At 38.1% G+C, this 143,532-nt stretch overlaps 9 protein-coding genes and 2 non-coding genes across 16 annotated transcripts; 8 read left to right on the forward strand and 3 right to left on the reverse strand.

Moving 5' to 3' along the window:
• Positions 1–348: 348 nt before the first annotated feature.
• LOC108251893 (cytochrome P450 2C29-like) lies at positions 349–1,346 on the forward strand. Its single transcript, XM_017442396.1, has 3 exons — positions 349–406; positions 720–840; positions 1,246–1,346. Exons 1-3 carry the CDS (start codon positions 362–364, stop codon positions 1,344–1,346), a joined length of 267 nt encoding a protein of 88 aa, XP_017297885.1. The 5' UTR covers positions 349–361.
• A 1,670-nt stretch (positions 1,347–3,016) lies between these two features.
• Positions 3,017–7,123, forward strand: LOC108251894 (methyl farnesoate epoxidase-like). The gene is made up of 5 exons (XM_026820707.1): positions 3,017–3,202; positions 3,516–3,636; positions 4,042–4,185; positions 5,141–5,292; positions 7,049–7,123. The coding sequence occupies exons 1-5, from the start codon at positions 3,017–3,019 to the stop codon at positions 7,121–7,123; spliced, it is 678 nt and encodes a 225-aa protein (XP_026676508.1).
• Positions 7,124–7,142: 19 nt separating this feature from the next.
• Positions 7,143–21,165, forward strand: LOC103505369 (methyl farnesoate epoxidase-like). Its single transcript, XM_026820708.1, has 11 exons — positions 7,143–7,280; positions 13,724–13,834; positions 14,248–14,275; positions 14,663–14,808; positions 15,477–15,745; positions 16,676–16,911; positions 17,904–18,095; positions 19,145–19,288; positions 19,716–19,867; positions 20,357–20,501; positions 20,865–21,165. The coding sequence occupies exons 1-11, from the start codon at positions 7,221–7,223 to the stop codon at positions 21,044–21,046; spliced, it is 1,665 nt and encodes a 554-aa protein (XP_026676509.1). The 5' UTR covers positions 7,143–7,220; the 3' UTR covers positions 21,047–21,165.
• Positions 9,231–18,785, forward strand: LOC113465838 (cytochrome P450 2K6-like). Its single transcript, XM_026820714.1, has 4 exons — positions 9,231–9,347; positions 9,715–9,912; positions 10,994–11,188; positions 18,347–18,785. The coding sequence occupies exons 2-3, from the start codon at positions 9,753–9,755 to the stop codon at positions 11,173–11,175; spliced, it is 342 nt and encodes a 113-aa protein (XP_026676515.1). The 5' UTR covers positions 9,231–9,347; positions 9,715–9,752; the 3' UTR covers positions 11,176–11,188; positions 18,347–18,785.
• On the forward strand, positions 10,123–10,241 carry LOC113465841. Its single transcript, XR_003390427.1, has one exon. It is a non-coding gene; the product is annotated as a 5S ribosomal RNA (ribosomal RNA).
• LOC103505370 (farnesoate epoxidase-like) lies at positions 16,069–26,517 on the forward strand. The gene is made up of 6 exons (XM_026820709.1): positions 16,069–16,457; positions 22,511–22,600; positions 23,859–24,095; positions 24,370–24,515; positions 25,324–25,358; positions 26,490–26,517. Exons 2-6 carry the CDS (start codon positions 22,516–22,518, stop codon positions 26,515–26,517), a joined length of 531 nt encoding a protein of 176 aa, XP_026676510.1. The 5' UTR covers positions 16,069–16,457; positions 22,511–22,515.
• Positions 26,518–26,823: 306 nt separating this feature from the next.
• LOC113465836 (methyl farnesoate epoxidase-like) lies at positions 26,824–30,891 on the forward strand. Its single transcript, XM_026820710.1, has 3 exons — positions 26,824–27,006; positions 27,438–27,599; positions 30,710–30,891. Exons 1-3 carry the CDS (start codon positions 26,886–26,888, stop codon positions 30,889–30,891), a joined length of 465 nt encoding a protein of 154 aa, XP_026676511.1. The 5' UTR covers positions 26,824–26,885.
• Positions 30,892–31,336: 445 nt separating this feature from the next.
• On the reverse strand, positions 31,337–33,279 carry LOC113465837. The gene is made up of 5 exons (XM_026820711.1): positions 33,005–33,279; positions 32,568–32,793; positions 32,090–32,150; positions 31,713–31,890; positions 31,337–31,513 (listed from the first exon to the last, which is right to left on the reverse strand). The coding sequence occupies exons 1-5, from the start codon at positions 33,029–33,031 to the stop codon at positions 31,337–31,339; spliced, it is 669 nt and encodes a 222-aa protein (XP_026676512.1). The 5' UTR covers positions 33,032–33,279.
• A 3,325-nt stretch (positions 33,280–36,604) lies between these two features.
• Positions 36,605–94,910, reverse strand: LOC103505371. Of its 6 annotated transcripts, none has more exons than XM_026820719.1 (4): positions 94,803–94,878; positions 93,579–93,798; positions 62,052–62,221; positions 36,605–36,731 (listed from the first exon to the last, which is right to left on the reverse strand). In XM_026820719.1, exons 2-4 carry the CDS (start codon positions 93,759–93,761, stop codon positions 36,650–36,652), a joined length of 435 nt encoding a protein of 144 aa, XP_026676520.1. In that variant the 5' UTR covers positions 93,762–93,798; positions 94,803–94,878; the 3' UTR covers positions 36,605–36,649. The 6 variants fall into 6 exon arrangements, with proteins under 6 accessions (XP_026676520.1, XP_026676519.1, XP_026676517.1 ...); XM_026820718.1 differs by having other exon boundaries at positions 36,606–36,731; positions 93,579–93,819; positions 94,803–94,910; XM_026820716.1 differs by having other exon boundaries at positions 36,606–36,731; positions 93,579–93,861; positions 94,803–94,904.
• Trnai-aau lies at positions 61,546–61,619 on the forward strand. The gene has a single exon. It is a non-coding gene; the product is annotated as a tRNA-Ile (tRNA).
• A 1,497-nt stretch (positions 94,911–96,407) lies between the features above and the next one.
• LOC103505372 (homeobox protein cut) lies at positions 96,408–114,111 on the reverse strand. The gene is made up of 14 exons (XM_026820713.1): positions 114,083–114,111; positions 113,011–113,216; positions 112,527–112,777; positions 111,027–111,071; positions 108,137–108,291; positions 107,630–107,805; positions 107,136–107,183; positions 106,290–106,499; positions 105,628–105,896; positions 105,069–105,324; positions 104,408–104,865; positions 100,680–100,878; positions 99,395–100,059; positions 96,408–98,815 (listed from the first exon to the last, which is right to left on the reverse strand). Exons 1-14 carry the CDS (start codon positions 114,109–114,111, stop codon positions 98,543–98,545), a joined length of 3,240 nt encoding a protein of 1,079 aa, XP_026676514.1. The 3' UTR covers positions 96,408–98,542.
• Positions 114,112–143,532: the final 29,421 nt, after the last annotated feature.

Below are 143,532 nucleotides of genomic sequence, written 5' to 3' on the forward strand. Positions count from 1 at the left end.
ATCATGAACCACAACTGACTCAATTGAGTCACCACCAAGAAGATTGTGATTCTCTGAATGAAGGCTGACTTACACATATTGGTCAAAGATTTCAAAGCTCCAAAACTTTTCCAATGTGAAATCCATACTGTATACTTTATCATTGAATTCATTATGTAGGACTCTTAGTTTCCATCATGGTTTATTTTTTTATTTGATTATATTTTAATTGTTTATGTTGTTTTCAACTCATTTCAAGTTTCTAGATCGTACGACTCAAAGTTATGACGGTCAATAAGACAACAGTTTGCAATGCAAACGTTGCATGATGATTGATGACCTCACTTACTGGTAAATAACTAACTTCCTCGATGAGAATAGAATGCTGCAGAAAAAAGCGTTTGAAGCGTTGCAAAACTTTTTCAGGGTAAGTATTGGAAGGATCTAGAGTTGTAGGACCTTTTAAGGGTAAGTTTTGGAAGCAACTAGAGTTCCGGGACCTTTTTAGGGTAAGTTTTGGAAGGAATTAGAGATTCGGGACCTTTTCGGGGTAAGATTTAGTAGTTCCTTCTGCTATATACGTTCGGACCTTCCTATTTTCTCAGCTTCCTGAATGAAAATGAAAATACATAGAATGCTGCAGCGAATGTGCAACGGGCCCAACCTGCAATTCCTCTGAATCTTGTTTTGGGTGTCAAATTCAAGGCAAAAAATAATATTGGAATAAAAAATGTTTTCAGGAAAGTATTCACGAGCATCGGGCCACCCTAGATCCGGATCATCCCCGAGATCTCTATGATGCGTACCTCATTGAACAGAAGAATGCTCAAGAGACGGGCATTGATGTTGATCTATGGTCAGGTAAACACCACATGGATGTGATTCTCTCGATAGAGGGAACTGGGGAATCGAACCCACGGCCTAGCGCTTACAAGGCAACAAGGCGAGCTAACTAGGCTGGCTGATTCTCTGAATACATAGATTAAAGTAGGAATGTAGGAAGAGCACCTTTTGAATGGTAAAAGATTAGGGGGTACTGAGGTAGGAGTACTTTGGGAGCTTAAACGAAATCATAATTCTAGACACCAACCTCAGTGGTGTAGTGGTTCACGCGTTGGACTTTAGATCTGGAGGTTGGTGGTTTGAGTCTAAGTCATAAAATTTATCTAGGTGTTATAATTGGGGAACGAAATTTATGACGAGCATTGAAGTATGCTGAACACAATTAAAAATTCCTTTATTTTTTTATTTTTTTTGGCCTTACAGAAGAAAACCTCATCATTCTAAGCTCAGACATCTTCTCCGCTACTTGTAAAAGGACCAGACTGGACCGGACCAAAATGGTCGGGTCCACCATGGTCCGGTAATGATAAATGGGAGAAATGTGTAATTAATTACCTACTGATAGATCTCAAGGCTCCTTGAGTCAGAAAATACAAAGTCGCAATCGAAGTCAATCAAATTTGGGAAACACAATGAGAGAAAGGCAAGGAAAAAACGCATCAGTCCCTCTGCAGATATTGTTCCAGGGCATCCAATGGGGTAACGGCTTGAGAATCAAGAGTACTCTTTCTCGGTCATACACAAAAAGCCCCCTTTGAGGCTTAAGTGTAGAGGCAAACAGCCCTAACGATGGGTAGATATACTTACTTATCCGGTTATACCCATCCAACGGGGTAACGGCTTGAGAATCAAGAGTACTCTTCCTCCGTCATACACAAAAAGCCCCCTTTGAGGCTTAAGTGTAGAGGCAAACAGCCCTAACGATGGGTAGATATACTTACTTATCCGGTTATACAGGCCGTGAAGGTCCAAAACCTGCTCTGATGAGCCTTCTCCACCTCGGTCTATCTTGCGCTGTTTGTGTCCATTCTTCTCCTTCTTCTTGCTGGGACTATAGCTTATACATGATATAGCTTATACAAATCTACGAATCCTAGTTAGGTTGAAGGATAGGGTATTTGCCTTGCAAAGTACTAGGTAGCAAAGTACGATTCTCACCAGGAGCGAATCTACGCTCCCTCCGTCCCAATAATTTTATGTAATAAAAATGTTAACTAGGAAATGACGGTAGGTACCTCAATTGTCAACTGCGCTACTAGGTAGCAAAGTACGATTCTCACCAGGGGCGAATCTACGCTCCCTCCGTCCCAATAATTTTATGTAATAAAAATGTTAACTAGGAAATGACGGTAGGTACCTCAATTGTCAACTGCTTTCAGATGAATGACCTGTTCAAAGAATCCACCGTGAATTTCATCTGGACAATCCTGTCCGGAATGCGATGTACGGTTGCAGATCAGCGAATCAAAACCCTCCTGGACAACCTGTCCGAAGCTTTCCGGTCAGGTCGAATGGGTAGCCGTCTGGAGACCCTACTCAATGCAGTGCCTGTCCTGAGCTTCCTCGATGAGAATAGAATGCTGCAGAAAAAAGCGTTTGAAGCGTTGCAAAACTTTTTCAGGGTAAGTATTGGAAGGATCTAGAGTTGTAGGACCTTTTCAGGGTATAGAATAGAATAGAATAGAATATACCTTGTTTATCCTGCCCGAATAGGACTGAAAAGTCCCTTTACCCCAGCAGTCTAAACAAGGTCTCGTATATTTGATGGGTTATTAAAGAATAATACATACACTAACAATTCATTAAAAAGACCTTGCTTAACTAAGAAAAAAAAAGTTTAGAAAGGATTAGAAAAAAGTTTAGAAAAGATTAGAAAAAAAAGTATAAGTTTAGAAAGGAACGGGACCTTTTTAGGGTAAGTTTTGGAAGGAATTAGAGATTCGGGACCTTTTCGGGGTAAGATTTAGTAGTTCCTTCTGCTATATACGTTCGGACCTTCCTATTTTCTCAGCTTCCTGAATGAAAATACATAAAATGCTGCAGCGAATGTGCAACGGGCGCAACCTGCAATTCCTCTGAATCTTGTTTTGGGTGTCAAATTCAAGGCAAAAAATAATATTGGAATGAAAAATGTTTTCTGAATGACCTCTTCAAAGAATCCACCGTGAATTTCATCTGGACAATCCTGTCCGGAATGCGATGCACGGTTGCAGATCAGCGAATCAAAACCCTCCTGGACAACCTGACCGAAGCTTTCCGGTCAGGTCGAATGGGTAGCCGTCTGGAGACCCTACTCAATGCAGTGCCTGTCCTGAGCTTCCTCGATGAGAATAGAATGCTGCAGAAAAAAGCGTTTGAAGCGTTGCAAAACTTTTTCAGGGTAAGTATTGGAAGGATCTAGAGTTGTAGGACCTTTTAAGGGTAAGTTTTGGAAGCAACTAGAGTTCCGGGACCTTTTTAGGGTAAGTTTTGGAAGGAATTAGAGATTCGGGACCTTTTCGGGGTAAGATTTAGTAGTTCCTTCTGCTATATACGTTCGGACCTTCCTATTTTCTCAGCTTCCTGAATGAAAATGAAAATACATAGAATGCTGCAGCGAATGTGCAACGGGCCCAACCTGCAATTCCTCTGAATCTTGTTTTGGGTGTCAAATTCAAGGCAAAAAATAATATTGGAATAAAAAATGTTTTCAGGAAAGTATTCACGAGCATCGGGCCACCCTAGATCCGGATCATCCCCGAGATCTCTATGATGCGTACCTCATTGAACAGAAGAATGCTCAAGAGACGGGCATTGATGTTGATCTATGGTCAGGTAAACACCACATGGATGTGATTCTCTCGATAGAGGGAACTGGGGAATCGAACCCACGGCCTAGCGCTTACAAGGCAACAAGGCGAGCTAACTAGGCTGGCTGATTCTCTGAATACATAGATTAAAGTAGGAATGTAGGAAGAGCACCTTTTGAATGGTAAAAGATTAGGGGGTACTGAGGTAGGAGTACTTTGGGAGCTTAAACGAAATCATAATTCTAGACACCAACCTCAGTGGTGTAGTGGTTCACGCGTTGGACTTTAGATCTGGAGGTTGGTGGTTTGAGTCTAAGTCATAAAATTTATCTAGGTGTTATAATTGGGGAACGAAATTTATGACGAGCATTGAAGTATGCTGAACACAATTAAAAATTCCTTTATTTTTTTATTTTTTTTGGCCTTACAGAAGAAAACCTCATCATTCTAAGCTCAGACATCTTCTCCGCTAGCTATGAGACTCTCAATGCAAGCATGTCCTTCATGGTTCTCTATATGATTCTGTACCCGGACGTTCAAACCAAACTTCAACAGGAACTTGACAAACATTTGGGTGAGTGAGAACTTTCTAACATCAAACCTTAGGCCAGCCACCTACTATCACGTTAACCTGACAGGTACGCTTGATCAGGTCCGCATGTTAAGTCTACCTGATAGTGTGTGTGTGTGTGTGTGTGTGTGTGGTGTGTGTGTGTGTGGTGTGTGTGTGTGGTGTGTGGTGTGTGTGCGTGTGTGTGTTTGTGTGATCATCAGATAGACCTGACAGACGGACCTGTTCAGCCGTACCTGTCAGGTCTACCTGATAGTGTTTGTGATCATCAGGTAGACCTGACAGACGGACCTGTTCAGCCGTACCTGTCAGGTCTACCTCATAGTGTTTGTGATCATCAGATAGACCTGACAGACGGACCTGTTCAGCCGTACCTGTCAGGTCTACCTGATAGTGTTTGTGATCATCAGGTAGACCTGACAGACGGACCTGTTCAGCCGTACCTGTCAGGTCTACCTGATAGTGTTTGAGATCGGAAGAGCGTCGTGTAGGGCGGACCTGTTCAGCCGTACCTGTCAGGTCTACCTGATAGTGTTTGTGATCATCAGGTAGACCTGACAGACGGACCTGTTCAGCCGTACCTGTCAGGTCTACCTGTTAGTGTTTGTGATCATCAGTTAGACCTGACAGACGGACCTGTTCAGCCGTACCTGTCAGGTCAACCTGATAGTGAGTGGCTGGCCTTAGATGTTATGCACTTATGCAGACTTCTCACATTAGGGTCGCATGATTAGGCCGCTTGTATCATAGGTTTGGATTTTCAATTGGCTCGTCGCGAAAATTTACGCTCTACCACAAGTCGCGCTGCTACGCTTCTAATGTGCGACGGAACACGTTGAAGTTGTGGCCACAACCACACATAGTCGACAACGTCGATGGTTTCAGTCGACGTCGATTGACTGTGTGGAGTTGGGGTCACAGCTTTTAGAGCCAAAGTCACTTGTTTGATTGTTCTCAGGTACCCGACGTCCCACACTTGAAGATAGACATCATCTGCATTACGTTCAAGCAGTCATCAGCGAAGTGTTCCGCATTAATGCTGTCGCTCCCATCACCATCCCGCACTGCGCTCTGGAAAACACCACCTTCCATAACTATTTTATACCGAAGGTAACGGATGGATCTTTTTTGCCCACCTCTGATGTGGCTGAGTGGTCAAGAGCACTGACTCTCAACCTGGAGGTGCTGGGTTTGAATCCCGACCAGGGCTTATTTTTGACTTGATTTTTTGATTTTACTTTCATGTAATGATTTCAAATCAAGACTAGAGCCCGTTCTCCCTTTACTCCCAATATAATGTTTAAGTCACCCATCCATTTATTGGCTTTTCTCGGCGTAGCTTAACACAGGTGACACTAAAACCGATCTTAAATTATCGACTGAAGTGTTATCTAAAACTTTCTCGCTTTGAGTTTAAACTAGGCTGGCTAATTCTCTGAATACATAGATTAAAGTAGGAATGTAGGAAGAGCACCTTTTGAATGGTAAAAGATTAGGGGGTACTGAGGTAGGAGTACTTTGGGAGCTTAAACGAAATCATAATTCTAGACACCAACCTCAGTGGTGTAGTGGTTCACGCGTTGGACTTTAGATCTGGAGGTTGGTGGTTTGAGTCTAAGTCATAAAATTTATCTAGGTGTTATAATTGGGGAACGAAATTTATGACGAGCATTGAAGTATGCTGAACACAATTAAAAATTCCTTTATTTTTTTATTTTTTTTGGCCTTACAGAAGAAAACCTCATCATTCTAAGCTCAGACATCTTCTCCGCTAGCTATGAGACTCTCAATGCAAGCATGTCCTTCATGGTTCTCTATATGATTCTGTACCCGGACGTTCAAACCAAACTTCAACAGGAACTTGACAAACATTTGGGTGATCGTCCACTATACCTTTTTTATTACTATCGTAATAATAAAGGAAGTATGGACTAAAAAGTCAAGTCCACACTTATGAAAGTCAGTCATGATGTCATATTATGTATGTAGAGTAGGTGTCGCCAACCTTTTATCGGTCACGAGCAACTCCGAAAAATAGGAGACCCTTGGCAAACTACATTTTAGTCTGGGAACCAAAATTTTACGACGCGACGTAACGACGTAAATTTTTGGTTCCCATTAAGAGTTACCGGCTTTATGATTTCTGGACAAAATTTGTACCACCACTTTCGTGTTCCTGGTAAAAAGACCTTTAATTTGATATATAGGTCGACCAGGTTTGGATAAGTCCTTCTAGGGTTGCCAACTTTTTTTTCGGCATATACGGTACAAACTAGCAAAATGGTGAAAAAATACGGATTTCCCGATTTTTACCCGAAACAAAGGTATGCATAGGCCTAGAGATCCAGATTTATGAATCATGCTGCATGCACCTGTACGCTGTACGTTATACATTCGTACTAGTACGTTACTACTTACACTACACTACCTACTTGACTCGCGGGTTTTTGTGTTTTTCGTACGTACCAACCTATCTTTTCAAGCTTTTTTTTTGTATTTTTTTCTGTTTATTAGTCAGTTCCCGTATTTTCCATAGATTTGAAAAAAAAACGGAACAAAGGCGTGTTCCGGCGGAACATTTGATTTTTGACAAAAATACGGATTGTTCCGGGAAATAACGTACGGTTGGCAACCCTATTTGTGTGAGAAAGTGTGAAAAAAATCCCCCCAAAACCAGTTTTTTTGGTTTTTCGGTTTTATGGTTTCTGGACAAAATTTGTACCACCACTTTCGTGTTCCTGGTAAACCCTTGGCAAACTACATTTTAGTCTGGGAACCAAAATTTTACGACGCGACGTAACGACGTAAATTTTTGGTTCCCATTAAGAGTTACTCTCAACTTGTGCAACTGTTTGTGAGCTTCCAGCTACCAGAAAATCTCTCGAGAGCTATCTCAGCTATCAGTAGCTCGCGATCGACGGGTTGGCGATCCCTGATATAGAGTATCGAAACATTCGAAACCCATAATTTTCCCATATTCAACTTCGTTTCGACTTTCAGGGCCACCCAACTACCCCCTCGTCGGGGGCCTTCTCTCTATGCCATCCATCGACCTTCATTTCACCCAGCAGGAATGGTTGACCAAATATGGGGGTGTGGTTCTAACTAGGCTGGCTGATTCTCTGAATACATAGATTAAAGTAGGAATGTAGGAAGAGCACCTTTTGAATGGTAAAAGAGTAGAAGGTACTGAGTTAGGAGTACTTTGGGAGCTTAAACGAAATCATAATTCTAGACACCAACCTCAGTGGTGTAGTGGTTAACGCGTTGGACTTTAGATCTGGAGGTTGGTGGTTTGAGTCGAACCCACGGCCTAGCGCTTACAAGGCAACAAGGCGAGCTAACTAGGCTGGCTAATTCTCTGAATACATGGATTAAAGTAGGAATGTAGGAAGAGCACCTTTTGAATGGTAAAAGAGTAGGAGGTACTGAGGTAGGAGTACTTTGGGAACTTAAACGAAATCATAATTCTAGACACCAACCTCAGTGGTGTAGTGGTTAACGCGTTGGACTTTAGATCTGGAGGTTGGTGGTTTGAGTCTAAGTCATAAAATTTATCTAGGTGTAATAATTGGGGAACGAAATTTATGACAAGCATTGAAGTATTCTGAACACAATAAAAAATTCCTTTATTGTTTTTTTGGCGTTACAGAAGAAAATCTCATCATTCTAAGCTCAGACATCTTCTCCGCTAGCTATGAGACTCTCAATTCAAGCGTGGGGAACGAAATTTATGACAAGCATTGAAGTATGCTGAACACAATTAAAAATTCCTTTATTATTGTTTTTTTGGCGTTACAGAAGAAAATCTCATCATTCTAAGCTCAGACATCTTCTCCGCTAGCTATGAGACTCTCAATTCAAGCATGTCCTTCATGGTTCTCTATATGATTCTGTACCCGGACGTTCAAACCAAACTTCAACAGGAACTTGACAAACATTTGGGTGAGTGAGAACTTTCTAACATCAAACCTTAGGCCAGCCACCTACTATCACGTTAACCTGACAGGTACGCTTGATCAGGTCCGCATGTTAAGTCTACCTGATAGTGTGTGTGTGTGTGTGTGTGTGTGTGGTGTGTGTGTGTGTGTGTGTGTTGTGTGGTGTATGTTTGTTATCATCAGGTAGACCTGACAGACGGACCTGTTCAACCGTACCTGTCAGGTCTACCTGATAGTGTTTGTGATCATCAGGTAGACCTGACAGACGGACCTGTTCAACCGTACCTGTCAGGTCAACCTGATAGTGAGTGGCTTCTCACATTAGGGTCGCAGGATTAGGCCGCTTGTATCATAGGTTTGGATTTTCAATTGGCTCGTCGCGAGAATTTACGCTCTACCACAAGTCGCGCTGCTACGCTTCTAATGTGCGACGGAACACGTTGAAGTTGTGGCCACAACCACACAAAGTCGACAACGTCGATGGTTTCAGTCGACGTCGATTGACGAGATGAAGAGGTTAAACTATGTTGTCAAGGCAGTGTGCGGTTTCAGTCGACGCCGATCGACTGTGAGGAGTTGGGGTCACAGCTTTTAGAGCCAAAGTCACTTGTTTGATTGTTCTCAGGTACCCGACGTCCCACACTTGAAGATAGACATCATCTGCATTACGTTCAAGCAGTCATCAGTGAAGTGTTCCGCATTAATGCTGTCGCTCCCATTACCATCCCGCACTGCGCTCTGGAAAACACCACCTTCCATGACTATTTTATACCGAAGGTAACGGATGGATCTTTTTTGCCCAGCTCTGTGGCTGAGTGGTCAAGAGCACTGACTCTCAACCTGGAGGTGCTGGGTTCGAATCCCGACCAGGGCGGAAATTTTCTGACCGAACTTTTCCGTTCCTGGATAGGCATGGATGTAAAAGAATGTGCCTTGAAGTAATGCGAAAGCGGTTCCAAGGTACATTTTTTTTTTTTTTTTTTTTGTTAAATCCCTTGGTTGCCCCTGACAATAGGAGCGTATATTCTTCGAAAATCTGATCCCCGAAATCGTAGGTCATCGCTTACTCTCACTCAATAAGTCCATAGTAGGTAGATACTCAAATAGTCAATCAATTGCGCCTTGGCGAATAGCTGAATGAACAAGTTCTAGATCTAAGACGTCATCACTTGATCAGTAAATGGCTAAATTGTTTCTCCAAATTGAATTGATCCCAAGGCCAAGGTAACAAATGGAAATGGAGTGTGCCTGAAGGCAGCATGTGTTCTAAAATTCCAATACACTTGCCTTCTAGTAATTAACTCGATGCGTCTGCTTTTTAAGCGTTAAGGCGCGAGTTCGATTCCCGCCCGGGGCGAATTTTATCCTAAACAGATAAGGATCATTGTCGGAACGGCTGGCTTTATCTTTTTTTCTCTTCGATTTCGGGACGATAAGACCTTAGCAGTTACAGTTCCCTCTATCAAACCTTTTCTATATAAAAAAAGGCATTTTCTAGAAGTTTTCGCTCATGTCTTTGAGAAACTCTTATATACAGAGCTAAACGTCACATGACAGCGGAACCCCAAACTCCCCTCTTCCAATCTTTCAGGGCCTCCTCATTACCCCCTCATCGGAGGCGCCCTTTCGATGCCATCCGGCGACATTCATTTGACCCAGCAGGAATGGTTGGCCAAATACGGAGGTGTGGTTGGCATTATGATGGGCCCTAGGCCGGGCCTGTTTATACAGGGTGCGCCGTACGTTCAAGACGCACTCAAAAAGCTCAACTTCATCAATTTTGGAGCAGGTGAGTCCATGATTAAATTTTCAAAGGCCTATCTCAGCGAGATCTATTTTACCTCTCATCAATGAATCGTGCACAAAAAGGCCACTTTGAGGCCAGGTGTAGCAGAAAACAGCCCTAAAGGATGGGTTGAGCTTATAGGAAATCTCTACCTCTCATCAGATGGGTGAGAAGAGACCCAATACTTCCCAACTTGCCAACTTCCAATTTAGGTGCTACGTTCATACCACGTTGAATACACCAGTTCTCGTCCGATCACTGAAGTTAAGCAACGTCGAGCGTGGATAGTACTTGGATGGGTGACCGCTTGGGAACACCACGTAACGTTGGCGTCTAAAATCGCCAACGTTCATATCACGTTGAATACACCAGTTCTCGTCCGATCACTGAAGTTAAGGTCAACACGCGACCATCAGAAAGCAGGCCGTAGATTCGGGGATAGCTTAACACACCTTTGGGACCGTTGCGTTGGTTGGTCTTTAGCCAAAATTACTTGGCCCCTCTCGCAGTCAACCATCATGAGGACCTGTGCTTTTCCTTTGAAGCATATTAAACCCTTTTTAACCTCCAGCCAGCCAGGCTCATAAGGGTTTGGCTGCTCTGATCCCTCTTTATAGTTCCACAGCAAGACACTGGACTGCTCCCTGTTTAAGGTCCCCCAGCCAGACCGTTCCCTCATCAGATGGGTGAGAAGAGACCCAATACTTCCCAACTTCCAATTTGGGTGCTAGGTCAACACGCGACCATCAGAAAGCAGGCCGTAGATTCGGGGATAGCTCAACACACCTTTGGGACCGTTGCGTTGGTTGGTCTTTAGCCAATATTACTTGGCCCGTCTCGCAGTCAACCATCATGAGGACCTGTGCTTTTCCTTTGAAGCATATTAAACCCTTTTTAACCTCCAGCTAGCCAAGCTCATTAGGGTTTGGCTGCTCTGATCCCTCTTTATAGTTCCACAGCAAGACACTGGACTGCTCCCTGTTTAAGGTCCCCCAGCCAGACCGTTCCTTTTATTTGGAAATTTTGACCTAATTTATACCCGAATTTGAGCTATCACTAGATTAACCGAGGTAATCTATTTCAGGGCGTCGAACTTGTGCCGGTGATTTCATCGCTGTCAACGTCATGTTCCTCTACGTGTCGACCCTCTTCCAGAAATATTCCGTCCATCGTGATCCAAACAATCCGGACCTCCAAACCAAAGCCATGGCTGGGTTCACAACCTCACCACAACCGTACACAGCCATCATCCGGGAACGATACTAGGAATGCCATACTTATACTTCAATCGAGTCTGAAACTCTGCAGCACAATGTACGCACAATGAGCAATTGAGCACCCAATACTTTTTGAAGATTTGAACTTTGAACAAAAGATCTAGAGAATTTCAAGAACCATGAACCACAACTGACTCAATTGAGTCACCACCAAGAAGATTGTGATTCTCTGAATGAAGGCTGACTTACACATATTGGTCAAAGATTTCAAAGCTCCAAAACTTTTCTAATGTGAAATCCATACTGTATACTTTATCTAGTAGCGCGGTCAAACTTTCTTGACTTGGCGGGGCGGAGCGCTACCGCGCTCCTTAATCATTGAATTCATTATGTAGGAATTCTCTAAGTTTCCATCATGGTTTATTATTTTATTTGATTACATTTTAATTGTTTATGTATTTCAACTCATTTCAAGTTTCTAGATCGTACGACTCAAAGTTATGACGGATGACGGTCAATAAGACAACAGTTTGCAATGCAAACGTTGCATGATGATTGATGACCTCACTTACTGGTAAATAACTAACCAGTACACATGTACCTGCTCTTTGGTACCATGTAACACGCATTTTACAAAGTACGAGTACAAACGTATAAAGTGCCTCTTAGCTGATTGCTAGTCCACTTTGTATGGACCCGAGTTGAATCGATCCGCGATACAGTACCAGAACTCAGTTTCTAGCAAGACCACAAACTTGGTCTCCGAAGTTATTGGCGATTTTTCGAACGGTTTTGTTTTTGGGAGAACTTTTGCCAGATAAATTTATATTTTTTCAACTTTTAAATTTCAAGTATTTTAAGTAAATAAATTAAATTTCCATTAAATAAATTGCCAAAAATAATCTATTCGAATAAATATTTTTTCCTTGATTGTTATTTAAATTCCAGTCATGTTTTTTCTGCTAATCCTGGTTGTAATTCTAGTTTTCCTGTTGTGCAAATTTTTGACTCAGCCACCGAGGAAATTCCCGCCAGGTAAGACATTTGCGAATCTTGGGCTGAAGTTTGACCTGTCGCTTTTTAGTCCGTCCTTCCTTTATTATTACAATAGTAATAACAAGCAGGGTCCGTCCCTCCGGGAATTTTTTAGCCCGTAGTGATTAGAGAAAATCAGTACCTATGTACCTACCTAATTTGTTTAATATTCAGTTTATTATTATTCTTGATTTGATTTTTTGATTTTACTTTCATGTAATGATTTAAAATCAAGACTAGAGCCCGTTCTCCCTTTATTCCCAATATAAGCTGATTTTACTCTCATGTAATGATTTAAAATCAAGACTAGAGCCAGTTCTCCCTTTACTCCCAATATAATGTTTAAGTCACCCATCCATTTATTGGCTTTTCTCGGCGTAGCTTAACACAGGTAACGCTAAAAACAACCGTTCAAGGCGATTATCCGAGAACGATACTAAGAATGGCATCCCATAATGGAGTCTCTCCCAAAGCACAATTGGGGTCATATTTATGACCAAAATACTGGCTCTCAAGCTGCACTGGAGTGTCAATTCCAAGGCGGTCTCTTCTTGATCCCTTGTGTACCGCGTCCATTTTTGTTTAGGAGCATTGCACTGAATATCAATGCCAAACATCGGGTTCACCAAAATTTGTTTCACAATGGACAGACTTCGGGAGTAAGAAATAAGAAAAACATCTTCAATGGAGTTTCTCTGAAGCACAATTTCCGCACTGTTTGCACCCAAAAGAACTTCGGTTTTGCACTTGACTTGCACAACATCTTTTAGAAAGATTTCGGTGTATATCCTCGATTACCATAAGGAAAACCATCTAGTACGTATATAGATAAAACCGTCAGTGAACTTCTTCAAAATCAACAATAAATGCCTGGACAATTATAAGGGTTTCAACTTACTAAGTTGAAACCCTTATAATTACTAAGTTGAAACCCTTATAATTGTCTGCTTTTCCTTAAACTTCTATTAGTCCAAATGATAAGGAACCTATTTCTGAAATAAATATGTTGTTTTCAAATGCTCGGAGTTGACGATTAGGTCATTTCCCCCTGATATAAATATAACAATAATCAGAAATGATTATGTGTTTCTATTTTCATATGAATTGTTGTTGTTGTTTACCTGGGCTTATCACAGATTGATAAGGATTGCCTCGCAACGACCTGATTTAATAAATATAACGATAATCAGAAATGATGTGTTTCTATTTTCATATGAATTGTTGTTGTTGTTTACCTGGGCTTATCACAGATTGATAAGGATTGCCTCGCAACGACCTGATTTGGGGGCTGTCCAAATTTCGACCACGGATGCATGCTGCTTCTAGACGCACCGACACATTTTTTGCTTTTCTTTTATGGCATGAAAATATGTTAAGCTTTCGTCTTCGGCACAGAACTTTTTCTATGGACAGTCTCAACACATTGAGAAAAATAGTAAGGAAGAATCTTGCTTTCGTACATAGAATTTGATGGGTATACCTAAAAAACTGATTACACAAAATTCAACTGATTGGCCATAAGGAGTGCGAAAATTAGCTGACTGATCATAAGGCAGGGTGTGGTTGGCATTATGATGGGCCCTAGGCCGGGCCTGTTTATACAGGGTGCGCCGTACGTACAAGACGCACTCAAGAAGCCCGAGTTTCAGGGACGCCCAGAGACGCACGATTTCGAGGAGCGATCGCATAGAAAAAACATGGGTGTGTTCAATTTTCATATGCATTTAGGTTTATTTAGGTCAACGGCGCGAACGACATTTACTATAGTCAATCCAGATGGATATGAGAGCAATGAGTCATCAAAAAAGTAGGCTACGTTGCCAAACATATCAAAGGTGCAACGGTTGATCCAACCTCTTGAAACTTTGTGTCGCAGAATTCCAGATTTGTAACTTTTCTGTTCCGAGAACGAACATTGTCTGTTTAGGATAAAATCCGCCTTGTCGGTAATCGAACCCACGGCCTAGCGTTTAAAAGGCAGACGCGCTGCCAAATAGAAATCATAAACATAAAGTTCTCACAAGAAAACTCCTTTGTCAAACCGAGGAGCCACCAAATTGAGGACCAGGTTTTCAAATTTTCAGGGAAGGAGCGATCGTATGGAAAAATCATGGGTGTGTTCAATTTTCATATGCATTCAGGTTTATTTAGGTCAACGGCGCGAACGACATTTACTATAGTCAATCCAGATGGATATAAGAGCAATGAGTCATCAAAAAAAGTAGGCAACGTTGCCAAACATATCAAAGGTGCAACGGTTGATCCAACCTCTTGAAACTTTGTGTCGCAGAATTCCAGATTTGTAACTTTTCTGTTCCGAGAACGAACATTGTCTGTTTAGGATAAAATCCGCCTTGGTCGGGAATCGAACCCACGGCCTAGCGTTTAAAAGGCAGACGCGCTGCCAAATAGGAATCATAAACATAAAGTTCTCACAAAAAAAAAATCCTTTGTCAAACCGAGGAGCCACCAAATTGAGGACCAGGTTTTCAAATTTTCAGGGATTTTCACCGGCAATGGCGCCCAATGGCAAGTGTCCCGGAAGTTCACTGTCCGGTTTATCAAGGGCGTGAAGAACTTTGAGGACATTCTGCAACTTGAGATGGATGAGCTCACCAGCAGAATCAAGAGCGGGCAATCTTACCAGGTGAGTTTACGAAATGAGTTCTCAAGTGAGGCAAGGCACATACTACCATACTTCAAGTTAGGGATGATAGGTGAGTGACGGTACTAGGAATGGCATCCCACAATGGAGTCTCTCCGAAGCACTATTCAAGCACAATCAGGGCCATATGAATAAAATACTGGCTCTCAAGCTGCACTGAAGCACTAATTCCAAACATCTAATTCTGAGCGAGAATTTTTTCATTCTTAAAATGGGGTGTGTACTATGTGTTACAAAACAATACTCCAGCTCCCTGATATGAAAAGCTTTTACAGCTTTTGTAGTGATTAGTGATACATCATCAATCAAGGTAGAAATTCATCAACTAGCAATTAGTGATACACGCAAGAACTCTCAAGCTGCACTGAAGCACTAATTCCAAACACCTAATTCTGAGCGAGAATTTTTTTCATTCTTAAAATTGGGTGTGTACATATATGTATTACAAAACAATACTTCAGCTCCCTGATATGCAAAGCTTTTACAGCTTTTGTAGTGATTAGTGATACATCATCAATCAAGGTAGAAATTCATCAACTAGCAATTAGTGATACACGCAAGACAAGGCGAAATAGAGCCTGTCTCGTCAACTTATCAAATCTGTGAGTTTGTACAGAAAATGAAATTAATTTATATTAAAATCTTTACAGATAGATGATCTCTTCAAAGAATCCACCGTGAACATCATCTGGACAATCCTGTCCGGGATGCGATGCACGGTTGCAGATCAGCGAATCAAAAGCCTCCTGGACAACCTGACCAACTCTTTCCGATCTGGTCGACCTGGTAGTCCTTTGTCGTCTATCTTCAACATTATTCCTCCGCTCAGCAGATTTGATGAGGGCAAACGAATACAGCGAAAAGCGACACACATGCTGAGGGGTTTCTTCAAGGTGAGTTTTAATTCATTCCTTCATAGGTGATAAAAGTGGGATTCCAGCAAAAGACCTTCAAAACGGACAAAACAAACTCCTACAAAAGTACAAAAGTTCACACTACATCAGTGGTTCTCAAACTTTTTTTTGCATGGCGCCCCCTTTGGGCATATTCTCATTTTTTCACTAACCAACCTCAGTGGCTCAAGCAGTTAGAGCGGGAGGAATTTCAGAACTGGAGGTTTATGGTTCGAATCCCTCATAAGGTGAAACAGCAGTGATAATAAGCAGGGTAGACTAATAAGCAGGGCAGGGACGTATCTCAAGATACTAGAGTAGGAGACCAAGTACCTGGTAGGTAATTTTGGTATAAATTTGATTTTTTTATAGGAAAAGCTCGCGCCCCCCCTGATTTGGTCTGCACGCCCCCCAGTTTGAGAACCTCTGCACTACATGCATCCGAACTGTTTTTGGCTCATGTTAGAAACCACTATCACATCTATCACTAAGAACACGCAATATACCCAAATGTATCAGTAAATACGAATAGTTCAACATTATGACCTCACTTATCATAAACGGTCTTACATAACCATATCTCTATGAATAAAAGAGATCGGAGAGATCCCCACTATATCAGTTTTTAGGAAGCAAGTTACTTGTTAATACGTACTACTACGACTAGAATTTAGTTGAGAGCCATCAGAGCTATCAATCAATCATCTATTGATATTGAAGCTGAATTTCTATCAGTAGGTAACAAAGTTGCAAGTGAACCGGTTGGGAATAGTTTACTGAAGTTTTTAAAAAAAAATCGTAAGTAAAATACTAGGGATAATAAATAAAATTATTAGTTTAAGAAAATGGCCTAATAGCTAATTCCTTTTTATTTGTAAATAACAAACAAAATATAAATAAAATAAAAAGCACTTTCTTAAAGAAATTTAGCTGAATAATTAGTGAAAACTTCATAGGTTGCGTCTTCTATGGGAGAAGGTAGCTCTATTTTTCTTCAATGATTTCTCTCCACTTTGCTTTTGTCTTGTACTAGCCTCTTGGTTGCCCCTGACAATAGGAGCGTATATTCTTCGAAAATCTGATCCCCGAAATCGTAAGGGCCATCGCTGCTTTGCCGGGCCTATCCTGTATCTTGGACAGGCCTGCCAGCTATGGGTCCCAGCTTCATGGCTCAATTTAGGAAAAAAGTTGTGAAAGTTTTTAGAAGGCCTCGGTTCGAGTCCGACCCATATCGACATACTAGGGTTAATGCTTTCTTTGCTTATGTACCAGGTACCTTTAACTCATATATTCCCAGACTAAAAGATAGTTCGCCAAGGGTCTCCTGGTCATCTGAATAGATCGCGAATTAGCGACGCATAAAAGGTTGGCGACCCCTCCTGGCCCAGATAGTCACCAGTGGTTTTTGTCCTTAGGTACCAGACGTCCTTCACTGGAAGATCGGCAGTATCTGGATTACGCCCAAGCTGTCATTTCAATTTAGAAAAAAAGTTATGAAAGTTTTTAGAAGGCCTCGGTTCGAGTCCGACCCATATCGACATACTAGGGTTAATGCTTTCTTTGCTTATGTACCTTCTGGGAACTTCTTATCTTAAGCTGAGCGTATAATAAATAACATACTTTACACTTAGACAATATGTGCTCACAAAGATCAGCTCTAAAGTTGTGTCCACACATATGTCGACGGTAAACCGTACACTGCCCTAACCGTACATTGAGTCGATTACTTGGCCCGTCTCGAACCGCAGTCAACCATCCTGAGGACCTGTGCTTTTCCTTTGAAGCATAATAAACCCTTTTTAACCTCCAGCCAGCCAGAGCCAGGCTCATTAGGGTTTGGCTGTTCTGATCCCTCTTTATAGTTCCACAGCAAGACACTGGACTGCTCCCTGTTTAAGGTCCCCCAGCCAGACCGTTCCTTTTATTTGGAAATTTTGACCTAATTTATACCCGAATTTGAGCTATCACTAGATTAACCGAGGTACATTGAGTCACTTCGTCGATCGACGGCCGTCGACTTTGTTTGGACAGAGCTTAAGGCGCACTTAGATGACAGACTAAGCTCACTGGAATTAATTCTTTCCGTATAAAAACGATTCAAACCGTACAATCTTTTCAGGAAAACATCCAAGAACACCTGGCTACACTTGATCCCAAAAATCCAACCGAGTTAACCTATTTCAGGGCGTCGAACTTGTGCCGGTGATTTCATCGCTGTCAACGTCATGTTCCTCTACGTGTCAACCCTCTTCCAGAAATATTCCGTCCATCGTGATCCAAACAATCCGGACCTCCAAACCAAAGCCATGGCTGGGTTCACAACCTCACCACCGTTTATGATTGAACTTATAATTTTCCAGGTTCACGGCGTCCAACGCTGGATGACAAACATCATCTACATTACGTTCAAGCCATCATACTTCAATCGAGTCTGAAACTCTGCAGCACAATGTACGCACAATGAGCAATTGAGCACCCAATACTTTGTGAAGATTTAAACTTTGAACAAAAGATGTAGAGAATTTCAAGAATCATGATTATCATGAACCACAACTGACTCAATTGAGTCACCACCAAGAAGATTGTGATTCTCTGAATGAAGGCTGACTTACACATATTGGTCAAAGCAGTGCCATACTTTTGTCCCAAGTGTTAGAATTTAGACCACGCTACGCCACTACATACTTCAATCGAGTCTGAAAGTTCTGCAACTCTGCAGTACAATGTACGCACAATGAGCAATTGAGCACCCAATACTTTTTGAAGATTTGAACTTTGAACAAAAGATGTAGAGAATTTCAAGAATCATGAACCACAACTGACTCAATTGAGTCACCACCAAGAAGATTGTGATTCTCTGAATGAAGGCTGACTTACACATATTGGTCAAAGATTTCAAAGCTCTAAAACTTTTCTAATGTGAAATCCATACTGTATACATTGAATTCATTATGTAGGAATTCTCTAAGTTTCCATGGTTTATTATTTTATTTGATTATATTTTAATTGTTTATGTATTTCAACTCATTTCAAGTTTCTAGATCGTACGACTCAAAGTTATGACGGATGACGGTCAATAAGACAACATGTTGGTGTTATCGTCGTCGTTGTTGTCGTCGTCGTCGTCGTCGTCGTTGTTGTTGTTGTTGTTGTTGTTGTTGTTGTTGTTGTTGTTTTAACGGCTTAGCTGAAGCCGGAGATCTGATAGTCAAGCCGGTTCAACATACGTATGTCCTTAGATTAACTTCGTACACTAAAAGCCCACTCCGAGGCTTAGATGTTAGGGGCAAACAGCCCTAAAAGTTGGGTTAATAAGAATCTAGATGTACAATCAACGATCTTGAGGACTTGGGCTTATTCTTTTTATGTCATTTAACCCTTTGTTTAGCTAGCTCATAGCATATTCCATTGTTGTCACATTACAGAGGAAAATCTCATCATTGTAAGCATGGACATTTTCTCCGCGGGTTACGAAACTTTGAGTTCCAGCATGGCTTTCGCCGTTCTGTACATGATCCTCTATCCGGCTATTCAAACTAAACTTCACCAGGAGCTTGACGAACATTTGGGTGAGTGAGGATTCAATCTTTGTTGAAGAGGTTTGATAGAGGGAACTGTAAGAACGAAGGTCTTATCGTCCCAAAATTGAAAAGAGGACAGGATAGGAGAAAGCCAGCCAAGAACGAACCTCATCTTTTGAGGACAGTGTTCACCCCAGGAGGAAATTGAACTTACAAAGGCACTTACAAGGCAGGCGCGCTTCCCTCTTAGCAAACTAGGCTGGAGGTTTGGTTGAGGGAACTGTAACAACGAAGATTTTTTCGTCCCAAAACTGAACAGAGAAGCAGAACAGGATAGCAGATATTCGAAATACTGCCGTCGACAAATATCACCGCTACCAGTAGAAAGTTCACCTTCAAGATATCAGAATTTTGAAGCTTTTCTTGTATGAATGAATATCTTTGGGCGTTTATGATTGAACTTATAATTTTCCAGGTTCACGGCGTCCAACGCTGGATGACAAACATCATCTACATTACGTTCAAGCCATCATTCATGAAGTCTTCCGCATTAACACTATCGCTCCCATTACGGTCCCTCACTGCTGTATGGAAAACACCACCTTCTACGACTATTTCATCCCGAAGGTAAAGATAGAACTTGTACAGCATGGCTGCATGGCAAATAGGGGTTCTCATTTGAAATTCGCGAGAAATGATCACTTTTATACAAAAAGTGCCACTTCCGGGGCTCGAACCGGGATTTTGATATCACTATTCGATTGGCCATGGGCTCTTTCCTATCTTTAGAACAAAACAGAACTTCAATATTCTAAGCCGTTCAAAAGTTACAAGGGGTCTGACTAGGACTTCTGAGCCATGCTGTATAAGAAACTTTGTTTCACAACGAATTTGTAGCGAATTAAGCGTGGCGGGGGCTTGAAACCAGTACTGAGTAAATATGTAGATAATAGTAGGAATTTTTGTTTTCTAACTAATAGACAAATCCCCGATGCACTCTGACGTTGAGTGACTGAGATGTTAGCGTAAAAGAGAGAAGGGTTCGGTTAAGTTTGGCGTGACTTTCATGTAGGCCTCGGCTTTGATGCGTTAACCAATTCCTTTCCATCAACACAGGACACAATGATTTTCATATCACTCTGGTCGCTATTCCACGATGAAAAGAACTTCGAAGAGCCCAGCAAGTTCAAACCGGAGAGATTTCTGAGTCCGGAAGGAAAATTCGACAAAAGCAACCCCAATGCCATCAACTTTGGAATTGGTAAGTTTTGTGATCGATTTAACCTCCACGAATCAAGAAATTAGCATTGCCACCAGTGATCTAGTCCTTTGGCTTCTTAATTCGTCTCCATTAGTAACTTTTTAAGGTGTGTCCACACATAGTCGACCGGCCATCGATCGATGTCGACTGAACCGTCCACTATGTTTCATCTCAATCAAGAGTTCATAAATTCCAGCATAAGTCTAAAGACGAGGACGGCGAATTTCTGAAAGGGAGTCTCGGACACGTCCACTATGTCTTGACAACATAGATTTATCTCGTCGTTCGACGGCCAGTCGACTGTTTGGGCACCTATACAAGTTAAGCTGATCGCACATTCGAACCTTATTCCTCTCATTTCAGGTCGCCGTTCCTGTGCCGGTGATTTCGTTGCTCAGAACGTCATGTTCCTTTACGTGACGACCTTCTTCCAGAAATATTCCGTCCATCGTGATCCGAACAATCCGGACCTTTCCACCAAAGCCATGTCCGGATTCACCACCGCTCCGCAACCGTTCAAGGCGATTATCCGAGAACGATACTAAGAATGGCATCCCATAATGGAGTCTCTCCAAAGCACAATTGGGGTCATATTTATGACCAAAATACTGGCTCTCAAGCTGCACTGGATTGAATGCCTGGACAATTATAAATGCCTGGACAGTTATAAGGGTTTCAACTTACTAAGTTGAAACCCTTATAATTGTCTGCTTTTCCTTAAACTTCTATTAGTCCAAATGATAAGGAACCTATTTCTGAAATAAATATCAACTCATATATTCCCAGACTAAAAGATAGTTCGCCAAGGGTTTCCTGGTCATCTGAATAGATCGCGAATTAGCGACGCATAAAAGGTTGGCAACCCCTCCTGGCTCAGATAGTCACCAGTGGTTTTTGTCCTTAGGTACCAGACGTCCTTCACTGGAAGATCGGCAGTATCTGGATTACGCCCAAGCTGTCATTTCCGAGGTTTTTAGGATTAACACGATAGCTCCCGTTGCCGCTCCCCACCGTTGTACAGAGGATACCACCTTTTACAACTATTTCATACCGAAGGTAACTCAAATTGATCAATCTCAAATCCCTAATTAGTCTAATTACCATTTAGAAGGTGCCCCTACCAAGTCGACCGACATCGCATGGATGCTGCTCCAAAAGTAAAAAAAAAAAAACTTTTTATGCCGAAATGCTGAACAGATGAGAGATCTGAAGCATCCTGAATACATTTCATAAGTCACGTTCTTCGCTTCTTAGTGAAAATAAATGTTTGATTTTCCACTTTCCTTATCCTATAGAAAGGAAAGTAATGTAATCGGGTCAAATTTTCGACAGTCAGTTTTTAGTCTCAAAACACGTTTTGAGGTCCCTAGAGCCTAAATCCAAAGTTTCAGCCATTGGTCCCTGTGTGTGTTTGTCTGTAAACAAAATATCTCGAGAACGGTAAGAGCTAGAGACTTGAAATTTGGTATGTAGATTGTAGATATCAAATGTGACAAGGATGCGACACGAAACTTTTGGTTAAGATCGGTGCAACGGTTGGCGGCATTTTACAGCTTTTTGGGTGACAAGAGTGAGACACGAAACTTTTGGTTAAGATCGGTGCAACGGTTGGCGGCATTTTACCGCTTTTTGGCGGTTTTCGGTGTAATTTGACAATATCTCGGGAACGATACAAGCTAAAGACTTGAAATTTGGTATGTAGTTCACAAAAAATGTGACAAGGATGCAACACAAAACGTTTGGTTAAAATAGGTGCTGCGGTTGGCGGTATTTTGACCGCTTTTTGGCGATTTTCAGCTATACCGACCAAACGGTTAGAGATATTGTAAATGTTACAACAGAACACCCAAATTAAGCACCATTCAATAGGATAAGGAAAGTGTCGTGTGATGTTCACACCAGATTTGTGTGGATATACTCAAGACTTAATTTTTTACTATTTTTTCCATTTTTTCACGCAATGATTTAGACAATTTACATAATTTCAGACAGTTAATTATTTTCCACAGCCACGATGTTTTTCCTAATTATCGGTATTGCGGTTCTCGTTTTCCTGTTCTGCAAATATTTCTCTCAGCGACCTGGAAATTTCCCTCCAGGTAAGCAAATTGTCGGACTTCGGACCCATTCAGCGACCTCAAAATTTTCCGCCAGGTAAGAGATTGACCCATTGTTTGCTGATCGCTTTGCAACCGTGGGATCCACCGTTTAGCGAAAATCACTGTCCCGCAATGGTTCTATTGTTCACGGATTCATGGGTCCCTTAATGGTTCTATTTATATTGTTTGCGGATTCATTTCGGAAAACTTATAGGTTATTCCACAACTTGTATTTTCAGCACATTGCATGATTTATTTTATTTTATTTTTACACAATTTAGCTACATAGTCTTAATGGTTCTATTTATATTGTTTGCGGATTCATTTAGGAAAACTTATAGGTTATTCCACAACTTGTATTTTCAGCACATTGCATGATTTATTTTATTTTATTTTTACACAATTTAGCTACATAGGCCATTTGCGGCAAATAAATAAGGTGACCTAGAACTTTGCATGATTTGAAAAATTATGAAAAATTATAACTCTACAACTTGTATTTTCAGCAAATTGTATGATTTGCAGGCATTACGGTGTCTTGAGTCTTGGATTCCACAGACACGCGTAGCCATTTGTACGAGTATAATCCATTGGAAAATATAATTTGTTTTACCAACCCATGTTCTTCCTGGTACATGGAAAAATGTTTACAAAATTGCTAGTTTCCAATCAGGTATTCTTAGGTGAAGCTGTAAAGGTATAATCAAACATACACGTCGATTAATAAAATTACTGTGCTTACATGCGATAGACTTTCAATGTGATTTCTCAATATTTAGCCTTAAGATACCAAGATACATGGTATATCTTAAGGCTAAATATTGAGAAATCACATTGATTGATCTCAGGTACCATAAGCTTCGTACAAAACAATACAGCGATAGACTTTGCTTACATGCAGGTAAAACAAATTATAGTTCGCATAATTAGCTGAAATTCTACTGAATATATAGATAAGTAATAAGGAGTTCACCTTGAACAATTTCGAGTTTAGATATTGGACGAATATTTCAAGACCATGTACATTCATGGAAAAAAAACTAATTAGGCCAGACACTCACTATCAGGTAGACCTGAATGGAACATCTGATCAGGTCCGCCTGTCAGGTCTACCTGATAGTGAGTGTGCTCGTCAGGATTAGGTAGATCTGACAGGCGGACCTTTTCAGCCGTACCTGATAGTGTGTGTGCTCATCAGGGATCAGGAGACCTGACAGGTGGACTTGATTAGGTGCATTGGGAAATTTCTCCGTTTCAGGTCCACCCAACCACCCCCTCATCGGAGGCCTTCTCTCTATGCCCTCGGGCGAAACGCATTTCACCCAGCAGGAATGGTTGACCAAATACGGAGGTGTGGTTGGCATTATGATGGGCCCTAGGCCGGGCCTGTTTATACAGGGTGCGCCGTACGTACAAGACGCACTCAAAAAGCCCGAATTTCAAGGACGACCACATACGGCCGATTTTAAGGAACGCTCCTTTGGGAAATTCTTGGGTGAGATTATTTTTCACAAAATTTCAGGACACAAAAATCGTACTTTCCTTTCCGAAATTGGGACGATTTCCTCACTTCTGAACCTTATTTCCCCTCTTTTAAAGGAAAAGACCGGAATTAGTTCAAACCTTCAAACACTAGGTGGCGCGGTCTATACTAAACCATTGGAAAATGGCGCATTGTCAACCATCGAAGATTTAGCTTTTGGAAACTGAGCACAAGAAACCAGCATTGATTTTCAGCTATACATATCCGAATATCTTCCTTTTTGCAGGAATTTTCTTCTGCGATGGTCCACAATGGCAAAATTCCAGGAAGTTCACGGTTAAGTTTACCAAAGGCGTTAAGGACACGGAAGGTATCATGCAACTCGAAATGGACGAGTTGTTTAGGCGAATCACGAACGGGCAAGTTTACGAGGTGAGCTCTTTGTGCTGGAGGTCAGGTCACAAATTTTGGGTACTATAGCACTTACGAAAAGAAGGTCTCCTATACTGGTCATGAAGGTCAGGCCACAATTTTGTTGAGTATCACCCATTTATGAAAAACAGGCTTTCTTCCAGGTCATTTTTTTCCACAAACGAAAATTTCTGGAGGCTTACTAAGGTCGATTTTTACCACCGTGGATTGTCTCAGGATTGAGTTCAATCCGAGGTTGACCTGGGATTGAGTATAGAGAAATCCTCCTCGTTTCATCTCAATCAAGAGTTCATAAATTCCAGCATAAGTCTAAAGACGAGGACGGCGAATTTCTGAAAGGGAGTCTCGGACAATTTTTTGACCGTGCGCTTGTTAGGTCAATAGAAGAACTCTCTTGTGGGTGTCGAGGGGCCGCTTAAAAAGAACAAAATTTAAGAAAATGGAATTGACTGGATTGAAACACATCACATGTCAAACACACTTTATTTGTCAAGAGTATACCAGTTTACCTTGCCCTTGGGGTCAATTACCTCGTAAGAGTCGTAAGTTTAACTTGTCCTTGGGATCCATTACCTCGTAAGTTTAACTTGTCCTTGGGATCAATTGCCTCGTAAGTTTGCCTTGTCCTTGGGATCAATTTATTTTGTATCGTTGTTTACAGATGAACCAAGTCTTCAGAGAATCCACAGTGAACTTTAACTTGTCCTTGGGATCCATTACCTCGTAAGTTAAATTTGTCCTTGGGATCAATTACCTCGTAAGTTTGCCTTGTCCTTGGGATCAATTTATTTTGTATCGTTGTTTACAGATGAACCAAGTCTTCAGAGAATCCACAGTGAACATGCCTTTTCCACAAGTTTGGCCATGCCTCGGGGTGAACTAGCGGGATTCCGGAGCGAAGCGACGGAATTCAGCTAGTCTTATATTTGGCAAAAACCATTCCACTTAAATAAGAGCTATTACCTATTTGAAAATTTGGACGGTAAATCCGAACCTTTGATACTCTTCCATATGATGTGACGTGTGTGATGCAAGAACAGAAATCAGTCATGAGATGCAGCGTTGAGATGTACCTGAAAAACTTGAACATAAATTTGCAAAAACCATTCCACTTAAATTAGAGCTATTACCTACTTGAAAATTTGGACGGTAAATCCGAACCTTTGATACTCTTCCATATGATGTGGCGTGTGTGATGCAAGAACAGAATGTCCGAAGGTCTCAAAGTGCTCTTAAAACCACCAAGAGGAAATTTGGAAGATCCCTCTCAACGTGAAATTTTGCTAAAATTGACAGTTTTAATAGCGATTTCCACCCTTTCTGTAATCCTGTATAATATACAGATATTATCTAGGTATCTTCATACAATCCTAATTTTGAAGAACATATAAACTTCATTAGCCCACCCCACCCTCCTATCACACTCTAACACATTTCTATTTTAATAAGTAAAAATGCTTTTTTGGAGAGATATTTTCTACCAAGCCGAATTAAAAGTTCAAGAAAGAAAGGGTGAAACCTCACATCAAAATGGAATATTTACAAAGTTTTCGAAAGTGTCAACTGAATTGTTAGGTAATTGATAAAGAGTATTATTTTCAGAATCCATGTTAATTTTTGATAAATCCAAATATTCTTCTCTATTCTTGAGATCATTTAGTTAAGCCTGTTTGTTTACATGGTTTTTTCTTATCACAAATTCACAAGGAGGAATTTTCAATTGTGTTAAGCATACGTAAATGCTAGTCACAACTATCGTTCCCCAATTGTTACACCTAGATAAATTTCATGACTTGACCTGGACTCGAATCACCAAAATGTGGGATTATCACAAATTCATTAGAAGGAATCTTCAATTGTGTTATCCATACTTGAATGCTAGTCACAAAAAAATTTACATTACAAATTTACATGAATGTAAATTTACCCCGATTTACCCATGAATGTAAATCGTTCCCCAATTGTTACACCTAGATTGACCAACAGTCCTGTCGCTTTTTAGTCCGTCCTTCCTTTATTATTACAATAGTAATAACAAGCAGGGTCCGTCCCTCCGGGAATTTTTGTGCTGTTATCGTCGTCGTTGTCGTTGTTGTTGTTTTAACGGCTTAGCTGAAGCCGGAGTTCTGATAGTCAAACCGGTTCAACATACGTATGTCCTTAGATTAACTTCGTACACTAAAAGCCCACTCTAAGGCTTAGATGTTAGGGGCAAACAGCCCTAAAAGTCGGGTTAATAAGAATCTAGATGTACAATCAACGATCTTGAGGACTTGGGCTTATTCTTATGTCATTTAACCCTTTCTTTAGCTAGCTCATAGCATATTCCATTGTTGTCACATTACAGAGGAAAATCTCATCATTGTAAGCATGGACATTTTCTCGGCGGGTTACGAAACTTTGAGTTCCAGCATGGCTTTCACCGTTCTGTACATGATCCTCTATCCGGCTATTCAAACTAAACTTCACCAGGAGCTTGACGAACATTTGGGTGAGTGAGGATTCAATCTTTGTTGAAGAGGTTTGATAGAGGGAACTGTAAGAACGAAGGTCTTATCGTCCCAAAATTGAAAAGAGGAGGACAGGATAGGAGAAAGCCAGTCAAGAACGAACCTCATCTTTTGAGGATAATGTTCACCCCAGGAGGAAATTGAACTTGCAAAAGCACTTACAACGCAGGTGCGCTTCTCTCTTAGCAAACTAGGCTGGAGGTTTGGTTGAGGGAACTGTAACAACGAAGATTTTATCGTCCCAAAACTGAACAGAGAAGCAGAACAGGATAGCAGATATTTGAAATACTGCCGTCGACAAATATCACCGCTACCAGTAGAAAGTTCACCTTCAAGATATCAGAATTTTGAAGCTTTTCTTGTATGAATGAATATCTTTGGGGCGTTTATGATTGAACTTATAATTTTCCAGGTTCACGGCGTCCAACGCTGGATGACAAACATCATCTACATTACGTTCAAGCCATCATTCATGAAGTCTTCCGCATTAACACTATCGCTCCCATTACGGTCCCTCACTGCTGTATGGAAAACACCACCTTCTACGACTATTTCATCCCGAAGTTCAATCTTTGTTGAAGAGGTTTGATAGAGGGAACTGTAAGAACGAAGGTCTTATCGTCCCAAAATTGAAAAGAGGACAGGATAGGAGAAAGCCAGCCAAGAACGAACCTCATCTTTTGAGGACAGTGTTCACCCCAGGAGGAAATTGAACTTACAAAGGCACTTACAAGGCAGGCGCGCTTCCCTCTTAGCAAACTAGGCTGGAGGTTTGGTTGAGGGAACTGTAACAACGAAGATTTTTTCGTCCCAAAACTGAACAGAGAAGCAGAACAGGATAGCAGATATTCGAAATACTGCCGTCGACAAATATCACCGCTACCAGTAGAAAGTTCACCTTCAAGATATCAGAATTTTGAAGCTTTTCTTGTATGAATGATTGGAGTGGAGACCCTGGTAGGTAACAAAGTTGCAAGTGAACCGGTTGGGAATAGGGTAAGTGTACCATTTATTCGCCCACCTAAAAAACGTACCATTTATTGGCCCACCTGTGGGTCTACGCTACCGAATGGGACTCGGGCTTTCATTCTGCTCCTTTACTGAGGGGCCGGACACCGAAAATTTGGAGCTTGCACACCCCCCGGTACATTAATGTTTGAAATCTTTGGTTCCCCTCCCTCAATAAAAAAACTTGGATACGGGCCTGTCATTGAGTATATTGCCTTTCTAAGATATTTCCTTTGCCAATAATTAACGGGAAAAGAAAGGATTCCAAGATTGAGATTTAGAAAACTTTAGAAGATATCACTTGTCCTATAAAGGAGGACGACAAATCCTCTGAAAGCGAAGGACAAGCAGAGCAGAATAATACTAAACATGTTTACACAAAATAAAAAGTTCAAAAATATAAACCAAGGGCGAAAGAAATACAAGAGAAACAACAGATAACTTCTGTGAGAAACTCATAATATTTAAGATGAAAAAACAGTGAAGAAAAAAGTGAAGAAAAGAAGAAACGAGTTCAAAAAATATAAAACATCGTCGCGTGATGACAATTATAATTATCCTGCGGGATTTGTACCCAAAATTTCGTTGTTTTTTTCATCTTTCAAGGGGAAAAACAAGGGAAAGTTTTCAGAGGGGATGTGGGTGTTTTATGTGCCGTTATTAACGTGATAAAACAGCAAAGAAAAAAGTGAAGAAAAGAAGAAACAAGTTCAAAAAATATAAAACATCGTCGCGTGATGACAATTATAATTATCCTGCGGGATTTGTACCCGAAATTTCGTTGTTTTTTTCATCTTTCAAGGGGAAAAACAAGGGAAAGTTTTCAGAGGGGATGTGGGTGTTTTATGTGCCGTTATTAACACTACCACAAAAGGGATTCGTTTAATTATTATGAACATAATTACTTTGTGGAATAACACATTTCCAAATGATTTCTGTTTGAAGAAGTTCGACACACTATCCATTGAAAATTCCCTCTCTCAAAGAATGAGCCTCAAATACGTAGTTGAAATCTTGGAGTTGGTAATTCAATGGATAGAGCACTGGAGTTTCGTTACAAATATGTACCTACGAATCACAACAAAAACAAAATAAACACATAACCGAATATCTTCCTTTTTGCAGGAATTTTCTTCTGCGATGGCCCACAATGGCAACATTCCAGAAAGTTCACGGTTAAGTTTACCAAAGGCGTTAAGGACACGGAAGGTATCATGCAACTCGAAATGGACGAGTTGTTTAGGCGAATCACGAACAAAATAAATCATTACCTACAATGTACAAAACCCGTCATTCACATAACAGCTTAGTTAGCTTTTGGAGGATAGCACGTCTGCCTTGTAAGCGCTAAGTCGCGGGTTCCTTCTCGGGACGGCTGGCTTTCTCCTATCCTGTCTACTTTCTCTTTTAGTTTTCGGCACGACAAGACCTTGGCAGATACAGTTCCCTCAAACCACGGGTCACAAAACGCAATCTTCATTACATATTGACCTCGGAGCAATATTAAGCAATAAAGCTTGTCATAACAGTTTACCAACTGATGTTGTCACCCATAACACTTCTCTAGCTACTGCTCAGCAAAAACTATGCTGTATGCCAGGGATTCCCAAACGTTTGAGTACTGCGTACCATCAGTGCCCTAAATCACCAAAGTATGGAAAAGTATCTTACAAGTGTAACAGCCAATGGAAAAGCAGAATTTTGAATTTGGACGAATCATATTGAAATATGGAATTGTAAATACCATTCCATACTTTGGTGATTTAGGGCACTGACATCTCAAGGTTCTTTTGGCGTACCACCAAACATCAATTTTGTGTGGTTTGGGGTTTAAATAAAGATATTATAGCGTCGGAGGCGAAATTTTTGTGGGAATTGTAGTACGATGTCACAATTTTTGCTGCACTGATTGTATATTTCCTTTCTCCAAACTAGGGTTGCCAGACTTGTTTTTCGTGTTGAAAGAATCCAATCTAAAGATTGTATTTAATTCCCAGACGCAAGAGCAAGACTGCAAGCGTTCCGCGGCAGTAGGACGCCATACTTTCAGAGATTTTTGTGGAGTTTTCCGATTCTTTTGTCTGTAATACTGTTGACCGATTGCAATTCGGTTAAAGATTGTATTTAATTCCCAGACGCAAGAGCAAGACTGCCTGACTGCAAGCGTTCGGCGGCAGTAGGACGCCATACTTTCAGAGATTTTTGTGGAGTTTTCCGATTCTTTTGTCTGTAATACTGTTGACCGATTGCAATTCGGTCTTGGGCTAAGAACAGATTGGAGCGGAGAGCATACAGCACAGAGCTTTATGCTGTCAGGTCTACACGATTTGAATTCGTCGCTTTGCGTCGCTTGCCTCTACATCTCTACAAGATCGATGCTCTATGCCTATGCTCTTCGCTCCACTGTGTTTTTTTAGCCTTAAAAAGCGAAACTTCTTTTATTGCACCTTTTCGCTTTGCGTCGCTTGCCTCTACAAGATCGATGCTCTATGCCTATGCTCTTCGCTCCACTGTGTTTTTTTAGCCTTAAAAAGCGAAACTTCTTTTATTGCACCTTTTACCAACTTTATTTGAGGTCAGCGGGCGTTACCCTTCTCTATCCTTAATAAGGAAACTCTTCTCCCTGAATTCGGCCACTCCTTGCTCTGAGCGTCCCGACCGTCCTTCTCATTTCAGGTCGTCGTTCCTGTACCGGGGATTTCGTAGCTCAGAACGTCATGTTCCTCTACGTGACGACCTTCTTCCAGAAATATTCCGTCCATCGTGATCCAAACAATCCGGACCTGTCCACCAAAGCCATGGCTGGGTTCACAACCTCGCCACAACCGTTCAAGGCCATCATCCGGGAAAGATATTGAAGAGGTCACAGCTCGAATGGGACCCGGGCTTTCATTCTGCTCCTTTACTGAGGGGCCGGACACCGAAAATTTGGAGCATGCACACCCCCCGGTACATTAATGTTTGGAATCTCTGGTTCCCCTCCCTCAATAAAATCTTGGATACGGGCCTGTCATTGAGTATATTGTCTTTTTAAGATATTCCCTTTGCCAATAATTAACGGGAAAAGAAAGGATTCCAAGATTGAGATTTAGAAAACTTTAGAAGATATCACTTGTCCTATAAAGGAGGCTCAACTTACTTTCTATTACATCTTGGTATGAGATTATAGTAGAATTATTTTTTACTGGATCAGCACCTTTACTTGTTGGCTTTGTAAATAATTTCTTACCAGTGGGATGCTTCGTTCTATTGTGATTTTGTGAATCCTCATTAGTTTCGTTTTTTACTTTGCTGAAGTCAATTTCATTCGTATTTCACTGGATCAGCACCTTTACTAGTTGGCTTTGTAAATAATTTCTCACCAGTGGGATGCTTCGTTATATTGTGATTTTGTGAATCCTCATTAGTTTTGTTTTTTACTTTGCTGAAGTCAATTTCATTCGTATTTTCTTCCGTCAAATGTGAAAAGGATGTTTGTACCTTTTTTGAGGGTAAGGTTGAGCTTTTCTCAGGTTGTCTTCTCCTTTTGGAACTGGGAACAAACTCTGTTTTGGTTTCGTCCATAGAAGTATTTTTCAAGTGGTCATCTATGTTTTCTGATCTGTCTCGTGTTGAGGTAAAAGCTTTGGTAAATCCCCGACCTCGTAAATATTTGGATTTGGTAATATACGTTTTGTACCTTTTTTGAGGGTAAGGTTGAGCTTTTCTCAGGTTGTCTTCTCCTTTTGGAACTGGGAACAAACTCTGTATTGGTTTCGTCCATGGAAGTATTTTTCAAGTGTTCATCTATGTTTTCTGATCTGTCTCGTGTTGAGGTAAAAGCTTTGGTAAATCCCCGACCTCGTAAATATTTGGATTTGGTAATATACGGTTTGCACCTTTTTTGAGGGTAAGGTTGAGCTTTTCTCAGGTTGCCTTCTCCTTTTGGAACTGGGAACAAACTCTGTTTTGGTTTCGTTCATAGAAGTATTTTTCAAGTGGTCATCTATGTTTTCTGATCTGTCTCGTGTTGAGGTAAAAGATTTGGTAAATCCCCGACCTCGTAAATATTTGGATTTGGTAATATACGTCGTATTTATGGTTGGACTAGGGGTTGTTGTGGTTCTTGTTGTACTTGGTGGTGTTAGCACTTTAGATATTGTTGTTGTAATGGTACTTAGAGTTGGTACTATTGAATTTCCATAGTCCGGGATATGAAGCCCGAAAAATAGGGTTTGATGGACATGGACTACGATCTTCTTTTGCCTCTGAATCTACTTGTATCCTGATTTGGTAGTGTAAGGGCTGAATTTAGAAGAAAATAATACATACTGACATACATGATATTAATTCATATATTCAAAGATTGAAGGGATTGTGGGTACCTACATACTTATTCATGTAGGAAAATGCTGTTTAAGAACATCAAAGTAGTTCAAAGTAAAAGGATCGTATAGGAGCTTACATTTCCAAGTTCCACACCTTACAAGTATCAGAGATATGTTTTTCCACGTAGCTTTGTTATCACGTCTATTTTTTGCCTTAGTTGTACTTGGTGGTGTTAGCACTTTAGATATTGTTGTTGTAATGGTACTTAGAGTTGGTACTATTGATGTAGTTGCGATACTTTTTGCTGGTAAAATTGTTGTTTTTACAGAGTTCTCATGGGGTGTTTTTTGAAACTCTTCGCTAGAAATATTTTCTTCGAATTCAGTAAAATCCAGTTGTTTTATATGATTGTTCGGCATTAGATCATTTTTGTTGTACATTAAGTCGAAAATGCTAGTTTGGTTTTGGTGTGTTTCCATGTTTTGGTGAGAATCGTGTCTTGTTTCAGTTTGTGGAGAATCTCTAGAGGTTTGACGTTTAATTGTAACTAATTTACCATCAGGTTTTTCGGTTGTAAATTTTTCGTTGTTAAATGAGGCTTCATTTTCAGTTGAAAACTTACCTTCACCCTTTTCCTGAACTGTGTTATTGTCTACACTTAAAACTAGTTTGGTTTTGGTGTGTTCCCATGTCTTGGTGAGAATCGTGTCTTGTTTCAGTTTGTGGAGAATATCTAGAGGTACTTGCATTTTGATGTTTAATTGTAACTAATTTACCATCAGGTTTTTCGGTTGAGAATTTTTCGTTGTTAAATGAGGCTTCATTTTCAGTTGAAAACTTACCTTCACCCTTTTCCTGAACTGTGTTATTGTCTATACTTAAAATGTTTTTAGAAAAGCCGTTACTTGAGTCAGTTGTACCTTCTATGTCTGAGTTTTCGAAAGAATAATATTTTCCCCAAGTTTTTAAGTAGATATTTAAAAAGGAAAAACCAAAGTAATCTTAATGAAAATATGTAGCAATGTGTTATGCGAGAATATGGCGAGGAAATTATTCCGAAATGTAGAGGGGGAGGCTCGGGAAACACTAGAAGGGAAATCACCAATATGTGTATTCCTTTCGCGTTGCATAACTAGTGCGTAAGTAGGCGTACACAACGGAGAACCGACCACCGACCCTCGCCTAGTACCGACCCAAAAGAAAATAAACAAACCATGCTAATGAATAGAAGCGTCCTCAAAGGAGCCTTTACAATAGTACCTACCCTCGTAGAAAATCAAGTAAATCGGCAACTAGAAGGGAAATCACCAATATGTATTCGTTTCGCGTCGCATAACTAGTGCGTAAGTAGGCGTACACAACGGAGAACCGACCACCGACCCTCGCCTAGTACCGACCCAAAAGACAATAAACAAACCATGCTAATGAATAGAAGCGTCCTCAAAGGAGCCTTTACAATAGTACCTACCCTCGTAGAAAATCAAGTAAATCGGCCCAGTAGGAGTGACTTAAAAGTCATTTGAACCATACATACAGTCATACGGAGATATCAAAACATTCCAAATAACAAAAGCGTGTAAAAATAGCAACCATATTCCATATTCCACACACATACACAAGAGCCGCGAAGGAAACCATTAAAATAAAAGTAAATATAAACACACAAGAAGCAACAAAGTTCAAGAGAAAATATTAATTACAAGAACAAGATCACTCAGATCTTTTTCGGGGAAGAAACAAAAGAAAAAACATATTACTCCTAAAAGAACAACATACATAGGATTTTAACATTTCGAGAAAAGGAGGAATAATATTTCACTTCGCAGAGAGGCGCACATGAAACCTAAAGATTTCACACGAAATATATACAAGATGGTCTCAAAAACTAAAGTTTCTACGATGTTGAAAATGGTTTGAATACGGTTGGTTGTTTCCCATTTCCTAACAGAAGAGGACATTGAGATAGTTGGCTTCATACTGTTGTACGTAAACATCATGGAATGTCTGAATTTTCACATGGTTTTCCTCAAATTGTTTTCCTTGCTTTCTATTTAACTAGAGATCCCTTTGTTTGTTTGTATCCAGTCTTTTAACTTGTAAATAACTTTTCAAAATTTGGTACACTTACACCCTAAAAGAACAACATACATAGGATTTTAACATTTCGAGAAAAAGAGGAATAATATTTCACTTCGCAGAGAGGCGCACATGAAACCTAAAGATTTCACACGAAATATACAAGATGGTCTCAAAAACTAAAGTTTCTACGATGTCGAAAATGGTTTGAATACGGTTGGTTGTCTCCCATTTCCTAACAGAAGAGGACATTGAGATAGTTGGCTTCATGCTGTTGTAAACATCATGGAATGTCTGAACTTTCACATGGTTTTCCTCAAATTGTTTTCCATGCTTTCTATTTAACTAGAGATCCCTTTGTTTGTTTGTATCCAGTCTTTTAACTTGTAAATAACTTTTCAAAATTTGGTACACTTACATAATTGGATGAAAATACGATACTTTTTGTGATAATTCACATGAGCAATCCGTGAAAAAATTCCGTCAATCACTCACCACTCACTGTATACTAAAACTTTGTCGAAAGATGTTTGTTGCGGGGAAAAAATACGTGCGTTTTTGACTTCGCACAAAATGTGCCCAATTCATTTTAATACAGAAAAGTTTGTTCCTGTCTACAGGGGAAAACTTTGTCGAAAGATGTTTGGTGCGGGGAAAAAATACGTGCGTTTTTGACTTCGCACAAAATGTGCCCAATTCATTTTAATACAGAAAAGTTTGTTCCTGTCTACAGGGTGAGACAATTGTGCATCCTTTTACCCTGAACATCGAAATACATATACATAAATATTGAAGTCCGCCACCCCCCTGAGTCCAGTGTGGTTTTCTGGTGTCCGAAAGAAACCAGTCATGAGATGCATTATTGACTTTTCCCAATTCTTTTGAGTGAGGTTTAACATTTTCTTCATGGAATGGTTCTCTAGTAAATAAGCTTTCATCGGGAGAAAATTTGTTCACCGGTATCGTATTGAAGTTGGGATTTTTTACGAACTTCTCATCATGATCAGGTGCAGTTTGATCACTTTTAACTTTTTTTTCCTCGATATTTTTCATCAGATTTTCCAGGATGCGATACTCTAATTGTAACCGGTACAGTTCACTATCTTGATTACTTGGATTAGAACTAGGAGTAAAGACTTCATGACTTTGGGAAAATCCAACATCTGAATCTCTGAGATGGCTGAATGAAGACCAAGGGTTTAGGTGTTGAGAGCTTGAATCAGATTGGTTTTGAACGTAATAAAAGGACAGTGGTGTACTACTCTCAGGAACCTGGTATGGGATTCGTTTAATTATTATGAACATAATTACTTTGTGGAATAACACATTTCCAAATGGGTTCTGTTTGAAGAAGTTCGACACACTATCCATTGAAAATTCCCTCTCTCAAAGAATGAGCCTCAAAGACGTAGTTGAAATCTTGGAGTTGGTAATTCAATGGATAGAGCACTGGAGTTTCGTTACAAATACCTACGAATCACAACAAAATAAATCATTACCTACAATGTACAAAACCCGACATTCACATACCAGCTTAGTTAGCTTTTGGAGGATAGCACGTCTGCCTTGTAAGCGCTAAGTCCTTCTCGGGACGGCTGGCTTTCTCCTATCCTGTCTTCTTTCTCTTTTAGTTTTCGGCACGACAAGACCTTGGCAGATACAGTTCCCTCAAACCACGGTAAATCATTACCTACAATGTACAAAGCCCGACATTCACATACCAGCTTTGTTAGCTTTTGGAGGATAGCACGTCCGCCTTGTAAGCGCAAAGTCGCGGGTTCCTTCTCGGAACGGCTGGCTTTCTCCTATCCTGTCTTCTTTCTCTTTTAGTTTTCGGCACGACAAGACCTTGGCAGATACAGTTCCCTCAAACCACGGAAATAAAACGACCGACAAATAAATCAACTAAGTACCGACAAAATTGCTACAATGTTGAACTTGCTAAATTAAACAGTTGATCATAATTTCATCATGTCCGTTGAAAATCCAAAAGGAAATTCTGTTTACTTTGTATCATTTTGACAACACACAACACCCTTCCAAGCTTTTCCAAACGGTGCTTCCAAAAACACCAAAGCAACGCTTCCAAGATTTGGGAATACTTTGAACTGAGTTGTGATTTATTGACATCCAGGAATTTTCGTTGGAGGAAATTCTGTTTACTTTGGATCATTTTGACAACACCAAAGCAACGCTTCCAAGATTTGGGAATACTTTGAACTGAGTTGTGATTTATTGACATCCAGGAATTTTCGTTGCCATAGATGGCTTCCAGAAGTCCATTGATTTGAAACAATCACACATGAGGTTCCATCTGAAAAAGACAAAAATATTTAAGTGATTAATAAATTTGATACTTCCTTAATTCATAAAGAAACAGGAGTTTTAAAAGTAGGCCAATAAAATGTCACAGTAAATATAAAGCTGTGTCCACACATAGTCGAAACCGTACACTGCCTCGACAACATAGATTCAACTCGTCAATCGACGCCGTAGACTATGTGTGGACAAAGCTTAAGGGAGAGGACCCATTATTAATAACAAATCTATTTCATTCTAGCTTAGAAATGCATAAAAGAGCATACGTGAAAGTCAAGTATGTATCCTCAAATACCTTCAAAGTTTCGTTTTCAATAAAAAGGGAAGAACCCATTTAGAATGTATCTTTCTAATCTAACATAATAATAACGAATCTATTTCATTCTAGCTTAGAAATGCATAAAAGAGCATACGTGAAAGTCAAGTATGTATCCTCAAATACCTTCAGAGTTTCGTTTTCAATAAAAAGGGAAGAACCCATTTAGAATGTATCTTTCTAATCTAACACAGAAATTTTTACTTTCGTGCTAATTGCCAAGAAAAAAGTAAAAGTTGTTAAGTGTAATAAAACTAGACTTGGATAGTTATAAATAAAATATATTAATAAATTAAAGGTGAAGAAGGTGTATCAAATCAAAATCTTCTTTCGCAACACCGTACGGTTAGATAAACGAGTAGAAACCATTTTCATTGGTTAAATACTCCGCTAATTGCTCAGTATACAAGGTGGGCTAAGACCAACGTGCCTAGAATTCAATCAACAGTAGGAAACGGTCGTCGATCGATGTCGACTGAACCGTCCACAACATAAATTCACCTCGTCGACTGACGGCCGGTCGACTATGTTTGGATTTGGACACACATTTATGTCAAGAATCTTCCGATCTTAAAATCTCTTCCATTTTTGGACACCTCACCTCATAGATGTTAGAAAGCTATCTGCTTTTAATATTTAATTCTAAAAGAAAGAGAATAAGAACACCACGAGATTTTCCATTTCAAAAGTTTCACCAGTGTTGCCAGATTTATTTATTTATATTTATTTTCAGTGTTGCCAGATTTATCTTTTAATCACATGACCATGACAATAGACACAGAGATTCATGGAAAATTAAATTACAAGTACCCAAATTTCCAACAGATTCAAAGGCGAGTTAATTAATTTGAGGTAGACGTTTTAACTGTGTAAGCTCGTCACTGTCACAAACGTTATTTCCTGATTACTTTTCCGTCTTGACTAGGACTAGAACCATGAACCTCTAGATCAGTCAATCCCACTAACTACACCACTAGTGCAATTGGTAGTCAATTCAAGGTAGAACAATTTCGATTTTCTAGACTAATAATCTAGACCAGGGGTTCTTAACCTTTTAGAATTGGCGGACCACTATTGATAAACCAAAAATCTCGCGGACCACTTGAGATTATGTATGTTCGGACTTGACTATTTCTACGGCATTATGCGTGTTCTTACTGTACAATTGTCTGAGATGTTCGTCAATAATTTCGCTCTGAGTTTTAGGTTTCTGAGCGACATTTTGATAGACAACATCAGTATAACTCGGTGGAGTCCCTTGGTTTACATTTTGGTAATTTACGCTTTGTAGTGGAGTTCCCAGAGTTGAGTACTGTGAATCCATTTGGTCGTTATTGTGGTTCATGTTATACTTATCTTTTTGAAGAACAGGAAGGTTCAGACTAGTATCTATAGGTTTAAATTCAGGATACTCTTTAGTGTGATGATGCGGTCGTTTCATTTTCTCTTGAGCTAATCTCAATTTTGCTTTCAATATTTGGTTCTGCTTGAGCAAAGTTCGCATATGTTCCTCGTGCAATTGGTTATGTTTAAATGCTTCGTTTAAAAGTTGATTTTGTTTCATGGCATCTCGCGTTTGACCTTGCTTCATTAAATCAAGAAATTGAACCTCAGTTAACCCTCGATTTCTTTTCTTTTTGTGACTGCTTTCTTTGTCACAAGCAGTTTATTGACAAAGGAAAAAAATAAATATTTTCAAAACTATTAGCTTAATTGAAATACAAATTACATGATCAAATAATATGAGTTTTTTCCTTATCCTTTAGTTACATGAAATTATATTTTACTTGAAAAATAAACATAAAATGAATTAATTTCATTTGAACAATTTATGAAAATTTACTCTTTGTAATTAACCTCTTTTCTCTCTCTTAGGTCCCAATTTTTCTCAAAAACAAGTTGTCTACCTCTATAGGTTGGTTTTATGATAGGCCTAGCAGTTTGAGAACAAGTAGGTTCTGTCTGAGATACAAAAGCTGGACTTTCAGGAGAGCTATGGCTTGGACTAATGTCAGACTTTGTTGTTTCAACTGAACTTGGAGAGTTATGAGCAGAATGAAATTCTGGGGATGTACAATTTTTCCTTAAATACACTCTATTTCTGACATAAGTCTGTCCATCTGGGGTTTTAATTTCATATGACCGTGGTGTACCAGTCTCAGTCGGTGTCTTTTGAACTACTGCGGGTAACCACACTGAACCTGGCTGTTTCTGATACACAACATGATCATTTAATTTCATAGGTGACAAAGATCTAGCACCCTTATTATAATGTTTTTTCATATTGGAAACCCTTTTATTATAGGACTTCCTTACATTCTTAAAACTAACAGGTTTACTTTTCAAAACAATATCCTTGGTAGGAAAATTACATCTTAAGTTTCTAGAATTTAATAATACAGAAGGGCTATTTTCTCCTTCCTTAAAAGTATTTCTCAGATGCAACATAGCCATGTAAGGATCCTGATTAGTTTCAAGACATTTCTGTAAAGTTTTCTTTACAGTACCAATGGTTCTTTCCACAAGTCCATTAGACTTGGGATAATAAGGTGAACTTTGAACATGTGTAATGTTCCACTCACTGTAAAATTTTCTAAGTTCAACTGAATCAAAAGGAGGACCTCTGTCACTCATGAGAGTGACAGGCACACCCTGTCTACTAAATATACTTTTAAACTGAGTAATAATACTTTTACTTTGACTGGAATTCAGTACACATACTTCAAAAAACTTTGAATAGTAATCAACAACCAACAAGTATTTTTTATTATTAAAATGAAACAAATCCACTCCCACTTTTTCCCATGGGTGAGACGGTAAATTATGTGGAATTAAAGGTTCCTTTTGGTTATTTTTACTATATTTTAGACATGTACTACAATTTTGGCAAGTCATTTTAATATCATCCCATAATTTAGGCCAAAAAAGAATACCTTTTACTAAATTCTTTGATCTGAGAACACCCATATGACTTGAATGTATTTTATTCAACATTTCTTGTTGCAAAGACTTGGGAATTACAATGCTAGTACCCTTAAATATAACATCATTTACAACATGAACATCATTTCTATGTGGATAAAAATCCTGAACAAGTTTATGAACATTATTCTTATGTAGAGGCCAGCCTTCCTTATAATATTTTAATAATAAATTTAAACACTCATCTTTTTGAGTCTCTACTTTAATAATTTCAAATTTTTCTTCACTTACGTTAAGGCTGTTTACAAAAAAAAATTACGTTAAGGCTGTTTACAAAAAAAAAAAAAAAAAAATTCAATTACGTTAAGCACAAATGCACGTTGTATGAAAAGAGGAAAGATTTTTTTTTCTTTCTTAGGGGTATGTTATATAAAATAGAGACACATGACTTTTTCCTTACTCACCTCTCGCGGACCACCTGAAACCTTCTCGCGGACCACTAGTGGTCCACGGACTATAGGTTAAGAATGCCTGATCTAGACCAAATATTTCAGTTTTGAAAATGAATATTTAAAATTCGATGTAGGTACTAGTTCTAGTTTAATGAACCTGAGTCATTTTTAGAACACACGTAAAAAAAAAAGTTTTTGTTTCCAACCAATGAACATCGATTTCAATGGAATGAATGGACTTTTATGAAGTATGTTTCAGTGCAGCCTGGTGCATGTTGCCGATTTTGCCTCATGTTGACCGTCGATTGAGATGGGTTTAAGTGTTTAAACCAGGGTTGTCCAACCTTTGCGCACCCGAGGGCCACAAGAGACCAAGGTAGAGAGTTGGCGGGCCGCAAAGTTAAAAATTCAACTCACAGGTGGGGCCTTCTACACGGGCCTTTGCGGTCTTTCGGGGGGCGCAGAAATGAACTCGCGGGCCGCGGGTTGGACAACCCTGGTTTAAACTGTTTAAAGCATGCTGCATGTTGCTTCAGTGTAATCAAACCTTAAGGAATCGATTACTATTACCCGTGTGCGAACAGCTCAAGTCATAATACTTTGAATATCTACTCCTTGTTCTAACATTATTCCCGTGTTTGAGAGCCATTGAAAATCTCAAGTCTTCTCCTTGCAACTTCACAAGGTTTATTGTAACTTAATAATACTTGGTAATATTATACCATTATAATTTTGTACGCCAATTACATTGCAATTTTCTCGCACTTGATTTCATTGTTTCAAACGTTCACTTTTTGTACAATATTGTGACAATTAATTCCAACATTTTCACAAAAGAAATTTCCAAACTGAAGAACATCTCGAGAGTTTTAAACGCTGGGGTGTTCATGATAATAATTAATTATTAAAGTAATAATAAATACTTATCATGTACCTATGTGTATAATTTTTCGTTTTCATACTTTAATACATAACTCTCAAAGGAAATCAGGTCATTAGAATAGAATAGAATATACCCTGCTTATACTGCCAGAATGAGACTGAAAAGTCCCTTTACTCCCGCAGTCTAAGCAAGGTCTCATTGTCCATAGACATATTGGGAAAATTTCTCACAACCTACCCAGATACTGAACAACTCTTTCTCTATTTGAGCCCAATTTTTCTGAGATTCTGTCAATGTCTTTGAAGCATAAGCAATAACTCTACCATTTTGTAGTATTGCAGCTCCCACAGCATCTTTTGAACTGTCTGTTGTAAGAACAATTGGCACATTGACATCATAAAATGATAGTACTGGGGCAGTAGTCAGAGCATTTTTTAACTCATTGAACTCATCCTCATGACCTTTTTCCCATGACCACAAGTTATCCTTTTTTAATAACTGTCTTAAATTTTGAATTTTACTTGATAAATTTGGTATGTAAGAACCTAAATAATTCACCATGCCTAGAAAACGTTGCAATTCTAGCACAGACTTTGGCCTTGGCATCTCTCGGATAGCCTCAACTTTACTATTGTCAGGAGACATACTTGACTTCTGAAAACAATGGCCTAAAAATACTACTTTATCCAATCCAAATTTACATTTTTCTTTGTTTAGTTTGAGATTTATTTCTCTTACCTTATCAAACACAAGTTTGAGTCTTAGATCATGTTCAGCCTATCCGAAGGAGGTGTAACAAAGATGGGACTTTCTGAGGTTTCATTGCAGGATTTGCAGGAGTTTTCTTCAAAATCAAATACATTCGAGTCTTGTCTTCTATTGTCATCTGTTACCAACGTTTTATGTCTCACTGTACAGTTTCTGCCGAAATCTTTAATTTTAGTATCATTATTTTTGTCAATTGACTCTTTGGTCTAAAAGGGTTGGGCATGGTCCAGTATTAGTGTCGGGAAAATCAAAAACTGCACTTCAAATGACTCTTTGGTCACTTCAGGACTTTGGGAGTTTACGGATACATTTTCTGAATACCTGGGATTCCATTCGTTAATGATTTTATATTTCATCAAAGGGATTAAACTGGATTGCGATTTGTACGGTGAGCTACTAACATTTAAATTATCAATGATATCGAATCTCATCTTATCCACCCCTCCCTTATACAAACTTCTCTGTTCACTATGCATACGACGGAGATTTCTCCTCAGATTGTTAGCATTGTTGAGTAACGAATCTTCTCTTATCCACCCCTCCCTTATACAAACTTCTCTGTTCACTATGCATACGACGGAGATTTCTCCTCAGATTGTTAGCATTGTTGAGTAATCCCATTTTACGCTTCACTAAGTTCTTTCGTTTGCTATTGATTAGCCGATTAACATCCAAGTCGAACTTGATTTTTCTAGTGTCACGTGTGCTGTTTGCTTTCCCCAAATTCAGCTCAGTAGTCATCTGTGTAGCTGTTTCATTAGATGTATCATCATTATATTCAAACGCATCCACAGTCTCATCAGTCACTGGGACTGAATTCATGTACACAATACCTGTAGCCGAAACATTGCTTTCGACGGCAGAATACGTTGTCAGATTTTCCACCGTTCCTGTTTCCTCTTCTGTGCCATTCTTATATTCCGTCAGAGCATTGATACTCTCATACAGATTACCTGATACGGTGAGTACACAAAACTTAATTAGTGAAACTAAAAACAAGGACCTGAACAGATTCATCATGGATCAACGAAAGTTATGCAATATACTCCAAAAATATTTTTTTTCTCGAGAGTAATTCTATTATTAAATCAAAATCTGTTATATTATTCACCTAGGTTTCAATTCAAATAGCATTTTGTTATAACGTTAATTTCCGGATGAATTTTCTGTTACAAATTCAAACTGCCTTAATCGAAAGATACAAGTTCAACAATCTAAAAATAACAAAGTACCCTAGATACTTACTAATAAAACGACCGACAAATAAATCAACTAAGTACCGACAAAATTGCTACAATGTTGAACTTGCTAAATTAAACAGTTGATCATAATTTTAATAAAACGACCGAAAAATAAATCAACTAAGTACCGACAAAATTGCTACAATGTAGAACTTGCTAAATTAAACAGTTGATCATAATTTAATCATGTCCGTTGAAAATCCAAAAGGAAATTCTGTTTACTTTGGATCATTTTGACAACACCAAAGCTTCCAAAAACACCAAAGCAACGCTTCCAAGATTTGGGAATACTTTGAACTGAGTTGTGATTTATTGACATCCAGGAATTTTCGTTGTAACCAAAGTTATGCAATACACTCCAAAAATAATTTTTCTCTCGAGAGTAATTCTATTATTAAATCAAAATCTGTTATATTATTCACCTAGGTTTCAATTCAAATAGCATTTTGTTATAACGTTAATAGATGATTTTCTACGTTTTCTACATTTTTTAGAAAAATGTCCTACATGACCACAAATATGGCATCTTGCCCCAAAAGCTGGACATTGCCTAGGTCCATGCACTTTGCCACATCTGTTGCAATTGAATTCATAAGATTTCTTGAAACTTTGCCTATTTGACACATTTTTGTGCTTTACAGCACAAGCTTCAAGTTTCATGTCTTCTGTTTGATCCGTGATCACAGGGTCCATGCACTTTACCACATCTGTTGCAATTGAATTCATAAGGTTTCTTGAAACTTTGCCTATTTGACACATTTTTGTGCTTTACAGCACAAGCTTCAAGTTTCATGTCTTCTGTTTGATCCGTGATCACATCCACCTGCTTCTGTGTAACTTCTTGAATACGTAACATCTCTACGGTCTTCTCTAGTGACAAGTCTTTCTCCTGTAGAAGCCTTTGCTTCATCTTGGTGTTTTTGATTCCACAAATAATCCTGTCTCTAATGAGACCATCTTCCAAAGATCCAAATTCACATGTTTTGGCTTTCAATTTCAATGAGGTTACATATTCATCAATGGTAAGTTCATTTTGGCAGCAAGTGAAAAATATGTGCCTTTCATAGGTTACATTCAACTTTGGCTTGAAATAGCCCTCAAGACTGCTTACCACTTCATCATACGTAGCATCTTGTGCCACCTTTAGTGAATTGAATATCTCTACACCTCTAGTACCAATTGAGTGCAGCAAAATTGCTCTTCTCCTTTCATCTGGAAAGTTAATCATACCACCAGCCATTTCATATATCTTGAATCTTTGAATCCACTTGGTCCACTCTTCTGCAGACTCTTCATTCATTGGAGGCATTGCTCCTAACATCAGGCCTTGGTGCCCTTGACCTTGATCCTCTTTCTTGACATCTTTTGGCATTTTCGCTCAAACTTTTCTCACTGTAAAAACAGCTACTCTGCTGGAACACAGCTTTCTTATTTCTTATTCATTACTACCTGACACCATGTTAGAAAGCTATCTGCTTTTAATATTTAATTCTAAAAGAAAGAGAATAAGAACACCACGAGATTTTCCATTTCAAAAGTTTCACCAGTGTTGCCAGATTTATTTATTTATATTTATTTTCAGTGTTGCCAGATTTATCTTTTAATCACATGACCATGACAATAGACACAGAGATTCATGGAAAATTAAATTACAAGTACCCAAATTTCCAACAGATTCAAAGGCGAGTTAATTAATTTGAGGTAGACGTTTTAACTGTGTAAGCTCGTCACTGTCACAAACGTTATTTCCTGATTACTTTTCCGTCTTGACTAGGACTAGAACCATGAACCTCTAGATCAGTCAATCCCACTAACTACACCACTAGTGCAATTGGTAGTCAATTCAAGGTAGAACAATTTCGATTTTCTAGACTAATAATCTAGACCAGGGGTTCTTAACCTTTTAGAATTGGCGGACCACTATTGATAAACCAAAAATCTCGCGGACCACTTGAGATTATGTATGTATATGCAATCAATTGTACATTGCTTCAATTTCAAGGTCACAAATGCACGTTGTATGAAAAGAGGAAAGATTTTTTTTTCTTTCTTAGGGGTATGTTATATAAAATAGAGACACATGACTTTTTCCTTACTCACCTCTCGCGGACCACCTGAAACCTTCTCGCGGACCACTAGTGGTCCACGGACTATAGGTTAAGAATGCCTGATCTAGACCAAATATTTCAGTTTTGAAAATGAATATTTAAAATTCGATGTAGGTACTAGTTCTAGTTTAATGAACCTGAGTCATTTTTAGAACACACGTAAAAAAAAAAGTTTTTGTTTCCAACCAATGAACATCGATTTCAATGGAATGAATGGACTTTTATGAAGTATGTTTCAGTGCAGCCTGGTGCATGTTGCCGATTTTGCCTCATGTTGACCGTCGATTGAGATGGGTTTAAGTGTTTAAACCAGGGTTGTCCAACCTTTGCGCACCCGAGGGCCACAAGAGACCAAGGTAGAGAGTTGGCGGGCCGCAAAGTTAAAAATTCAACTCACAGGTGGGGCCTTCTACACGGGCCTTTGCGGTCTTTCGGGGGGCGCAGAAATGAACTCGCGGGCCGCGGGTTGGACAACCCTGGTTTAAACTGTTTAAAGCATGCTGCATGTTGCTTCAGTGTAATCAAACCTTAAGGAATCGATTACTATTACCCGTGTGCGAACAGCTCAAGTCATAATACTTTGAATATCTACTCCTTGTTCTAACATTATTCCCGTGTTTGAGAGCCATTGAAAATCTCAAGTCTTCTCCTTGCAACTTCACAAGGTTTATTGTAACTTAATAATACTTGGTAATATTATACCATTATAATTTTGTACGCCAATTACATTGCAATTTTCTCGCACTTGATTTCATTGTTTCAAACGTTCACTTTTTGTACAATATTGTGACAATTAATTCCAACATTTTCACAAAAGAAATTTCCAAACTGAAGAACATCTCGAGAGTTTTGGTCACAGAGGTGAGCTTACCTGAATATATTTGAAGTGAACCTCCTGGTCTTGGCTGTAATTGACAATAGAACCGAGGAAGTAAAACAGACCTTCGTAACTCTTGAATGATTCGAACAGATCAATCAACGCCTTCGTGGTCAACTGCTCGTGATACTTGGTGGCAATCTAGAGAGAGAAAAACCGGAAAATTAGTAGTGGAGGAGAAAAGTATGTAATAGAGAGAGAGATTTGGTGTATTGGTGTTGTGTGTCTTTATATTGGTGAGTGTTTTGTGGTGAATAGTGGAGAATAGAGGAGAGGAGAGAATAGAGAAAAGAGAGAGAGAAAAAGAAAGAAGAGGTGAATAGAGAGAAAAATGTATTGATGACATTTTGAAAAAACCTCTTCCATGCGCCTCGGTTTTGGACCTGGCTGACTTCCAACTTCTTCTCTTTCAAATCCTGTGGAAACACTGTGTGCATATATCTCGTTTTCGGTCTTCCCCTGTCTCTCTTACCTCCAACTTCCATATCTCTCAGCCTCTTTCCAACATATTCTTGATCTCTTCTTTCTACTTGTCCAAACTATTGAAGCTTTTTTCCTGAATTTTCCTTGAGATCTCTTTCACCGTTCTGGACTGGCAAAATAATAATAATAGTGCTTATTTATACTGCTCGCATAGGACTGAAAAGTCCCTTTACTCCAGCAGTAGGCTACTACTATTATTGTGGTCAAATTCTCAAATTATATTGAGGATAATATTCCATACCTCGGCTGGGATTGAACCCACGCTCTCCTGTTTACCAGACGAGCGCCTTGACCACTACACCACCGAGACAGGTCTACGTACGTATTACTAAACCATCAAATATACAAGACCTTGTATAGACTCCTGGGGTAAGGGGACTTTTTAGTCCTATGCGGGCAGGGTAAACAAATTTTATTATAATTAGGCAGCCCATAAACAGTCCTGACGTTTTATGTCCATGTATATTAAAAAAAAATTGGCGGATATTTTGACATTGGGCCTAAAAGTCTACAAAACTTCAAAAGTCCTTAATCCTTCAGAGACTAATATCAACCAAGCGGGACAGTCAAGAGCGAGTAATGTGAAGTTCTTCAAAATATCCCCAAGAGGACTCTATTGTTCTGCGAAACTATAACTGCTATAGCGCTATAAGCATAAGCTATTCAATCTCAAATTTCCCGTCTCTGGAAGTCGAGATCCCTGTCAATCGAGGAAACACACCATTTCAATGGGGGAAGACAATTAAAGAAAATTATTACCGCTTTTCTTTCTAATATTTTTTTTTCTTGCAATTTTTCACTTGAGCTTGTGCACGGCAATTACTGCACATATGGGGGAAAAGTATTAGAAATTTCACATCTTGGATGTTAAGAGACTTCAAGAGAGCAATTAATACGGGGTAGGGCCGGGCCACAGAGAGGTTCATTCGGTCCCACTGTGTTGGGGCTCGTCAAAAAGGCTCAAAATTAGTTTTTTTTTTTTTTTAGGGAATAAAATAAGAGTACCTGTAACCTGGTTAGAATTCCACTTTGGTGCAATAGTCCTACATACTGCTGGACCACACACAGGGATTTCTCAGGAAAGAGTCCCCATTTCAATGTAATGTAATGTACCTAGAATTTCTGTTTCTTTAATATTTTTGCGACGAGGGCCCCATTGTTAGGGGCCCTGGGACCCTGTTGGGCTCCGGCCCTGAATACAGGTGAGGGTTATTCACGAGATGAAATAATTATAATAATCGTGTCGTTTGTCGTTTCTTTCTGAAGTATGGTTTCGTTATTTACTGAAGTATCGTTACTTATTTGCTCAAGTATCGTTTATTCGTTTCGTTTGAGATGCAAGATTGCTGTTCCTATCAAGAATCCCACGCGGAAGAAAAACCTCTTTTGCAGATCTTGCTATTGTACGCAGTTCACGGCGCTCTTGAGGTTGTAATTGGGGGGGGGGGGGGGGGACCACTTTCCTCAGAAAACATTGTAGCACCATTAAGTTTTGACCTAATATCAGAAATAGTAGGCAACACAAACCTGGATCTTACAATCTCCCTATTTAATGGTCTTGGATCTAAACAAAGGCGAAGACCTCCTGAGGGCTTCTCTACAATAACAACAGAGTTAACCCACTCTGTAGGTTCCAAAACTTTTTCTATAACTTTCAATTTTACCATTTTGTCTAATTCTTGTTTATATTTATCTAACAATTTGAAAGGTACCCTCCTTGGGGGGTCTACATTAGGTACAGCACCCTCTCTTAATACTATTTTACAATAACCAGGCAAATTGCCCAACCCTTCAAAAATATCCTGATATGAATTCAACAAATTTGAGTACTCATCATTTTTACTATTTTCTTGACCTTTGTTGACATTCACATCTAATTTATTAACTCTTTTAACCAAATTCAGGTCTTCACAAGATTTTAGACCTAAAATACATTTTTGAGTTTTTGAATTTTCTATGATAAAAAATCTTAAATGGTAACTTACATTGTTTACATTACAATTCAGAACACATTGACCTACAACATCAATATTACTTCCACAATAGGAGGTCAATTACCTATACTCGACTTCAAAAGCGATGCTACACCGAACTTATTGATAGGGTCTTTTGATATGATTTTGATGAAATTTGATACACATCTTCTACTCGTACTCGTATACCTGTTTCAAGGTGTTTCCACACATAGTCGACGACCGTCGATCGATGTGGATGGATGGTCATCAACTATGTCTGGACACACCTGTAGAATTTTTCCCTATATTTCAAGAGCGCTGACGCTGACACTCCGGACGTATGCGTTGATAAGAAGGTCGTTTTTGATAAGATTTTGATGAAATTTAATACACATCTTCAGCACCATAAAAGGAAATTTATTTAAAAGAAATAATGATAATAAAAAATGTAGAAAGTGGAAAGTAATAAAAGTAAAATCTCAATACTTACGTTAAACCGATCGATTCCTTCGTTCCACTTGTTCAAACTGAGATTTCCAAAAAGGGCGACACTCCTCAATTGTATTTCTTTCAAATCCACAAATAACAGGATCTCCAGGAAAAAAACTGATTATCCTGCGCTGGTCAAACTATATCTTTCTTTCTGGTGTATGATATACAGGGTAGGTTATCAACAATCACAAAGTCACATAAAATCACAATTTTCGTTGAAAAACTAAAAAGGGGACCAAAAACAATTTCAGTTATGTATGTCTCAAAAATCACCGTTTGTTACTTTACCCATACTTCTACATTAGAAAACAAAATATAACAAAAAAAGTGTCAAAAAGTCCAACAAAAAGTGAGTTCCAACAAAGTCTAACGTTTTAATGGATTCACAAAATTCAGTCTTCACTAATCACAGCCTATTTTCATTAGAATTTCAAAACGTAAAATTTACAAGGTTGAATTTTCATTAGAATTTCAATATGTAAGATTTATAGAGTCTGATTATCCTGCGCTGGTCAAACTATATCTTTCTTTCTGGTGTATGATATACAGGGTAGGTAAGTTATCACAAAGTCACACAAAATCACAATTTTCGTTGGAAAAACTAAAAAGGGGACCAAAAACAGTTTCAGTTATGTATGTCTCAAAAATCACCGTTTGTTACTTTACCGATACTTCTACATTAGAAAACAAAATGTAACAAAAAAGTGTCAAAAAGTCTAACAAAAAGTGAGTTCCAACAAAGTCTAACTTTTTAATGGATTCACAAAATTCAGTCTTCACTATTCACAGCCTATTTTCATTAGAATTTCAAAACGTAAAATTTACAAGGTTGAATTTTCATTAGAATTTCAATATGTAAGATTTATAGAGTTCAAGTTACTGTTGAAGAGTATCAAGTTACCTACTGGTGTTCTTCTTTCACAAAGTCACGTCAGAATCTATCAGTATAAGATTTATAAGTTCAAAAAGTAAAAAACACTCAGGAGGAAAAATCAGACTGAAATGTGAACCGCCATCAATCGAACTGAGTACTGGAGTGCTTCTGAAAACTTTGGTACTGAAATCTTCAGATCCCCAGAACCAGTTGGAAGTCATGGTAGGGTGGAGTTTTCTGGTGAATGACTCTCATTGAGGAACTAAACCAGCCTGATTTGCATACCCATTATGTAGTGTTTAGGGTTCTGTGCTAGGATGATAACTAGGTACCTATATGAGGAACAACCTAATATGGAAAAAATCCGCCTTAAACGTACTCCAAGGAGCGCTAATTGGGTATAAAGTTCTTCGAAGTTCTCAGCATTAAAGGAGTGTGCTTTAAACTTTGCATACCCATTATGTAGTGTTTAGGGTTCTGTGCTAGGATGATAACTAGGTACCTTATGAGGAACAACCTAATATGGAAAAAAATCCGCCTTAAACGTACTCCAAGGAGCGCTAATTGGGTATAAAGTTCTTCGAAGTTCTCAGCATTAAAGGAGTGTGCTTTAAAAAGAAATACATTATACCTTAGTAAGGAATGGAATTAAAACTGTAACATAAATACTTGTCACAAATGTCGTGCCTAGCAGCCTAACTCGTACACTACGCTAAATTGTATGACTTGACTTGGACTCGAACCACCAATTTCCAGAGTTTGAGTCCACACAAACTCTTTTAGAGTAGGTACATATTTCTAACTATAGGATCATGTTTACCATTAACACCTAAAAGACAATTTGCTAATAAAATCGCCTAGATCTGGCGCTTTTTCTCAGTTCACTGAATCACTGGTTTCCTTCGAAAACTCGTTTATAAAGTAGGAATATCCGTCGGGGTAAACGGACTTTTTCATCTCATCCGGGTACATGAAATACATTATACCTTAAATCATTACATATAGCTAGATAACTAGATATACGAGTATTACTAAATTATAGCTAGATATTATTATCTTTGGATTAGCATTCTAGACACACTCAAGTCTGATAACTTTCCCTCTATCTTCCTGATTCATCTTCACACTCCGGCTGACTTCTAAATTAACTGATTATGCTGCCGTATATGCTTACCTGTGGCCATATATTTAATGTTGAATATGGATCACTTGAATATGGCAGGGTAGGGTTTATGGAATAAACAGATTGTTATGCTTACCTGTGGCCATATATTTAATGTTGAATATGGATCACTTGAATATGGCAGGGTAGGGTTTACGGAATAAACAGATTGTTATGGAATATCCTATATGACTGTCCATCTTTGTCATTTAAGAGAAATATTGAGGATATCAAAACACTGTTGCCTGGCTACAGAGTTTACCTCTATAAGTAGATAGAAGTGTTATTATTTCTTTTGTTTTTGTTAAATGTTCCTTTGTTCTGTATAGTCCAGAAGCTGTTGCCTGGCTACAGAGTTTACCTCTATAAGTAGATAGAAGTGTTATTATTTCTTTTGTTTTTGTTAAATGTTCCTTTGTTCTGTATTCTATGTATATCCTTTGAAAAAATAAAACGTCCATACGATAAATAATAAAATATGGAATAAAAAAAGTGAGGTTTAATTGAACGTGTTGAACGAAGTGAAAAAGAGTTTTTTTTTCGAGAGAGATTTGATAGAGGCAACTGTACTTGCATTAGCTATGGTCTCATCATCCCGACAGCGAAGAGAGAAGAAATTTTTCCTTTTAGTTTGTCTTTTGTTGCACCAAATTCTCAAACGGTTTGGTCGGTTTTTATTGTTCAAAAATTGTTTTTTCACTATCATTTTTTTTAGAGAGGTTTGATAGAGGGAACTGTAATTGATGCTATGGTCTCATCATCCCGACAGCGAGGAGAGAAGAATTTTTTCCTTTTAGTTTGTCTTTTGTTGCACCAAATTCTCAAACGGTTTGGTCGGTTTTTATTGTTCAAAAATTGTTTTTCACTATCACCATAACTACTGAAGATTTTGTCCGATTTTGCTGCAATCTGAAGGCCCGAGGCGTTGGATGTATAATTGAGGGGACTACCTACCTACATAGTTCCCCACTGAAAACGATCCTGATGGTTTTCATTGAAATTCCAAGTGAAAAATAAATATCGAAAGTTACTCTTATTTCACTATCACCATAACTACTGAAGATTTTGTCCGATTTTGCTGAAATCTGAAGGCCCGGGGCGTTGGATGCATAATTGAGGGGACTACCTACATAGTTCCCCACTGAAAACGATCCTGATGGTTTTCATTGAAATTCCAAGTGAAAAATAAATATCGAAAGTTAATCTTATTTAAACCCTGTTTGCTTTAAACATTATTTTTTTTTTATTTTTATTTTTTTTTTTTATCAATATACATGCATAACTACAGAGATGCACAATTAAACGAATTAAATAGTAAAATATCTAGGTATACTATTACCAACCAATGATTACGCTTTTTATGAAAATGCACTGTTTTCGTTCAACCGATGTTGAAGGAAAACAGATTCGGTCTTAATGCACCGGGAGGCCATTTGGCTCTAAGATCTTGGACAACGACACAATAGTGCTAAATTGCTTAATAGGAAGGAAAAGTCGGAATTTTCGATCTGTGTGCCATCTCTAGTCCGAAAGAGTATACCTCAACAAATTTATTTTGCAAACAAGTCTGCGATTTTTTTTTTAGCAAAACCTAAAAGTGGTCGAAAATGCGGATTCCAATAAAATAGGACGACCCACTTTCCGAACTAGTTTTTAATCGAATTTAGGACATCGGCATCGATTGAATTAGGAACGAGAAATTCGAGATTCTTTCCTGGTAAGTAGACCTCGAAATATGATGGAAACTTGGAAAGTGCCAAAAATAACCAATCTGAATTTGAATATGTGTGCAAAATTAGTGACTAGAGGAGGAAAATGTAGCTGGACTTCGGATCTGGAGGTTGATGGTTCCAGTCCAAGTCATGTCACAAATTCTATCACGAGGTGTGTATTTAAGTGGGGAACGACATTTGTGACGAGCTTTTAAGTATGCTCAACACAACCAAAATACCAAAATGATCTTTTCTTTTACTAAAAAAATTCCTCGTCTTTCATTTGGATCGAATCCTTCCAAAGACAACAATACTTTACCCTCTGATAAAAAAAAGTAAAAAAATCTACTCCTTCTGATTTTTTCTTTTCTTCCCATTAGGCATCTGCTGATTTCATCCAAACGCAACGCGGGTTCACCAAAGGGAGGTTTTTCCAAGAGGCATAAATTAGGAAGTGAGGAAATTAAATGAAAGGGGTATCTCCCACGCTGCCTAGCCACATAAATAAGTAACACAGGGAGAAGGAATGGAGGGAGGGGGAGAAAAGGGAAAAAATTCGGGTTAAAAAGTTGGGAGGCAAAAAAAAATCCCAAACGCAATTAATTTGTAAGTCCCTCAAGTTAATAAATTTCTACAAAGGCCTGTGAGGATGGATAACTTTCACACATTCGGGTTAAAAAGTTGGGAGGAAAAAAAAAAATCCCAAACGCAATTAATTTGTAAGTCCCTCAAGTTAATAAATTTCTACAAAGGCCTGTGAGGATGGATAACTTTCACACTGTTGGAAAGTTGCCTTTCATTTTCTACAGGATGAAGTAGAGAAGTCTTTTTTCCACCATCAAAATGTGAAATCCTCGAATTCAGCTTTTTTTTTAAAGAGGTTTGATAGAAGGAGCTGTAACTGCTAAGGTCTTATCGTGCTGAAAGCGAAAAGACAGGATAGGAGAAAGCCAGCCGTTCAACCCCACCCAGCATGAGTGGGGCGGAGAAAAGCCAGCCGTTCAACCCCACCCAGCATGAGTGGGCGGGGAAAAGCCAGCCGTTCAACCCCACCCAGCGTGAGTGGGGGGGGGAAAAGCCAGTCAAGGAGCGCTAATTGGGTATAAAGTTCTTCGAAGTTCTCAGAATTAAAGGAGTGTGCTTTAAAAAGAAATACATTATACCTTAGTAAGGAATGGAATTAAAACTGTAACATAAATACTTGTCACAAATGTCGTGCCTAGCAGCCTAACTCGTACACTACGCTAAATTGTATGACTTGACTTGGACTCGAACCACCAATTTCCAGAGTTTGAGTCCACACAAACTCTTTTAGAGTAGGTACATATTTCTAACTATAGGATCATGTTTACCATTAACACCTAAAAGACAATTTGCTAATAAAATCGCCTAGATCTGGCGCTTTTTCTCAGTTCACTGAATCACTGGTTTCCTTCGAAAACTCGTTTATAAAGTAGGAATATCCGTCGGGGTAAACGGACTTTTTCATCTCATCCGGGTACATGAAATACATTATACCTTAAATCATTACATATAGCTAGATAACTAGATATATTACTAAATTATAGCTAGATATTACTACGGACTTTTTCATCTCATCCGGGTACATGAAATACATTATACCTTAAATCATTACATATAACTAGATATATTACTAAATTATAGCTAGATATTTCTATCTTTGGATTAGCATTCTAGACACACTCAAGTCTGATAACTTTCCCTCTATCTTCCTGAAAAATTTACGAGCGGATGTCCATCGCACTCGACCTTTGCTATTTCTTTAGCAAGGGAAATTCAGGCTGGTACATTCCCTGTTTAAAGTCCCCCAGCCAGACTTTGCTTCTTTCTTCTGTAAAACCATGTTTTATCCCTCTCCTAAAAAGCAACAATAATGATAATGAAATATATTTTTATACTTTTTTCTTTTTTTCGCTTTTGCAAAGTATTTTATCTCACACCAAGGGGTTCAATGGAGCTGGGTGGGATAAAATATATATCTTAATTATTATTTACTGTCCGGGACCTTCTAGAGTTTCCCTGAAGATACTTCTATGTATGTGTGAGTGTGCCATGCTTTTTTCCCTGAAAGTCAACTTTTGAAACGCTACTGGCCCATCCTTGGAGTTGAGATTTCGCGAAATTTGGGGGTTGGTGGGCCCATCGAAGGCTCGCCTTTTTCCTAGCTTCACAAAATGGTTCTGTAGCTTCACAAAATGGTCTCATATCACTGAGGAGGTCCAAAAAAATCATCCTGTTTCCTGAAATGTATGGGTGTTGGAGCTACAAATAAATCAAAATATTTTGTTAAAATTATACACTTTTAGCCTGGCTGAGGGACTTTAAACGGAGTAGACCAGGTTAGTTTGACTGAGGGACTTTAAACAGGGAGGGTACCAGCCTGAAATTTCCCTTGCTATGCTAAAGAAATAGCAATAATGGTTGCCCAAAACCATATGTCAGCCCAAAGCAATCACCCTATGTAGGACTGATTGATAGGCTAACGAAAAACGCCGACTCCGCCTGAACACGGAAAAAGTGGAGAAAAAAAAAAGAAGAAAACTAATTACCAGATTACCACATACTCTTTCACTATTCAGGAATTAGCCCTTGAATCGCATTAATACATATGAGTAGCAATTGTTTATTTTTCTGCCAGAAGGAATTTCAAGTTGTAATAATTCAAGTCTTCTGCACTTTGAAAGCTCACAAGTGTTTCGGTTGTCTTTTCCCACCTTTTTTATATAATTTAAAGTCTTAATGTTTGTTTTTTGTTAATTTTTTAATTTATATATTATTATGAATAATAATTATATTTTTTCCCTTAACATAAATAATTGAAATTTATGATTTTAAATTAATCTCTAAAAGTTCTTTAGAAAAAAAAAGAACACAAATTATTATTACTTAAAAAAATGAAAATAATATTTGTATTTCCAAAGATGTGCACAAGAACTTGCTCATCTTTCTTTTTTTTTCTAAGAAGCATTTTTTTTTTTTTCATGAGGGGCAACTCTCTTAAAATCTAAGGGCAACCCTTTCAAAAGCTAAGGAGCAACCTTTAGACAAGCTAAGGGGCACCCCTTACACAAGCTAAAGGGCAACCCTTACAAAAGCCAAGGGACTCACGAGGTCAAAAGATGTCAAAGTAAAATGAAATCTCGACAAAAAATAATAATAATAATAATAAAGATCGGAAGAGCGGTTCAGCAGGAATCCCGAGACCTACACGACGCTCTTCCGATCTCGAGGTCAAAAGATGTCAAAGTAAAATGAAATCTCGACAAAAAATAATAATAATAATAATAAATAAAAAAAAATAATAATAATAATAATAATAAAATCTGTGAAAAATAAGGGGCAAGTTCATAACCACCTTAGAAGAAGAAAAAAAAGAAAAAAATCCTCAAAGGAATGTAAGTAGCAGTCAAGTCCTCAGGTCTAGTCTAATGATCTAATCTTTCTTCTTTCCTCAGCGGCTCAGCCTCAGTCCCAAACTCGCAAAATTATGGGTCCTAAATTCCTAATAAGTTCATAAACTACAAAGCTTCCTTCACGATTAGAGGAACGGGGAAGCAATGAAAGTATCTCAGGGTACTTCCAACACCCAAAACGGAGAAAAAAAAAAGTTAGATAGATATATTTCCACAAAGGCTAAGGTAAATTTATTGTCATGCAGATAGGGAGGACTTGATAATTTTGATTAATGTCCTTCTAAAAAAAAAGCTCATCAAGACCAGAAGAGGGGAGGGGGGATTTAATTAAGAAATTTCAGTGAAATTAGAGCGAGGGGTGAAAGTGTGTGGGTGGGGTAAATTTTGGACTTTGGACTGAGTTAGACTAGGGCAGGGTGGGGTAAGACTGGACGCCTGAGTATGCTCCTTTGGCTTCAAATCTGTGGGTGTGTCTTGATTCTCTTGATTGACAAAGTGTGCACGAGCCTTTAGCTTAGAGATAGCTCTTATTGGTTGACTAATCATGGACTAAAATTGTCATACAGACATACTTACCTACATACAAACAGACCTACAGACAATGTACTGAAAATCACTTTTTCGCACAGAGGGAACCCTAAAACAAATATTCCACTGATTTTCCGATTTTGAAAATTCGGATTCGAACCAATTCCAATATTTTCTTATTACTCTCTCCTCTTTTGACCATAATATGGACATGAAGATGTAGGAGTATTGTCTCCCTTCATAAAAGCAGAAAGGAATAAAACAGGAATAAAGGATAAAAGAATCAGACTATCAGACATTATCAAGGAAGTTCAAATGCCATATTGCCATGGCGCCATACTATTTTGCAATATTTTAGCGAAATTTGGAAAAATGCCATAAAAAGCCTTATTTTGCCATATTTTAAGCATTTTTAGGTCATTTTGCCATACATTATTTTCAAAGGTTGAAAGTTCAATTTTTATTTGACGTTCCAAGGAAAAATGTAAAACAGTTGCCTCTGATTCTTTAAAAAAATTGCTTATTTTGCCATGTTTTGAAAAAATAAATGTCATATTTTCCCAAAATGAGTGCAATATTGCCATGTTCTTTAGTGCCATATTTTGTAATAATAAGTGCCATATTCTGAACTTCTCTGGACATTATACATTAATATGGAGGAAAAAAATGTTAAAAAATTAAAATTAGAAACTTACAGAATTAAAAGTAAAAAAAAAAAAAAGAGATGAAGGAAATAAATTAGGGATTAGGAGGGGAGAATTAGAGGGGGAGGAGGAGGAAGAGAAAGTATTGTCTTGTAGGATCAGTAGGAAGGGCCGGAAGAGAAAAGGACGAGTGGAGGTGGAGGAGAAAAAAAAGAGAGAGAGAGGAAGGGAGAAAAGAGGTCAAACTAATACTGTTCATGTGGTTTGGAACAAATAATCTTTCTCCCATCTTTGGGCGTAAGCTATTCTGAGCCAGGAGAAAAAAATAATAGAAAGTTAAAAAAAAAGAGGAGGAGAAGGAGAAAAAAAATCCGGAGGGGGAGGGGGAAGAGAAGGTGGAGGAGAAGGAAGGAGGAGGAGACGGGAAAAAGCAATGTATAAATTGTTCAATGTGTTTCTTTTTTTTTTGCCTAGACTGGGGTTAAACCCACGTTCTCCGGATTACCAGTCTCTTAAGATTAGGTGTTTCTTAGGACCTTGAGAGAGGAAAATAATTGAAAAAGCGAAAGTTATCCAACTAGAAAGGTATCCTACAATTCTCATCCCATGACAAATATAATATGTAAACATCATTCCAACAATATCGAACGACATTTGATCCCACACCCCAAACCCTCCTTCTCCCTTTAATATTCTACTTGATCCCCACCCCAATCTTCCCCTCCCTTTAATATTCTACAAAGCTTCCACATACCTTTCCCCCTCCCCTACATTCCATTATCCCCACAATAACATACGATACGGACCCCCACCCATAATTCACCCTCCCCTCCCCCCTATATAAATACCTCCCACCCCACACACACAATAAATACATAAGTTGACATATTTGTGACAGATAATATGTTATGTCGATGTTTTGTTGTTTATTTTTCTCGTCGCTATTCAGGGCCAAAGCGAAAAAAAGCTCGAAAAGAGTTCGCGTTTCTCAGGACTTTTGCTTTCGGACCAGCTTGCTCAAACTTTACAGAGAGGTTGTGGATCGAAAGTGCCCCTAGGCTGAAGCTCGAGAAATGTATGTTTCTCCCGCTTTTCAGGGCCAAAGTTCCACTATTCAGGGCTAAATTAGGAAAAAGCTCGAAGAGATTTCGCGTTTTTCAGGACATTGGCTTTCGGACTTTGAAAAGAAAGTACCTATAAATTCGATTCGATTATACATACTGCAATTCGATGACGAATATTGAAACAGGCAAGGCGGAAGGCGGTAGTTACGTTTCTCAGTATAACAAAGGAAGTGTCCTTGAAGTAAAAAAGTTGGGGAGGGAAAGAGAGAGCTTGGTCCAACAATCAAATAAAATTGATGATTATCTAAAGACTCAAAAGTCGAAAGTGATATGTTTTCATCTTGAGGGCAGATTTATCTTCTTCTTACTTCAACATTGAAAACACACAATATCCGCTATAAAAATATTTCAATCATCTGAGGGATGAGATTATAGAATTTTACTTATGTTATGAAGCAATAAGCATTACGTATGTATCATATCTCATATAGGAAATACCTCAGTTATGTACTTGTAAATGTCACCATGACAATACAAATATAAAACTCTGTGCATATGTTCAACATATTGGATTGGAATTTGAAAGAGGTAGTAAAGAAGCTTTTTTTTTTTTTTTTTTTTTTTTTTTACTAAAATTGTCATACAGACATACTTACCTACATACAAACAGACCTACAGACAATGTACTGAAAATCACTTTTTCGCACAGAGGGAACCCTAAAACAAATATTCCACTGATTTTCCGATTTTGAAAATTCGGATTCGAACCAATTCCAATATTTTCTTATTACTCTCTCCTCTTTTGACCATAATATGGACATGAAGATGTAGGAGTATTGTCTCCCTTCATAAAAGCAGAAAGGAATAAAACAGGAATAAAGGATAAAAGAATCAGACTATCAGACATTATCAAGGAAGTTCAAATGCCATATTGCCATGGCGCCATACTATTTTGCAATATTTTAGCGAAATTTGGAAAAATGCCATAAAAAGCCTTATTTTGCCATATTTTAAGCATTTTTAGGTCATTTTGCCATACATTATTTTCAAAGGTTGAAAGTTCAATTTTTATTTGACGTTCCAAGGAAAAATGTAAAACAGTTGCCTCTGATTCTTTAAAAAAATTGCTTATTTTGCCATGTTTTGAAAAAATAAATGTCATATTTTCCCAAAATGAGTGCAATATTGCCATGTTCTTTAGTGCCATATTTTGTAATAATAAGTGCCATATTCTGAACTTCTCTGGACATTATACATTAATATGGAGGAAAAAAATGTTAAAAAATTAAAATTAGAAACTTACAGAATTAAAAGTAAAAAAAAAAAAAAAAAAAATCAACTGATAAAAAAATAATTTATATGCACTTTTTTTCCTCTAAAAATAAGGGCATAAAAATCCTCCTTAGGGGGAGATGAAGGAAATAAATTAGGGATGAGGAGGGGAGAATTGGAGGGGGAGGAGGAGGAAGAGAAAGTATTGTCTTGTAGGAACAGTAGGAAGGGCCGGAAGAGAAAAGGACGAGTGGAGGTGGAAGAGAAAAAAAAGAGGAGGAGGAGGAGAAAAGAGGTCAAACTAATACTGTTCATGTGGTTTGGAACAAATAATCTTTCTCCCATTCCTTGTCCTTGGGCGTAAGCCATTCTGAGCCAGGAGAAAAAATAATAGAAAGTTAAAAAAAAGAGGAAGAGAAGGAGAAAAAAAAGATCCGGAGGGGGAGGGGGAAGAGAAGGTGGAGGAGAAGGAAGGAGGAGGAGACGGGAAAAAGCAATGTATAAATTGTTCAATGTGTTTTAAGCAGTGTCCGAGCACTTTCAAAGGTCTCAATCTTATGTAATCTTAAAGTTATAACTTTTCTATTTTGGCTTAACCAGTGTTCTCCTGAAATAGCTCTGCCACCCAACCACTGATTTTCCTTTCCCTGTGAGCCTTTTAGATATTTCACCAGGGAGGTTCTGTTTTAAATGGTATTAGCTTTGTGAGTCCCTCAAGTTTACCTTTGGCTACAAATATGACAATATCATCATTATTATCATCTTTGAGAAGGGACAGTAATAAAAATGAGAGAAATAAAGATTAAAAAAATGTAAAAAAAGAAACAATAAATTATATATTATATTTTTTCCCTCGAATGATAATTTTAACGACTCTAACCAAAAAAGGGTTAGAAAAAGAATAAAGGGGCAAAATAAATGAAAAAAAGCAAAAGAAAAGGGAAAAAGCAAAGATAAAAAAGGAAAACCACAAATTATTAATGTGTCTGATAGAACAGGGTGCACGAGCTATAAGGTCACTAATGTTAAGCAACTTCACACATGGTTGCCATATGGATGGGTGACTAAATCCCGATCGTGGACAGCACTTCTTAAACCCAACAGTTCCATCACTAAGAAAACTACACATAACTGGTTAAGGGACTCACAAAGTCTAAGAGCATTCAAGACCTCCTTGGGGAAATATCGTGCTCACAGTGAAAGAAAAATTAGTGGTTGGGTGGAAGAGCTCCTCCTGAAGAACCCTGTCACTTAAATAAAAAATACATTACATACTTTCCTTACTATAGGATAAGGAAAGTAAAAAAATCAGTCATAGAGTCGAATGCTTTTTTCAAGTCCAGATATGACACTAGAATTTGGACCCAATCGGGCCATTAAGTGGGCCCTTTTCAGGGCGAGTTCCACAGTTTTCTCCAGCAGTAGTTTAATAGTGCAGGGTCATATTATAAAGTTATAATCAATGTCAATGTTATCAGTTTTAATGAAATTAATCACTCATCAAGTCATCACATATCACATGTCGCCTTGACCTACCCAAACAACGACCTTCATTCACTCCATTCATTCTCTGCTTCTCGTTTCACTTTAAATAATGTTTTCTCTGCCTCTCCAAAGCAAGCGGCCCATTAGCTCAGTTGGTTAGAGCGTCGTGCTAATAACGCGAAGGTCGTGAGTTCGATCCTCCCATGGGCCAGAACTTTTTGCGTGGTTTCATCATTAATTTCTTTCTTAAGATTTTTTCTCCTTTTTTATAGTAAAGTAGAGGAAGGAAGGAGTCTTTTCCTTTCACCAATGATTTAATAAGAGAGCTTTCACTAATCAGGAAAAAATTTCGACCCCAAAAAAAGAATTGATACCTAATAGATGAAATTCTAATTTTTTTGAAAGAATTAATGTGTTATTCAATCATTTACAAAACGTTTGACTCGTTAAGAGCTAGAATTTCATTTATTCACAAATTGTCTTCTGGATCAAATTTAGTGGTATATCCGGTGAGCCCGATCGGGTGGAGCCATAGGATTTTTTAATATCCTATACCTACACACTTAAAGGGACAGAAATACCTACTTTAGTAATAATCTAATAACAGAAAGTAAAGAGAGGCAAAACCAAAAAACCTTCTTACTTGCAAATGATCTTCTCCTTCCCAAAGGCAAATCCTCCGCCGATCCCCTGTGTGTTGGGCAGTTCCATAAGGGCCAGCCCCGAGGCCCCCACATAGGCGCAATAGGTGAGGGTAGAATTCACACGGAATGACGTCACCTGGAAGGGAGGGGCGGGGGAGGGCACCAACGTCTGAGGAGGAGAAAAAAAGAGGGAATTTTTTAGAATCCGACAGTAAAATCACTTACGAGTACAGGAACAAAAACAGTAAAACCCAGAGCAAAGATCAGGTATTTTACCAAAATAAAAACCCAAATTAATCGGTGAAATTGGGATAATTGCACATACCTATGTACAAAATGTACACTGTACAACACATACCTGTAACATAATCTGTAGATTGACCATTTTTCGTACCAATTACCTAGATGTGTTTTCAATTAAATGAACGAGTATGTATTTTATTTTTTGTCATAAAAAATACATAAAACTTCCCAGCTTTGACTTCTAATTTGTATTTGTTTGATAGTTTGATCACTTTTCACAAGAGGGGCATAAGAACAAAAGAATCAAAGGGGAAAAAAAAAGAATAAGGGAGGGGGAGAAAAAAAACACACTTTTGGACAAATTTTATAAGGAAGGAAGTAAGTCGAAAATCAGGAGTGCATACATTTGCAGTCGAAAATCAGGAGTGCATACATTTGCATAAAAAGGGCGATACCGTTACCTATATCCAAGGGTGGAAAACGGACAAAGTGTCCGTGGGTCAAACATGGAGAGAGAAACAACAACAGCGGAATTGGAGAAATAGGGATTAGAGGGGGAAAAAAGAGGAATCAAGAGGGAAAAATGAGCTTCAGAAGAGGGAAAATCGGGTCAGAGTCCAAAAGAAAAACCCATGTTATCCGTGGGTCAAAGATAGAGAGGAACAACCACAGCGGAATTAGAGAGTGGGAAAAAGAAGGGAAAGAGGGATTAAAAGGGGAGGGGAAGAGGGAGGAAAAAGGGGGAAAAAGAAAAACGAATAAGAGGTAAGCACGTATTATTTTTGTGTCATTTTTTCTCTCTCCATACTTCTCTCGTCGGATGAATACAAAAGAATTACAAAACAAGGATAATACATGACTTCATATGTGTGTTTGTGTATTACATACGTATATCGCTATATCCCTAACATGTTTTCCATTTTTTACAAATAAATTACATTATTCTAATTCTTATTTGTCCAGCGAAAAATGTAAAATAATTTATTTAAAAGAGAAAAATTCATATTATTTATGAAATTTTATGATAATTTTGTCCATCCCTGCTTAATTACCTTGGAAGGAAAAACCTGTACGGTTAGAGCTAGCATTATTCAGTAGTCACGTTTTCAAAAATTAGGTTTTGTAATTTTGTATGTGAACAAATCTCCCTATCTTTCCATTTTTTTTTTTTTTTTTTTTTTTTAATTGATAAACAAAGAAAAACAATATTGAAAAGCATTTGAATTTGTTAGGTTTTTGCATTGAAAACATAAAATATGTAGTATTTGAAGAAGGGCATTTGAAAGATTATTCTCGCCAAGGGAGCTTGGTATCACCAAAATCCAAAAGCGAAGAGAGAAGAAAGAAAAGACAAAATCGTTCCGAGACGAACCTTATATGTTTAGGATAAAATCCGCCTCCGAGTGAGAATCGAACCCTCTCTAGTCCGCTATACCAATACCATTCTTATTTGCTTGGATGTATTCCAGTTGGTCCCTAAATGTGCACAAATACTTGGATGTTAAAGAATTTGTTAGTTAAAAAAATTAAGACAATAGGTAAATGATTTTTCAGGTTTTTTGGACATAAATGTTATTAAGTAATGAAGACAATTTATTACTATTCAGTTATTCTGACGTCAGACCAATATAAATAAAAATGGGAGGTATTGGGAATGTCAAGTGGGAGGGATTAATCATAGGGAAGTACCTCCCGCGTTTTCCCCTCAAACCTCCCAAAATCCCCCTCGAAATGGAAAGGGGGTTTCCAATAACCAATCAGAAAGCAAAATTTTGTCGCAACAGAGCTTTCTTTTTCATTGATACTTCATTGGAAATTTTATTTTTATGAAAAAGAAAGAAAAAAAAATCCCGAAACTTTTTATTCGTTGCTATTTGCTGAGAAGTTTTTTTCTTTACCCCTTAATTGATATTCTTCCATTGGGAATTTTCGGTGAATACTAAGAACCTGAGTAGAGAATTTTTTATGCAATCGTGATTACGACACTACACCACCAACCTCGGTGGTGTAGTGGTCAAGGCGCTCGCCTGGAAAACAGGAGGGCGTGGGTTCAATCCCAGCCGAGGTATGGAATTCTATCAGGAATGCAATATTAGAAAGTCGTGTGATGTTCTGAATAGATTTTTTTCTTTACTTACCATGTAAGGTGGTAATCTCACTAGAGATAAGACCAATTGGTTAGTCAACTAGACAAGTAAGATTAACCTATCTACATATTCAATTTCCGTGACGTAAACTACATAATTAGAGTACACTTCTCCAAGAGTAGGTATCTTGTGAAAAGATAATAAACAGCAATTGAGGAGCTGGGTGCAAAAAGGGAAATACACATGGATTTTTTGCCCTTTTTGCGTAAAACGATTTTTTGAATAGAACGTGGTGCGCTCTATCTTCCAGCGTTTGAACTGCAGTGATAACTTTTTTTTTTTTTAAGAGGTTTGACAGAGGGAACTGTAACTGCTATGGTCTTATCGTCCCGAAATCGAAGAGAGAAGGAAGACAGACGACACCGAAGCGAATACAACAGTCCGTCCCTTATACCTTTTTTTATTACTATTGTAATAATAAAGGAAGGACGGACTAAAAAGGGGGAAAAAGAAAAATGAATAAGAGGTAAGCACGTATTATTTTTGTGTCATTTTTTCTCCCTCCATACTTCTCTCGTCGGATGAATACAAAAGAATTACAAAACAAGGATAATACATGACTTCATATGTGTGTTTGTGTATTACATACGCCCAAAAAGGGCAAAATACTTAGAGGGATGTTAAAAAATTTGTTAGTTTTTTGAAGAATGAGGAAATTAATGAGGACAATAAACTTATTACTATTCAGTTTCTGACGTCAGAAAGTCAGACCAATATAAATAAAAATGTCAACCGAGTATTTCAATTTTCAAATTGAAAATGGGAGGTATTGGGAACGTCAAGTGGGAGGGATTAATCATGGGGAAGTACCTCCCGCGTTTTCCCCTCAACCCTCCTAAAATCCCCCTCGAAATAGAAAGGGGGTTCCCAATAACCAATCAGAGAGCAAAATTTTGTCGCAACAGAGCTTTCTTTTTCATTGATACTTCATTGGAAATTATATTTTTATGAAAAAGAAAAAGACTTTTCGATCTTCAGAGGGAACTGTAACAACGGACGGTCTCATCGTTCCAAAATCGAAGAGAGGAGGACAGGATAGGAGAAAGCCAGCCGTTCCGAGAACGAATCTTATATCTGCACAGGATAAAGTCCGCCCCGGGCGAAAATCGAATCCGCGTCCTAGCGCTTAGCGCAGGATAAAGATCGCCCCGAGTGAGAATCGAACCCGCGACCTATCGCTTAAAATATACAAGCACCACCCACCAAGCTAACTATGCTGGTAGTTCCAGGTTTCAACTCGATGATTTTGTAATTGGTTTGTCTGTGCAAGTAGGAAATGCACCTTCCAATCTGATCTGAGATACTCAGCTTGCATCCAACGCACCTTGATGGAGAGCTACAATAAAATTAAATTATTACAATTATCAACTATCGGTATCATCATTACAATTATCAGAGAAGAATTAATTTTTAAGAGCTTCGGGAACTGAATTCTAACAAGGGTAACTACTTACCTATGTACTTAGGTAACCGGATAAGATTCCGCCTATAACGTGTGAGACATCACAGATAAGTCGACATCACTTACCTGCCTACAATTAGGTGATCATTACTTTCTATTACATTGTGTATGGGGAACCTATAAGATGGTACATACCTAATTAAGTTTGGGAGTTTTGGGACACATCACCGCACTATAACGATGCTGGGGCGATGCCGTTATGTGTGTCTCGACTATTGTACTGCTCGAAAAGGACTAAATAGTCCCCTTACCCCAGTAGTATATGCGACTACTTTGTGGTCAGATTCTCAAACAACGTTGAGGATTCCATACCTCGGCTGGGATTGAACCCACATCCTGATTACCTTTGGAGCTCCCATGGGCTCCTTTTCTGCGTGATTCACAAAAACACCAAGTAGGGTAAGTGTAACATTTATTCGCCCACCTAAAAAATTTACCATTTATTGGCCCACCTGCCCACATTTATTTTTCTAATTTTTGTTTTTATGACTACAATTTTTGAATAGCACTGGTTCGATAGCATCTTTAAGCCCTTTCTTTTGTTGAAATTGGATCTTGAAAAAGTTCGTCCAGTTCAGACTTATGTGGCGTATGGTACAGGTGGGCCAATAAATGGTACGTTTTTTAGGTGGGCGAATAAATGGTACACTTACCCTATTTGTTTCAGGAATGCAATATTAGAAAGTCGTGTGATGTTCTGAATAGATTTTTTTCTTTACTTACCATGTAAGGTGGTAATCTCACTAGAGATAAGACCAATTGGTTAGTCAACTAGACAAGTAAGATTAACCTATCTACATATTCAATTTCCGTGACGTAAACTACATAATTAGAGTACACTTCTCCAAGAGTAGGTATCTTGTGAAAAGATAATAAACAGCAATTGAGGAGCTGGGTGCAAAAAGGGAAATACACATGGATTTTTTGCCCTTTTTGCGTAAAACGATTTTTTGAATAGAACGTGGTGCGCTCTATCTTCCAGCGTTTGAACTGCAGTGATAACTTTTTTTTTTTTTAAGAGGTTTGACAGAGGGAACTGTAACTGCTATGGTCTTACCCTCCCGAAATCGAAGAGAGAAGGAACACAGGATAGAAGAAACCCAGCCGTTCCGAGAACGAACATTATCCCATCAGCTTAGTTGGTAGGATAAAATCCGCCCGGGCGGATTTTATCCTACCAACTAAGCTAACTAGGCTGGCAAAAAAATCGAATGAAACTCACGACAAGTGAGAAAGGGACTTTACATATACAACAACTTTACCAACACCGGTAGCCACCTACCTGTACACTCCCGAGTTAGCCGTTTCTTAACATTGATACACAAGAGGACTGTTTTGTCCCAGGGTACAGAAGTTTCGAACGAGTCTCCAATGAAGTAATAGTCACACGCAAAATCCTGAAATATCAATTGAAATTAACAACAGCCTAGAGTCAATGCCCTTGCTAATAGCAAAGGTTGAGTGCAAAGGGCATCCACTGGTAAAATTTGTAACCGAAACCAAATGTCAGCCTAAAATCTCATAGACTTTTTATTATGTGGAAACACTTACCCGAATATAGGCAATAATATATGTCAACATATAACCGCGACGTCCATTAGATTCCCCAGCAGGAATACCACCATATCTCTTCGCAATGGAGTAGATCTTGTCCTCATTATTCTTCACATCCTCAGGATCACCTAAAACAAGAAGAGCCATGTTGTCATGCAGAAGGTTCCGGGTTCGAGTCCGACCATTGACAAAAATTTGTACTCGTTTTTCGATTGCAAATATTTCTACGGGTTACTTTCTGGTGTTCTTGTGTTGAGCCAGCACCTAAATGGGAAGTATCGTGTCTCTTATCGACTATATGTGGACAGAACTACAAGGCAGGCCACCCCCTAAGCTAACAAGATTGGCATAGAGGTACTTTTTTAGATTGGGTTGGGTAGGTACTTGACAGACTTTCCGCTCGTCTAAGTAGGTGTGTCCACAACGGAGAACCAACCACCAATCCGAGATGGGGGAGAAGAAGGAGGCGATAGAAATGGAGGTGAAATGATCTTAAAAGAGGAGAAGGAGGAAGAGAAAGTGGAGGAGGTGAAATGATCTTACAGAAGGAGGAGGAGGAGAAGGTGGAGGTTTCCAGCGAGAATGTTCCAAGAGTTCAAAAAGTTGCACGATGCTGAAGGATTTATGAGTTCAATGTGTTATTTAAATCTCCCCTCCTCCCCTCGCTGTTTCTTTCAACCCTTTTTATTTGGAGGGGGAGGAGGGGAGGGGGAGGGCGAAACAACAGAACAATACAACACATAGCTTCCACATTAGAAATTTATACTGGGTGTTTTAAAAGATAAAAAAAAAGAGTTTGCGAAAAATGAATAACTCATGCTTACAGGGAATTCAGTTAAAAATCACTCAAACACGATTCTAGTAAAGTCGTTCGTTTTGTAGACAGGAATATTGTCCTCGCTAAAGGCAAAAACCAATTAGCCAGCCTAGTTAGCTTGGGAGGTAGCTCGTCTGCCTTGTGGAGCGCTAGGTCGCAGGCTCCTTTTTTTTAGGATTTATGGCAGGATTCTCACACTGTGAGCTCTTCCAGTAAACCAAAAATTTTCTCCGGAGCGGAGGGAGCTTTAGCAAAAAAAGGTTCGTTCTCGAAATGGCTGGCTGGCTCCCATCCTGTCTTCCTTCTCTCTTCGGTTTCGGGAAGATATTACCTGCATTGTTACAGTTCCGTTGCGTATTCAAGCCTGCTGTCTTCCTACTCAAAGGGAAAAACAAAAGCCAATATTGTCAAAGTTGTAAAACATTTTCTGGACACCCTGTACATTTTTATATCCCATAGATACTTTTCGAGTTCCAGAAAGGGTGGGAGAGAGAAAATTCCTAAAACTATATTAAACACACATAAATTATTCTCTCTCTATTCTACACATAATAGACTCTGCCTCCCTCTCTCTCACACACATTATTATTTAACAAAAAGAAAATAATTATTTTCGAATTTTCTTTCCCCACCTCCTTCTCCTCCTTCTTCCTCTTCCCATTATTCTTCTTCTTCTTGTTCCTCTTCCTTTCCTCTCTTCTACTTTTCTTCCTATTCTTCTTCCTTCTTCTTCATCTTCCTTTCCTCTCTTCTACTTCTTCCTCCCATTCTTCTTCTTCTTCTCTGCCTCCTCCTTTATCGAGTTTCTCCTCTTACTTTAATCTCCTTCCTCTTAATTTCCCTCTTCTCCATTTCCTTCCTTTCCCATACCTTTTCTTCTTCATCATCCTTCTCCTCCTCCTTTTTCCACTTTCTCCTCACCCTTCCTCTTCTCTTCTCTCCTCTACTGCTCTTCCTTCTCCTCTTTTCTCCTCCTCCTCTTCTTTCTTCTCCTTTCTACACTTTCTTCCTTAACCTCTTCTACTTCATTCTCCTCTATCTTCTTTCCCCTTCATGCTCCTCCTTCCTCTTCTTTTCTCTCCTCTTCTGCTCTCCCTTCTCTTCTTCTTCTCCTCCTTCCTTTTCTCTTCTTCTTCTTCTCTTCCTCCTTCTTTATCCCCTTTCTCTTCTCCCTTCCTCTCCCCGGTTCCTTCTGCTTCTGCTTCTTCTTCTTCTTCTTCTTCTTCTTCTTCTTCTTCTTCTTCTTCTTCTTCTTCTTCTCCTTCTCCTTGTCCTCCTCCTCCCCCTCCTATCTTCATCGGTTGAATCCTTGAATCCATATATTATTTTAAACGTATTTTATCCGTATGGAAAATACCTAAAGTTAACATTAGACCTGCATGTTGTATAATAATTTATACCCGATGTGTGTATTCGAAGAATTTGCTGTTTATTAAACATTTTTAGCATTTTATGGTGTTAAGAACGGCAAGGGGTTTCGAAAGGTAGAAGATACTTCAATGGGGTTCTTAAAACGTTTCTTGATGTTCATTATTATTGTTGTTTTTTGTTGTTTTTTCCGAGTGTCTTATCACCTAAATTTTATAACTGACCAAACGATTATTTTTTTCAAGAGGTTTGATAGAGGGGACTGTGTGGTGTAGTGGTAAAGACACTCGCGTGGCAAATCCCAGCCGATGGATGAAAATTAATGTTTGTGTATACAGGGTGCCCAAACTATCGGTAGCATAGGAAATTATCTCCGAAAGAAGGGACCTGTCTCAGTGGTGTAGTGGTCAAGACGCGTCGTAAACAGGAGGACGTGGGTTCAATTAAAGCCGAATTATCGAATTTCATCATCATTGCTTGAAATTTTGATTTTAAAGAAAAAAAAAATCAGGATTATGCACAAACACCCTGTATAATTTCACATGTGATTGATTGAAAGAAGCAAGAATGCAAGATTACGAAGAAGAAAAATAAGAAGAAGGAGGGGGAGAAGGAAAAAAGAATAAAAAGAAGAGAGAGAGAGAGAGAGAGAGAGAGAGAGAGAGAGAGAAGAGGACGGAAAACAAAGTTATCAAAATAACAGACATAATTTTCTGACAAATTACATTCAAAGTGGGTTTCATTATGTTTATTCCTTTTTCTTCTTCTTCTTCTTTCTTTTTCAATTTCCGCGTGACTTTCCGCGGAAAAAAAGAAGAAAAACACGATTTTTATTTATTTATCATCATTTTTCATGCTATCCAAACAGGTTATATTGTTTGTTTTTTTTTTCTATATTATTTAAGTTGGTTGTCAATATTTTTCTTTCCTCCTCCTTATGTCAAGCAATCTCTTTTCTATTTTCGTTACTGTCTTCTTGTTCCCCTTTTTCTTCTTCTCCTCTCCCTCCTCCTTCTCCCAAGGTATTTTTTATAGATTGCTACAGAAGGCACAATCATATGCCCCACACTAATCAAATAATGGCCCATCCCAATCATTACCTGTTCAATGTGCCATTATTATTTAACAAAAAGAAAATAATTATTTTCGAATTTTCTTTCCCCACCTCCTTCTCCTTCTTCCTCTTCCCATTCTTCTTCTTCCTCTCTTCTACTTCTTCTTCCCATTCTTCTTCTTCTTCTTCTTCTTCTTCTTCTTCTTCTTCTTCTTCTTCTTTTTCTTCTTCTTCTCTTCCTCCTCCTTTATCGAGTTTCTCCTCTTACTTTAATCTCTTCCTCTTGATTTCCCTCTTCTCCATTTCCTTCCTTTCCCATTCCTCCTCCTCTTCTGCTCTTCCTTCAGCTCTTTCTTCTTCTTCTTCTCCTCCTCCTCCTCCTCCTTCTTCTTCTCCTTTCTCCTTCCTCATCCTCCTGATGTCTCTCCTCTTCCTTTCCCTTTCATCCTCCTCCTTCTTCTCCTCCATCCTTCCCTCCTCCTTTCTACACTTTCTTCCTTAACCTCTTCTACTTCTCCATCCTCCTCTTTATCTTCTTTCCCCTTTCATCCTCCTCCTCTTCTTTTTCTTCCTTTTCTCCTCTCACTTCTCCTCTCTCTTCCTCCTCCTTCTTCTCCTTCCTCCTCCTCCTTCTTCTATCTCCATCGGTTAAATCCATATATTATTTCAAACTTATTTTATCCGTATGGAAAATACCTAAAGTTAACATTAGACCTGCATGTTGTATAATAATTTATACCCGATGTGTGTATTCGAAGAATATGCTAATCTGTGAAAATCTGCAGCGTACAGCAGAATTTTCACTTTCCTTAACCTATATCCCATAGGAAGGAAAGGAATGTAATGCTAATCTGTGAAAATCTGCAGCGTACAGCAGAATTTTCACTTTCCTTAACCTATATCCCATAGGAAGGAAAGGAATGTAATCGATTGAATGACATTTTCGATGGACAGTTTTTAGTGCCAAAACATGTTTTGAGGTCCTTAGGTCGGCCATTCACTGACAGGTATACGCTTGAACAGGGGCGCCTGTCAGGTCTACCTGATAGTGAATGGCCGGCCTTGAAGCCTAAATCAAAGTTTCAGCCACTGGTCCGTGTGTCTGTAAACAAAATATCTCGAGAACGGTAAGAGCTAGATCCTTGAAATTTGGCATGAAACTCTCAAAAATGACAGGGATGCAACACGAAACTTTTCGATCGCTTTTTACGACTTGACAGTTTGAGATATAGTAAAAAAATATATATGTATATAGTTAAGGAAAGTCGTGTGATGTTCACACCAGATTTATTTATTTTTTTTCTCTCTCCATAATGAAAGATGTGGATATTGTGTTAGCTCAAATATTAATTAGTCTTGTCGTATTGTAGTCGCCGAATAATAAGGTGGGCGAAAAAAAAGCAGAGGATCTCTCAGTTCTTTCCTCATGTTGGTAAAATGGGTATTCACTTATTCAGTAGTCTTTAGTTACACACCAGGATTTCGATGGCTTTTCTGTGTCCTACTGAGCCTAATGGTGGGTCCAGACTTGTGCAATGCAACGTGCAATGCAAAGAAATGCTTTGCACGTTGCTTTGCACGTTGCATTGCACAAGTCTGTTGTTTTTTCCGAGTGTCTTATCACCTAAATTTTATAACTGACCAAACGATTATTTTTTTCAAGAGGTTTGATAGAGGGGACTGTAACTGCTCAGGTCTTATATCGTCCCGAAATCGAAGAGAGAAGGACGTCGGGATATGAGAAAGCCAGCCGTTCCGAGAGCGAGCGTTATCCCTTCGGCACAAAATCCTCCCCCCACGGGAATCGAACCCGCGGCCTAGCGCTTACAAGGCAGATGCTCTACCCACCGAACTAACTAGGCTGGCTACTGACCAAACGAAGTGAGGTCTGAAGGATAAGTATTATAAGTTTAGTATAAGTAATGCTTTATTTAAACTGTCAGCTTAGAACAAGTTGTTCCATTATATTAACAGTTTAATAGAGCACCTCCTTATTGATATAATTTTGTTTATTATAATTTAGATATGAAAATAGGAAGGACGAGGAAGAGATTAGAGGAGAGGGGAGAGGAAAAGAGGGTCGAAAAAGAAGAGAGGAGAGATGGAGGGAGAAGAAGAAGGAGGGGTTAAAACGGTATGAGAAAGAGAATTGATAGAAGGATGGAGAAGGAGAAAAAGAGAGTAGGAGCAGAAGAGAGGAGAGAGGGAAAAGGAGGGTGAGAGGAGAAAGAGAAGAAGTGGAAAAGAGGAAAGAAAAAATGAGAGGGGAAGGAGAGGATGAGAGAGAGGGGAGGGGATATATGGAAGTGCCACGCCCTTAGATATTAATTATTAGATTATTACTAATATTTTTTTTTTTTTTTTTTTACACATACAGTGGAACCTCGATTATTTCAACTTCAATTATTTCAACTCTCTATTATTTCACCTCCAAAATCCATTGTTTTTTTTCTATCTTTCAAAGGATATCCTATCTTATCAGAGGAAAAGATCATACTAGAAGAAAAGATTTTTGTTATAAAGAAAGTAATCAATGCAAAGTATGGGATGGGCAATATTTGGCAACATACTTCACATATGTATTGTATAGGTACTTCATTCTTCCTCTGCAAGCACTCTTATAATTCCAGTTGTTGAGATGATGACTGATTTTTGGCATTTCTTTACAACATTTCTGGCGTTCTTTATCTTGAGTTTTTCCAGATTACTGAGCGTGTATTTTATTAATATTATTACTACCCCCAGTCCCAATTAGTTGAAATAATCGAGGTTTTACTGTACAATGCTTCACTATCACTAAATTACTGATATATTAGTACCTGCATCACCTCGCCTCTATCCAGGTTTCTAATCAACATAATGCTTACATCATTAATATGATATATCTAATAACTCGTAGGTAACCTTTTACTAACTGTAGCGTATACGCGCCTGATTTGAACACATTACTAACAAGTAAGAAAACTATCCCTACGCGTTGCCTATCTATGCCTACCTAAATATTTTTTGATAGGCCTCTCTCCTCTTAGTAATAGTTAGTTGTCACAAAAGTTCGTTCCAATCAATACACTTGAAGTACCTAATTTTTCTTACGTTTATAAACCTATCTTTTCATAAAATTAATTGATTTAAATAACCCCTTTTTTTAATCAATCTAACCCCTACAATCACCTATCTTAAGATGTAAAATAAGTGCCAGTGCAGGATTAATCTTCTACTTCCTCATCATACAGTCCACAACTTCTTCAAGGGCCGGCCCAGGATTCCCAAGGACTTTCATCACGGTAAGCTCTTCAGGAAAATCTGTGTTCGGAAAATCTGTCTTTGTCATTGATTAACCCGCTGCCCTGAGTCAGCCCCACCACTAACTTTTCAACATGAGAGGGAAGCCGGCCTAGTTAGATTGAATAAGGGTAGCATCAAAAATTGAAAGTCTCTTCCCGGTTTTCCGGTCATTTTTAAAAAAATTCCAGTCCACTTTTTAGTCCGTCCTTCCTTTATTATTCAAGATGCCCGAAGGTACGGTTCGGCCGTTATTCCGGACCAAAGTTTTACCATTTATAAATATACAGGAAAAAAAGCTCAAAAGGGACTAGCGCTTCTCACATTTTTTTTTTTTTTTTGTATTTTGGGCAAAAAACCGTTACTTTCGAACCCTGCTTTGGGCTATTGGGTGTGAAAGGGACGGGATATTTACATTTTAATAACGTCCACACATCAGGTCACAGGGTTATATCAGATAAGGTGTCAAAATCTGAGGGGAGGGTGGTTGGGGGGGATGTCATAGTTTTGGGAGGGGGAAAAAGGGTGGTGTGAAAACATAGCCTGAAGAACTGACATGGTATTTAAATTAGATCACCACGTGTTAAGCAACCTCAATTAGCACAGTGGTCTTTTTTTAAAGTTTGACAGAGGGAACTGTAACAGCTAAGGTCTTATCGTCCCGAAAGTGAAGAGACAAGAAAAAAAGATAGGAGAAAGCCAGTCGTTCGGAGAACGAATCTGATCTGTTTAAAAGATAAAATCCGCCCGGGCGGGAATCGTACCCGCGACTTGGCGCTTACAAGGCAGACGCGCTACCCTCCAAACCAATTGAAGGGTTAGGGATAGGGATCCCCATAAATTGCAGATTGAAGAAACAAAAAAACGGGGGAAATTACAGGAACGAAAAACTGGGAAAAATCCCTTGAATAATGTAAGTAAATACTCCCTCTTCAGGGGGGGGGGGGAATGTTCAACTAGATTTTTTTTTTAATTTTAATAATAATTTTTAAAAAAGCACCCATTTTCCCATATAATGAAATACATGCGAGCAAGAAGTATTAAAAAGCAAAATTGAAATCAGCACATCCTTCCTGGCGAAACACAGTTATGCCAAGAAAAAAAAATTACAATCCGATTTTTATAAAATTTGGCAAAAATGTTCAACACATAAAGGAAAGTCGCTCATTAGAATAAGGGCCCGACTGGAACCCCCTAAGGGCCCTTGCAGTCCCTTAAAGGTCCCTTTCAATAAAATTCCTTGTTCCACAATAACTTCAAAAGGCTGTTCCGATGTTGATCGAAATTTGACAAACATTTCAAAAATCTAAAGGACATTTTTTTCAAAAACTTGTAAAGATCAATCCGGCCTATCGAGATTCGAGACCCCGAAATGAAGGGTGAGTTACAGTTACATATTGTACGATCTGACTGAGTAGTCCAGTGAAAAGAGTAGTTTCTTATGAGCTCATTCACTCTTTACAGACTCGCAAACAGAATGCATCTGAATCAGTCTAAGACTCAGCATATTGTGATTAGCCTGAGCACAGCCAACACTTTTGAGAATCCTGACTCTGTAGATCTTCTTGGCTTTCGCATAGATCCACAGCTTAAGTGGCATGCTCATATTGACAAAGTAGCCAAGAAGGTCAGCAGTCGTATCTTCCTCTTGCGCAGACTCCAGAGTCAGGTTTCTCGAGAAGCTCTAAAAAATGCCTATTATGGCCTTGTGCATTCAATCCTAACGTACGGCATTCTATTGTGGGGGCATTCTACCAGCGTCCCTCAACTTTTCATTCTCCAAAAGAAGGCCGTACGGATTGTGAGTGGAGCACAATATCTAGAACACGCCAAGCCACTTTTTATCCAGCTTGGTATCCTTACGCTTCCCTCCCTCTTTATCCTGCAATGTCTTCTGCACACCAAGAAGAACATTGCAGAGTTCCCTAACTTCGAAGCCGCGCATTCTTATGACACGAGGAACAAAAACAATCTGGTTCCATTCCATCATCGTGTATACGCGGCTAGGAACGGTACTAATTACCACGGGATATCATTTTACAATAAACTTCCTCTGTCGATTAGGGACTTACCATTGCCCTCATTCAAAAGATTCATTGAAAATTACTTAAAATCAAAGGCTTTCTACTCGACAGAGGAGTTTCTGCTGACTGATTCGGATTCAATCTGTTTGCCTACAGATATCTGAGTATAGGTATCGATGTGTAGGTAGGTACATAATTATTACATTAGTTTTTGTTTTCTTTTTTACTTCTTTTGCTCTAGATTATATTCACATTTTGTCTCATTCTTTGCTTTTTTTTCTACTGTATATACCTATTGATGTATGTTAACAACCCAATGTGTTGAAACATGAAATAAAACTTTGAATCTTGAATCTTTACACATTCCTACTCCGAAATTCCTCCACGTTTCTTCAACATTTTTGGCGTTTCGGAGCACTACCCCGCCGGATTTCCACATATGAATGTGGTACGCCCGTTCTCCTAATTTATTCAACAGAAATACACACACATAATGTAGATTCTTTTTTCCTGAAAAGATTTGTGTACAGTCAGCGTGTACTACATAAAACGAACTTTTTTTTTATCCCACACAAAATGAGAAAGAAAAGGGTAGAAAAAAATGCTAATCTGTGAAAATCTGCAGCGTACAGCAGAATTTTCACTTTCCTTAACCTATATCCCATAGGAAGGAAAGGAATGTAATCGATTGAATGACATTTTCGATGGACAGTTTTTAGTGCCAAAACATGTTTTGAGGTCCTTAGGTCGGCCATTCACTGACAGGTACGCTTGAACAGGGGCGCCTGTCAGGTCTACCTGATAGTGAATGGCCGGCCTTGAAGCCTAAATCAAAGTTTCAGCCACTGGTCCGTGTGTCTGTAAACAAAATATCTCGAGAACGGTAAGAGCTAGATCCTTGAAATTTGGCATGAAACTCTCAAAAATGACAGGGATGCAACACGAAACTTTTCGATCGCTTTTTACGACTTGACAGTTTGAGAATAGTAAAAATAAATATATATATTTACATTGAAAATTGACGGAGTTATGATAGGGGACGTGGTTGGTATCCATAGTTAAGGAAAGTCGTGTGAAATTTAATAGAAAGATGTGGATATTGTGTGTTAGCTCAAATATTAATTTATCAGTTTCTTATGCTGGGTCCAGACTTGTGCAATGCAACGTGCAAAGCATTTGCATTGCACGTGCGAACGTTTTTCATGTATCCGAGAATAGTAACTCAACTAGTAATGGCCTATAGTAGGTACATCATTTGCATTGCATTGCACGATGCTTTGCAAACACCAAACTAGTGCAACGCACATCAAAGGCATTCGCCAGAAAACCGCCACCTCTCGGATACCCACAAACGTTTGCTGCAATGTTCAAAAACTTTGCTGCAACTTTCTCAAACACGTCCAAACTAACGAATTTCATTGCATTGCATGTTGCATTGCACAAGTCTGGACCCACCATTGCACGTAAAATCAAATCTGACGAATGCGAACGTTTTTCATGTATCCGAGAATTTTTGTACCGATACTCAACTAGTAATGGCCTATAGTAGGTACATCATTTGCATTGCATTGCACGATGCTTTGCAAACACCAAACTAGTGCAACGCACATCAAAGGCATTCGCCAGAAAACCGCCACCTCTCGGATACCCACAAACACGTCCAAACTAACGAATTTCATATCATTGCATTGCACAAGTCTGGACCCACCATTAAAAGGTCGATAAGACATGAAAAAAAAAACCTCCAATATGTCACTAATTACTTGCCTCGGTGGTGAAAATGCTATCCTTCTAGGGCCGGCTAATATTTACTATGAGGTAGACCTGACAGGCACACCTGATCAGGCGTACCTGTCAGGTCTACCTGATAGTGATTGGCCGAGTGGCCGGCCTTGCAGTCATTTATGTCAATAGAATTAAAATTCCTTCCTCCATATGCATTAAATGTTGTATTGGAATCAATCATTGTTGAAATCTTAAAAATGTCATCTTTGTATTGTTCTAATGTAGAAAATGGTATATTTATTAAATTACATAATGGGCTAGCGGGGTTAAAGGCTCTTTTTAGTCCTACGCTGACAATATAAATAAACAAGGTGTATTCTTTTCTATGCTACAAAACAAGAGAAGACAAGCGAGCAATTACGATTATTAAACGTCGCTACCTCCAACGACATTGTAAGGAAAAGCTGTTGTCGTTTTAATTCCTCCCTATAAATCATACGAGGTACAAACATTATGAGAGGTACAAACATTATGACTCCGTTTTGGGCCAAAAAGTTTGCTCCTCAAGTTGTTGCCTTTTGTTTTTCGTTCGAAGCGGTGGCGGATGTCGACACAAAATGGAGAAATAATGAAAACCAGAGGCGTAGCGTGCGCGTAATACTTATAATGCGGTATTAACTACATCAATATTTCACGCCCATTTACGACTAATGAAACCTTTTGGTTCATAAAATTTCTCTAGCCATGTCACCCTCTGGAAAAATTATAGAAGCAGTACTAGATGATGGACATAGTATCCCGTTTAGAAAACGTTGATAGAAGAAGTGGATGAACAAATATCCAATTGGGACTTTAATAACTGTATAAGTTCACCTCAAAGTGTGTCGTGTATAAATTACCTATAGCAAAATATACAGCTAAAAGGGACTTTTCACCCTTATCTCAGCAAGATAAACAAGCGAATAGTCAGCCTAGTTGGGTAGCGAGTCTGCCGTCCTAAGCCGCGGGTTCGATTTTCGCCCAGGGCATATTTTATCCGGAATGGATGTTTGCTCTTGGAACAGCTGGCTTTCTCCTATCCTCTCTTTCTTCTCTCTTCAATTTCGGGACGATAAGACCTTAGCAGTTACAGTTCCCTCTATCAAACCTCTTAAAAAAATAATAATAATTTTATTCTGTTCTACCCCGAATTTTAATCACTCTCCGCCACTGCCAACAAAACGATATTAATAATAACATTAATTATATCTTTTTATTATTCTTGTTCGTCTTCTTTTTCCTCTGTTTTGTCTTCCTATTTTATCACTCTCCTTTTGTCTGTCTTGGTTTTTGTTATCACAAATTGTTCCCTGTGTTATTGTTTCGCTTTTATTTCGGTTATTTATTATTGTAATTATATGTTTTTTTGTGTTTCAACAAATATTCTTCCGAAAAAAAGGAGAAAGTGTTTATCAGGACCGAGAAAATTGAGAACCATCTTGGCAAATCTTTTGAGCTGGGGGAAATTATCCTTTTTTAAAATATGAAAAAATAAAGAAAAATTAATCTTAAATATTGTCTCTTTTTCTGCAGTATAAAGAGTTGTCACAAAAGTTCGTTCCAATCAATACACTTGAAGTACCTAATTTTTCTTACGTTTATAAACCTATCTTTTCATAAAATTAATTGATTTAAATAACCCCTTTTTTTAATCAATCTAACCCCTACAATCACCTATCTTAAGATGTAAAATAAGTGCCAGTGCAGGATTAATCTTCTACTTCCTCATCATACAGTCCACAACTTCTTCAAGGGCCGGCCCAGGATTCCCAAGGACTTTCATCACGGTAAGCTCTTCAGGACTTTTTTTTCGATGAGTTACAGCGTTTTTTGTAGACATACTTTTCAAGGATTTACATGAAAAATTGAAAACTTTAAAGTTAAATATCTCAGTTTGATGATTTTCATTTATTGCCCTTTTTGCACCCAGCTCCTCAATTATAAGAGTACCTATCTCTATCTATCTTGATTGAATTGGCGTGGCGTCAGCAGGAGTGTCAGGACTTCCGTATATCCAATCTCTGCTTCCGGAGAGGACAAGAATTAATCGAGCCAAGCGAGTTCCAAGATTTGACTTGAAGAAATAGAGACTTTACAAAAGGAGTAAAGGAAAAGAGGAGGGGGACGAGGAAGAAGCGTAGGTAAAGAAGAAGGAAGAGGGCAGGGAAGAGAGTAGGTATTTTAGGAGGTGAAATAATCTTGAGAGGAGGAGGAGAACAAGAACGAGTAAGAGAAAGAGGAGGTGAAATGATCTTAAAAGAAGAGGAGGAGGATGAAAAGAAATTGGAGGTGAAATGATATTATACATAGAAGAAAAAGAAGGAGAATGAGGAGGTGAAATGATCTTAAACGAGATGGGGGAGAAGAAGGAGGCGATAGAAATGGAGGTGAAATGATCTTAAAAGAGGAGAAGGAGGAAGAGAAAGTGGAGGAGGTGAAATGATCTTACAGAAGGAGGAGGAGGAGAAGGTGGAGGTTTCCAGCGAGAATGTTCCAAGAGTTCAAAAAGTTGCACGATGCTGAAGGATTTATGAGTTCAATGTGTTATTTAAATCTCCCCTCCTCCCCTCGCTGTTTCTTTCAACCCTTTTTATTTGGAGGGGGAGGAGGGGAGGGGGAGGGCGAAACAACAGAACAATACAACACATAGCTTCCACATTAGAAATTTATACTGGGTGTTTTAAAAGATAAAAAAAAAGAGTTTGCGAAAAATGAATAACTCATGCTTACAGGGAATTCAGTTAAAAATCACTCAAACACGATTCTAGTAAAGTCGTTCGTTTTGTAGACAGGAATATTGTCCTCGCTAAAGGCAAAAACCAATTAGCCAGCCTAGTTAGCTTGGGAGGTAGCTCGTCTGCCTTGTGGAGCGCTAGGTCGCAGGCTCCTTTTTTTTAGGATTTATGGCAGGATTCTCACACTGTGAGCTCTTCCAGTAAACCAAAAATTTTCTCCGGAGCGGAGGGAGCTTTAGCAAAAAAAGGTTCGTTCTCGAAATGGCTGGCTGGCTCCCATCCTGAAGAGAGAGAGGGAGAGGGAGGGAGATTGATTGATTTGGGTACTTTATTTTACATAGCAATTAATACAATAAAACACCTCCTAAGCTACTTCTAACTTGTTTTAGAGGAGAGCTCCTTTCAAAAATTACATCATAATTTTACTTACATTTTTCTCAATTTCCCTATTTATAACCCAACTACACAAAACCAAGTCTCCTTCAAAGAAAAAGGAGGGGAGAGGGAGAGGGAGAGAGGGGGAGGGAGAGAGAGAGAGGGAGGGAGAGAGAGAACATGAAGTTGCAAGTAGGGGGGAAAAATATATCAAATAATTTTCAAGTTTGGTTAGGTAAATCGGTAAACCTTCAGTTACCTAGAAGAAAAATGACCCTTTTGTACCTACCTGTATTTTCCATTCCATTTTTCATGGAGAACACTTTAAGTTACAAATAAGAGAACAAAAGACATGTCTCCTTCGAACAAAAGACCAAAGACCGAATTAAAGGAGCTTTTTTTTCTACTGTATATACCTACTGATGTCTGATGTATGTTAACAACCCAATGTGTTGAAACATGAAATAAAACTTTGAATCTTGAATCTTTACACATTCCTACTCCGAAATTCCTCCACGTTTCTTCAACATTTTTGGCGTTTCGGAGCACTACCCCGCCGGATTTCCACATATGAATGTGGTACGCCCGTTCTCCTAATTTATTCAACAGAAATACACACACATAATGTAGATTCTTTTTTCCTGAAAAGATTTGTGTACAGTCAGCGTGTACTACATAAAACGAACTTTTTTTTTAATCCCACACAAAATGAGAAAGAAAAGGGTAGAAAAAATGCTAATCTGCCTGGAAGAAAAATGACCCATTGTACTCACATTTTAACTTCAATTTTTCATGGAGAACACTTTAAGTTACAAAAGAGAACAAAAGAAAGGTCTCCTTCGAACAAAAGACCAAAGACCGAATTAAAGGAAGAAAGAAAAGACAGAATCAAATTAAGAAAACCATAAATCAGAACAAAAAATAAATAACAGGCCCACCTTTTAGCCCCCAAAAATTAACGTCAAACTAAAAATAAGATAATAAAAGAAACAAGAAAAGAAAAAGAGGAGAAGGGATAGGAAATCAGAAGGAGTAGGAGAAAAGGAGAAAGAGTAGGAGGAGGGGAAGGATAAGGAGGAAGAGGAAAAAAAGAATAAGAATGAGAAAGAGGAGAAGGAGAATGAAGGAAGAGGAGGAGAAAAGAAACAGGAGTGGGGGGAGGAAAAAAAGGAGAAGGTTATTTAAAAGAAAACGGAGGAGATAGCGGAGGGGGAAGATGAAAAAGAGAAGGGGAAGGAGAATAAGTTAAAGATCACCGAAAAGACAATCAAATGAAGAACAACAAAAACTTAACATACCTATGGACCTACAGATATACCTAAGTACGAAATTTTTCAAAAGACAAGAAACAAGAAACAGAGGATTTCATCAAGAAGACAAACCTAAAACTATAAATATGTACTCATAGGTACCCAAACCCCACTAGTGTATATAACATTCTAATTCAATGTTAGAACACTTTAATAAATACAAAAAAAAAAAAAAAGAAAGATATCCAGAAGATAAGGGGACCACTGGCACAGATAAACGCAAAGGCTCCTCTCATTAGCAAATTAGACAATCATGAAGAAGCTCCCTCCATTGAAAATAAAGCTGCTCGATGAAAACGAAAGGGTCTCCTTCACAAGGATGAAGGGGCCCCGATATAATGATATAACAGAAAACAAAAATATTACACAATTCCACACAATTTAAACAAATTACAATACCTACTTATTGTAATAGAAAGTTAAAAAAAATATACACCCCCTCCTCAAAACGTCAGAAGCACTCCCAAATTGGTTGGGTTTGGATTTTTCTTGTGAAAATTTTCCATTTTATAATTTTCCACTAATGTTTTCTGGATAAATCAGAAATAAATATATTTCCCGCAAAAAATACACTCGAGTGCAAAAAATCCGGAACATTTCCCATTCCTTCAGTCTTGATCAGTGTTCCCACCAAGGTAGGAAAAAAAACTAAATGGGGATAAAATACCCTAGGTCAGGGTTGTCCAACCTTAGGGCACCCGAGGGCCGCAAGAGACCAAGGTAGAGAGTTGGCGGGCCGCAAAAACCGCTAAGAAAAACAAACCCATATTTTCCTAATGTCTTAATTGAATAACGATTACATTTAATATTTTCGAGAAAAAAATAAATGTATCCCAACCCAACCCAACCCAACATTTTTTTTTTTATTTCTAATAACCAGAACCCCCATTCTTTCCCTTTTCCCGTAGTAACTCAGAACATTGAATTCTGGGGGTGTTTTAATTTCTCCTTACTTTGTTTATGGATGTCTTGAATTTCTTCTTACGAGGGGCGAAAAGTAAAAACAGTCTGAAATGCTACACATTATTCTGATTTCAATGATGTTAAAAATAATAATATTACAAATTTAAGAAAGATAGATGGATAAAATAATGTACTTATAGGTTTCCAGCCTAGTTAGCTTGGAGGGTACAGTGACAGCCTTGTAAGCGCTAGGTCGCTGATTTGATTCCCACCGGAGCGACCTTTATCCCAAACATATAAGGATCGTTCTCGGAACGGCTGGCTTTCTATCCTGTCCTCCTTCTTTCTTCGGTTTTGGCATGATAAGACCTATGTCGTTACAGTTTTCTCTGTCAAACCTCTTTAAAAAATTTCCCTGTATCTTTCTATACTAACCTCCTCTGTTGTTACAGCTACTTACCTAGGTATGAGAATTAGTAAAGGTAATAATATGTATGATGTATGACATAAATACATAATATAGATATGTAGCTAACAAATACATAATCATGACATATTGTGAGGAACACATTCAAAAGGAATTAGGAAAAGGGAAAGAAGAGCAGGCAAACATATTTGTGTCTATATTATAGACTGACATGATACAGATATTAGGAAGGTAAAGACGGAAGGAGGGAGGGAAAGAGGGAAACCGATATCAAAAAACAATAACAACATTTTTAGCATAAGTGAAAAAAAAAAAACTGGAAAATTCTTGGCGGCTCAAACTAACTAGACTGGCTTCTTCTTCCTCATCTTTTCCCATATACAGACGGGGTCGGCGTTTTTCGTCAGCCTCTCAATCAGCTTTGAGGTGATATTTGGGTTTTGGCTAGGTACAAAATTTTACGAGTGGATGCCCTCTTCACTCAACTTTTGCTATTTTCAGCAAGGGGAATTCAGGCTGATCTACTCCCTGTTTAACGTCCCGTCCCGCAGCCAGAAAAAGCTTCTTCGTTGCTTGAGTCCTCAGGGTGTCTACCAAATTGGAAAAATAAAATTCCCTGACTTTTCTCGGTTTTCCAGTCCATTTTTTCCAAATTTCCAGTCTACTTTTTCAAGATTTTCCACCCTATTCCCACTGCGTCACAACAGGTTTTTTTTTTTTTTTTTTTTGTAATTTTCGAGTACTACGATTCACATCATCCTGGGGGTGATGAGGGTGTTAACACTTGAAGAAAGTAAATGGGATCAGCGCGCCGCAGAGTAAGAAATTGTTGAAGCATATACAATCGAACTATAGAAAACTAAAAAAATTTTAGGACCGGCCCCCAGGCGAAAATTTGGTTTATCACTCAATTTAATTTGCGGTGTTAAAAAAAAATTGAAGCTAACGATAAATCTATTGCGTTTTCACATGAGATCGAACCCATAACTGCGAATATGTCGCAACAAAACCGGGGATACTGGCGCGCAAAACTGGAAATACCGCGAACAAAACGCGGCGATACCGCGAAAAAAACGCGAAATACAGCGAACAAAACGCGAATACCGCGAAAAAAACCGCGTCCTAACGAATAATCCAGAATTAGATATCCATTAACGATCAAATGATTCTAGAGTAAACAAGGATTATGACCTAAATTGTTAAGTGTGCGAATACGTAAAGCAGGAACCAGTTAGTTCTTTAAATTTCCGACGAATTTTTCACTGGTAAATTTGGATTAGTGATCATAAAGTTAACCGCGACAACCGGCATGAATACCCGCGTGACGCAATCCGCGAATACCACAGCAAACCGATACTCGCCGATAAATCGCGGATACCGCGAACAAATCTGCGGATCCGCGTTAACAAAACGCTAATACCGCGAACAAAAACGCGAATATCCCGCGAAAACAACCCGCGGATACCGAGGAACAAAACAGCCGGATACCGCGAACGAACCGCGGATACCGAGAACAAACCGCGAATACCGCGAACAATCCGCGAATACTCGAACAACCGCAGATTTTTTTTTTTTTTTTCAATAAATCATTTTTTATTTATTTTTAAACATATAAATCATTTCTTCTATTACCCCGATTTTACTGCCTTGTCCTAAACTGGAGATAGAAACTTGCTCGCGAATACCGGTTGGCAAGCGTATTCTGCGACTTAAGATTACGCCGCGAAACAACACCGACCGGGATACCGAGAACAATCCGCCGAATTACCGCGAACAATCCGCGAATATTACCGCGGATACACGCCGGATCCGCGCGGCGACTACACCCGAGCATACCGCGCCGAGAACCGCGAGAACAATCCGCGGATACCGCGAACAATCCGCGAATACCGCGAACAACCGCAGATACCGCGAGCCAACCGCGAATACCACGAGCAAACCGCGAATAGGTGACTTATCACAGAAGAATCGATGAGGACCTTCTACTTATGAAAATGAAGGGGAAATGAGTAAATTAATTCCAAACTTCAAACCTATGGTCAAAATGTAGGAGAATCCTCCCCTTAACCCCCTACATTTCCCCTGACCCCCTACATGGTTTTTGGTAGTAGGGGGTCAAGGGGAGGTTTCTTCAGACCTAGATTTTTGTCAGAGCTCATTCTCTTTTCTGCTTTCAGACTGGAAGGTTCTCTCTGCTCTCTCTCTCCTCTCTGTGATCTCTCCAAATATTTCAACATGATTTTTTTTTTTTTTAACAAGAGTTTTCATTAGAGTATTTAAGATGACCAAGGAGTCTTTCCTATGTAACTTTTCACGAGAAATCAATCGGTGTACATGTAAGGGTTCTAGGAATGATGGTTCACGAAATATGCGCTTGTAACAAGCCAATATCAAAAAATTTCGAAAGTTATATCCACTTTTTTTACACCAATAATTTACGACATACAGCCTGATTTCCTCGAATTTGCCATCAAAAATTTTGTCAAAAGAGAACGAATGTGCCATCAAATTCATTCCTCGATTTCCATGAAATAAAAATTCCATAGAGTTAACCGGGATCAATGGTGGTATCATTTTCAAGAAGAGGGAGCCCAGTTAGAATTTTGATTGGTGTGCCCTGTCCATTGTTCCGGGTTCGGTCCAATTTCGGGACACCAAAACACAAGCCTCCCACCTCAACCCAGGGAAAAATACCTCCGTGTTCTGTGACAGGAATCACATATGATATTTTGTTTCCTAATGTATAACAAATCACATAATATGATATGATGTTATACATAATATGTTTTGGAGTAATCATATGTGGTATGATGTATGTATAAGAAATCAAATTTAACTTACAGCTTGACATGTGAGATTACCTTAGGAGAGGGAGGGAGGGAGAGGGAGAGAGAAAAAGAAAGATGCAGAGAGATTTTTTTAAAGGTTTGAAAAACAGAAGGACAGGGTAGGAGAAAGCCAGGTGTTCCGAGAACGAACCTTATCACCTTATCTGTATAGAAGAAAGTCCGCCCCATGCGGGAATCGAACCCGCGACCTAGCGTTCACACTAACGTGAGTACACTGAGAAAAAAAATGGTGACAGGGTGCTACAAGTTTAGGGTGGAAGAACTCTATTATTGGGTTACTTCCCCTGATTTAGCCTGTTGGAATGCTATATTATAGTGTCGAGCTTCCCGATATAGAGTTCAATATTAGAGTGCCGGAACCGGAACCCACCCAGTCACGCGATTGGCCTGCCGGCACCCTAGTTTTTTTCTCAGTGTAACGTGCTACCTTAGGCTTGCTGACAGAATTCTTTACTTCCTCCGCAAAAGATTTGAATATCCAGTTCAGAGTATTTATGAGAGAAAGCAAAACGCTATCTTCCTGTTCACAATAGAGCGAAAAAATCTCACTAATGTTCTCAATTATTCCAAACACGAACTCAAAAACACACAAAACTTGTAATGTTATTGCTTTTTATTTTTTATAATTCTCTATTTTTACTTTTCTTTTAATATCATCATCAAATCAGCTTTTAATAGTCTGCGTAAAGCGTTTAGGATTACCATCAGGAAGTTATTTAGAAGTTGCGATGAGATCTTGATCTTAAAACTTGCCAAACATGTTCAAAATAACTGTAAAAGGTCGAAAATTCAATTTTTATTTTCCGTTCTAATGAAAGAGTTCAAATATGTGTGACGTCAGATAACTGTAAAAAGTCGAAAATTCAATTTTTATTTTCCGTTCTAATGAAAGAGTTCAAATATGTGTGACGTCAGACTTTACGCAGTTGTTTTTTTCCGTCCGTTAGGTAGCGCCACTATGCAAGGGCGCTAGCGGAGGAGCAGAAAGAACTGCGCAGAAACGTATGCGCACAAACACATTATTGCGTTGCCTGCGAGGGAGCTTTGCTCGGGACATTTGATGTAACGTCATCACCTACGGGAGCGTATGTCGTACGTCAAAGTTCACGATTTTACCGGCATTTTTTAATCGATTTATCTCGGTATCTAGAAGTCGCAGGTAGAAGAAAAAGAAAAATTCCGTTGGTCCTCATTTTTCCTGCTCTATGACTTTGAAACATCACCCAAGTAAGCGCAATGATATTGCATATTGTTAATTTCTTATGGCCACAAGGGGAGTTTAAACTGTGATTGTGGGCCCGGCTATTAATTAACCGTTTGTTTGATAGAAGTTTAAGTATATGTTTAACGTAACTTGTAGGAACGTATACAACCCCTCCCCCTTTTCCCGTACAAAGGACGTTAAAATAATAAAATAAAATAAAAATCCGACAAGTCGGAACGGGCTCTAACCCGCTCGTAATAAAAGACTTACACCCAAATTTATGAACAAAATGCTGGCTCTTAAGTTCGTGCTAAGCATAGTCTCAAGGCATTTGATTGGTCAATTTTGACTTGAGACTGATCTAAGAACGATCATTCTTGTTCATAAATACGATTGTTAGAAGACCCTTCGACGCAACCGACCTACCGTCCTTAATGTTAAAGCGCCTAAAAGGAGACAAAAAGGGCTCTTACTTTGCTTATGCCTAGGGTACCTATGCTATTCTACAGAAGCTATTCCATAACAAAAGCTCCTTTCCTTACAATATCTAGGCCATTGTATGGCTATTTCATATCCAGGTTTCCAGGCAAGTTACCTGTATTATTAATGGTACCAATCTTACAATAAGGAGGCCCCGTGATGAAATATTAAAACACCATTCAAATGGGGAATATCTGAGGAGATTTTCTTCACAGAGAGGAGGGGAAGGTAAAATCATATTATAGCATGAAAACTTCATGAGTGCAACTTCGCGCTATTGGAAAAGCCTTCGAAGTACTATCTTTACTTATTACTAGAGTTATTTACTTATTTTCAGTAGGTAACAGTGCCAAAAAACTAGGGTGCCCGAAGCTTAATCGAGGGTTCCGAAACTCTATATCGGGAAGCTCGACACTATTAGCATTCCAACAACTTAAATCTACATCTATGCCCAGGAGAAATAACCCAATAGAGTTCTTCCAGCCTAACAAATGGCACCCTATCACTATTTTTTCTCTCAGTGTAACTTTGATGTTCAATTTATTTGATAAATAAAAACTGTACAAAGGAACCAAGCTGCGATAGCACCACCTACCTCTGTGGCGTAGTGGTCAAGACGCTCGCCTGGTAACTGGGGGGGGCTTGGGTTCAATCCCAGTCGAAGTATGGAATGTAGTCCCCAATATCATCTGATTATTTGGCCAATAGTGCCCACTTCAAAAGGACGCTTTTTTTATTACTGAAATTCACACAGGTTTCAGCCGTATCACGAGGGTAAAACGTACAGGGGCTCCTTCTTGCATTACTAGAGTTATTTACTTATTTTCAGTAGGTAACATTGCCAAAAAACTAGGGTGCCCGAAGATTAATCGAGGGTTCCGAAACTCTATATCGGGAAGCTCGACACTATTAGCATTCCAACAATCTAAATCTACATCTATGCCTAGCAGAAATAACCCAATAGAGTTCTTCCAGCCTAACAAATGGCACCCTATCACTATTTTTTCTCTCAGTGTAACTTTTTTTTAAGAGGTTTGACAGAGGGAACTGTAACTGCTATGGTCTTATCGTCCCGAAAATCGAAGAGAGAAGGAAGACAGGATAGCAGAAAGCCAGCCGTTCCGAGAACGAACATTATCCCATCAGGATAAAATCCGCCCCGGGCGGGAATCGAACCCATCACGGCCTAGCGCTTACAAGGCAGACGCACTACCAACTAAGCTAACTAGGCTGTTAATTGATAAATAAAAACTGTACAAAGGAACCAAGCTGCGATAGCACCACCTGCCTCTGTGGCGTAGTGGTCAAGACGCTCGCCTGGTAACAGGGGGGGCTTGGGTTCAATCCCAGTCGGAGTATGGAATGTAGTCCCCAATATCATCTGATTATTTGGCCACAACACTGACTACTCCTACTGCTGAAGTAAGTGAAGGGAGCCAGCCTAGTTAGCTTAGTTGGTAGTGCGTCTGCCTTGTAAGCGCTAGGCCGCGGGTTCGACTCCCGCCCGGGGCGGATTTTATCCTGCTGGGATAATGTTCGTTCTCGGAACGGCTGGCTTTTTCCTATCCTGTCTTCCTTCTCTCTTCGATTTCGGGACGATAAGACCATAGCAGTTACAGTTCCCTCTGTCAAACCTCTTGAAAAAAAAAAAACCTGTGTAATGTTGTACGTGGTCTGATGAGGAACATACTACAGGGATTTTTCAGTCATATGTATGTATATTCGAGCAGTAGGTACTAAGCAATAGGTACATATTACTTTTACAAATAGTGCCCAACTTTTACAAAAGACGCTTTTTTTATTACTGAAATTCAAACAGGTTTCAGCCGTATCACGAGGGTAAAACGTACAGGGGCTCCTTCTTGTTTATTTGTTCAATAAAGCATGTGAAAAAAAGGGCTAGCAGTGTGAGATCGTACTACGAGAGAGAAGATATAAAATTAATGTGTCCAATGGGATACTAAAATATGAGTAACCATTATATCTTGTACGAACATCATTATATGCCTTCGCTATACTAGCAGTGTGAGATCGTACTACGAGAGAGAGATATAAAATTAATGTGTCCAATGGGATACTAAAATATGAGTAACCATTATATCTTGTACGAACATCATTATATGCCTTCGCTATACACGGCTTTTCTTCCTATATTCCTATAATATACAGGGTGTTCCCAAAGTCATAGACTGTATCATTTTAGGCCTCTTTTAGTGTAGGGAGGAGGAGAGAGAAAAAATAAATGATAGAGATAGAGGAGTTGGAGGAGGAGGAGGAGGAGGAGGAAAGACAGGAAGGGTTAGAGAAAGGGAGATTTTTTTTATTTCATTTTTTAGTTCGGTAGAGGGAAAAAGCAAAGGAGGTCAGAGGAGGTCTAACCGAAATCGAGAAGAGAACAGGATAGGACAGAGCCAGCCGCTCCGAGAACGAACCCCATCGGTTTATGATAAAGGTCTCCTTGGGCGGGAATCGAATCCGGGACATAGCGTGAGGTACGGTGGCCCCCAGACTTTCTCTCAATCCTGTATGTACAGGTTTACAATGAAGACTTTCGACTTCTTACACGATAATGTGTCCTTGGGGAGGTGCACATTTATCATACGGGTAGCTCAGTATAGAGTCTACCTTGTATGCTTGATAGAGAGGTGTAGGCCTGTAGGAGTTTTTGCTCTAACAAAGCTCACACTGAAAAATAGAGCCTACTTTGTAACCTTAGTAGGCTTGATAGAGACGTGTAGGTCTGTAGGAGTTTTCGCTCTAACAAAGCTCACACTGAAAAATAGAGCCTACCTTGTAACCTTAGTAGGCTTGATAGAGACGTGTAAGTAGGTCTGTAGGAGTTTTCGCTCTAACAAAGCTTGGACGAAAAGAGGAGAATTCTTTGCTCGAATAAAAGTCGCGCTGTTCGCAGTTACGGATACACTTCAGTCTGTCAGTCTCTCCAGTTAAATTCCCTCAGAATAGCTGAAAAAGTGGGTGATGGAAAGTACAGAAGGGGGACAGGCAAAAAAGATACCCCATAAAACAGACACAGTGTAGGAAAAAGGACATTATAGTAGGCTTGATAGAGACGTGGAGTTTTCGCTCTAACAAAGCTTGCACGAAAAGAGGAGAATTCTTTGCTCGAACAAAAGTCGCGCTGTTCGCAGTTACGGGTACACTTCAGCCTGTCAGTCTCTCCAGTTAATTTCCCTCAGAATACCTGAAAAAGTGGGTGATGGAAAGTACAGAAGGGGGACAGGCAAAAAAGATACCCCATAAAACAGACACAGTGTAGGAAAAAGGACATTACTTAGACGGAGGGAGTTTTTAGTACCTATCAGTGAACTCTAATGGTAGAGTTCACTGGTACCTATAACCTAACATTTTTGTTGTTGTTGTTGTTGTTGTAGCAGTGACAGCAGATCAGTCAACATCTCCAACAGGTTCCAGGGTTGGAATGAGATCAAGAAAGGTGGCAACTTGCATTGGGTTCTCCCAGAGGTCTATCGGGGTAAGGGTGGTTGGTTCAGCCGGGCAGTTGAGGTGCGCCGGAACACCACATGACACAAACCTAACGTTTCAGCATTTTTTGCTTAAAAACATTGGCTTAAATTGAGGTTTAGCATTATGAAAGCCTTTAATGAAGTTTTACATCACTACTTAGCCAATCCACCCAATAGCCCCAATACTCCTTGTTCAATTTCATGTCACTCATTACTTTAAAGTTCATACCTAGTAAAATAATCTTGCTATCAGTTTAACTCTATGTAGTTAATCCTATGTTAAATTCCCAGTAAGTAAATATGGAAGGGGGGGAGGAGAAACTCTTGGAGAAAAACACAAAAACTCAAAACAATGGGGAAAGCTGATGAAGAGAGAGATGCAGTTGAAAACTAGCAAGTGTAGGAGTGAGAAGTCAAAAGCTCAGAGCATCTGTGGGCTCCAAGAAAAATTCTGCTTCGAAAATGAGTAAGTAAGAATTTTTTGAAAAACTTACAGGTAGGTAAGTATTTAACTAGTTCTCGTTTTTTTTTTTTTTTTTTTTTTTTTTTTTTTTGTAGGTACCTTTTTCTTTCAAGGGAATGGTAATTATTATTAATTACCCGTTATTTAATTATCATTTTTAGTCCGTCCTTCCTTTATTATTACTAATAATAAAAGGTAAAGGGGACGGACTATTGTATTCGCTTCGGTGTCTGTCTGTCTGTCTGTCAGTCAGTCAGTCAGTCCGTCAGGAAACGAATGTACCATCAAAGTCGAGGAAGTTATTTATCTGATTATTTATTGTTCCATACAAAATTTCAGAATATTTACTTCTCAAATCAACTAAGAAGTCCATTTTATTCCACGGAGAACCATGCTTTATTAACCAATCAAATCTTGCGCTCTTATTGGGTCACCCTTTATTACTCATAACAACACATAGGTAGAATGCTGTGGGAAATGGGTGAGATTACCTAATAACACTTTAATACCAACAGCTCTAGGTAGGTAGGTACCTATGGTTATCAAAACACTGGTGTTACCTTTGATAACATGATAACCTTTGTCGAAATATTTCTCTATTCATGTTAGAACTTAGACCCGAAAGAAAATTCATGGGAACTAGTTAAATAATTTTATTATGTATTTACTTAGGTAGGTACATAGATAAAATTATGTTTGTAAGGTACATAGGTACTAGGTGTTGTTATTGATATTTAAGTATTAAATTTAAATAGAAAGGTGTTATTGGGTTATATTCCTAATATGATTAAATTCGTTTTTTTTTTTAGTAAAGCGCTTTAACTACAAGGTCATTCGCGCTGACTTCTATATTAAGATTAGGTGATAGACATTTGTGTAACGTAGGAATCCTAATAGGTTCTCAACGGAATCTTGGTCATCATCCAGTGAAGGGATCTTGTGGAAGGCTGGACGGGATGGATTAATGTAAGAGCGACATTCTAGCAAGTGGCGGATGGTCAGGGGTAACCCACATTGGCAAGAGGGAGGGTCGGATCTGGTGAAGAGATAACTGTGAGTCAGGCGCGTATGTCCAATTCTCACTCTGGTTAGTACTACTTCCTCATATCTACTATTGCAATCTGATACATTCCAGGGCCCAATTGTTGGTTTTATGCGCTTCAGTTTGTTATTGATTAATTCTGTCCAGGATTTTTGCCATTTTTCAAGAAGATACTTTTTACCAACTGGAATGAGGTCGGCAGGAGAACTTAGATTAACAATTTCAGCACCATCGAGTTGTCTAGTGGCTCTGTCCACAATTTCACAATTTCATTTCATTGTGTTGGCAAACCAAAAATGTCATTTAATTCTAGCTCTTACTATTCTCAAGATATTTCGTTTACAGACAAACACACAGACCAATGGCTGCGACTTTGATTTAGGCTCTAGGGACCTCAAAATGTGTTTTTTGGCACAAAAAACTAACCATTGAGAATTTGGTTGAATACATTACTTTCCTTATTACCTAGAGGAGAAGAAGAGTAAACAAAAAAAGTTTAGATTCTCTAAGAAAAATAGGTATGTGTAGTGTCTCTTACCTGGTACAGAGTTGGTTCCCGGGACAGATTGGTCACCACTATAGAACTATCATCTGGATTGAACACAAACAGACAGTTCTCGACACACTGGATCAAACTTTTCACCGAATCACTCTGAATTTCCGCACACTTGACACCCAAATTGTGCAAAATGGTTTCATTTTTCAGTCCTAAGCTGTCCATTTTGATGTATTACTTTACTCGGAGAATTTTAGATTTTCTAAATTTTTGAAATTTAAAACTTGAAATTGAAGACAAATATCTAGGATTTACTTTCCATGAGCTATATGGTACAAGTTCTATAATTTTAGTAAGAAGGTAGTTATCTAATCATTTTCTGACAATATGTAGGTATTATAGACCTTAACAGAGGTATTAAAATAATGAAAACCCCTGAAAATAGGTATTTATAAGAGGTTTGATAAAGGGGGCTGGAACTACAGAAGTCTTGTCATCCCAAAAATTACAAAATTGAAGAGAGGCTTTAAGGATAGGCTAAAGTCAGCTGTGCCAAAAACAAACCTTGTCTGTTAGGATAAAGTTTGACACGGGCTTTTTTGATCAAACCCAAAACCCAGGAAAGTGGATGTACTACCTCTACTACACTAACAAGACTGGCTTCAAATAGCTTCAGGTGGATAAGACCTATAATTTCTGGCATCCTTTTGGGATCCATTCAGTATTTAGCCCAGTGGCCCCAACTATGTTATCTCGGAGCAATGCTCCATGTTAAGTACCTAGCTGTTTAAACTGAAAGAAACTTTTGTTGTATCCTACCCATCCTACCAATGTAGTGTCCTACATCCTGCAGTTGCCTGAAATTGCCTCAGAGTAAAGGTATCACTAACAAAACTGGCTTTAAATAGCTTCAGGTGGTTAAGACCTATAATTTCTGGCATCCTTTTGGGATCCATTCAGTATTTAGCCCCGTGGCCCCAACTATGTTATCTCGGAGCAATGCCCCATGTTAAGTAGCTGTTTAAACTGAAGAAACTTTTGTTGTATCCTACCTATCCTACCAATGTAGTGTCCTACATCCTGCAGTTGCCTGAAATTGCCTCAGAGTAAAGGTATCTTTACAAAACCCAAGAATCGAGCTAATCTATCAACTGGTTGATCAACAACCACAAGGGATTGAAGAGATAACCTGTCTGTATTCGAAAGCACTTGTGTTCTAAAGCTCCTACTGACAAATCTGTAAGAATAGTATTCAAATGCACTTACTAGGCAGAAGGTACACCTTAATTTCAAGTTATTCACGAAATATACGGCAAAATTCCCGAAAACTTCCCGAAAACACCGAAAAGATTCGAAAAAGTTAGTTAAAATTTCCCGGTCTTTGACAAAAATTTAAAAAAGTTCTCGGATGTAAACAAAAACACTAGAGCGCTCAAGCGGTCGGTCTTTGAACTGAACCAAGGAGGTGGAAAGTGAGAAGGCTGGACGGGCACATAAAAAGTGAAGCCAATTTAGGTACGCGACGGCAATAGAGAGTTTTAGCAAAATGTACCTACTTGCTTATTTATTTATTATTATTATTTAGTTTTGTTAGAGGAAACTGTAACTGCTGAGGTCCTATAGTCCGAGAAGCGCATTAAAACAATACCTATAAGAGAAAGCCAGCCGTTCCGAGAACGAACCTCATTTTTGTTTAGGATAAAATCCAACCCTGGCGGGAATCGAACCCGTGACCTATAGCGCTCACAAGACAAACGCTCTACTCTCTGACATCGACAGTTCTAAATGGATCTGTGGTCCCAGGCCTTAGTCTTCTCCTAATGAGATCAAACGCCTTGGATCATCTTTTGTGTAATGCATGTTGCATTGTTGGTGTAGTATGAAGGCGCATTTTATGAATACTCTGTGTATGTAGGTTTAGAGTTTTGGACGAATTTTCTGTCAGACCACCACAAAAAATTTGAGTTCCAAAATTGGGCGATGGGCATTTTTTTTTTTTTACAGGTTGTTAAAAAGTTGGGTCTATGAAGTCCAATAAGGGCTTTCACGAAGTTAAAATTCTATTTCTTCAGCTCACCATTGTTTGTGACCAAAACTTCGTCTTACTTCACATTGGGGACTGGAGAGCCTTTTTTGGAGGGAGACAAAGTTGAAATGAAGAAAGAAAGAGAGAACAAGAGAACGCATATTTTATATAATGAAAGAGATCAATTTTATTTATTGTATAATAATAATAATAGGTTTAAAATTAATATTACAATAAATAAATAAATAATAGTTAAGAATAATTAAATTAATTATTTTTAAACAAATTATTCTCGGAAATTAAGAGAGAGAAAACAAAGATAACTAAATTAAAAATAGAAATACCTACTACAACTAATTATTATATTTTAAATATAAATACAAATTTCACAATAAATTTTATATGATAAAAATTAGAAATAATTTCCAATTATTTATTTTTTTTTATGAAAAATTACTTCTTTTTTTAAATTAATGCCCAGACGTACATAGTTTTTATTTTTTTTTTTTTTTTTTTTTTTAATAAGTCAAACAAAATATTATTTACAAGGATAAAATAGTTTCGTCACCATAATGACATCTAAATTTTAAATACTTAGTACAAGTTGTAGGTACGTGTTTGATATAAGTACCTACCTACCTATTTAATAACATTATTACCTGCATCTAGATATTATCTACATTTTAGAAGGTTATAAATGGGCACATTTCGAGAGTCGAAACAATGCAAAATCCTTATTAGGATAACTTTCTCAGACAGAAATATTAAATTTGTGTAGGTATTAGTACAAGTTGTAGGTACGTGTTTGTTATAAGTACCTATCTACCTATTTAATAACATTATTACCTGCATCTAGATATTATCTACATTTTAGAAGGTAATAAATGGGCACATTTCGAGAGTCGAAACAATGCAAAATCCTTATTAGGATAACTTTCTCAGACAGAAATATTAAATTTGTGTAGGTAGGTAGGTAGGTATTTAAATCACGTACCTTCCACATTAAAGGTTGATTTTTTTTAATACTTAGGTAGGTATATTTATTTACTAAGTCCTATTTTATTCACATTTTTATTTTAAAAAACTTAAAGTTGAAGTACCTATATTTACAAATTTTAAACGTTTACAGGGGAGAGAGATGGGGGGAAGTAACAAAAAAATTGTTTAAAATAAAAATATCACAAAGGAAAAAATTAACAAAATTTAAATTATCTTACATCATTCACCTACACATTTTTTGCTGTTGATAGTTCACATTTTATTTTTATATCTATCGAAATTTCGTATAGAAAAAAATGTCGAGTTTTTGTCAAGATCATTTTCAAGACATTGAAATCGCCTAAATAGGTATTTAAAATACACAAGTCAAATAAGAGGTAAAATTTTACAAAATTACATACAGACAATTGAGAGGTGATACCTACATACAGAAAATGTGCAATTTTTTTTACAAATTGTGATAAAATTTACATTTATTTTAGCTTCTCCTAAGAAGGTTAACAGACATCTAATGCGATAAGTTTTACCAAAATCAAACATTAGGTCTAAGTAATTTTCACATTATTTCACATTTACCTACAAATTTATGTACAAGAATAAATAAAGGTATGTACCTATCTACAAAACCTACTTTCTACAGAAAAATCTAGGCGCACGGCAGTGCGCCAGGCCATAAAGTAAACAGTAAATGCCCAATCATTTGGAGGGGTTTATTTTGATTATAGGATACTATTTATACAGATACCAAGGGTATCTTTAAATAAAAAAAAAAAAAATGAACTGGCTAAAAACTGTACAACAAATTTAATACAACTTGTATGTACTATACAGAAAATCAATACAACTAACTAAAGGAGGGGAGATTTAAAATTAAACATCACAAAATATTTTAAACTACAAAAAATCAATAAGGGGGGAGGGGGATTGATTGCACATAAAAGAGAAAACAATATTTTACCAGTTTAATATATAAAAACAGAAAATTAAATGATGGCTATTCATTTTGATCAAAGGTTAAAGGATTCGCGATTTTGCACTTATCGCTTTGAGATTTAAATGATGTTTATTTTGTCGAAATAAGAAAATTAAAAAGAGTGACATAATTTTGAGAAATCAAAAATCAACGAAAATCAAAACAAGGAAACAAAAGTTCTAATAGTAAATGAAATAAGTAAGATAACTGACAACGAATCAACAAGACCCATTAGAATATTCCATCCATAGGTTGGTCGAGTACATCGTTTTCCTATCGTGAAAAAAGTTGAAATAAAAACGAAAACAATACTGGAAGACACAAGTATAAATTTTGAAATTTTGAAGAAAAAAAAAGTTGCATTTTTTGCTGGGACTTTGTAAAAGCTGAGAGATTAGCCGACAATGATTGGTGACAAGAAGTTATTAAGATTTTTTAATTTAATTAAGGAGTTATTGAGAACTTTCGAAAATAAACAAAAACGAAAAAAGTTAAACGAACTGTGTGGGGAAACAAAGTAAAAAAAGCTAAATAGTTCGAGATATGAGATCAAAGTGCTAATTTACTAAACATTAAGTGGTGTGCAGTGCTGCCACAAACGGCCAGAGAGAAAAATTGCATGACATCTGCTTAGAATTGTCTGCAAAATGCCATTTGTAGGGAAAGTTGTCCGGGTCTTTAAGCCTTAAACTCCTTAGCTGAGAAGAACTGGACGAGCTCACACGCCGTTGCTATGACAACAGAAAGGACGGTTGCCATGGTTACAGAAAGGACGCAATTGATTTTTGCCATAACAACCGAAAGGACGCACTTGATCGTTGCCATGACAACCAAAAGAACGCACATGATCGTTCCCATGACAACCAAAAGGACGCACTTCGCGTTTAACAGTCGTCATCCTCAACGACACGCCGTTGCTATGGTTACAGATAGTACGCACTTCGTTGCCAAGCCGTTGCTATGACAACAGAAAGGATCGTTGCCATGACAACCAAAAGGACGCACTCTTTAAAAGTCATCATCCTCCCTCTCAGGTTCTCGCTTGATCATCACATCCTCATCATCTTTGGTAGCCGAGGCAGGGGACCGCTCCTGTTTAATGTCCGGAGATCGGATGGGCGACCGCGGGTCTTCCGTATCCGAATCTTCTTCCGCAACCGGCGTGGGTTCGACGCGTACGGTTTCATTGTCGGCGGCCCGGTAGTCGTCCGGCGTTTGCATGACGCATACGCCGTTGATGATCACCTCCGGTTCGGCGGATTCTTGCCAGTCCGGATTCACCTGGAATGACAGAAAGGACGTGGGACGTTAGAAATGGCTGGGTGGTGGGTGGGTTTATAAGGAAAGTCTTAGGATGTTTTTAAATTTCAAAAAGTCTTCAATACCTTTGTGTATCAGCGTAAGGTATGTGTCTATGAAATACTACTTTATTTGATTTTATATTGAGAAAATATTAACTTACACCCATATTTATGAACAAGTATAAGCACGTCCTTTGGAGTTGCGAACATGCTCAGCACAGGATAAATTTCAAAAATAAGGGAGCCTCTGAGAATCAACTTACCCATTGTGGTGCTGCGGGTTTCCGTCTTGAAGATCTGGACTCAACATTCTCTCTATTCAGCGATCGCACCTCCGTCATGTCCTCATCCGCTTCCGCATCCGAATGGTCCATCTCCTCCTCTCCATCACTCGTCCCGTCATCCTGTTGCTTAACACTAAGGTCCAGCCTTTATATTGAGAAAATATTAACTGTACACCCATATTTATGAACAAGTATAAGCACGTCCTTTGGAGTTGCGAACATGCTCAACACAGGATAAATTTCAAAAATAAGTGAGCCTCAGAGAATCAACTTACCCATTGTGGTGCTGCGGGTTTCCGTCTTGAAGATCTGGACTCGACATTCTCTCTATTCAGCGATCGCACCTCCGTCATGTCCTCATCCGCTTCCGCATCCGCATCCGAATGGTCCATCTCCTCCTCTCCATCACTCGTCCCGTCATCCTGTTGCTTAACACTGAGGTCCAGCCCGTACATCTGTTCCGTGCTCAGTCCCGCTTGGAAGCCCCGCATGAGGTTGGCGATCTCGGGGTTCCCAGGGAAGTACGGATGCGTCAGAAGAGGCGGGATGTTCAGATTATTCAGCCCCGCGAGGCGCTGACTCAGCAACAGTCGGAACTGAATCGGGTCGAATCCGCCGCCCGAGTTCGGCTGTTCTCGGCTGACCTCGGTCTGATTAGCCGCGTTCGGGTTGTGCTGTTTAAGACGCATGCGGTGGTTGTGGAACCAGTTCGTAATCGTGCGCGACGCAAGGTTCAGCTCGGACGCGAGAAATTCGATCGTGTTGACGCTCGGGTACGGGTCGAGCGTGAAGGCAAGTCGGAGCGCCTCTTTCTGTTCTTCGGAGAAGAGGACGCGTTGCTTTTTGGCGGACAGAGGGGGGGAGTTGCCGCCACCGCCGTGGTAGAAGTCGGAGGTGTCGTTGGAGGAAGTGTCGTCACTGTTGTCTTGGGCAGCGGAACCTGCGTGGACAGAAGAGGAAAGAGAGAGGTTAATATACTACTCAGTACTCAAAAAATTGGGCGATCGCATCGGTAGAAGACAATAAATATTTTAAACAAGTACAGTCCACTTCAACTGGGAGGTCCGATGACCTTTGGGTGCGCACTCGTCAAAAAATAGCTCGTTGATTAACAAGTAAGCATGTGAATAGTTGATCCCATGGGATTTTTCACGCCGAATCGAATGGTGAAACTTTTAGAACTGGCCGACTTACAGTTGAGAAGTTGCGGTTCCCCTCCATGCGCTTCCATCGGACTTCCCAGTTGACGTGGACTGTATGCAAAAGTGTAACACGGAAAGGACTAATCTTTGTTTTATCTTCCCATGCCCACCATAAACTAGAACCCTCATAAATTGACCTCCTCCTTAGTTGCCATAATTGTAGAGAATTAGGTATGTCGACAGTTTAGACAAGGAGTAAAATCATTAATAGAGAAATCAGGTAGCTGTATAGTTATGTTTTAGACAAGGAGTAAAATCATTAATAGAGAAATAGCTGTATAGGAATGTTTAAAAAAAAAAAAAAAATATTGATATAAAAAATTGAAACATAACTTGCTGAAGAAAATCTAAAACTCACCTCTTCGACGTTTGCTGAGCTCTCGTCGTTCGCTCTTGATAGCCTGCAGTCGTTCCACATTGTGACTGTCCGACAGCCACAGCTGCATTCGAATGAACGGTTCCCGGCCTTTGATACTTAACATGTGCCAGGGTTTGGGTTTGGACAGAAGCTCGCTGACGGAGCCTTGCGAGAGACCCAGAACCGCTTCACCGAAGATCTGAAAACAGAAAGAAACAGAGAAATTGTAGATATTTCACGATGTTTCTCTTCTTCTTCGGAAGAAGAAAAGAAATTTTGAGTGTATGGCCGCCATACACGCCCTACATGGAGGCTACGCCACTGCTTCTTCCTTTTTTTTTCTTTTTTTTTAAGAGGGAACGGAACTGTAACTGCTAAGATCTTATCGTCCCGAAATCGACGAGAGAAGGAGGACAGGATATGAGAAAGCCAGCCGTTCGGAGAACAAACATTATCCGTTCAGGATAAAATCCGCCCCTTGCGGGAATCGAACCCGCGGTCTAGCTAACCAGGCTGGATATGTTTCTCCTTGAAGTTGTTTGACTTTTACTTCTTCTGATTAAATATCATTAAATAAACTAGGGAGACACTTATATTGGCTGCCTTTCAAGAAAAAATTGACTCAATTTATTTTTTTTTTTTTTTTTTTTTTTCCTCTCTTCAATATAATATCCATTTTATCCATATTTAACTTGAGAATTTCCTTATCCGAATACCTAGGTCACATACATATTACACATGTACTCACAGTCACACATATTGATTTCCATTCTAAACTGCCTACTCATACCTTATTTTTGTTTAAATTTAGTTAGATCTAACTTGGATAGCAACTTTTAGATCCATATCGACAGTCTAAATAAGGCAATCATTTGAAACCCATACGTGATCTCATAGAGCACAATATTCTAAACATTCTAATATCTAATATAATATGTAGTATTCTAATAGTATACGTATGGATAGTAGAAGAAATACATCAAACATTCTAACACATCTATCAATGACGAAGGAAGTCAAGCAGTCGAATAAAATATATTCCCAAGTTCTTCCTTTTTTTTTCTTTTTTTTTAAGAGGGAACGGAACTGTAACTGCTAAGATCTTATCGTCCCGAAATCGACGAGAGAAGGAGGACAGGATATGAGAAAGCCAGCCGTTCGGAGAACAAACATTATCCGTTCAGGATAAAATCCGCCCCTTGCGGGAATCGAACCCGCGGTCTAGCTAACCAGGCTGGATATGTTTCTCCTTGAAGTTGTTTGACTTTTACTTCTTCTGATTAAATATCATTAAATAAACTAGGGAGACACTTATATTGGCTGCCTTTCAAGAAAAAATTGACTTAATTTATTTCTTCTTTTTTTTCCTCTCTTCAATATAATATCCATTTTATCCATGTTTAACTTGAGAATTTCCTTATCCGAATACCTAGGTCTAGGTCACATACATATTACACATGTACTCACAGTCACACATATTGATTTCCATTCTAAACTACCTACTCATGCCTTATTTTTGTTTAAATTTAGTTAGATCCAACTTGGATAGCAACTTTTAGATCCATATCGACAGTCTAAATAAGGCAATCATTTGAAACCCATAAGTACGTGATCTCATAGAGCACAATATTCTAAACATTCTAATATCTAATATAATATGTAGTATTCTAATAGTACCTATACGTAATGGATAGTAGAAGAAATACATCAAACATTCTAACACATCTATCAATGACGAAGGAAGTCAAGCAGTCGAATAAAATATATTCCCAAGCCCACTCGATATGGATAAAAAGTATCTAGACATCAAGGCCAAACACTAATGAAGAATAAAGAACCAATAAAGAAGAAGAAGTACATGGAATAGTCTCAATAAAGATCAAACTCCAAGATAAAACAAACCAAGCATAGGTTGTACAAATTGAGAAAGAACGTGACAGAATAAAAGAACACGGAACGTAAAAACAAACCAGATAGAAAGAAAAGATAAACACGATCATGTAGGCAGGTGGAGCCAATCAATATCGATGGACAAATCCTATCGATGAAGAAATCAATGGGAAATCAATAAAGGTGGAGTCTTAACGATCGTGAACGAAGACAATCATTAGTAGAGGCGGATGAAACTCCGAGATGAAGGTTAAAGAACACGAAGAACCTCTCAATGAACCCGAACACAATACGAACTTGCCCGAACCAATGGTCAGGAATCAAGTTCAAGGTGTTCGGAATGGTTCATTAAGAATGGCGTCTTGATATACTGGGTATCATTGGGAACTTGTTTGATGGAAGTTTTTAGCTAGGAAGATGATTTTATTGTTACTTTTAGTATCTATCTATGTATTTATTATTTTTATCCGGCGCGGAAAATGGAGTTGATTCAACAGTTGAAGAAATTAAAATGTTCCTACTCAATTGATACTTTTACTAACTAACTCCCACTTTATTAAATCCATGTCGATCGAAACCAAAATTGAAAATTTTAGAACGCTACAAATCATGAAGCGGAATTCAGAATTACGAATAGATAGGCAGATAGGCTATATGACGAATTTATAACATACTAATAAAATAAATGAAAAGAAGAAATTCCAACACGGGTCTTTGTTCTGTGTACAGTGTACACCCTGTTTGTATTAATCCCAATATAACCCAAGCAATAATGTTGATGGCTGGAGAATTAGTAACCTCAGAGATTTCGCTGATAACATTTTAGAACGCTACAAATCATGAAGCGGATTTCAGAATTACGAATAGATAGGCTATATGACGAATTTATAACATAACTAATAAAATAAATGAAAATAAGAAATTCCAACACGGGTCTTTGTTCTGTGTACAGTGTACGTACACCCTGTTTGTATTAATCCCAATATAACCCAAGCAATAATGTTGATGGCTGGAGAATTAGTAACCTCAGAGATTTCGCTGATAACATCATCTTGTGTTGTGGCAGTTCCATTGAATAAAAAAAGCATAGACTGTCTAGCATAATGGCTATAACACTGTATCTAACGTAGGAGTTAACTTATCTCGAATAATATTATCCACATCATAAAATTGGCAGAATACTATTAATTTGCAATTTTAAGCAGCTCTCTCTACATATCCACAAGAACGAAAATCTAACGTTTGGAAATTTCAAGGATAGGGTGTAAAATTTATGTCTGAACTGAATATCCACCCACAGAGTTCTTTTGTTAAAGAGTGCGTGAAATTCGCGAAATAATTACATGCAGACGGACAAAGAACTGACAAAAATGGGAGAAAATAATCCGAAAATAGGAAGAAGAAGAAGAAGTGGAGAATCGAGAAGGAAGATAAGAACGATAGAATTTGAAGATGGTGCGGGAATGTTGAATTGGAAAATTGTTCATAAAAATTTATATAATTTAAAAAAAAAGGGAAGAAGAGGTCACTTACCTTCTGGCCAATGTTGTTCGCGAGAAGAGCCTCTTTGATTTTGGTCGTGATGACTTGTGTGTCGAGATCTTGCGTCAGTTACAGAGTTCTTTTGTTAAAGAGTGCGTGAAATTCGCGAAATAATTACATGCAGACGGACAAAGAACTGACAAAAAATGGGAGAAGATAATTCGAAAATAGGAAGAAGAAGTGGAGAATCGAGAAGGAAGATAAGAACGATAGAATTTGAAGATGGTGCGGGAATGTTGCGTTTGGAAAATTGATAATAAAAATATATAACAAAATAGGAAGAAGAAGTCACTTACCTTCTGGCCAATGTTGTTCGCGAGAAGAGCCTCTTTGATTTTGGTCGTGATGACTTGTGTGTCGAGATCTTGCGTCAGTGCTGCCATCTCGTAGACAGACGGCGCCACATGTTGTCCCAGGTTGCGCAGCGCTGCGTTCACTTGTTGTTGCGCATGAGCTTGGGCTTGCGCAGCCGCTTGTTGCTGAAGCACTACGCTGTGTGGGGACTGAGGCGGTTGTGGAATGTTCTGACTTTGCTGCTGCTTCTTGAGCTGATCCAGATGATGCTGAGCGAACATCTGATGCTGAGGTGATGTCATGAAGTGCTGACGCATGTCGCGTTCTCGCTCGCGGCTACTGTCGCGGCTAGACGCGTTGTCGCGGTCGCGATCCTCCAGACTGCCTTTGGTGAGAGAGTTGGGTGTCAGGGCTGGAGAAGGTTGGAGAGGTTTGCCCATTGTGTGTTGCGGTAGGACGGCTGTAACAAATTGACAGACACATTTTACAAATGAGAATTTTCAATAACCACTTCTACTAAGTACTAAGCTAAAGTTAATTTTCAAGAAACAGGTGAACACTTCAAAAATAAACTCTAATTTTACACCTCTAGTTGTGTTTTCAAAAACATAATCAGTAGTAGCAACAGCTCAACCATCACATAGATTAGTCAAAAGCACTTACGTGGTCCTCCATAGCCACCCGTTCGCATGAGTTTCTCCGGCGCAATTTTGTACTGGGACGCGACCAGCTTGTGCACGGCATTATCATCTTCCAGGAACATCTTCATTCGAATAAACGGTTCCCGGCCCTTCTGCGTGAGCATGTGCCAGGGTTTGGGCCGGGCCAGGAGGTCGGACACGGACCCCTGGGACAGGCCGAGAACGGACTCGCCGAACAGCCTTTGACTGATTGAGAATTGACTAAGTTGCTCCTTTACCTATGAACAGGAATGTGAAAGTCAATTAATCGCTGGATCACATGATTCAGAGGTACAAAATTTTGGACACTCAAGAGATTTTCCCAGTTTTGACCAAGTATAAACACATGCGATTTTCCGTCCTTTACGGAGTGATATGTAGAGAACTGCGGTTCTTTATACTTACCCTCTATAAATTTTTTGATGCTCAAGAGATTTTATGCATTCAAATTTATTTCAAGGGGAGAAAAATGAGTCGAATTTTAGAGAGTAGACTAGTACCGAACCAACTAAGAGAGATTTTATCAAATTTATCACACGTACCCGTCGCACAATATCCTCCGTGTTCAGATTGTTGTACTGGTCGAACTGTTGCTGGGTGATCGGCGGCAGAACCGCTTTGAGCGGCCGCTGAGCCGCCGAATGGTGGTGGGGCGTGGTGGGTTGCGATATCAGGGCGTTGGTGATGGACGCCATACGCTGAAGAGGACTAGAGGCGGCCGAAGGGGAGAAGTCTTCGGGCGGGAGAATGATGGAGTTGCCGCCCAGGGGAGAGCTGGCGGTGCTGCCCGTGCCGCCCGCTGGGGTCGTTCCTGGAACAGCGAAAAGGGAAGCGGAAGGTTTAGTTTAGAGGTATTGGTATAAGTAGGGCCATCGGCTTTAATAAATACCCTATGTCACTGCGACCTGTAATCTAGGGGTAAGTTGATGAAAGGTGAAAGTCTTCCAAAACATTGAAAGCACATGAAACGACTGTCCTTGGAAACAATTTTTTGAAAACTTTAATGGAAGGATTCTCAATCTCTTACTCTTACAAACAACCAAGGTCCTTGTTGAACTTCTCCTTCGAATTCCAAGGTTGCGAAGAAGGACTGATAGATGGACGAAGAAGGACTGATGGAAGAAGGGCTTGAAAATAAATGGGAACTCTGGGAAGAAATTATTATTTTTTAATGACTGAGAAAGTGGAAGCATTAGGTACTTACCAGGTTCCAGTTTGGGTCGGACCAGGGAGAAAGCGCTGCTAGACCCATGCTGTCTCATAGAGTCCGTCGTCGACACACTGTCTGGCGTTTTGCCGCCCGACTCCTTGCGGTCCACGGGTGAATCAAGAATCCCCGAGTCGCCATTTTGATTCTTGTCGGACAGATTGGAAGAGATCGAAAGTTTCCTATCACACGCGTTGCCCACGCTCTGTCATCTACAAGCAGGGTTTTGTGTCATCTACAACCAGCTAAAGATACAAAGCTTAAGCCTTTATTGAATCTTTGTGATTTGCAATTTGATGATGATGAGCATTTTAAAAAGTTACCCCCAAAATCGTGGATTTCAGTAGAAAAAAAGTAAAAATTTAGGAGAAATTCTGCAAATTCTTACCTGGTTATGGTGGGGTGACGCATCGTCGTTGCTCCGGCTATCCTGTTCTTGATGTCGCATCAGGTGACCCGCCTCATTGAGAATATGGGCGAGTCGATCATCGCTGCTGATGTCCGGCTCACTCTTGTTGAAAATGGAATGCATCCCGGTCGAGTCTTTAGTGGTGGGAGACCCTGTAACACAATGAGTACACAAACAGTCCTCTTATTGATACACACACTCGGGCTATATCTAAAGGGTGTGGGTTCGACACTCGCTTGGGGGCGGATTTTATTCTAAACAGATAAGTTTCGGTCGCGGAAAAGCTGGATTTCTCCTATATAATTCTGTCCTCCTTTTCTCTTCGATTTCGGGACTGTTCCCTCTATCAAACCTCTTAAAAACCGTTCTCTCATAACCGCTAGGTCGCGGATTCAAGACGACTTTTGACACAGAGTTCAAAACCCCCACGCTCTTAGGTACGGATAAGTCTTGAACGTTTTGATTCAACTGCTGAAGTCCTCCTAGAAGACACATATCGGGAAAATGAGGAAAAATGAGAATCTCACACATAGGGAGAAAAGAGAATGAATTAGCCTGGCACACACTGAAAAAGTAAATCAGGCTATGGGTAACTTTGTTCACATCAAACAATTAATTTTGTTCAGGCGGTCTCTTGATCCATTGTATGCCGATGAACTTCATAGAGACAGCAAGGTTTGAAGGAGAAGAGTGAAAAACAACAAGAATGGGTTGCAACAGTCCTAAATACTGGACTCCGCACACAGGAATTTCGTCAGAAAAGACCCCCATTTAAATCTAAGGACTGTTTAGGGCTATAGCATTGAGACACACAAAAAGACCTTGTTTAGACTGCGACAGTAAAGGAAATTTCGGTCCTAAGATAGCAGTAAAATCAAGGCATGTTATATTCTATTCTTTCTACTAGACAACTAGAGGTTCAACTTACCTAGGGAAGGGTGCAGTAAAAAATTTGGTATAGGTAAATTGGTAGGTGGGGTTTGCGGGGCATTGGAATTCAATTTGGCTAATTCTCTATGGTAGGTTTCCAACGCCAGTCTAATCTCTTGCTCGTTGGTGGGTATATTGTTTACATTATTGTTGAAGAAGTGAGGGAACAAGAGTCTGAAACATGAGGAAGACAACAAACTGGAAGTTAGCAACTTTGTGCTGGATTGTTGGAAAACCGGAAAATCTGGAAATCAGATTAAATCTTCTTGGTATATTTTGGATTCTAGACTTCTAGAAGGTAATATTTCAAATTCTTCTTGGGGAAATTACTCCTACTTCCTTTCTTGGTTCATGAGTTCTGAGGCTGGCTTCTGAAAAAAGAGGATGTCTGGATATCTAACTATTAATGTAAATAAATGAAAATCTTGAAAGTGGATACTATCCATTGTTAAACATAACATTGTCAGTAAAATAGTATGGATTTCTAAATCATTTTTCTACTTACCCAGGGAAGGGCTGCGATTCGTCAAACCGTCTACCCATCAGTTTGGACAATTCTTCCTGATAAATTCGGACCACCTGGTCTTGTGGGATGTCATCGTTGTCGTACTTTTTGAGTCTCCTATTCAAGGAGTTTTCCCGACTCAACGGCGATGGGCACTGAAACAGAAGAAATAGGATCATCAATATACGTTGTTGTTGGTGTTGTTGTTGTTGTTGCTGTTGTTGTTGGTGCTGCTGCTGTTGTTGTTGTTACTGCCGCTCTTGTTGTTGGTGTTCTTGATGTTAACGTTGGCGACTCCGTCTCCAAGTCCAGGAGCTGCGCCACCTCAACAGGATTTGTCCACAAGGCTGTTGGGTCCAGTATGTTCTACATGGGTCCAATATACGTACAAGATGTCACTGAACTCATTGAAGAAAAGGGTCTATCAAAGCTCTTAATTGAAAAAACTCAACGCATAGGGAAAAACACATGTCTATAGCAGCGCAAACACATCTGGAGATATTGAATCTATGCAAGACGTACCACTTTGAAAGATAATCTTAAGATCAAACAAAATAATTGGAAAGAACGAAACAACCACAGTTCCAAGATTTATTAATTTAAATAAAACTGACAATCATGTCAATAATGATGCGAATAATGATAACGGCCGGATAAACATACAAATTACCTGTCTAATACAGGTAGCACTAGATAATCATCAATTTAATACCGTTAATGTTCAAAGCTATGATATTACCTATTACTGGCAGGCTGTGTATTAAAAAGTAATGTGGCATCGCAGTACATCAAGATAGTATTAATGATATGCCGCAAGTATCCCATCCCACTAATATTAATGTACATTATAAACCCATCAAGTCAATACTCGACAGAGTACATGAACAATTTCAAGCAATTATACAAAGAAATACAGCTGAACACAAAAACCAGAGGAAGTTATCGAGAAGAATAAAACAATAATCATACATGAGTTGCTATTACCAGGCGAACAACCTTATACACGAATTATTTTCATTTGTTCGGAAAAAAATTAAACAACGAAATAGGTCAATTTAAAATTTAATGCTAGAATTCAGTGGAATGAAATTACAGATTTCGAGTGTATGAAATTAGCAAACTTAATTGAACATATCGAAATGATGGAGCAGCAAAGATAAAGGAATTAATTATTGAACTTCGCCCATTAATTCGAGATTAACGAATATCTACATAAAAAAAGAGAAAAAATCGGAATCAATTTACTGGCAGACTTCCTTTGATTCAGATTACCTAACTCACTGACTGACCTTACAAATTTAGCATGACCAACAACACAGAAACCCGGACTATTCAACAAATCTAGTCCCAACGACACCCTGTTTCTGGATTTAAAACATAACTACACTGTAAAGATACGCGACATTAGATTAATTACATAGCCTTGGATTATAGACGAGGAGATTTGTTCACAATGGTGGCTCTATTGTTGGGAAACGAAATTTTGGTCGATGAACGTATAAAAGAAACTCACCAATGTAAGAAGAAACGCATCGAGTTGAACTGTGGTGACATGATGCATGAAACCTGACGGAAACCACAGTCAATTCTAAAGTTAACTTCAGGACGTGAAAGATAATCAGGACATAATGGTTTGGTTGAACACAGTTCCTTAATGGTTTAATGGAAGGAATTCGGAACATTTGTCAACGAGACTAGTTAAACCAAATGATGATCTCAATCCATTTGAACTCATAGAAAATTCCAATCATCTCTCTAAAAGAAAAAAAGATCCCTACAATGATTGTAGTACAATCCATAACAGCAAAAATGGCTAAGCAAAAAGATCTTCCAGAAGTTCCAAAGGAAGAAAGTATTAGAAAGTCTTCACATTACCTATTTTGGGTCATCTCCAAAAACAGGACAAGGCCCAGGATTTAACAGCCAAAAATGACTAAGCAAAAGATCTTCCAGAGGTTCTAAAGGAAGAAAGTATTAGAAAGTCTTCACATTACCTATACATATCTGAATGACAGAGAGGTTAAAGTGATACAATTCGTAGACATCGGAAAAATTGATTTTGAAGATCACATTCAAATTTCAATCAAAGAATTTCACAGTTTAAGTATTTGGTACCAGAGAATCTCCTAAACTTTGGTCATAATCAGAGAATGATCTCAATCCATTTGAACTCATAGAAAATTCCAATCATCTCCCTAAAAGAAAAAAGATCCCTACAATGATTGTAGTACAATCCATAACAGAAGAAAAATTTGGGTCATCTTTAAAAACAGGATAAGGCCAAGGATTTCACAGCTAAAAATGACTAAGCAAAAAAATCTTCCAGAAGTTCCAAAGGAAGAAAGTATTAGAAAGTTTTCACATTACCTATACATATCTGAATGACAGAGAGGTTAAAGTGATACAATTCGTAGACATCGGAAAATTTGATTTCGAAGATCACATTCAAATTTCAATCAAAGAATTTCACAGTTTAAGTATTTGGTACCAGAGAATCTCCTAAACTTTGGTCATAATCAGAGAAGAACACAATCTAAATCACCACAACTATGGACGCCATTGTCAAGAAGCACTCCAGTCACAGAAGCCACAAAGCAACATTATTCGAAAAACTAAAATAAACGTTTGATTATTAATGATAGAAAACTATATCTGAATATCACAGAGTCGGTTTTTATTTTAAGAAATCGTCATAACGAGTATTATTATATTGGAAACGATACAACCTGCTCAGTACCCCAAACAAAATAACAAACAGGAAAGAATCAGTCAAACAACACCAGTGGAAATAATGTTAGAAACGATAGCAAGATAGTAGATCTATGAGATACAGAGTTAGACTCTTTAGAGCCCAATTCGGAGAAATAGTCTAACAGACATTGACACTCACCTTGGTAGACACTATAATAGTGGAAACGATAGCAAGATAGTAGATCTTTGAGATACAGAGTTAGACTCTTTAGAGCCCAATTCGGAGAAATAGTCTAACAGACATTGACACTCACCTTGGTAGACACTATAATAGTAATAGTCAATATACCTAGTTATGCAACAATATTAGACATAATTGTCGAGAATTGGAGATACTACAGAAGTACAGATGTTGTAGAAAGAAATCGAACCAACTGACTCCTTGGCCGAGAAGGAAATCTACTTGAGCCTAATGTTAGAAGTCTAGTATATGAAGAACTTGAACTACACATCAAACTACACAACCTATAATTATTCCAAGTTATCATCAACCCAAGAATCATCACACACATGTCAGAGAACCAGAAGAGGACCCTAGCTTAGATGCTCTAGCGCAGTCACCCAATAAAACATACGCCATGTCATTATCATTAATAACATCAGAAAAACAAAACAACACAAACGAACTCCTACGCCAAAAATTCGAAAATGTTCAGTTATTTTTCATATTCAAAAATGATTTCTGCTATTAGAAATTTTATTTATTGTACCCAGACACAATGCGAAGTGTGTTCGAGAGAATGTGTCGTATTGAAAGATATGCCATGAGCATTAAGTCCAAATCTTAAAGACGTACGACGTTCATGTGTAGAAGATACAGGGTTTTGTGTCATCTACAAGCTGGCAACAACCAGCTAAAGATACAAAGCTTAAGGCAATAAAAAAGCAAAGATTTTATTGAGCTACAGATGGACAAATTATAAATGGATATAGGGTAAGTGTACCATTTATTCGCCCACCTAAAAAACGTACCATTTATTGGCCCACCTGTACCATACGCCACATAAGTCATCAAAAGAAAGGGCTTAAAGACTGCTATCGAACCAGTGCTATTCAAAAATTGTAGTCATAAAAACAAAAATCAGAAAAATAAATGTGGGTAGGTGGGCCAATAAATGGTACGTTTTTTAAGTGGGCGAATAAATGGTACACTTACCCTAATTGCACAAAATAAAGATTTCTTTACTAGATATTGTAGATACCACTAAAAGTAACCAAAAAAGACGATAATACTAATTGCAAAAGAGTTCTTAAAACTATAGCTGACAGGCAGCTGAGGTAAAAAACATAAGTAACTCCCAATGTCGACCAGAAGGCGACGTCATTTTGACGATAAAAAAAAAGTCGAAATATTTGCAAAATAGGTAGGTACAAGAACAGACTTTAGATCTTCTAATCTCCTTCTTTATGTGTTTGTCCCTTCACGATGTTTCTCTTCTTCTTCTTCTTCGGAAGAAGAAAAGAAATTTTGAGTGTATGGCCGCCATACACGCCCTACATGGAGGCTACGCCACTGCTTCTTCCTTTTGACGTTCATGTGTAGAAGATACAGGGTTTTTAGTGGGTGGCCTAACGTCACAATTTTGGCCAAAAGCTGCATTTATTCAGGAAAGCACCAAATTTGGTATGGACGCTTAACACTAAGGTCCAGCCCGTACATCTGTTCCGTGCTCAGTCCCGCTTGGAAGCCTCGCATGAGGTTGGCGATCTCCGGGTTCCCAGGGAAGTACGGATGCGTCAGAAGAGGCGGGATGTTCAGATTATTCAGCCCCGCGAGGCGCTGACTTAGCAACAGTCGGAACTGAATCGGGTCGAATCCGCCGCCCGAGTTCGGCTGTTCTCGGCTGACCTCGGTCTGATTGGCCGCGTTCGGGTGAGCACATGAAACGACTGTCCTTGGAAACAATTTTTTGAAAACTTCAATGGAAGGATTCTCAATCTCTTACTCTTACAAACAACCAAGGTCCTTGTTGTACTTCTCCTTCGAATTCCAAGGTTGCGAAGAAGGACTGATAGATGGACGAAGAAGGACTGGTGGAAGAACGGCTTGAAAATAAATGGGAACTCTGGGAAGAAATTATTATTTTTTAATGACTGAGAAAGTGTAAGCATTAGGTACTTACCAGGTTCCAGTTTGGGTCGGACCAGGGAGAAAGCGCTGCTAGACCCGTGCTGTCTCATAGAGTCCGTCGTCGACACACTGTCTGGCGTTTTGCCGCCCGACTCTTTGCGGTCCACCGGTGAGTCAAGAATCCCCGAGTCGCCATTTTGATTCTTGTCGGACAGATTGGAAGAGATCGAAAGTTTCCTATCACACGCGTTGCCCACGCTCTACATTACTAAGTGCATAGTTAAAGTGTTTCGCTCTCCATCTAATACTACTGTGGCTCTTTCTTTCTGTTCTCCTTTTCTCTTCGATTTCGGGACGGTTCCCTCTATCAAACCTCTTAAAAACCGTTCTCTCATAACCGCTAGGTCGCGGATTCAAGACGACTTTTGACACAGAGTTCAAAACCAGCTCAAAATAATCAATACAAATACAACAATTGAACACCCCTTTGTCTCTTTTCACTGTCCAGTGGCCTTTGTGACGAAGACTAATCGATTATTCAAATGCCAACAAGAGATACAAATAGATTGTTGTTCATACTATTGTTAGATTGTGTGAACAAAAAGGGGGGGAGAAAAACAAAGAAACAAAAAACGCGAAGAAAATAGACAGAAAGCCGGCGCGGACAAGGGGGGGCGAAAAATGGTGCATAACCAAATTACCATACATCAGAATAAATCACTCCAACTAATAATCTAAAAAAAAAGAGGAGGAGAAGAAGCAGGAGAAGAAGGAGAAGAAGACGAAGAAAAAGGAGGCGAAGAAGGAGGAGGAGGAGGAGAAGAAGAAGAAGAAGAAGAAAAAGTTTAAAAAAAGCCTCTGTTTTTGTTTGCGTGTAAGAAACACACCAGAAATCGTAGAGGCCTATGCGTGATTTGAAAATGTGGGGGTCAAAATTGTGGAGGTGGTCGCAGTTGGGGTCAAAAAAAAAAAAAAAAAATGAAGGGGTTGCATATACGTCATTCGGAAGGGGGAAGAAAGGATTGGAGGGGGAGGGAGGAGGAGGAGAATGAGGTTGGGGTGAGAAAACAGATATCCTGCTAATACATTTCGCGAGGACGCCCTTCACATTTGACCTCTTTGACCTCTTTCGCGCTTTGCTAGTGATAACCATTTTCGACGTTTTTGACTGTGGGGAAAGGCTTGTCTCATGGAGACACATTCGTTCTTACTGAAGGGGATTTTTTTTCTTTCACCCCCCCCCTCCATTGTAATTTCAGAGGACTAATCTATCAGAGGAGTATCTATCCAGTAATAAGCTTTTGTGATGAGGATCCACAAAATGATCCACGAATTTCAATAACAAATTAACACTAAAAGTACTCAAAACTTCAAACTAGGTTCCTTTAAAGTTAGATAAGGTGCCACCTGGTTCCTGAAATTCTGTAGCACCCCAAAAGAGGTTCACCTAATTCCTGAAGTCCCTATGCACCCAAAAAAGGCCCAATGGGAACTTGCACTTTGATTGAAGAGCCAGGATTGCCCGGAATAAATGACTCCAGCATGCATACTACTCATAATGTAATACCAGTGTTCAGTACTAATAAATATGAAAAAATAATCTCTTTTTTTTCCAAGCAACATTTTTTCCCCTTTAAATTAATAATCAATAATAGTTTGCATAAAATCGCCATTAAAAGAAAAAATAATATTAAAAATAAAGCTCTTGAGACATGAAATGAATATTTTAAAATTAGATTGAAAAAAAAAGAAGGGGCAGTTTTGACGTTTTGCCCTTTAGCCTACTGCTCAACACTAGTATGTGGGGATAGACTGTGAAAATCTTCTACGTAAATTGTAAACTTAGTCACTTCTCTCATGAGTTGGACATGAAAAGCTCTTCTACCTAATCGGATGTAGTGCTCTTCCATCTAACCCTGTGTAAGTAGGAATAATTCATAGGATAATCTGGTTATATCAAGACGAAGACAGAGACATAGGCCAAGACCAAGGGCAAGAACCAACTAGTTCGGACAGCAGCGAACAGCAATAGCTAACATGATAGCCAACATCCAAACCGGATAGACACCCCCCCCCCCCCCCAAAAAAAAAGAATAAGATTAGTCAAAGTTGTAAATCGAGGAGAAAACCCCGCTTTCAAAAGTCCATTTTTTCGTGAGTTCTTTGCCTAACAAATTGTGCTGAACTGCTGAAATTTGAGAAAGCAAAGGGAGGGTGTTCAAGAGCTGGCCGCGCGGCTTTACACATTTTTTTCCCTTGACTTTTTTTTTATCAATTGAAAACATCTCTTATATCAACAATGAGTCATTTATGAAAAAAAAGGCCTTCGTGACCATTTCCTGGTTTCCCCCCCCCCCCAAGGCCCCCCCCCCCTTATTTTCTCCCCCCACCAGTTGTTTTCTGATAAGCACGACAGTATAATGGTCATGACTTAGAAACACCAATCTATCTGATTAGATTCGATGGAGGCCCAGGACCAAAAATCCGATTGAATCAATTTAGTAAAGGTGGATTAATTTTGATCGAATCGTTATGTTTTAAATCTTTTTTTTTAATAATAGATTGTACAAAGAGTTGAATTTTATACTACCTAGTATGACTTTGCATAATAAAATATAGCTGAGCACTATGTTCTACGATACTATACGGGAAACATTTCAATATGGCCCCTGGCCTTTACACTTTAATTGTTCCCTTGCAATTTTCATATTTTTTATATTGACAATATTTCTTATTTGAACTCATTCGACTTTTTTGTTCAAGTAAAGGGCTTAGAGGTCCTATAACTCGTGAACTTAGAACATCTTTTTAGCGAGTTTTCCAATGTCTCCCGCCCCACCATTAAACAAGAAACCTCGAACCTAATTCAAACGGACATCAAGAAGAAATAAGGAAACACAAAAACCGATTTGTATTATTTTTTGTTTACTTTACACCCGAAATAGAAAATGAACTTAATCCAAGAAATACAGAAGAAGAAGAGGAAGAAGAAGTAGAAGACGACGAGGAAGAAGAAGAAGAAGAAGAAGAAGAAGAAGAGGAGGAGGAAGAAGAAGTATTTGAAGAAAAAGAAGAAGAAACAAAAGAGGACGAGGAAGAACAAGGTATACAGAAACGAACCATTGGAAAAAAAAAAAAAAAAAAAAAAAAAAAAAAAAAAAAAAAAAAAAAACACGAGCAAAGATAATTTGCTTCTGGAAATGAACAGGAAACTCTAAAATACAGGAGGTATCTAGAAATCCAGGATAGAAAACATACAACAAGAAAATATCCTAATGGAAAAATATCCCAATGGGTTCATTGAACAAGTTGTACTAAAAACACAGTTACCGAGATAATTATTGGTTTATTGAACCGTTTGACTAGATTGACACCCAGACAAACAGAATGAAAGAAAAGTGATGCAGTTGACAAAAATGAAAAAGAATCAGATAAAAACAAAATAATGAAGTGAACTGTACAACTCAATCTTTCAAAGAATGTCATTTGGTCTTGAGAATCCAACTGAATGTTGTCAATAAGATACTGACCATCAAGAGAAGCAAAGCACTCTTCAATGGTCAACAAAACTACAAAACCAACAAACAACTCAACAAAACTACAAGACCAACAAACAAGTCAACAAACCTACAAGACCAACAAACAAGTCAACAAACAACCTGTAGACAAAACCCCGAACACTATTTTCCCCAAAAACAAAAGCTTCAATAATACAATTTTCTCGAAAAACCCGAGGTGAAAGGAGAGGGCAGGGTGGGGGTGAAAATTATCCTAAACCTTTTGTGGCCTTTTTAAACCTTTTTATTGGGGAAGAGGAATACAAAGAAATTAAAAGAAGTCAATGGTCAACAAAACTACAAGACCAACAAACAAGTCAACAAACCTACAAGGCCAACAAACAACCTGTAGACAAAACCCCGAACACTATTTTCCCCGAAAACAAAAGCTTCAATAATACAATTTTCTCGAAAAACCCGAGGTGAAAGGAGAGGACAGGGTGGGGGTGAAAATTATCCTAAACCTTTTGTGGCCTTTTTAAACCTTTTTATTGGGGAAGAGGAATACAAAGAAATTAAAAGAAAAGGGAGGCGAAAGAGATGGAGGACAAAACAAAGAGGGAGTCAATTGAGAGAAGAAGGATGACGAGGAAGAGGCGAAAGAGGAGAAGGAAATGGGAAAAGCGGAGAAGGAGGATCAAATGAAGAAGAGAAAAAGAAGAAGATAGAAGGAGGAGGAGGAGGAGGAGAAGAAGGAGAAGATCAGACGAAAAGAAGAAGAGAGAAGAGAAAAAAAGGTAAGAAGAAGACAAGAGAATAAATCGAGAGGCATAGGAAGAAGAGGAAAAGGAAGAGAAGAAGAAGAAGACGACGAAGAAGAAGAAGGAGAAGAAGAAGACGAAGAAGAAGGAGGAGAAGAAGGAGGAGAAGAAGAAGACGAAGAAGAAGAAGAAGAAGAAGAAGAAGAAGAAGAAGAAGACAACAAAGATAAAAAAAAATACATAAATTTCGAGGTGGACAGAAAATGAGAAAAGTAGCGGTCACTTTAAGACGAAGGGTTCGGGTCAATTTTTCCAGAGGGTCAATTTCCGGGGGTGACCAGAAAATGTAATTACTGGCGTTCGAAACTTATAAAGTCATTAACCAATAGACTCCTGGCCCCCAACTTTCCCGACCTTTGAATTCTTGGGGGGTAATTTTGAAAAGGCAACTAGTAGGAAGGCAAAGGACGCGTTTTTTATCCCTAAAAAACCAAGCCAAACGATAATTACTGCATGTATTAGAGGGTAAAGGTTTGGGAGGGAGTTTTTGTGGCCTTTTCAGGAGCGAAGTTAGGGGAGGGGTATTTTGGGACATTTGAACGTAGGGAGTCGGAACGTAGGGACACACATATTTATGAACCAAAAGTCTCGCTCTCACGTCAATTTTCAGACTGAAGTCAATTTTGGCTAGTCAGAAGGGAATTGATGCTTTGGTGCAGTTTTGGAGTCAGGATCTTGTTCATGACCAGGACTCCTAATACTAAGACATTCAAAACAGGTCTTTTTTTTTTTGCTGACAATTTTCCAACATCGACCCTGGACGTTTTTTGACACAGAAAAGGGTTCAGGGGGGCAAAGGCTAACCCGAAAGTTAGGGCCAATATTTGAAAATAAAAGTAGGGATATGAGCATTAAGGATAATGTAAGGTATTTGGGGAGAAATTCCGAAGAAGAAGGAGACACTAAGACATTCAAAACAGGTCTTTTTTTTTGCTGACAATTTTCCAACATCGACCCTGGACGTTTTTTGACACAGAAAAGGGTTCAGGGGGGCAAAGGCTAACCCGAAAGCAGGAACGATCAACGGCAACCAATAACATCGAAGTTAAATAAAAAAAAGTAAAAATGAAGAAATTAAAAGATTTTAACAAAAACTGAAATATGATGGAACAGGATCATGACGCGGTGAACGCCAAAGTGAAACTCCGAGGAGGAGGAGGAGGAGGAGGAGGAGAAGAAGAAGCAAAAGAAGAAGGACGGAAAGGAGGAGTAGATAAAGGAAGGGCAGAAGGAAGAGGGGGTAGTGGAGGTGGCAAAAAACTGTTAATGACCGACGGAAAATGTTCATGTAAGACTAAATATACATCAAAATATACATAATACATAAAGAAGGAGAAGGAGGAGGAGGAGGAGGAGGAGAAGAAGAAGAAGAAGCAGAAGAAGAAGAGGAGGAGAAGGAGGGGCAGAAGGAGGACGAGTAAATAGAGGGGGGGGGCAGAAGGAAGATAGGGTAGTGGAGGTGGCAAAAAACTGTTAATGACCGACGGAAAATGTTCATGTAAGACTAAATATACATCAAAATATACATAATACATATGTATTCCAACTATTGCATGTTTTGAGAAGTACATGAGGTACATTAGGCTTTTGAAAATGAAGCGGGTCCAGCATCAGAAAGATATATTTCTTTTTATTCGAAGTCCATTATTTGTGTCACAGTAGTCAGTACTTTCCTAGGTAACAATTAACGTGAAAGAAGGACTTTTTGTCGACAGTCTTGAATACTCGTAACTCGTAAACTACCGAGGACTTGGTGAATTTGTGAATTTCTTGCCTATTAATTTCGTAACTTTCAAAAAGTTCAAGACAAACCCCTTTATAACACCATATCAGCTGCAGATTGCAGACAGACATTTTTCAAAATGCATAGGTAGAAAAAAAAAAAAAAAAAAAAAAAACTGGATCAGACACACCCTAACTGCAACGAAATGCGAGAATGCGACACAAATGGATGGTGACATTATGAAATTGAAAACACAAAATAGATTTCGTGGTTTTTTCGCGACGAAATTTTTCGGTCGCAAATTCGTCTATATTATCAAAATTTGACTGAAATGCCAATTGGCAACAGGTTTTGAACATTCCAACATTTAGCCCTTTTACGACTTCTTGAAGATGATGAATTTAGTGACATAAATAGATTAGACAGATATGAACGTACGTGAGTGGTTTGGAATTCTTCTTAGTCAATCTACTTATTAATGACTCCAAAAAGTACCTCTTTGAACAATTTATCTCCCCACACACATCTATAACATACGTTCCCCCGTACAGATATACCTACACACGGTTTACATTCATTATTTTTCTCATCAAAAAAGAAACACATCTCCTTTGAAAGAAAGAAAATGAGAAAAACTCCACTTTATAGACACGGAAAAGGAGGAGGAGGAGGAGCAGGAGGAGGAGGAAGAGGAGGAAGAGGAGGAGGAAGAGGAGAAGGAGGAGGAGGAGGAGGAGGAGGAAGAACCGAATGTGTGAAAAACGTTGGAAAACACATCGAACGGATAAGTAGGTTTGGAAATTTACTATGGTTAAAAGGTTTAATACCTGCTATACCTACAGTGGAGTAAGTCAGTCAAGGCAAAAGGTGGGTAATTGTCTTCTGGGGGTTTAAGTGGCTAAAAAAGTAAAAGTCTCAAGTAAAATTCGACTGGATTCTCACACATATTTTCCACCAAACCGAAACTTCCAAAACACCCTGTGACAGGCAGAGGGAACAAATTTAATTTGTCTAAACAGAAACAAGATTCGTTTACATGAGGCGTAAGATTTTTCTTTCGGAGATAAGCAACGACAGAAAAGAAAGAAAAGGAAGAGATTGAAGAGAATTTCATTTAATAAGCAATAAATTAGACAAAAAATGCACAAGTACCCTACCTATCTCTCAAAGAAACAAGTAGGTACATACCTCTCGGAGAAACAAGTACGAGAGAAAATTAAGTACCGCCTATTGTGACGAAAAATATATACGGGGCATAGGTATGTGAATATGTGTAAAAATAAATTAAGTACCTATATGAGATTTATACTTAAAAAGTATGAGATATATATTCAAGTATAGGGGAAGGGTGGGCAAAACGGCCAGTGCGGGCAAAATGGACTTTGGTGAAATCTCCACTGTCTTGTGCTGCACTCTCACGGGACAACAAGACATACGTATACATACTCGTATATAGATATACCTAGGTACATACCTACATATTTTATGTGAATAAGTACCTATACATATGTACGACATACCTACCTCCATGTTATAAGAAACAGCTTCAAAAGATTGCCTTAACACATAGGCATTTCGCATTATGCATAAATGTCTAATCTATACCTACGCCACCATATAATGGGACTACATGTCCTAATTCGACAGTCTAAATAAAGCACTAATACAATACAATACAATACAATCTCCCCACACACATCTATAACATACGTTCCCCTCCTGTACAGATATACCTACACACGGTTTACATTCATTATTTTTCTCATCAAAAAAGAAACACACATCACCATCTCCTTTGAAAGAAAGAAAATGAGAAAAACTCCACTTTATAGACGCGGAAAAGGAGGAGGAGCAGGAGAAGGAAGAGGAGAAATAGGAGGAGGAAGAGGAGGAGGAACCGAATGTGTGAAAAACGTTGGAAAACACCTCGACCGTATAAGTAGGTTTGGAAATTTACTATGGTTAAAAGGTTTAATACCTGCTATACCTACAGTGGAGTAAGTCAGTCAAGGCAAAAGGTGGGTAATTGTCTTCTGGGGGTTTAAGTGGCTAAAAAAGTAAAAGTCTCAAGTAAAATTCGACTGGATTCTCACACATATTTTCCACCAAACCGAAACTTCCAAAACACCCTGTGACAGGCAGAGGGAACAAATTTAATTTGTCTAAACAGAAACAAGATTCGTTTACATGAGGCGTAAGATTTTTCTTTCGGAGATAAGCAACGACAGAAAAGAAAGAAAAGGAAGAGATTGAAGAGAATTTCATTTAATAAGCAATAAATTAGACAAAAAATGCACAAGTACCCTACCTATCTCTCAAAGAAACAAGTAGGTACATACCTCTCGAAGAAACAAGTACGAGAGAAAATTAAGTACCGCCTATTGTGACGAAAAATAAATACGGGGCATATGTGAATATGTGTAAAAATAAATTAAGTACCTACCTATATGAGATTTATACTTAAAAAGTATGAGATATATATTCAAGTATAAATTTTGTGTGTTGAAATTCCGTAGTCTTTCGGAGATATCATGTACTTATTAGATATGGTAGGTACTTGTTTCATATGCAATTTTCAGATCTTACCATCTCAGTAATGGGTATGGTAGCTATATGGTTCAAAAGGGTATAGGCAGATAGTGTTGGCGTATAGTGCCGAATTTGAGAGGGAGGAATGGAACTTTAGGACAACAAGAGGGCAAGAACGGAAGTAGGGCAAGAAGAGGGGTACTCTTATGGAAAAAATGTAAAGAAGGCGTTTAGACTTTAGATCTTAGTAGGAAACAATAATGAAAAAATAGGAAAATAAAGAAATGTAGACAACCTAAGAAATATTACCCATGACAACAAAATAATTGAATTCCTCCATGAAGCTGTGAAGATCCATCTACATAACCCACTAGACAATTTCAAGACATGTGGAGTAAAAGCGGAACCATGCTTTACAAAGAAGATATGAAAGACAGACAATCTCAAGACATGTGGAGTAAAAGCGGAACCATGCTTTACAAAGAAGATATGAAAGAATTAATTACTATCTACGTAGGCAAAGAAAATGGAGGTGAATTTACCGGTGAAGGGAAATTAAGCTTTTCTTGCAAAGACATGTTGATATTCTTGGAGGATTACACTACAGCGCTATATGTAAAAACACTAAGATGACTGAAGCACCGAGGTTATCACAAATCATGTTAAGGTCTGACATAATGAGGATTATTTTTTGTTTGATAGGGTTTTAAAATCATAACTGCCAGGGTTTTCAGTGACGGGGGTTTCACCCTCCATTCGACGACAAAACAATCGCCTACTCACATCTCATCCACATCTCATCGCTTCCTCACATCTCATCCAGGAAAATTCTCTGGGTGGGCAAAATGGACAGGCCGTGTCCATTTTGCCCACCATGTGCGGGCAAAACGGTTTTTTGTAGAGGTCTAGGAGATGGCGTTTTATAACAGAAATGGAATGTTTAGACATGAGCAAGTGCTACCACATGAAAGAAATGTTAGTGTGCTACCATATGAAAACTCAAAGGGTTCAAAAACGTATGCTATAAAAAATACAAAAATCAATTTCCCTTAAGGTGTCCATTTTGCCCACCCTTCCCCTACATTTTGTGTGTTGAAATTCCATAGTCATATCACGTACTTATTAGATATGTTAGGTACTTGTTTCATATGCAATTTTCAGATCTTACCATCTCAGTAATGGGTATGGTAGCTATATGGTTCAAGAGGGTATAGGCAGATAGTGTTGGCGTATAGTGCCGAATTTGAGAGGGAGGAATGGAACTTAAGGACAACAAGAGGGCAAGAACGGAAGTAGGTCAAGAAGAGGGTACTCTTATGGAAAAAATGTAAAGAAGGCGTTTAGACTTTAGATCTTAGTATAGGAAACAATAATGAAAAAATAGGAAAATAAAGAAATGTAGACAACCTAAGAAATATTACCCATGACAACAAAATAATTGAATTCCTCCATGAAGCTGTGAAGATCCATCTACATAACCCACTAGACAATTTCAAGACATGTGGAGTAAAAGCGGAACCATGCTTTACAAAGAAGATATGAAAGAATTAATTACTATCTTTATAGGCAAAGAAAATGGAGGTAAATTTACCGGTGAAGGGAAATTAAGCTTTTCTTGCAAAGACATGTTGATATTCTTGGAGGATTACACTACAGCACTACACAAGTACACACTAAGATGACTGAAGCACCGAGGTTATCACAAATCATGTTAAGGTCTGACATAATGAGGATTATTTTTTGTTTGATAGGGTTTTAAAATCATAACTGCCAGGGTTTTCAGTGACGGGGGTTTCACCCTCCATTCGACGACAAAACAATCGCCTACTCACATCTCATCCACATCTCATCGCTTCCTCACATCTCATCCACATCTCATCGCTTCCTCACATCTCATCCAGCCTGAGTGGGGCCGAGAAAGCAGCATGCGATTGCCCAGATTCATCCGTCCGGACACCAAAATATCTTTTACTTCCCCCGGACGAGGTGCAATAGTCCTACATACTCCGCACACAGGAATTTCGTTCGAAAAGTTCCTCATTTTTTTTTTTTTTTTTTTTTTAATTTAAACAGGTCTTAATTATTGTTCCATAAAATGTAATGTTATTACCAATCAAATATATAAGACCTTGTTTAGACTGCGAGAGTAAAGGGACTTTTCAGTCCTATGCTGGTAGTATAAACAAGGTATATTCTATTCTATTCTATTCTTCTTCTTTCTGTTAAAATGTTCTTCCCTTATTCTTCTCCTCCTCCTCCTCCTCTTCCTCCTTTGTTTTCAAAATCTAATGTAATTCCCTTGAAAAAAAAGAGAGTTTTTTGAATGGTTCGAATTGGGCACTGTGCACCCGTGCCTTCACCACTGGACCGTTAATCAGCGACTCCTACTAAACCAAATAATAAATATGTTTTAAATTTATAATAATAAAATATAAAACTAATTTGAATGCACTTGCACACAGTTCTCGTACATCTTCATCCAAACGCAACAAATACCCAGACAGACGAAATCCAAATGGACAAAACCATTACAAAACATGTCTAATGCCCGCGTCAGATAACACAAAACATAAAATTTCCAACTTTAAAAAGAAAAAGAAATTTATCATTTGTAATTAAATCACACACACAAAAAAAATCGTGATGACGTCACACGAGACGAATTAAAATTAATTTTATGTTAAAAATTTTCGAGAAGAAGAAGTAGAAGAAGACAAAAAATGCAAAAATTATAATAATGAGCGTGACATAATAAAACAGAAAATAAGAGAAGAAAAGACTTCAAATAATGTTTCACATATCATTATCGTAAGAATATACCAGGTAGTGGAGGAGTCCTTTGAAACAGAAATCAAAGAAAACACAGGACACCTCAGAAAGAATAACGACAAACAAACCGAGTGTAATAACGAGGAAAACTAGTATGCAGGACGTTGGAACTAAAAGCTCCAAAATGGTATAGTGAACAAATACATAGATAGTAAAGATTTGAGGTGTTAGTCATCAAAAAGCATTAAATGTCCAAGTTAAGTGTAGAAAAGTATGTACATGAAACTCTAAAAAATAGTGCTCGAAATTTGGAGTAATCAATCAAAATACTATATGAACTATTAGCAGTATCAGCACAGATACAAGTACATATAACAAGCATTACAACATTATAAAGTGTAAAGGAACAGACAGAAGATGTGATGATGAGAGCTAGATTACCAGAAGTCGAAGACAAAAAGACAGACGAACATACCCTGTAAGTATAAGAAAATTGCATCTCCCAAGATAATACGCTAAAGTGTACTCGGCACGGGATATTATATGCATTATACTAAAAGTACTAAGTGATATACTCAAAGAAAATACTCAAGTGTGACAAGAAAATATTGTTTTATATTTTAATTCAGAAAAAATAATACTTCAACTCGATGTTGTAATGAAAACAATGCCAACTATCGCCATGGATTTGAGCGTATTAAAAAAAAAAGTCGAAACATAAAATGCCACCATATAAACCTATATGGTATTAAGTATATTTACCTATATGTGAAGTATATGTACCTATATGGGAATAAGTATATGGAATTTAATAATAAACCATATTGGATGATTAATATCCCAGTGACAAATGGAAGAAAATGCACACTATGACCACACACCACACCCTAACTGCAACGAAATGCGAGAATGCGACACAAATGGATGGTGACATTATGAAATTGAAAACACAAAATAGATTTGTCGAAACATAAAATGCCACCATATAAACCTATATGGTATTAAGTATATTTACCTATATGTGAAGTATATGTACCTATATGGGAATAAGTATATGGAATTTAATAATAAACCATATTGGATGATTAATATCCCAGTGACAAATGGAAGAAAATGCACACTATGACCACACACCACACCCTAACTGCAACGAAATGCGAGAATGCGACACAAATGGATGGTGACATTATGAAATTGAAAACACAAAATAGATTTCGTGGTTTTTTCGCGACGAAATTTTTCGGTCGCAAATTCGTCTATATTATCAAAATTTGACTGAAATGCCAATTGGCAACAGGTTTTGAACATTCCAACATTGAGCCCTTTTACGACTTCTTGAAGATGATGAATTTAGTGACATAAATAGATTAGACACCTATGAACGTACGTGAGTGGTTTGGAATTCTTCTTAGTCAATCTACTTATTAATGACTCCAAAAAGTGCCTCTTTGAAATAATCTTATCTCACATCAATCGTGATTCAATAGTCACAGGACAAAACCCACGCCTACAAATGAAATTCTAACAAAACTATCAAAATTTGACTGAAATGCCAATTGGCAACAGGTTTTGAACATTCCAACATTTAGCCCTTTTACGACTTCTTGAAGATGATGAATTTAGTGACATAAATAGATTAGACAGATATGAACGTACGTGAGTGGTTTGGAATTCTTCTTAGTCAATCTACTTATTAATGACTCCAAAAAGTACATACCTCTTTGAAATAATCTTATCTCACATCAATCGTGATTCAATAGTCACAGGACAAAACCCACGCCTACAAATGAAATTCTAACAAAACTCTCTTTGAAATAATCTTATCTCACATCAATCGTGATTCAATAGTCACAGGACAAAACCCACGCCTACAAATGAAATTCTAACAAAACCACAAAAGATGAAACAAACAAAATCAGGAATATGGATGATAAATGGAACGAGTGGCAACTAATATAAAAACAAACATCATACACTCCAAGCATTAATCACTTGTAACAAAATCTTATTCACTCATTCAGTTTTTATTTCATCAATTTCATTTTTTTTTTTTTTTTTTCTGATTTCATTGGGGAGTATGATGGGGAGACGAGAGCCGTGGCATTCGAAGTCTTTGACAACACACAAGAGGCAATGAACAAATGTTTTGAAAAAAATATATGAATCTCTAAATACACCACATGTAAATACATCACGCTAATTCTATTCAGGTGAGGGCGTTAGCACGATACTTGCACAAGTTTGAAGCTGACAAAGGAGTGAAGGAATTCAGGAAACACTAGGAAAAGGGGGAAAACGACAACAGTAACGACACATTGAAAACGGTCATCCTATTATTAATATTTTTTAATAAGACAGCTATCAGAAGATTTGGTGATTTGGTATGCTATCGATAGAAATTCAATGTGAACTCAACAGAAACAACGTACAAGTAGTAGGTGCAAACGTCAGTATAAGAAGAAAAGGGTCAAATGTAATCAATGATGATAAAGTATGAAAATGTGATAGGAACGACCAACGGCAACCAATAACATCGAAGTTATTATTTTTTTTTTTAAAGGTAAAAATGAAGAAATTAAAAGATTTTAACAAAAACTGAAATATGATGGAACAGGATCATGACGCGGTGAACGCCAAAGTGAAACTCCCAATGTCAAGAGGAAGCACCCAGATCAAAATGACAACTGAAGAGTATGAAATTATGTAGAAAAAAACATTTGAAAAAAAGTTTGACGATTATTGATGTGAATGGTATAAAAGAGAATATGAGTGGGTATGAAAAAAATCATGCAAACAGGGATGGGTGTGAGGTGATCATGAAAAATAGCACAGGATTTATATGTATATCAATGTAATGAAGTTATTACGAGTTATGAGTGATATTAAACTGATGAACATTACTCCTCATATCTCAGGGGATGGGTGTGAGGTGATCATGAAAAATCGCACAGGATTTATATGTATATCAATGTAATGAAGTTATTACGAGTTATGAGTGATATTAAACTGATGAACATTACTCCTCATATCTCATGACATAATGTGGTGGAATATGTTTCAAGTAATGATTGAATTTAACGACAAAGACATGGCATAAGTAAATAGATTAGAGAGAGCGATTCCTATCCAAAGCCGCAGTTTCAGATTACTTAGAGAGGAAATTCTCTGTTTATAAGATTAGAAAACTAGCGTTTTTCATAGTAAGTAAAAATAGAGTAGGTAAGCTTAAATATTTTTAATGAACACATGCATGAAAGAACGCGTTGAAGAAATTGTTCAGCAAAACATTACCTTTTTTCGGGATCAGAAAGTAAAAATAGAGTAAGCTTAAATATTTTTAATGAACACATGCATGAAAGAACGCGTTGAAGAAATTGTTCAGCAAAACATTACCTTTTTTCGGGATCAGCGTCTTCAGAAGCATAACAGCGTTCTCATCACAGGCCCACGCGTGCATTTTCCTATACGAGTCGCGACCCTTTTCAGTCAGTTTGTCCCAGGGTTTCGGTTTGGACAGGAGTTCGGACACAGTTCCCTGAGAAAGGCCGAGGATGTATTTGGCAAACAGTCTTTGTCCCACGTTATGTACTGACAGCAGCTCACGGACCCGCCTTGAAATATACAAGGTGTCCAAGTTTTGCGAGCTATATTTGTCCATGTTGTAGCGTAACATTTCCTGTAGACGCGCCTCCATGGGGTCACTCTTGGGGATCAAGCTCTCTCCAAACCTGGGCACTATATTGTTAGAGTCTCCCGGGGTATTGTTGGCGAATCTGTACACAGGATGATGATGGTGACTGTCATCAAACCGATAAGGCTTGATAATGTCATTGAAATTATTGCTAGAGTTGTTATTGTTGTTGAAGATATTGTTCATGAGGCCTCCGTTCACGAAGATGTTATTATTCGTGACATCGTCGCCCGGGGATTTACAAGGGGATTTTTGGTCTAGAAGGGTGGGTGATGAGTTAGGGTTGGAAGTGGCTGAAGAGGTTTGTTGTGGTTGGGTGGGAGAGGGGTCATCGATGTTACCGTCGGTGTCTGCTATCGATGACGCTGTTGATTTTTTACCTGTGAATCAGACGAGAAACATTTTCGTTAGCTATAGTATCGATTAAACCTTTTCTATCTACTTTTAAGTATTCATAGAGTGTTTGAAAAAAATCTTTTGTTATTATTTCAAAACGGAACAGTGCTGTCCTAATGATGTCTTCTGAAATAAAACAAATCTAGTGGTAGATTCTTACCGTTGACGACTTTGTCTTCCGGTTCGGGGTGGAAATGATTCCCAAACTTGGTCATCACTTCCTTGTTGATCATCAAGTCAATTCCATTCTGACGAAGTTTGGGGTCAATGTTTTTGTTGTTGATGTCAATGTTGTTGTTATTGTGGTTCATACTCATCAGAGCATTGTTGTGGATCAAGTTGTTGATCTTCTTATTGTGTATGTTGTTGATGGAGTTGATAACGTTCCTCTCAATCGTTTTTCGCCAGTTGCTGACAATTTCCTCGCCCAGGATTGGCCATTGTGGATCAAGTTGTTGATCTTTTTATTGTGTATGTTGTTGATGGAGTTGATAACGTTCCTCTCAATCGTTTTTCGCCAGTTGCTGACAATTTCCTCGCCCAGGATTGGCCCGAATTGTTCAACGTTTTGCAGAGGAGGTGGAAGTGTGTTTGTGGAGTTGAGAGGTAGTGAGGTTGGTGCTGATATGGGGGGCATTAGTTTGTGTTGGGAGAGGGGGGAAGGGGGAGATTTTCGGATGACAAGATCGTCTGGTTTGATTTCTGTTGGTGTTTGTGATGTCAATTTGGTGTTTATGATGTCAATATTTGTATTTTTGTCAAAAAGTGTGTGAATGACGTCCAGAATGGAATCGACAATGAAGAGCAGCGTCCAAAGGAAAAGAATAAAGTCATACACGAAATTAATTACATTCAAAGAGACTTTGGACCAAATTGCAAGAACCAGTAGATCAATATTTCTGACCAAGTGCCAAGTGGTCTAGTAAAATTGTCAATCGATGTACAAGTTATTTTATAACTTATTTTAGAATGTGCAAGGTGAGTCACCAGTCCTTTCTTTTATCAAATATCCACCGTTACCAAACAAAGTCTAGGTTAGACCTTGTTTAGATGTTTAGACTGCGGGAGTATGATGTACAAGTTATTTTATAACTTATTTTAGAATGTGCAAGGTGTGTCACCAGTCCTTTCTTTTATCAAATATCCACCGTTACCAAACAAAGTCTAGGTTAGACCTTGTTTAGATGTTTAGACTGCGGGAGTAAAGCAGTAAAGGGACTTTTCAGTCTCATTCTGGCAGTATAAATAGGGTGTTCTATTCCAAGTTACAACAAAAACTTACCAGTACTTTCCGACGTGACATTATGCGACAAGTCTTTGTGTGGCGACAGGTCGTCCGTACTCGACGAATGCTCTTGACTGGATTGTTCATTGGGTGGCATACTATTTGGTTCTTTACTTGGCGATCTATCGCGGACTAGCTGCAGCTGTCGTTTGAGCTCTTCGTAGTCGCGTTGGGCTTCAAGTCTTGCTTCCAGTCTTAGGATGTGTTGTCTTTTCAGGTCCAGGTCTTCTTCCAGTCGCGCGATTTGACTCGAAGAGGTTTCCTGAAGTTTGCCGATGCTTGACTGGAGTCGTTGAACATCTTCGACTAATTGTGAGATCTGCAAACAGAAGAAAACGAGAACGGGTTAAAAAACATAATAAAACTTGGAATACTATACGATTGTGAGATCTGAAATAGAAGCAAACGTGAAAGGTTTAAGAAACGTAATAAAACTTCAAATACAATACGATTGTGAGATTTGAAACAGAAGCAAACGCGAAAGGGTTAAAAAGAGAGAAATGCCGAAAACGAGAACCGGTTAAGAAACATAATAAATAGAAGCAAACATAATAGAAGAAACATAATAAATAGAAGATCTGAAATAGAAGCAAACGTGAAAGGGTTAAGAAACATAATAAAACTTGAAATACTATACGATTGTGAGATCTGAAATAGAAGCAAACGTGAAAGGGTTAAGAAACGTAATAAAACTTCAAATACAATACGATTGTGAGATTTGAAACAGAAGCAAACGCGAAAGGGTTAAAAAGAGAGAAATGCTTAACAGACAAAGGATACCAAATGATTTTGACTAGGATATAACGAGAGAGGTATTGATATATAGGGAGGATATTTGATCAAGTTAGAATTATAGAAAAAAAAAACTATAGAAAACTTTAGATACAACACGATTTACTGTTGTATTGTTTTCAAAAAAACTTTATCAGCCCAATGGGATCTGGATACAATCTCAAGAATCTCGTTCATTTACTGCAAAATGTAGAGATATCTGCTCGAATGCAAAGTAAAAATTCAGCAAATCTTTTGTAAAAATCCAGGAAATCTTTTGTACTAGTACCTATTCACAGCGCATTTTCAGAATTTTCCTTACAAACAGTTTCAAGAAAGGAGTTCGCAGGATGATGTTCATTCAAAACTTCATCAGGGAAATCCTTCATCTATCTTTTCATTTTTGTTCTCCTGGGCGGGATAATCTTTCAAATGTGCCAATTCCAAATTCTATTCAATATTGTAGATGTACAGGGTTTCCTTATATTTCACTACCTTGGTGAAAATAGTCTGGTATAAGATTTCAATTCGTTGAATTTACTCGTAATTGTAATTTTGATGAGAAAGAACAGGCAATTATGAAGTGATAGGTTGGAACTAATTTTGGAAAAGCAGTGTTACTTTGAGAGTTACTCCTAGCAACTTGTTAAATATTATTATTACATATTAAGTTATTAAAATAGTCCTGTCTTAGATACGAAAATTATTACGTTCTTTTTATAGCAAAATGATTTGTTTTTCTGTGCGCCATTTTTCCAAAATAGGTACGAATTACCACCCATACCAATCTTCTCATTCCCGTTCGAAATGAAGAAAACAGAGTCAAAAGTCATCGGATTCATGATGTTCGTCTTCTCATCTAGTCATAAAATATTTAATATGTTCTCCGTATATTCAAAAATGTTCATTTCATCATCAGAAAACTTTTCAGGCGTTCACAAATAATTTTCGGGAAAATTCCCGAAGACTTTTTCATATTCACCCTTCCTCGCTTCCTCCCTCAAACTTTATAAAATCCGTGACGTTTTTAATCTTTGGAAGGAAAATTTTCTTTTCCTAAAAATAAAAAGAATAATGAATTTATCCCTTAAGAAGGCAAAAGATTCGTTTTGCTGACAATCCCTTCTTGAGATTTGAATTTATGTATGAATGGAAAGAGGAAGAAGAGATCTTTTGGTTTTTCCTTTCAAACTTCTTAATACATCGCCAAGATATAAATGATGCTCCAAGCCCCCTTCACCATAGAGGTAATGTGTACGGGGAAGATTTATATATTTCTCAATGAGACATGAAAACTTTTTAGAAAACTTATTGAATTGTGTGTGTATGTCGCGTGCTTTTGAAAAGAAAGTAGAAAGTAGAGGGAAGGGAGAAATAGAGAGAGGCGCTTTGAAAATCATTTTGTATAGTGTTTTAGTACACCAGAAAATATTAAAAATAAGTTTATGTTCTACGCGAGGAATAGAAATGGGTGAATTAGAATATGTTCCTATGCATGCATAAGATTTCAATATAAATTCATTGAAAGTTTCGAATATATGATAGCTCTCTGAAACTCGTAAATCTTAATATGTAATAAACTTATAGCTTCTTCTTTTCATTTTCGATTTTAGAATGCTCCTTTTGGTTGCTATTCCTTGTTGTTGTAGCGGCTCTAGTTTTAGTCGATTGGCGATGGCAAAGTAACGAAAGATAGGTAACATACCTAATGTAACATGCGAGTATATCTTCTTCATCAGCTTTTATTGGTTAGGTTTATATTAGACATCCTCTGTATTACCAATGTTTTAGACTGCTGGGGTAAAGGGACTTTTTAGTCTCATTCGAGCAGGATAAACAAGGTATATTCTATTCTATTCTATTCTGTTTTATTCATGTATTAGGTACCTATGTTTTAGACTGCAGGGGTAAACTTTTAGTTTACTGCAGGGGTAAACTGCAGGGGTAAACTGCAGGGGACTTTTTAGTCTCATTCGAGCAGGATAAACAAGGTATATTCTATTCTATTCTGTTTTATTCTACCTTCTTCGTTCTTCCTTACTCTTCCTTTTTCTTCCTTCCTCAAATTCCTCTTCCTTTTCCTTTATTCTACCTTCTTCGTTCTTCCTTACTCTTCCTTTTTCTTCCTTCCTCAAATTCCTCTTCCTTTTCCACGCTTCCTTAAATTCCACCTGTTTAAACTTAAACAATCTATATACTCTTGAATTCCTCCTGCTTAAAGATCGTTTAAGATCTTCAAGATTCCTCAATAGTTGGAAAGACTCGATTTTCTCAACCGCTAACGGGCTTGTTCCTCGGTGCCTAACTTCCTCAACAACTTAAACAGTCTATACTCTTGAACTCCTCCTGGTTAAAGATCGGTTAAGATCTTCAAGATTCCTCAATAGTTGGAAAGACTCGATTTTCTCAACCGCTAACGGGCTTGTTCCTCGGTGCCTAACTTCCTCAATAAAAGAAGATAATCTTCGCTCGACTAATAAATAGGTCTGAACAAGAAACCCATAAGCAATTACTATAAATCATTACAACTTATAGAGGTAAATGGTAAGTTGTACTTTTTATACGTGTAATCACACACACCAAACCGTACCACCAGTGGTAAGTCATGGAACTTGGGAGTAAGTTCGGATCCGTTATACAGGGTGTTTGATTATTTATTGAATTAAATTTACTAGAATTTATAATTCGAAGTAATGTATTACCATTTGGTGAAGGCTTACCAAGAGAATGTTGGTAGATAACGTCACGTCACTGAGTGTCTAGGTAGCGGGTAGCGGATAGCGGGTAGCTTGTCACCGAAGGGAGGGTAAAACGCCCTTCACTAAAAACCTCAACAGTTACCATTGAGCCCATAAAAAAAAAACAAAAAAAAAAAAAAAAAAAAAAAGAACTTTTTTGAGGGAGGGAGGGGAGGTAATATTAGCCTGGTGTAAAACATTGGAGGGGAGAGAAGCGTAGGATGATTTTTTGGGAGGGAGGAGGGGAAAGAAGATCCGGAAGAAAAAGAAGAGGAAGAAGAAGAAGAAGAAGAAGAAGAAGAAGAAGAAGAAGAAAAAAACAGATTTTTTTTGTGTCAAAATACGCGGAAAGTTTTTTTTTTCTTTTTCATCTTCCTCCTTTCTTTTCATTTTTCATGATTTTTCTTCTTCTTAGCCGCTATCGTTAATGCTAGAAGGTGGCATAGACAGGGCTTTTTTTTCTCCATTGTTGATCTTTTGGTCGATGTTAATGGTGTTTCTGTATCTTTTTATCTCGAGGGATAGTTAAGGGGAAATTTTGATTTGGGGCGGCTTTGGAATTATTTATTTTATTATTATTATTATTTTAAGGTGGCCTGGTCTGTCTGTATTCTCGAAATATTTAAGCTAAGAAAAAATACTCGAGTAAAAATAAAAAAAAAAAAAAAAAATACGAGAAAAAAAAATTTGTAGAAGAGCTCCTATAAATTAAAAAAAAAAAAAAAAAAAAAAATCCACTAAAATTGTTCAATGTAACTTTGTCATCTCCACCAAATTTTAGAGGATGTGACAAAATCACAAAACTACAACCCAAATGTCCGCGCTCTACAAGCTTTGAAACGATTGCATTTGTTTCTGTTCCGACACACAGATCTTTGGATTAATTTCAAAAATAAAAATATTTATGTATTCCAACACCAAGGAGGCAAAGAGAAAGAGGAGGAAGAGACAGAAAGAAAGAAAGAAAGAAAAAAAAAAAAATCAGCATAATTTTCCATTAAGCTCTCTCTCTCCCCCCCCCCGTTATTTCTCCCAAGCATCGAGATAATATTTTTTTATCTTATCTTTTGAATTTTCATTTTAAAATATTCTATAAAGTATAATATTCATTATTGTATAAGAAAATAGCTTTCAGAAGGGCGCCGTCAAAATGGGAATCCAGGAAAAAAGGGTACTTTGCTCCAGAGGCCAGAAGTTGACGAAGACTAAAAATAGGAATACAATAGAACACAATTCCTGTAAAATTTACCTATAAATATAGATATAAAACTTTTTCTTTAAGAACTATTTTTTGGTGAGATTTTTGATAGGGGGAACTGTAACAACCGAGGTCTTATCGTCCCGAAATCGAAGAGAGAAGGAGGACAAGAGAAAACCAGTCATAATATATTCAGGTCATAATATATAAAACCCTTATATATTCAGGATAAAGTTCGCCCCGGCGGAAATCGAACCCGCAACCTAGCGCTTCAAAAATTCTTCAAAAGCTCAACTTCCACAAACTTTGGCACATTGTGCCAGATATTCCTCCTCCACTTAAGTTTTGTCTCTGTTTCTGAATTTCCAGATTACTTTTTATTGTTTTTATGGCTCTAACTTATTCCTCCTCCACTTAAGTTTTGTCTCTGTTTCTGAATTTCCAGATTACTTTTTATTGTTTTTATGGCTCTAATATGTTCATTATGAGACCCCGGTAAGGTATAAGGTATTAATATTAATGCTCATATTCGCTACAAATTGTCGTCTTTTTCGTAAAAGTTCCATTCCATGCACTTTTTAATGGGTGACAATTGAGAGGGGGGCGGCGGGCCTTTTCTTGCAATGGCGGCTGATCACTACCAGTTTCAGTAAAGAAAATACACAAATTTGTGTACAGCTATTAGAAATATGTACTTTATTTGGACTGGCTACATGAGACTAAAAAGTCCGCTTTTGTCAGCAGCTTCAAGTTTCAATATTGCCTCATTTATTGAGTTTAGATTTTTTTTTTTCTTTTCTTTTTCAACTTTTGGTTCTTACTTACTTCCTCTGTTGTCAAGTTACAAGTTTCACTAAAAAACTATGACAAAGAATAAAAGGAGATATTTTTCCTCTAACAGACACGGAGACCAGGATATGTAAGAAGCAAAACAATATTTTCTCTCGATAATTTCAAGTTTTAAAAACTATACCTGTAACAAATTTGTAACCACGTCACTGCTCATTTCGTTTCAATTTACATACGAGCCTGCCTAGAATTTCATGTAAAACACCAAACTCACAAGTGTTAATATATTATGCTACACTAATCTACACATTATCTCTGTGGTTTTCGTAATAAATATATATTATATTTATATTATATTCATGACATGACCTGATTTTCCCTCCATTAAACTTTTGCAAGTTTTCTAGAACAATGATTTTAGACTTCATAACACTTTAAAACAAAACACTCAATCCACGCCATCATCACTTGATATGTGTTTTAGAAAGCATTAGATATTTTCTCCAACATTAGAAATCATCCCCAATATTAGAAATTTAGGAAACATTAGAAATTTTAGAAAACATTAGAAAATTTTCCCAAACACAATACATAAAATAGAACCTTATCATCGAATATTTGAACAACATTTCAAACATCGAAGCATTGGGAAAGTCTATAATTTTGAAGATATCAGCAAAATTTTGGAGCATATTCTAACAGATATGAAGATGAAAAGATAATAATGAGTGCATGCTATATTTCAAACATCGAAGCATTGGAAAAGTCTATAATTTTGAAGATATCAGCAAAATTTTGGAGCATATTCTAACAGATATGAAGATGAAAAGATAATAATGAGTGCATGCTAAAAACCGGAGATAGAGAGAGAGAGAGAAAGAGAAAGAAAGAAAGAAAGAAAGAAAGAGAGAGAGAGAGAGAGAGAGAGAGAGAGAGAGAGAGAGGAAAGGGAATTGATAATAATAAATGAGTGACGAGAATCAATATAAGAAAACAAGCCGAGATAAATATAGGAGTGAGAGAGAGAGAGAGGGAATATTATCAGAAGAATGTTATTAATAATGTAATTATCGAAGCTGACGCATCCGGTCTTGTGGTGGGGAGGAAGAGGGGAAGAGAGGAGAAGGGGGAGGAAGAGGGAGAAATGAGGGAGGGGAAAAAGGAGGAGAGGGAGGGAGAAATACGAGAGGGAGGGAGGAAGAGGTAATATTCTCTCTTGTAAGAAGGGAGACTGGGAGAGGAGAGGGGGAACTAAGGGAAATTAAGGGATGACAAAGTGAGAGAGAGAGAGAGGGGGATGAATTAAAGGAAAGGAAAACGACAACCAAAGTGAGAGAGAGAGAGAAAGAGAGAGAGAGAGAGAGAGAGAGGGAGAGGGAGGAAGGAAAGAGTAAGATATCCCTGTAGGAGATTATTAATGATTGATTTTACTCCTTCAATTAGGTTTGGCAGGTTTCCTCATTTTCCCTCCCTCCCTCTCTCTCTCTCTCATTCTCTCGTTTTTCTCGCGTTGTAAATACGGTGTGGGTGAGATTTCATGATTTTCAAGTTGGAAGACACACACCACACACACTAGTAATTTAGGCATCTCCACTAATTTTGATAATTTTCAAAATTAGTTACTTAGACATCTCCAGTATTTTTTGATACATTTCACTATTAGTAATTTAGTCATCTCTACCAAAAATTAGTAAATTAGTGATCTCGTATTTTCACTTTCTTTTTCAATTTACCTTTCCTCTGATTAAAGATTATTTGTTCTCAGAAGATTGGTGGAAGATTTATCGCTTTTTGTTCAATAATTTTTTTTATGAACTGATGATACCCCCTGTATATCAAAGTTCACTCTATCTAATTTTAATATGCCTTTATCCGTACGTAGGAAGAGAGAGAGAGAGAGAGAGAGAGAGAGAGAGAGAGAGAGAGAGAGAGAGAGAGAGAGAGAGAGAGAGAGAGAAAAAATAATACACTGATAATAATAATAATATAATACACTTATAGGTAGGTATAATAGTACTAGTACTTGAAAGTTCTACTCCGGAGGAAGAGTGTATTTATAGCCTCTTGTTTTTTCTTCATTGAATTGTCTAGCTTGAAAAATTAGAGCCATTAGCATGAGCTTAGCTGCGTTATAGGATCAACAATTACCGGGTATCTGATATCAGTAGCTGTTATCTGCGATCTAGTGGTAATTTTATTTTAAAACAATTTAGGAGGAAGAGGTACCTACCTGTTTCTTTTTATTTTATTTTATTTAGAAAAAAGCCTTGGAAACGGATTTATTTACAAAAATATGGGTGATAAAAAAACGGAGGCTCTGTTGCCAGTTTGGGTATACTTTTTCTGGCGAGTTTGAATTGGCGCGGGCGGAAAAGAAGAAGAAGAAGAAAAATGAGATGGCAAAAAGAAAATGTAAAAAAAAGACAGAACAATAATGCAAAGGAAAATAATGAAAATGAATATTTTTTCGTAAAAAAAAAAAAAAAAAAAATCCATGAAGGTTACGGGCTTTTCAGGATCTTGTGACCAGTGATCACGTTCAACCAATCAGATTTGAAGATCTCTTTAGACTTGGAAGTTACCTTCCAGGTTTATGAAGTCAGCAACTTGTGGCTGGTGGAAAACAAAGCCCGTTTTTCAATTCAAAAGTCAGGCGTGAGGCGTTGAAAATTTTCAAACTTCTATTGAAAAATTTGAAAACAAAAAACTGGAAAAAAATTCTCCCAAGATGGAAAAACTCCAGAAAAAAACATCACCACACAAAAATAAGGCCATAAAAAGACACAGCGCGGGAAGGGAAAACCTAATCGAAAAACAAAAAAAGTAAGATGAATAAAACATAATAATTTCAAATTTCAATATGCAATAAAATTTCTCGTAATTGAACCATTTTTTTGGGAAACGAAAAAAGTTATTAAGTTTCCATTCTTCTCTTGTTTCGAATTAAAATGATAAAAAAGGAAAAAGTTTGTCTCGAGAAATATTATTATGAAAATTTCACATTTTTATTACCATATTGGAATTGATCTGAGGAAAACAGGAACAGAAAGAGGAAGAAATTTTCATTATTATTTTTATTTTCATGAGATGATCCAGAAATATGGTGAAAAAGGCTCGTATATCAAAAATTGCTGTCCCTAAAACTTACTTACTAAACTTTGAAAATGATCGAAGTTTTTGAGAAATACCTCACTGACAAAAGTGGCAACCTTTTATAAGTCAAAAAATAATTAGATAAATAAAATAAAAGTGTCCAATTAAATCCTTTGTGTGCATAATTAATGTCACTCAGTTTTTGACAGACCCTGTTTGGGCGCGAATCAAGGATAACAAACAAAGAAATTAATTTTCAACTTCTTTTTACACCAAAATTTTCGAAAAAATATCAACTCTCTAAAAAGAAAATGTAAATTTCTAATTCCTCTTCTTCACCTTCCTCCTCCTCCTTTTCTCCTTCACATTCTTTTAATCCTAAATCAAATTTCTCCCCACTTCTCCTTTCTTTTCCCTCCGTTCTCGAAAATTTTCTTCAGCTCCTGTCAAAAAATTTCCTTTGTTTTAATTTTTACTTTCCAAATGATGCCAGCTCCAAAAGTAAAAGAACATAAGTCAAAATAAAACTCACTGATAAAACAATCCCCCAATTTGTGTTGAATTAAAACGCGGCCTCTTTGTGGTTAACCCAGAAATACAGTAGCCCTGAAATAGCTTGTTTTGTGATATTTTTTATTTAAGTTTCATCTTGTATTTTTACCAATTTTCACCCTCAATTTCGGAGCGAAAAGAAATCACAAATCAAACTATAATATGTAACCCAATAAATAAAAATGCAACACTACCTACTCATATTTTAATTTTTGTCCCAGGCCCCAAAAATCTTTATCCCATGACTAATTCAAACGCAATATTTTACCAAAAAACAACCAAAAAAGTTCTCATTCTGTCATATTTTTTGTATTATTGAAAATAATAAGCATCACAGAGTTCCAGAAGTTCCCAATGGATAATGGCATCCGGCCTACATTTGATTTATTGGCAGAGAAGGGTCTTTTCATAAAAATGTCGAATTTATGAGGTAATTTAACCCCTCTAAAAGAACGCATACAAGTGTCAAAAATCAGCCTTTTACATATTGCACAGAATTCTCAGGTCCTAGTTTTTTGATCTCAAGGGGATTATGAGAGGATTTCTCAATTCCATTTCTGAATTCTGGGACATTTTTGGTATCTAGACACTTGATCATACTTTGTTTTCAGTTATTCAAGGCATGGTATTTGATATGTAAGGCATACTATTATAGATATTGAAGGCATAATATCAGATATTCAAGGAGAATCATGTCCAAAATATTGACAGCCAGTACTCCAGCCATTTTTTTAAACACTCTTCTTATTCTTTTTGTGTACTCCTTAATTATGTACTCCTACTTCCTTTCCCTTCGTAGCTCCTTAACGTGTTTAATTTCCATCTCCTCCCTTTCCTTCTCTTCTCCTTCTTTCTTCCTAACTCTTTTCTTTCTCCTTGTTCTCCACCTTTCCTTCCTCCTTCCTAAATACAAACTTGTTTTCATTTATATCTCTTGAATTATTGATTCTATTCTCAACATCTTTAACACAAACACACACGTTGTTCTTACGAATTAACAAAAAAACTTTTCGACTTTGTCTGTTTCACTCTTTTTCTGACTTTTTCCGAAATTTCTTTTCTAATTATTTCAAACTGAAAAGGGTTTAACCTGAGAAAAGAAAGAGAGGGGGGCGTCCCAAAAATGGATTGAGGGAGAAATATTCGAGGGGAAGTGATCTACACGTTAAGTGGGGATGAAGGGTAAGCCCCTTCCCCATCTTCCCCTTAATTCTTTCCCCTTCCATTCATTCTTACCCCTTCTTGTTTAGTCGGGGGAAAATATTCAAAATTTTCGTCTTCCTTTACCCCTTTTTTCCTGATCAAAAATGACAAAGTTAAAAACCTGCAGACATCAGGCGAAATAACCCCCCTCTTCCCTCTCTTTTTTTCCCCTCCATGTGTGTTGGGAAGGGTAACATTCCCCTAATACAAAGTATAGATGCATAATGTGGGGTAGGTATGTATTGTAAATATCTTTGCATATTAGAAAGTATCTCAAACCTTCGGCAGGGGTGATGAAGTTTGAAGTTTGGCCCAAAGTTTTTCAATAATTAAACACCCTTACAAGTTCACACGTGTGCCTCAAAGATGCTCGAAATTTTCATACAAAAACTATGAAATTCCTAGCGTTCGACAATTTCTTGGAAATCTTGAAATCAAAATATAGCGGGGTTTCATGGAAAATTTCCAAACTAGCGGAAACAGAGTTACACAGTCAGGATTGAATGGTAGAGGCAATAATTTCGCAATTTGTTTGTAATTTCTTATATTTGTGCACATTGAATTACAACCAATGAAGGGTCTAAAGAAATAAATAGGAACGTCATTTAGGTACTTACGCCAAAGTGAAAAAAGTACAATGCCTACTATTCAAATACGAGTGCATAATTTCTAAAACCCACAAATTATAATGTCCAAAAATTCAAATATAATAATATCCAAATTTAAAACAAGACTTTTATAAATTGTACTCAAATCATCATTGTACATTTTCTCCGAATTTCAAAAATTAATAAAAAAGCAAATATTCCTCGGGAAAAGAATATTTTCATTTTTGATGGTTTTTCCCCCTAAAAATTTCCATAATTAATGAATGAGTTATGGAAGCACAAGTACGATAGGAAAATGTAGAAATATATTAATAAATAAAGCGGAGAGAAAAAGGATTGTTTCGTTCGACGCAAGGAAATTACACATTGCTCACGGGGGTTTCATTGGCTGTTTCATTCCCGTCTGAGAAAACAGGCACTAAAGTTTGTGAAACTTGGAAGTTTTTTAAATAGGTTTCATAGAGTGAATTGGAAATGCTAAGGTCTTATCGTCCCGAAAGCGAAGGGAGAAGGAGGACAAAATAGGAGAAAGCCAGCCGTTCCAAGAACGAACCTTATCTGTTGAGGATAAAGTCCTCCTTGGGCGGGAATTGAACCCGGGACTTGGGACATTCAAGGAAGACGTGCTAATCAAAGCCAACTAGGCTGGCTAAAAGATTCTTATGAATCCTATTCAAGGGTTCCCTTGTCTTGAAATCCGCTCTCCTACAAAACCGATTGTAAGGGGGAGCACACTAAGATATTTCCTAAATTTCTCGCACCGCGCATAACTTTTCTCCGATTTTAATGTTTTTTAATTATTCACAATAAAGTTCCTTTCCCGAATCTCAAATCCCCTCCATATGTATTTGTTTCTTTTCCATTATTTCCCGTCACTTTTTCATCCCGCTGGAATATATCTTTGACAAAACTGGTGGCAGGGTGCAACGTCCAATCGAGCAAAAGTTTTTGGCGAACTTCGAGGGAAAATCTTGGAGTGACAAATGTCTTTGAAGTTTCTTCAAATAATGCTTATAATATTTTCTTAATTTTCTTCTAGCTCCTACAAAAGCGGTAATCGTGAAGATTAGAGACAGATTTTTAATCAGAAAGTGGGATCATTTTACAAAATATAAAGAATAGCAGTATAAAATTAGGTATGAAAACTTATATTATGTAATAAATTTATGAAAAATTGAATCAAACAATATATTGTAGAATTTTTCACATATCAAAAAAAGTTCCCACACTTCTGTCTACAATTTCCAAAGCTCCTTCCTTCACACACAATCTTTCTTCAAATTTTTCCTCCCAAACTTCCTGATTTCATATCTTATAATTTCGTTGCATATTGATATTACACATCCCCCGCCTTCCTCCGAAATAGAAAGTATATAAAAAACCCAACTTTCTTTTCGTGAAAAGAGAAAACTTTTTAATTTCATTTTTGCCATATTTATTCCCCCCCTTCCTTTTAATATTCACTTTCTTTATTAATCATGAACGTATCTTTACGAAATGCGTACGGGTATACTGTGTTGTATTGGAAACAAGATTCGATTGAATGGACCCAAAAGTGGTTTAAAAGTTGGAAGATTTGATCCATAAAAAGAGACAGAGATCTCAAGTTAAACAAAATCATATAAAAGTCAATCAATTCATGTTTGTATCCAATCTGATTTCAAAGATAATCTAATCTAAGTTCATGAAAATCACTGTAAGTTTTACCAAAGAGCGAAAATGTTATGGATCCTTGAAAGAATATTTTTACTAATTTATTTGAACTCATTAATTTTTGACAATTTAACATGATAGATATTTGAGTCCGACATTAATAAATTGCTTATATTCTTTATCAGCTTTCTTATCAGTAAGTTATTGGGGGGGGACCCAAACATTAGATGTATCGGTATGAAGAAAGCTCCCCCCAGAAGTTTTTACGAAGACAAACTTTTTTCTAAAAAGGAAGTTTAAAATTTACAATAAATTTGATATAATTATTGAAATTCATAAATATTTTATATACGATTTTTCCGAAAAAGGAGGAAGTCTTTTTCTGCACCATATTTTTTAACGAGAAAGAGAAGCATTTTTAGAAGATTTATTTGATAAAGAAGAACTTCTAATGTTGTAAAGTTTGGAGAGAGGCGCGAGCTTTAATGGCTTTTGAATTTTCATTTTTTTGGAAACTGTTGAAGAAATTGTTTAATGCATTTTAAGGTATGTCCAATATTCGAAGAAATTCCAAGATACTGGAGTGGATGGAATTGGGGTTCAGATTATTCTTGAATTAACTTGATTTTACTCATTTTAGTTGACTTTACAAGTTATTTGGACCATTTCGCAGGAGAAAAGGAAAGCATCATCTTATTTCCTCTCAATAAACATGTTGTACAAGATTGTTAACAACATTAACAATAGAGTTTTCAAACAATAGAAGAGTAAAGCGAAGAAGATTTGAAACAAAAAAGCAGAATTATTATAAATATATTGGATCAGGGTTATCACAAAAGAAGATAAGATGCTGACGAGGAATATTAAACAAGAAGAACAATAAAAAAAGGCGAACAAGAACAATAAATAAAATTGTTTAATAAAAAGAAAGGCTCAAGATAAACAGAAAGTATTGTTCCTTCGTATCATTTGAAGAGTAAACGAAAGGCTTTTTTTTATCCAAAAATTCGTTTTTCGTTTTGAAAAACGGGGGAAAATTAAATTTGTTGTTAATTAATTTGGAATAAATGAAAATTCCCTGTTTGCACAAAAGAAACATTTACGGGAATAATATAAATATGTTGTTCCAGAGCTTGCCAACTATGAGGGTACTACATTGTAAATAATATAATAAAAAGAACATTCCATCAAATTAACGTAGAGTGTGTTTTCCCTTAATCCATGTTCATCTACGAATATGATTTGAGTAGGAGAATAA

Source organism: Diaphorina citri, unplaced genomic scaffold (assembly GCF_000475195.1).
Source record: "Diaphorina citri unplaced genomic scaffold, Diaci psyllid genome assembly version 1.1 scaffold169, whole genome shotgun sequence".
NCBI lineage: Eukaryota > Metazoa > Arthropoda > Insecta > Hemiptera > Psyllidae > Diaphorina > Diaphorina citri.

Excerpts from the sequence above, each read along its gene's own strand:
- LOC108251893 (XM_017442396.1), top strand. The coding sequence starts at position 362 with ATGCTGCAGAAAAAAGCGTTTGAAGCGTTGCAAAACTTTTTCAGG. Across the intron at positions 407-719 it reads CGTTGCAAAACTTTTTCAGG|GAAAGTATTCACGAGCATCG; the intron begins GTAAGTATTGGA and ends AAATGTTTTCAG. Across the intron at positions 841-1,245 it reads TGATGTTGATCTATGGTCAG|AAGAAAACCTCATCATTCTA; the intron begins GTAAACACCACA and ends TTGGCCTTACAG.
- LOC108251894 (XM_026820707.1), top strand. The coding sequence starts at position 3,017 with ATGCGATGCACGGTTGCAGATCAGCGAATCAAAACCCTCCTGGACAAC. Across the intron at positions 3,203-3,515 it reads CGTTGCAAAACTTTTTCAGG|GAAAGTATTCACGAGCATCG; the intron begins GTAAGTATTGGA and ends AAATGTTTTCAG. Across the intron at positions 4,186-5,140 it reads GGAACTTGACAAACATTTGG|GTACCCGACGTCCCACACTT; the intron begins GTGAGTGAGAAC and ends GATTGTTCTCAG.
- LOC103505369 (XM_026820708.1), top strand. The coding sequence starts at position 7,221 with ATGCCATCCATCGACCTTCATTTCACCCAGCAGGAATGGTTGACCAAA. Across the intron at positions 18,096-19,144 it reads CCAGGTTCACGGCGTCCAAC|AGGAAAATCTCATCATTGTA; the intron begins GCTGGATGACAA and ends GTCACATTACAG. Across the intron at positions 19,289-19,715 it reads GGAGCTTGACGAACATTTGG|GTTCACGGCGTCCAACGCTG; the intron begins GTGAGTGAGGAT and ends ATAATTTTCCAG.
- LOC113465838 (XM_026820714.1), top strand. The coding sequence starts at position 9,753 with ATGCCATCCGGCGACATTCATTTGACCCAGCAGGAATGGTTGGCCAAA. Across the intron at positions 9,913-10,993 it reads CTTCATCAATTTTGGAGCAG|GGCGTCGAACTTGTGCCGGT; the intron begins GTGAGTCCATGA and ends AATCTATTTCAG.
- LOC103505370 (XM_026820709.1), top strand. The coding sequence starts at position 22,516 with ATGTTTTTCCTAATTATCGGTATTGCGGTTCTCGTTTTCCTGTTCTGC. Across the intron at positions 22,601-23,858 it reads ACCTGGAAATTTCCCTCCAG|GTCCACCCAACCACCCCCTC; the intron begins GTAAGCAAATTG and ends TCTCCGTTTCAG. Across the intron at positions 24,096-24,369 it reads CTCCTTTGGGAAATTCTTGG|GAATTTTCTTCTGCGATGGT; the intron begins GTGAGATTATTT and ends TCCTTTTTGCAG.
- LOC113465836 (XM_026820710.1), top strand. The coding sequence starts at position 26,886 with ATGGACATTTTCTCGGCGGGTTACGAAACTTTGAGTTCCAGCATGGCT. Across the intron at positions 27,007-27,437 it reads GGAGCTTGACGAACATTTGG|GTTCACGGCGTCCAACGCTG; the intron begins GTGAGTGAGGAT and ends ATAATTTTCCAG. Across the intron at positions 27,600-30,709 it reads CATCCCGAAGTTCAATCTTT|GTCGTCGTTCCTGTACCGGG; the intron begins GTTGAAGAGGTT and ends TTCTCATTTCAG.
- LOC113465837 (XM_026820711.1), bottom strand. The coding sequence starts at position 33,031 with ATGGGAACACACCAAAACCAAACTAGT. Across the intron at positions 32,794-33,004 it reads CACACCAAAACCAAACTAGT|ATTTTCGACTTAATGTACAA; the intron begins TTTAAGTGTAGA and ends AACCAAACTAGC. Across the intron at positions 31,514-31,712 it reads CAACCTTACCCTCAAAAAAG|GTACAAACATCCTTTTCACA; the intron begins GTACAAAACGTA and ends CCCTCAAAAAAG.
- LOC103505371 (XM_026820719.1), bottom strand. The coding sequence starts at position 93,761 with ATGGACAGCTTAGGACTGAAAAATGAAACCATTTTGCACAATTTGGGT. Across the intron at positions 62,222-93,578 it reads GGGAACCAACTCTGTACCAG|ACGTTGGTGCCCTCCCCCGC; the intron begins GTAAGAGACACT and ends TCTCCTCCTCAG. Across the intron at positions 36,732-62,051 it reads AAGGAGAAGATCATTTGCAA|ATGGAACCTCATGTGTGATT; the intron begins GTAAGAAGGTTT and ends TGTCTTTTTCAG.
- LOC103505372 (XM_026820713.1), bottom strand. The coding sequence starts at position 114,111 with ATGGTTATCACTAGCAAAGCGCGAAAGAG. Across the intron at positions 113,217-114,082 it reads ACTAGCAAAGCGCGAAAGAG|CGTGGGCAACGCGTGTGATA; the intron begins GTCAAAGAGGTC and ends AGTAATGTAGAG. Across the intron at positions 106,500-107,135 it reads TCAAGACTTATCCGTACCTA|AGAGCGTGGGCAACGCGTGT; the intron begins AGAGCGTGGGGG and ends CTTGTAGATGAC.